General features: G+C 47.5%; 2 protein-coding genes across 2 annotated transcripts; both read right to left on the bottom strand.

Annotated features, from left to right (window-relative positions):
• Window positions 1-17609: 17609 nt before the first annotated feature.
• On the bottom strand, window positions 17610-79992 carry CAPN5 (calpain 5). Its single transcript, XM_056858312.1, has 12 exons — window positions 79820-79992; window positions 57743-57874; window positions 31888-32096; window positions 29919-30111; window positions 28488-28681; window positions 27123-27200; window positions 26230-26425; window positions 24979-25101; window positions 23637-23833; window positions 21998-22119; window positions 19395-19528; window positions 17610-17792 (listed from the first exon to the last, which is right to left on the bottom strand). The coding sequence occupies exons 1-12, from the start codon at window positions 79979-79981 to the stop codon at window positions 17610-17612; spliced, it is 1923 nt and encodes a 640-aa protein (XP_056714290.1). The 5' UTR covers window positions 79982-79992.
• Window positions 43339-43814, bottom strand: OMP (olfactory marker protein). The gene has a single exon (XM_056858313.1). It carries the CDS (start codon window positions 43812-43814, stop codon window positions 43344-43346), a length of 471 nt encoding a protein of 156 aa, XP_056714291.1. The 3' UTR covers window positions 43339-43343.
• Window positions 79993-106550: the final 26558 nt, after the last annotated feature.

Raw genomic sequence — 106550 nt, 5'->3', positions numbered from 1 at the left:
TTTGTGCTCTTGACAGCTACTGTATCTGCCCCCATATGAATCAAAGAGAGAGTCATTTTACAGCGCCGGCAGGTGTAATTTCATCTCCAGGAAAGCCTGGAAGGGGATGATGAATTGCCTGCCTGCAGATAGGGTTGCCAACCTCCAGGTGGTGAGTGGAGATCGCCTGCTATTACAACTGATCTCCAGCCGACAGAGATCAGTTCCCCTGGAGAAAATGACCGCTTTGGCCATTGGACTAGAAGAAGAAGAGGAAGAAGAGTTAGTTTTTATATGCCGACTTTCTCTGCCACTTAAGGGAGAATCAAGCCAGCTTACAATCACCTTCCCTCCCCCTCCCCACAACAGGCACCCTGTGAGGTAGGTGGGGCTGAGAGAACTGTGACTAGCCCAAGGTCACCCAGCTGGCTTCATGTGAAGGAGTGGGGAAACCATCCCGGTTCACCAGGTTAGCCTCCGTCGCTCATGTGGAGGAATGAGGAATCAAACCCAGTTCTGCAGATCAGAGTCCACCGCTCTCTCCCCCCTCTCCAAACCCTGCCCTCCTCAGGCTCCATCCCCCCCGAAATCTCCAGTATTTCCCAAGCAGGAGCTGGCAACCCTACCTGCAGTGCCCTTCCCTGGCCTCTGCAACCCAATTCAGGCTTATCCAGAGGAACCTTCAGGCCTACGAATGTAAGAGCCTCAATATAGCTTTGCTGCTGCAAGAATCGTAATAGCTAAGGTATGGAAACAAAGAAATAAACCTTTAATTGGGGACTGGAGAGAGAAAATATGGATGTATATGAGGATGGCCAAAATTACAAGCTTCCTACAAGGAAGAGAGATGGATGAGTTTTAAAAAAACATGGATAAAGGCCGCCACATATTGGGACAAACTGGCAAAAATGGACTTTAATAATTTAATTAGTGAGTTATAGATATAAGGTTTAATATCTTTATATTTTAAGGTAAATGTTTTTACTTTCAAAACTGTCAGACACTTCTACGGAAGTCGGGTGATGAATCACTTTTTTTGGTGGGTGAAGGGTTGAGGGGGTATCGTTTTTGTTTGTTATAATTATAAAATTATGAATGTTGCAACTGTTACAAAATGATACTCTTTTGTATTTTCTTTTTTTATTAATCTTTTCTTTGTTGTTTGTTTCTATATGTTTTTATATGTTTGTTTTTTATGTTAAAAAAATCAGTAAAAATTAAAAAAAAAGAAAAAATGTAAGAGCCCAGCTGGATCAGACCAGTGAAGGCCCATCTAGTCCAGCATCCTGTCTCACACGTAGGGTTGCCAGGGTCCTCTTCATCACCGGTGCGAGGTTTTTGGGGCGAAGCCTGAGGAGGGTGGGGAGGGGAGGGACTTCAATGCCATACAGTCCAATTGCCAAAGCGGCAAGTAGCATTTTAATGTATAATATTTGGTACTGATATTGCTACTTTATAAAATAATAATAAAATGTCACACAAAAAACAGCAAACATAAAATAAATCTAATAATAATAATAATAACATTTAGAAAAGTATAGTAAAATAATAAAAACAGCAAGCATAAAAAATGAAGCTAATAATGATTATGATGATAACAACAACAACAATAACACCAGCAAGAAATCAAATAGTATTTTAATGTATAACATTTGGTACTTATATTGCTCCTTTATAAAATAATAATAAAATGTCATACAAAACCCAGCAAGCATAAAATAACAAAGGTAACAACAACAACAACAGTTAGAAAAGTATAGTAAAATAATAAAAACAGCAAGCATAAAATAATGAAGCATACCAGCAAGAAATCAAGTAGCAGACAAGAAATCAGAAGGAGATTGAGTCTGGGAAGGGCAGCCATGAAGGAGCTAGAAAAGATTGTGAAGTGTAAGGATGTGTCACTGGCCACCAAGACCAAGTTAATCCATGTCATCGTATTCCCTATTACTATCTATGGGTGCAAAAGCTGGACAATGAAGAAAGCTGATGGGAAGAAAGTAGATTCCTTGGAAATGTGGTGTTGGAGGAGAGTTTTATAGATACCGTGGACGGCCAAAAGAACAAATCAGTGGGTTATAGATCAAGCCAAGCCCGATCTGACCCTACCTAGAAGCTAAAATGACTAAACTGAGGCTATCGTATTTTGGTCACATCATGAGAAGACAAGAGTCACTGGAAATGACAGTCATGCTAGGAAACGTTGGCAGCAGGAAAAGAGGAAGACCCAGCAAGAGACGGATGGACTATCAAGGAAGCCACAGCCCTCAATTTGCAAGACCTGAGCAAGGCTGTCAAAGACAGGAGGACACTGATTCATAGGGTCGCCATGAGTCGGAAGCAACTTGACAGCACTTAACACACACACACACACACTTATATTGCTACTTTATAAAATAATAATAAAATGTCATACAAAAATTATGTCTGAATCTTTTCGGTGTCTTTATGGAAGCTAGACATCACCCAAGGTGTATTTTATAGTTCCCACAGCAGGGGGTACCGCATTCGGCCCCTGTATAGATCTATCCCATCTCCCCCCGCCCCACACACACACCTCATTCACTAGCTTTTCCCCTAGTTGGAGAACTGCTTCTCCTCAGGTAACATTCCTGGCAGCCCTCGGTGACAGGGATTAAGTCCCAGAGGAAATTATGTCCTCGGATTACAGCCCCGTCTCGACAGACCACCTTGGCTGTGTCAAAGGCCGCCTTTACACTTCCCTGCCCTGTTGCAAAGATTCAAAGAACTGTCTCTCCAGCTAAGAAAACTACATTTCTGAAAGATGTTTAGCCTGAAGAGGAGACGACTGAGAGGGGAGATGAGAACCATCTTCAAGTACTTGAAGGGCTGCCCTATAGAGGAGGGTGCCGAGTTGTTTTCTGTTGCCCCAGAGGGTCGGACCAGAACCAACGGGTTGAAATTAAATCAAAAGAGTCTCCATCTAGACATTAGGAAGCATTTTCTAACAGTTAGAGCAGTTCCTCAGTGGAACAGGCTTCCTCGGGAGGTGGTAAGCTCTCCTTCCCTGGAGGTTTTTAAGCAAAGGCTAGGTGGCCATCTGTCAGCAATGCTGATTCTATGACCGTAGGCAGATGATGAGAGGGAGGGCATCTTGGCCATCTTCTGGGCATGGAGTAGGGGTCACAGGGGGTGGTGGTGGGGGGAGGTAGTTGTGAATTTCCTGCATGGTGCAGGGGGCTGGACTAGATGACCCTGGTGGTCCCTTCCAACTATGATTCTATGAGATTTGCCTGAAAAATCTAATCTGAGGTTTCTTTCATAAAAGAGGCCCTGAAGAATGCTTTTTCTTTCATCCTTTCAGAAACTTGAGAATAAAGCTAATATGCGCTGTGCAGCATGGGAAACACACCTTTCGACCAAACTGTAGTTCCCAGAAATGAGATTAGTTAGCCAGAACCAATGCATCTCTTTATAATGCTATCTGTTTTCTCTGGTAGATTTTGGGGGTGGAGCCTGGCGGGGTTTGGGAAGGGGAGGTATAATGGGGTATAATGCCATAGAGTCCAACTTCCAAATAGGGTTGCCAACCTCCATTAGCTGAAGATCTCCTGCTATTACAACTGATCTCCAGCCAACAGAGATCAGTTCACCTGGAGGAGATCGCTGCTTTGGCAATTGGACTCTATGGCATTGAAGTCCCTCCTCTCCCCAAACCCCGCCCTCCTCAGGCCCCCCAAAATCTCCAGGTATTTCCCAACCAGGAGCTGGCAACCCTACTTCCAAAGCAACCATTTCCTGCAAGTGAACTGATCGCTGTCATCTAGAGATCAGTTGTAATAGCAGGAGATCGCCAGCCACTACCTGGAGGTTGGCCACCCTAGCCCCTATCGTACAATCCCTCACACCTTTGAAAAGACCGTTCAAGCATCCTGTGCAAAAGCACTTTTCCCTATCTGCACACAGAATAGGGTTGCCAGCTCTGTGTTGGGAAATACCTGGAGATCTGGGGGCGGAGCCTGAGGAGGGGAGGGTTTGGGGAGGGACTTCAATGCCATGGAGTCCAATGGCCAAAGCGACTATTTTTTCCAGGTGAACTGATCTCTATCGGCAGGAGATCAGTTGTAATTGCGGGAGAACTCCAGCCACCACCTGGAGGTTGGCAAACCTAGTTGCCAGCTCAGGGTTGGGAAATTCCTGGAGATTAAGGGGGTGGAGCCTGGGGAAGGTGGGGTTTGGGGAAGGGGAGGGACCTTAGCAGGGTATAATGCCATAAAGTTCACCCTCCAAAGTAGCCCATTTCTCCAGGGGAACTGACCTCTGCCATCTGGAGACCCGTTGTAATTTCAGGAGATCTCCAGGCCCCACCTGGGGGTTGGCAACTCTACCGGAGGCTGGCATTCTCCAAGACAAACAAGACGGACCAAGTTGCAAGAGGACTGGAAGTTACCTCCCGAGCTCTTTCCCTCTTGCCGTCGCTCCGAGGCGGCTTCCGCAGTTTCCAGAAGAGGCTTTGGGAACCGGCGAGCCAAAAAGAGCTTTCGTTCACGCTAGAATAATCCCTTCCATGGCAACACAAGGATTGTGAAGTCACAAACGAGAAAGCAGGAGATGGGGAAGGTTTGGAGGGAGTGGGCAGGGAGAAGCTTTTCTCCCTCTCTCATAATACCAGAACGTGGGGTCATCTGCTGAAGCTGGAGGGTGACCGATTCAAAACTGAGAAAAGGAAGTATTTTCTCACACAACGTGTAGTTAAATTGTGGAACTCCCTGCCCCAGGATGTGGTGATGGCTGCCAGCTTGGAAGGCTTGAAGAGGGGAGTGGACAAGTTCATGGAGGAGAGGGCTGTCCATGGCTACAAGTCAAAATGAATACTGGTCATGATGCATACCTATTCTCTCCAGGATCAGAGGAGCAGGCCTATCATATGAGGTGCTGTGGGACACAGGCAGGACGGTGCTGCTGCAGTCGTCTTGCTTGTGGGCTTCCTAGAGGCACCTGGTTGGCCACGGTGTGAACAGACTGCTGGGCTTGATGGGCCTGGGTCTGATCCAGCATGGCCTTTCTTATGCTCTTATGGTGGTGTGGGCACTGGGCGGGCAGTGATGAAGGACCCGCCGCCTCACAAGAGAGAGGGCTCCAGTGTTGATAATGCAACAGACAGAATATGCAATACTGTTGAGAGGTATGGTTGCCACCTCTGGATTGGGAAATACCTGGAGATTTTGGGGGCAGGGTTTGGGGAGGGACTTCAATGCCATAGTCCCATTGCCAAAGCGGCCATTTCCTCCAGGGGAACTGATCTCTATTGGCTGGTGATCAGGTGTAATAGCAGGAGATCTCCAGCTAGTACCTGGAGATTGGCAACCCTATTTCCATGGACCCCCCCCCCACAGCTCTGGGCTGGGAAACACCTGGAAATTTGGGGGTGAAGCCTGGGGAAGGCGGGGTTTGGGGAGGGGAGGTACATCAATGGGGAAGGATGCCATACAGTCCACCTTCCCAACCAGCCATTTTCTCCTGGTGTACTGATCTCTATTGCCTGGAAAGATACATTGAAATTGACTAGAAAATCACTCCACGCCTTACATGAACTTTTTTGCACTTATTATCAGCACTTAGCTGATTCTTATCGCCTTTGCTACTTCTTCGCTTTGTAACCTCGGTTTCCTAGCTTGGTTTGCCTGTTTATGTTTATTGCAATACAGTGACAGCTTTGCTGTTTGTGCTGCTTGCTATCTTTTGCCTATTGCTTTATTACTTTTGCCTACTACTGTTTTATTTGTATCAACACTACTTACAGTAGAGTGAGTTATTTGTACAGCCAACCTCCAGGTAATAGCTGGAGTTGGCTACATTTGTGAATGTTACCCTTCGTGGGAACTATCCTGTATCCAGCACTTTGTAATTTATTATCAAGATGTGTAATATAAGAGGAAAATGCTTGAAGGACTGATGAAGAATTCAAATCGCAAAGAATTTGAAACGGCCGTATCCTCCATGAAGTTATTCCTCCTGAATTAATATTTATTACATCTGCTTACTTACCTGCATGAGATGAATACAGAAGATTGATGTGCATATTTTGAGAGAGACTGCACCTTTGAATTGAACTGTTTCTATTTTCTACCATCCTAGAGATGGGTCTGTATATTTGATATAACTGTATGAATTCATTTTGTGTATTTATGAGTGCTTATTGTATTAGACACGGTAGCATATAAATAGTTTTTGCACTTATAAGTATTCTTTGCTCCTGTACTGATTTCCCAATCTCTTGATACTAGTACAGTGGTGTCTATTTTCTCCCCCAACCTCCAGGTAATAGCTGGAGATCTCCTGCTATTACAACTGATCTCCTGGCGTCAGAGATCAGTTCACCTGGAGAAAATGGCCGCTTTGGCAATTGGACTCTATGGCAATGAAGCCCCTCCCTAAACCTCGCCCTCCTCAGTCTCTGCCCCCAAAATCTCCAGGTATTTCCCAACCTGGGGCTGGTAATTACTAGAGTTGCCAACCTCCAGGTGTGGCCTGGAGATCTCCTGCTATTACAACTGGGGCTGCCAGCCTCCAGGCGGTGGCTGGAGAGCTCCCGCTATTATAACTGATCTCCAGCTGACAGAGATCAGTTCACCTGGAGAAAATGGCCGGACTCTAATCCAGAGAACTGGGTTCGATTCCCCACTCCTCCACATGAAGCCTGCTGGGTGACCTTGGGCCAGTCACAGTTCTCTCCGAGTCCGAACTCTCAGCCCACGCGGAGACAGGCAATGGCAAACCACCTCTAAACATCTCTTGCCTTGAAAACCCTACGGGGTCGCCATAAGTCAGTTGTCACTTGACATCACGCACACACATACACCTATGCTGTTTACCTACTGCAAACCATTTGAGGATATATTGCAGCATCGGAAATGCCATCAGTTTACTGTCGGGAGCAGATGCATTGTTCTTGGTCCCTCCGATCCCTTTGCTGAACCGGACTTTGTTCTGCCGGGATTTTCTTTCCGCAAACTTTGCTAAGCATCTTGTGATGCTGTTATTTATAAACGGCCTGACCTGCCTTATCCACGGCCTGTCTGTCCTCTTGGCTGCTACCAGGACAAACACAGATTCTTCCAGTAAATTAATCCCACCCCCACCCCCCGCTGTCTGGTATTGACCCGACCCTAGTTAAACAATGATACACAGAAAGCTGTGCCTTTCTAGGAGATCCTCGCAAAGTGTGAGCAGAAAACACACAATGGCATTTTCCCTGAGACAGTTTTTACTTCTGAGCTAGCGGTAAATGCACCAGGACACTAAATTTATTTTATTTAAAACATCTATTAGCCTCCTTTCTTCCTTACAGAGCTCAAGGTAGTTTACAAACATAGAGAAAACATGTAGGCCATTTATGCAAGGTCAATGTTGATGCTTGATCAAAGCTTTTTTTAAATGCGACTTTTAAAATGCCTATTCATGGTCCCGACGCAAAAGGAAAAATTCCACCACCACCCGCCCACTCGTTCGTTCCTTCCATTTGCATAGCTAACACATGGCTGTGATTTTGCATGCTTCCTTGAGGGGATTCTTTGAGGCGGGGGCGGAGCAAACCCAAAAAGTCGCTTTAAAGGGGCTCTTAAGAAATGCGAAGCAGGTATGTGCCGGCTTCCCAGTCACTTCCTAAATGACGGTTCATCGTGAAAAACTCAAAAAAATTTGCGGGGCACTTCAGCCTGGAATGCACTGCTAATTACCAAGCATAAATGGCCATAGACTAAAACACACCTCTTCAAAGCGCCTCTGAACATCTCTTGCCTTGAAAACCCTATGGGGTCACCATAGGTTAGCTCTGACTTGATGGCAAAACAAACATTAAAAGAATAAAACCAAAATCTTAAAAGCACAATGTAGGGATGCTTTAATCAAATGCAGTCCTAAATAAACCCGTCTTCAACTGCCTCCTAAAGATTGATAGTGAGGACCCGCCAGGTGCAGGTTCCTGGGGAGGTCGTTCCATCATCATGGGGCTGCCACCAATAAGGCCCTCTCTTATGTAGAAGAAGAGTTGGTTTTTATATGCTGACTTTCTCTACCACTTAAGGAAGAATTAAACCATCTTACAATCACCTTCTCTTCCCCTCCCCACGACAGACACCCTGTGAGGTAGGTGGGGCTGAAAGAGCTCGAAGAGAGCTGTGACTAGCCCAAGGTCACCCAGCTGGCTTCATGTGGAGGAGTGGGGAAACCAGCCCAGTTCACCAGATTAGCATCCACCGCACCATGTGGAGGAGTGGGGAATTGAACCCAGTTCTCCAGATTAGGGTGCTTTCACACCTGCGGAACAATGCACTTTCAATCCAATTTCAAGGCACTCTGCAGCTGGATTTTACTGTGTGAAGTGGCAAAATCCACTTGCAAACAATCGTTAAAGTACATTGGAAGTGGATTGAAAGTGCATTGTTCAGCAGGTGTGAAAGCGCCCATAGAGTCCACCCACCAAACCAGCTGCTTTGATTGATGGGACAGTCCCGAGGGCCCCTCCCAGTGAGCTTAACTCCCTAACAAGCTTCTAGTAATGTCTAGAGCAGGGGTGTCGAACTCAATTATTACGAGGGCCGGATATGATGTAAGTGTCACTTGGTTGGGCCTGGCCATGCCTCACCAGCCCAGATGGAGAGTGGGGGGGGCTGCCTCATCTGGCTCGCGGGCCGGATAAGAGCTTTCAGGGGGCTAGATCTGGCCCGTGGGTCTTATGTTTGACACCCCTGGTCTAGAGTAGGGTTGCCAACCTCCAGGTACTATCAAAAAAGGAAACACAGCGCGATGGCCAAGTTGATTAAATGTACTATGCTAATATAAAGTCATATGCATGTCTAAGAATAACAAAAGGTATCAGCTGGAGGTACTAGCTGGAGATCTTCTGCTATTACAACTGATCTCCAGCCGACAGAAATGAGTTCACCTGGAGAAAGTGGCCACTTTGGCAATTAGACTCTATGGCTTTGAAGTCCCTCCCCTCCCCAAACCCCACCATCCTCAGGCTCCGTCCCAAAAACCTCCTGCCGGTGGTGAAGAGGGACCTGGCAACCCTAGGTCTAGAGGGAGGCGAGGATTCACGGCTGCAGCAAACCACACATCAGCAACCCACCCCCCCATCGCTCCAAGACTAAATGCTCCGCAACTAAAAAGCTACTACATTGTAGAGAACAGTCCCCTTGAAGTCTCAAAGTTAACCCACGGCACTAACAACAGTACTCATTATTTGATTGTGCCCAAGAGACTAAATTGGAGTGCCAATAATTTTCAGGGGTGTCAACGAAGCTGTCATCCTTTGGTCACATCATGAGAAATGTCAGACTCACTGGAAAAGACAATAATGCTAGGAAAAGCTGAAGGACGCAGGAAAAGAGGAAGGCCCAACAGGAGAGGGATGGACTCCATCAAGGAAGCCATGACCCGAGCAAGGCTGTTAATGATAGGATGTTTTAGAGGTCATTAATTCATAGGGTCGCCATATGTGTGGAAGCAATTTGACGGTACGTAACACACACACATACACAAGGAAGCCACACTGCATCGTAACCTCCCCCAAAGTCTTCTGTGACATTACCAAAGAACACGAGACTCACCCCTTCAATTAAGCAAAGCAACCATACTCGCCCGGCTGTAGGGTTGCCAACCACCAGACAGGGCCTGGCGATCCCCTGGAAATACAGCTGATGCCCAGACTAGAAAGATCAATTCCACTTAAGAAAATGGCTGATGTGGAGAGTGGGCTCTAGGGCATTATACCCCACCGAGGTCCCTCCCTTCCCCAAACTCTGCCCTTCCCAGGGCTCACTCCCCAAATCTCCACGAATTTCCCAAACTGGAGTTTGCAACCCTACCTGGCTCCAATTATTTGACTCGTTCACCAAAAAGAACCTTTAGAACATAAAAACATAAAAAAGGCCATGCTGGATCAGACAAAGGTCCATCAAGTCTGGCAGTCTATTCACCCAGTGGCCAACCAGGCGCCTCTAGGAAGCCCACAAACAAGACGACTGCAGCAGCATCTATCCTGCCTGCGTTCCACAGCACCTCCTAGAATAGGCCTGCTCCTCTGATCCTGGAGAGAATAGGTATGCATCATGACTAGTTTCCATTTTGACTAGTAGCCATGGATAGCCCTCTCCTCCGTGAGCATGTCCACTCCCCTCTTCAAGCCTTCCAAGCTGGCAGCCATCACCACATCCTGGGGAAAGGAGTTCCACTTCAACTTTCCTTTTCAACTCTGTTTAGGTCAAATCGTCTCCAAAGAAACAACCCCCTGCGTAAATGGATAACTTGCACAGTACAGCCATGGGAAAACGGTGTGGGAACGATAACGCACTCCCGATGCTCGGGGCCGAGCAATGCCAGCGGCTCTAAGAGGCTTGGAAGCAAATCCGTATGAATTAAAAAGGAAATCCAGACTACTTGTACTGTACCAGTCCAGACTTACCTTAGTGGTACATGGAACCCTCCCCGACTTGACAGCTGACGGACTATTGTTCAGAAGGATCCAGTGTTCAAAAGGAGCTCAGTTCGGGCAGAGATCCGTCAAGATGGTCCGGGGGGAATGAATGCATAGCTTGGATGTTTGATTTTCCCCTTCCCCTCTTCTCTTTCGCTCGCTCTCTGGACCTCAGTCGCACGCAGAATACCTGATTCACTTCAATCGCTTCCCATTCATAACCGCTGATCCTTCTTACCAAGGGGAGGAGTTGAGCAGGGAGCTTACAGGGCAGAAATGAAGGGGATGGTGGGAACTGAACAGCTCCAGTTTTTTTTTTCTTTTAAAGCAGTGGTTCCCAACCTTTTTTTGACCAGGGACCACTGCAGGGACCCCAAGGTTCAAAATAAAAATTCTGAGAATTTGAAAATAAACTTTAATCCTAACTGTTAGTTAAACATTAAACTTAGAATAATATTTGAATATATATTTTTATAATAGAGAACTTTTAATTGAAAATGTTAATTTATTATGGGTTTATAACTTTGTTTCGCGGACCTTAATTTAGTTCTCGCGGACCCCTGGTTGGGAATCAGTGTTTTAAAGGGAAAGACAAAAGTTAAATGCCTCTCCTGGCTCTTCAATATCAGGGCAACTCAGAGAATCGCCTCTTTTTGCAATAGGTGACTGAAGAAGAAGAAGAGTTGTTTTTTATATGCCGACTTTCTCTACCACTTAAGGGAGACTCAAACTGGCTTACAATCACCTCCCCTTCCCCTCCCCACAACAGACACCCCGTGAGGTAGGTGGGGCTGAGAGAGTGTGACTTGCCCAAGGTCACCCAGCTGGCTTCGTGTGGAGGAGTGGGGAAACAAATCCAGTTCACCAGATTAGCCTCCGCCGCTCATGTGGAGGAATGAGGAATCAAACCCGGTTCTCCAGATCAGAGTCCACAGCTCCAAACCACCGCTGTTAACCGCCACACCATGCTGGCTCTCTGTTTCACATGCATGGGCCAAACCAGGCAGGGTTTATTTACTTATTATTTATCAATTAAAAGATTTCTATCCCGCTTTTCCTTGTAGTTAAGGTAGCTTATAACAATAGTGAAAAATAGTTTCGGTGTAAAACAAAAATAAAATAAAACAAGAAACCCCAAATGTTCACATTTTGGAGAGAGCCAGCGTGGTATAGTGGTTAAGAGCAGTGGACTCTGACCTGGAGAACCGGGTTTGATTCCCCACTCCTCCACATGAGCGGCGGAGGCTAATCTGGTGAACTGGACTTGTTTCCCCGCTCCTACACACGAAGGCAGCTGGGTGACCTTGGGCTAGTCACACTCTCTCAGCCCCATCTACCTCACAAGGTGTCTTTGTGGGAGGGGAAGGGAAGGGGATTGTAAGCCAGTTTGATTCTTCCTTAAGTGGCAGAGAAAGTCAGCATATAAAAAACAACTCTTCTTCTTCTTCCTGCCTCAATCAGGCCTTTGGTCGCTCACTAGGGTTGCCAACCTCCATCTTGTAGTCTAAAGTGAAATCCAGAGCCAGACAATGTAGCTCAGAAGCAAAGTTCAAAAATGAGTGAGGTTCAGGAGACCAAGTTCCGAGAATCGGCAATGCATATTCACACCACTGGCAAGGTGGTCTAAATTTGAGGAAGGACTTCCTGACAGTGAGGCATAGAATCATAGAGCTGGAAGGGGCCATAGAGGCCATCTAGTCCAACCCTCTGCTTAATGCAGGATCAGCCTAGAGCATCCCTGGCAAGTGTTTGTCCAGCCTCTGCTTCAACACTGCCAGTGAGGGGGAGCTCACCACCTCCCTAGGTAGCTGATTCCACTGTCGAACAATTCTTACTGCAAATTTCCCCCCCTAATATCCAGCCGGTACCTTTTGGCCTGCAATTTAAACCCATTATTGGGAGTCCTCTCCTCTGCCGCCAACAGGAACAGCTCCCTGCTCTCCTCTAAGGGTGAAAACGCACGGTCACTTTATCCTCCTTTAATCCCTGTTTCAGCCAGGATCGAACGCATGCATTTCGCTTAGTGTGTTCGATCCTGGTTAAAACAGGGATTAAAGGAGGATAAAGCGACCATGTGTTTTCACCCTATGTGACAGCCCTTCAAATACTTCAAGAGAACAATCATGTCCCCCCACGTTCAACAGTAGAACAGCCTCACTCATGATTTGGTGGATTGTCGTTGAAGGTTTTTAAGTATCAGTTGGATGCCTACTTGTCGGGGACACGATAGTTGTAGTTCCTGCACTGACGGGGTCAGACTAGATGACCCTGAAGGTTCCTTCCAACTCTGAGATTGAATAAAAACTTTAAAAATCAGCAGGTCTACATACAAATTAACCCCACACTATCTCCAACCTCACTGCAGGCTTATATAAGGGTTTCCTCACAGGTGATGCCAAGTCCAGCATTAGGCTCATCTCACAAGCTGAGGCAGCTCTTCTACTCCTGAGGAGTAGCAGAGCCCAGATCCTGCAGAGACTCATTGGTCTCTCGTGGGTTTCCTCAGAGGAAAAGGTTGTCAGTGATGTAAAAGTTCCCCACCTGAGATCCTAGAGAGCTGCTGCCAATATGAGTAGACAATACTGACTTGGGTGGACCGGTGGTCTGATTCAGTACAAGGCAGCTTCACATGCTTTAGAGACTGGCCCAGGGTGAAAATCGCTCTCTTCTGGTGGCTTGTTCAAAGAAATGAAACTTTGGGTGTCCTCGGCACATAGATGATATTCCAAAAGAAATCCGAGAGAGGGTCCGGACTGAAATCCTCACAAAACCAGAACATAAGTAAGACCACCACCCCATGTTCGGTATTAACAAGCATGATACCACCACCTGGTGGCCACAAGTGGGACATAAATTTATGGGGCGGGGGGAAGAATTTACATCTCTGTTGAATTACAACTAACGAAACAATGGGATTTTTAAAAAGTCCCCCAGAGATTCCTTAGTAGAATTATTGCTAATTAGCTAGGCAAAGTTGTGCCTTTCCCCAGCGGTGGTTTGCATTGATCCGTCCCTTACTGCCTCCCTGGAAAAATTCACCCTCGGGCAGAGGCCCCCACAAATCCTGTGCTAAATATAATTACCTCTCTTGAGCGATGGGCTAGTTTCTAATCAACCCTTATTGATTGTAAGCTACTATTCTATTTTATCTGTTGTTGCTTATAAAGCTGCTTTATAGCATACGGCTGTTTTTTGAAGTATTCCTTTTTGTAAAGGTCTTTGGCGTCTTTTAAAGGTATTTGTGTTTTATTTATTTTGGGGAAAAAATATTTTACATGTATCATCAACTGCATCAGAACCAGTGCCGGTTGTTCATTGTGGGATAGAAAACGTAAATGGTTGTATTCGGCAAAGGAAAAAAAATCACATAACTGCAATACTAAGGGTGTGCGGCGTTCATTTCTCAAAAAATAGATTCGAGTCCCGTAGAACCTTAGAAGATTCTCAGGGCAGAAGCTTTCAATATAATCTCATAATATCAAAACATGGGGTCATCTGCTGAAACATGAGGGTGAGAGATTCAAAACAGATAAAAGCAAGTATTTTTTCACACAACACATCGTCAAATTGTGGAACTCCCTGCCCCAGGATGGGGTGATGGCTGCCAACTTGGAACATAAGAAAAGCCCTGCTGGATCAGACCAAGGTCCATCAAGTCCAGCAATCTGTTCACACAGTGGCCAACCAGGTGCCTTTAGGAAGCCCACAAGCAAGACGACTGCAGCAGCATTGTCCTGCCTGTGTTCCACAGCACCTAATGTAATAGGCCTGCTCCTCTGATCCTGGAGAGAAGAGGTATGCATCATGACTAGTATCCATTTTGACTAGTAGCCATGAATAGCCCTCTCCTCCATGAAGATGTCCACTCCCCTCTTAAAGCCTTCCAAGTTGGCAGCCATCACCACCTCCTGGGGCAGGGAGTTCCACAATTTAACTATGCATTGGGTGAAGAAATACTTCCTTTTATCGGTTTTGAATCTCTCACCCTCCAACTTCAGGAGGGGTGGCCATAAGTTCGTTGCAACCTGATGGCTTGCTTTATCTTTACCTTCATGTCCACTTCCCACTCCCCTGCGGGTGTTTGTGTGCCAAAGATGCGTGCGACACCATAAAGCCTTCGACTGAGGGGGAGGAAAATAAGAGGCAAAGCCGGAGTCAAGTATTTATTGATACAATCGAGCATCTGTTCCATTTTTTGGCTTTCAGCTGCAGATTCTCTTACAGCCAGTTGATTATTTCAATGCTATTAAAACGTTGTAAATCAAGACGTCTCCCCTCCCCCCCAAAAAATTTGCATTCATACCTGTCATGAAGCATTTTATCGGATAAAGTGCGAGTGATGAGATACAAAACGACGGATGGCCCCAGTGGATCTTGAATCAAAGGCGTCCCTTAAGGAGCCATCCAGAGGCGGAGGGTCACTTTGCAAGCACGGGAATAGCCGCCATTGCACTGATCATTCTGCAACCTTAGACCCATTTTATGCCTAAACGGTTACAAAGCCATTGGAGGGAGGAGGGAAGGCTTAATAACTCAACAATATTCCCATCTGTTCTAGGGGTACCAGAGGTGAAAGAACTTATGGCTATCACAATTAAGCCTTGGTTGCTGCTGTTATCTTGAAAGAAAACAAAACATATTTAAGACATTTTGGTCCCAATAAACCATCTAGATCCCTCCCCTCTTGGTGCTATGGCTTGTTTCTCCTGGGCTTAATTCCATGCCCCCTTTCCTCATGAAATACAGATGTGGTACCCTCAGAGTTGTGAGAGATGATCTAATGTTGTCTTTTTGTGCGTGTATTGACCTTCTGCAGTAATCAGGGGGACCTACATGGTCAGCGGCAGCTCATGGCATAGCCCTTCATGGAACCGTGCGCTTCCAATTGCAGCATACCAACTGCCTCTCCTTGCAAGTAGAAAACTAGCACCTTGGGGGGGAGCTCAGACTAGGGCCATTCTTCCTGCCACACTAGGTTTCTACATGCAGGGCATTTCTTAATGCGGGGAAAGGATTAAAAACTGGAAGTCCCAACTGACAAGGTGAGTGGTATGCTCTAGCAAGACTCTGCTGCACTATTGTCTTTTTTAGTGTATAATGCCATCCTGAACGAAGAGGCCGGGAGCCTTAAAAAGAGCCGATAAACAGGCCATATTACTGCTGCACGATTGTCTTTTTTAGTGTATAATGCCATCCTGAACGAAGAGGCCAGGAGCCTAAAAAAGAGCTGATAAACAGGCCATATTGTTAGAAATCAGAGTTGCCAACTTCAGGTTGGGACCTTCCTGGAGAGGGAGCTTGGGCAAGGCAGGGTTTGGGGAAGGAGCATAGCAGGGGCCATAATGCCACAGACCCCACCCTCCAAAGCAGCCATTTTCTCCAAGGGAATTGATCTCTGTTGTCTAGAGATCAGAGGTAATTCCGGGAGATATCCAGGCCCATCCTGGAGGTTGGCAACCCTAGAAATCAGGGGTGCAGAACTAAAATTCCTGATGGCAATTTTACAGCTTCCACATATGGACAATCTCTGGACTGTGACCGAGTGTCGGCAGAACCTGTGCATTGCAGACAGAAGGTCCCGGATTCACTACGGAGGACTAGCCATACGTTAAAGATGTCACTTTAAAGACTAATTGCGGACTACGGAAAGGAGGAAGAGAAAGAATTGGTTTGGGGAGGGTGAGCACCTCTATAGGGTGTAACCCCATAGAGTCCCCCCCGCTCCAAAACAGCCATTTTCACCAGGGAAAGTGATCTCTGTAGTCTGGAGATCTGCTGGAATTCCAGGAGCGGAGGTTGGCAACCCTACGCGGCAGTCACAACACCCTTACGTACACACCTACCCAATAAGCTAAAGACCCAGCAGTTTCAAACAAAATCAGCGCGTAGGTAAGGCGCTATCATGCGGGCAGATTTCTGCGGCTTCCCCCAGGGTTCTGGCAAGCATGGCCTCTTCCTGTCCTTCATCCCATTCTCAACCTGGAGTCAAACAATCTGTCCTTGGAAACTCAGGGGGTAGCGGGACGCATCTTCTGACGTCAACGCTAACAAACCTCTGTCGAGTAGTACCCTCTGTCTGGGAGTATCACTTGTTGATAATTTCTAACACATATCTCTTTAAATGAAATTACCCATATTCAGGTTGCTAATTCACTCAAACCACAAGTCAAATAATAAATTTCAAAATAAATTCCAAATATAATGTACATAATATAATAATGTACAAACAAATATACCAAAGCTAATTCAACAGGTAGTGTTCTGAGTTACAGATGGTGTTCTGTGTTGTACATACTCAAACCACAAGTCAAATAATAAATTTCAAAATAAATTCCAAATATAATAATTTATTTTGAAATATATTATTTGACTTGGGGTTTGAGTGTGTACAACACAGAACACAATCTGTAACACAGAACACTACCTGTTGAATTAGCTTTGGTATATTTGTTTGGGACTACCACTGTATTAACTATGATGTGTCATTTGTAAGTTTTCTGTTTCAATTACAAATGTAAACAGCTGCAAGTCTAAGTTGTATATGATTTGGAACATACCCTGGTGAATTAGCAACCTGAATATGGGTAATTTCATTTAAAGAGATATATGTTAGAAATCATTAACAAGTAATACTCCCAGACAGAGGACACTACTTGACAAGAGGCTTGTTTACTGGACATTTTAGTACCTTCATTCCCCTTTAGGATTATTGGTCCACGCTAACAACACAGACAGGAAATATGCCAGTTAAGAACGAGCCCTTCAGTGAAATTGGCAATATATTTTTCTGGGTCGGGGTCACACTCCCAACCCACACATGTGCGCATGAGAGACACATCTCTCTGTGTAAACATACACCCCCCGTGGCATGATCCTAAGGCTGGTCCTGCCACAAAAAGACCGAGATTGGTTCGAGGCCTTCCCCGCGCCCCCCTGCTGCCGGCTGCTTAGCCACGCAAACTACGCCTTGTATGCAGTCAACAAAAAAGCGTTTTGGCTTCTGAAAAAGGCACCTTGTTATAAAAACCAAAAATAAAATCCCCTCGAAAACAAAAAGAGCTGGTCCCCCTTTTGAAACTGAACGCATGCATGTGTCCGTATACATCTGCAGGCATATATATGTATATACTGCATCTTGCAAAATTCTATACACTTATATATGGCACAGGAGGAAAAGTCCTTGAGAAGTTCAGATTTTGGTGAGGGTGCCGCTGGTGAGAAGGTGCACCTTCAGAGATCCTGGGGGTTCGCTGGGTCGTTTGTTTCCTTTGTCTTGGAGGCCGAGGATGTGGACCGACTGGAGGTCGTTCGGGTCGCCTGGAAGAGACACCTGGCCCAAGAACTCATCGCTGATAAGGTTATGGTTCCAGACCTGAAGGGGGAGAAACAGGAGGAAGGATGGATGAATCAGGCGAGAAACGCACCCTCCGGTCCAAGTTTAAGAGGGAAGCCGTGTCGGCCTGTGGTAGAACAGCTAGATAAGAGTTCAGCAGCACCTTAAGAACATACGAAAAGCCCTGCTGTGGAAACAAAAAGACATCCCAGAGCTGGAAAGTTGGCAAGATAAGTTGGCGGAATATGCAGTGAAGGCAAAATGATCCAATTTGTTAAAAGGAGAAACAATGGAAGAATTTCAGAAGAAATGGGTGTCTTATTATGAATATGCAAAACTTAAGGTGTAATATAGAAAATTAGAAGTTAGTAGATATCAATATTTAGATGTATAGTGATATGTACATCTTAAACGGTACAAGCTGAAAAGATTAGATAACTGACTCATATGAATTAAAAATGTAGATATAGAAAGTGTAGCAAAGCCAGATCAGGAGAAGAAGTTTAACTAAGAACAGTTATAATAAATATTGCAAAAAAAAATTAAGTTGATAATGGGGTATGTGTGTGTAAAGTGCCGTCAAGTCGCAGCCTACTTATGGTGACTCCTTATGAGGTTTTCATGGCAAGAGACTAACAGAGGTGGTTTGCCAGTGCCTTCCTCTGTATAGCAACCCTGGACTTCCTTGGTGGTCTCCCATCCAAATACTAACCAGGGCTGACCCTGCTTAGCTTCCAAGATCTGACGAGATCGGACTGTACCATGCTGCCTTCCCTCCTCTGATAATGGGGTAGTAAATGAAATAATTAGGATAATAAAAGCAGATATAATGGCAATGGTTATAGAACAGTACATTAAGTAGATTGATTTTCTTTTAATGTTATAACATGCGATTTTCTGAAAAAGGCAATTGTTTACTGGAGCCCTGAGAAGGGTGAAAAAAAGACTGTGTGAATGTGTATGTTTGTTGTTTTGTTTGTTTTATAAAAAATTTCAGCAAAGAAAGCAAGAAAGCCAAGCCAAGCCAAGCCATGCTGGATCATACCAAGGCCCATCAAGTCCAGTAGTCTGTTCAAACAGTAGCAAGTCTGATCAAAGACGGCTTGGGACCCATGCCGGACTGGGGTGGATCCTTTGATTTGTATGGACTTTAAAAGTGTCTTAGCAAGTTGTGCATTATCGGACTATCGTCATTTTCTTCATTGTATGTGTAAAATAGTATTAGAAATAGATTTCATTATATTTTGGCTTCCCATACTGATTTTTTGTGTGATTGAACTAATTTAGCATAGAGGTGTTCTTTTCGTACCACATCCATTCATGTCAGTGGTCTTAAACTGTCGTAACTCTGCTTAGGATGGCACTAGAGAAAAATGCATTCTTAGAGAGCTGGATGCTGTGTGCAGCATAAAATTCGATGGCTTTTCTTACAAATCAGAACGAAAGGTAGACAGAATAGAAAGAGAGATAAGAGCCGAGGAGGAGTGGGGACTGGAGGATAACGCGCAAGAAAACTGAAATTTGAAAGAGAGATAAGGAGCACGCTGCCCATTTCAAGACTCTGACTGTCGCTTGCTTTTCGGTTTGCCGAGGGTACCGTTTGCATTCCTGACACCTCTCCCATCCAAAGGAAGGCCGTACCTGAATGAGGATTGGCTGCCCCGGCTTCTTGCGGTAGAAAAGGCCTTTCACGTCGAACTCGGGCGTCTGGGTATTCTTCACCACTGGCGAACGAACCTTCTCTCCTTCACACTTAATGATCACATAGGGATCCACTGTGGGGGAAAAAAAGGCTGCTGAAAGGCTGAGGACGGTCACAGTTACCCTGATCTGCGGGAATATTGTCTGGGACTCTTAAAGAAATCCTCCCATTTCTCCCAATTTCCCCCTTTGGCCTGGAACTCCTTTGCCTCCCTTTCTCTCACTTCTTTCATAAGAACCTAAGAACGGCCCTGCTGGATCAGACCGAGGTCCATCAAGTCCAGCAGTCTGTTCACACAGTGGCCAACCAGGGGCCTCTAGGAAGCCCACCAGCAAGACGGCTGCCGCAGCACCATCCTGCCTGTGTTCCACAGCACTTAATATATTTGGCATGCTCCTCTGATCCTGGAGAGGATAGGGATGCATCATGACTAGTATCCATTTTTGCTAGTAGCCATGGATAGCCCTCTCCTCCATGAACATGTCCACTCCCCTCTTCAAGCCTTCCAAGTAGGCAGCCATCACCACATCCTGGGGCAGGGAGTTCCACAATTTAACTATTCCAAACCTACCTCTTCTGTTTGTAAATAGCTGAAATGAATATAAACCTTCTAACCTAAACTAGTATAAAACCATTAAATACTTACAAAGCGTAATATTGATTAATTAACACCCTATTATCCTGCTGTGTGTGTGTGTGTGTGTGTGTGTGTGTGTGTGTGTGTGTGTGTATATATATATATATATATATATATATATATATATATATATATATATATATATCCTAGATTACACTTTCATGATTAGTGATGTCAGAAATTTATTTATATAATATTTAGTTGTATGTTTTTTATTGTGTTGAAAAATAAAAAATTTAAAATAGAAAACAAACTTACATCTTCTGAAAAGGCCTTGGACCTGACTCCTTCTCAGCCTCCCTTCTGATACACTTTTCTCTCGCTTCTTTCCAAACCCACCTCTTCTGCAAGGCCCCTCTCAGCCCCAGGATGTATTTTAATTCCGGTTTTCATTATTTTAGTGACGTATTGTTGTTCTCTGTGGTTGGTTGGAATAGTTTTAAAATCGCTCGCGATGGGCTGCCATGTTAGCCTGTCTGTAGCAGTAGAAAAGAGCAAGAGTCCAGTAGCACCTTAAAGACTAACAACATTTTTGACGGGGTTTGAGCTTTCGCGAGTCACAACTCACTTCTTCAGATGTAGCTAGCTGTGACTCGCGAAAGCTCCTACCCTGCTAGAAATTTTGTTAGTCTTTAAGGTGCTACTGGGCTCTTGCTCTTTTCTACTGGTTTTAAAATGTGATTGAATTAAATCTGTTTTAATTGGTTAGCTGCCTTTCTGGACCCTTGTGGGGGCAGAAAGGTGGGATATCAATTTTGTAAAATAAATCAGTGAATAAATAGGCCCTGGCCACTAACTTCGGAAGCTCATTATGTGTGACCCCCACCCCCACTTTCAGGAGCAAGGAAGGGGTTTTTGTATTGGGGGGGGGCTTTGGAACTCCCACCCCACAGAAATGTACCCGTTGCCTTTTAGATGCCAGGTGAAGACATTCGCATTTCTGTAAACCTTACGTTAACCTTTGCTTTTTGATGGCTCCCCCTTTACAGTGCATTTATTTATTCACTTCTTCGATGCCCCACTTTTATTTCTTTATATTTTTTATTTATTTTTGCCTTATGTCCCATTTTCCCCAGCAGATTTTCTTTCCAATGGAGACCCCACTAGGCTTACAACATTCTCTTCTCCTCAGTTCCATCTTCACAACAATCCTGTGAGGTAGGTAAGGCCAAGAGTGTGTGACTAGTTCTAGGACAACCAGCAAGCTTCCGTGGCAGTGTGGGCATTTGAACCTGAGTCTCCCAGACTCTAGTCTCATACTCTAACCCAGGGGTGTCTAACATAAGGCCCAAGGGCCGGATCTGGTCCCTTGAGAGCTCTTATCCGGCGTGTGAGTCAGCCGAGGCAGCCACCCCACCCCACTCTCGATCTGGGCAGGCAAGGCCCGGCCCGGCCAAGGGACATTTATGTCATAACTGGCCCTTGTAAGAAGAGTTGTTTTTTATATGGTGACTTTCTCTACCACTTAGGGAAGAATCAAACCAGCTTACAATCACCTTTCCCTTCCCCTCTCCACAACAGACACCCTGTGAGGTAGGTGGGGCTGAGAGAATGTGACTAGACCAAGGTCACCCAGCTGGCTGCGTGTGTAGGAGTGGGGAAACCAACCCGGTTCACCAGATTAGCGTCCGCCGCTAATATGGAGGAGAGGGGAATCAAACCCGGATCAGAATCCACCGCTCTTAACCACTACATCATGCTGGCTCATAACAATTGAGTGCAACACCCCTGCTCTAACCACTACACCTCACTGGCTCTCACATCCTCTCAACCCAAAACATGGAGCCAAAATTGGCAATGCTTCTTCGAAAATGTACACTCGCAGGCTTATCCTCTGCAGGAATTACAACTAGCAGTTTGAACTTTCCGGAAATAAGCGGCTTCGAGCACTAAAGGATTCTGTACCGTCCTGGGAACCATGGTTCTTCAGCCCGGTAGCCGAGACAACATGGACTTGCGAGACCAGCTGCGGGTAGCCGCACATTCCGCTCCAGCAGGTGTGAGGGGGCTCGTCCAGGGTCAGCTCTCTGAAAGGAAAAGGAGGAAACATACAGGGGGATATCAGCAACTCCAGCTGCAGTAATTCCAGCAATCCCTTACTATCCGAGTCCCGACACAACGACCAAGCACCAGGGTTTAGAGAGCCAACGTGCCAGCAAGAAGCCCCGTTCAGCAAGGAAGGAACCGCTGGGACAGAACTTGCAAGAGGGGAGAAAGAGGTATTTTGCCCTGAGCTCCTTGATGAAAGGGCAGGATAAAAATGAGAGATCGAGCATCTTAAGAGTTGCAAGGGGTGGGGCTGCCGTGAGGGGTGGACGGAAATTGCAGGGGTCCACATGTACTAGGTTCTTTCCACTGTGGACACATGCCTTTCCCCTTATATCTCCACAACAAAAAGGCTTAGATATGTCCTCTTTTTTTTCTTAAAGGAAAGCTGGGAATTCAGAGACTCTGATACATGTATTTGTTATAAAGTTGTCAGTGCAATCTGTGCAGTCTAAGCCCATTGAGGTGACATCAGGGAATGGCCTTGGCCTCTCTCTAATGCCTGTTTGTTGGCCCTCCAGGGCAAATGGCTGGCCGGTTTGAAATAGGACACTGGACGAGATGGATCACTGGTCTGATATGCTGAATCAGACCAGTGAGGGTCCATCTAGTCCAGCATCCTGTCTCACACAGTTGCATTCTATATTTTATGTATGTAGACCACTGAAGAAGGACACATGGCCGAAACACATATGGTCACACTTTTAGTCTAAATGTTTGGTTTTGTGTCTATTTGTGTTATATGTTCATATGTACAACAGAAATATAAAGGCTATATTAGGGCCTTTGACAAGTTGTTGATATTTACTGTAATAAATATATTAGATGCATTTTGGAGGGTGAAAGATCCTACAAATTGGGGAATGTCCCATGTGAGCCAATTTATGGAACACCAATATCATGCATCCTTTGAGTGTAGGGTTGCCAATTCCGGGTTTGGAAATACCTGGAGATTTTTGGGGCGAAGCTTGAGGAGGACGGGGTTTGGGGAGGGGAGGGATTTCAATGCCATAGAGTCCAATTGCCAAAGCGGCCATTTTCTCCAGGTGAACCGATCTCTGTCGGCTGGAGATCAGTTGTAATACCAGGAGATCTCCAGCTAGTACCTGGCCCTTTTGCATACTCTATCCACAACCATGTCTTGGTTCCCAGCTCCAAAAGTAGACAGTGGGTTTCTGGAAGGCCTCTTTAAAATTTTAGGGTGGGTTTGGGAGGATGACAGGGCATGCTGCAGCAGGCTCAGAGCCCCCGAATCCCACAGGTTGCCTGCATGTACACTGACAAAGAATTCCCTCTTGTCCAGCAATTCCTAGAGCTACCCTCGGCCACTTCCGGCTTGTACCCAGAAGTGACACCGCCAGACGTTCCTGTTTTACAAGAGAAGCATTCTAATGCCTTGGGGCCGCGGCCCAAGGCAAGAGACAGACCCCCCCACCCCCCGAGCAGGAAGGCGCAAAGAAGAGGGGGAGGCGCGGTGAGACAAGCCCCCTCCCCTTACTGGCAATCGGAAGGCACATCTGTGAACACCCTGAGAAGGAACTCGCCCACGTGGCCGGGGTCAAAGGTCGTGGGGATGATGACGTAGCGGCCTTCTTTCAGGTCCGTCCTCAGGAAGACGCTGCGGGAGTTGATGTAGATGGAGCTGGCCACTTTCTGTTGCAAGGTATGCATCCGGAAGGTCCGGTTCAACTCCACCTGCAGGGAAGCAAGCGCCGCTGAAAACGAGGGAGTGTGTCCTTTCATTTGCCTGTTCCACATGCACACATGAAGCTGCCTGGAACCATCAGTCCATCAAGGTCAGCATTGTCTACTCAGACTGGCAGCAGCTCTCCAGGGTCTCAGGCAGGGGACTTTCACATCGCCTACTTGCCTAGTCCCTTTAACTGGAGATGCCGGGGATTGAACCTAGCTGCAAAGCAGATGCTCTACCACTAGGCCACGGCCCCTTCCCTTTGCCTTATACTGAATCAGACTATCAATCCATCAAAGTCAGCATTGTCTACTCAGACTGGCAGCAGCTCTCCAGGGTCTCAGGTCGGAGTCTTTTACATCACCTACAGCCTGGTCTTTTATAACTGGAGAGGCCAGGGATTGAACCTGGGACCTTCTGCCTGCCAAGCAGATCCTCAACCACTGAGCCCCAGCTGCTTCCCCTTGCCTTATACTGAATCAGCCCCTTGGTCCTTCAAGGTCAGCATTGTTTACTCAGACTGGCAGCTTCTCTCCAGGGTCTCAGGCAGAGGTCTTTCACATCACCTCTTATCTGATCGTTTTACCCTCAAGGGGTTTTCAAGATAGAAAAATGTGAACAGAGGTAGTTTGCCATTTCTTTCCTCTGCAAAGCAACCCTGGTCTTCTTTGAAAGTCTCCCTTCCAAGTATGGACCATGATCAACCCTACTTACCTTCCAAGCTCTGATGAGCTCGGGCTTATCTGAGCTACATCAAATTGCAATTAAAAACTCCCCCCAATAATACCATACATTACTACTGTGCATCATAAAATGATAAAACCACACATACTAAGACAAAATGCTTCTGTAAGACCTTCCTCTAACAATGCCATTACGCTTTTTTGTATAGGAGTTAATCTTTCAGAGATTCTGCATAGGTTGCTATCATGTTTTCCAGACCGTTACTTCTCTACAGTCATGACAGCTAGAAACTTTGCCCTTATATAATGAAAGGTCAATTTATAAATGTGTACAAGAAAAAGGGGGGGGGAAATTTTTTTACCACACATATCAGGGTGGCAGGATATGCCGAAATGCTACACAAAGGTAAGCACATCCCTGAAATGTACTGATGGGCCAGCGATCCGTAAAGAGCCACGTAACTTACCTTGAAAATGTCAAATCCTATCGCTAAGTTTTCCCCTTTTCCCTCCTTCCGACTGGTCCGTTTGGGCTTCTGTTGGATGGAGATGAGCACTTCATCCTCTGCTTTCTTCACGTCATAAACATACTGAGGGAAAGAGCAAGACAAAAGAGACATTAGGTGGCATTAGTCTTATGCTTCATTTGTTATGCCGTCCACACTCCCTTTTAAATGGGTCATTCATGAATGCCTCCATCTAGAAATATCCTAGTAGCGAAATACTTCTAGGATTCAGCTTCCTGGCGAGGAGGAGGAGGAGGAGGAGGAGAAGAGTTGGTTTTTATATGGTGACTTTCTCTACCACTTAAGGAAGAATCAAACTGGCTTACAATCACCTTCCTTTCCCCTCCCTACAACAGACACCCTGGGAGGTAGGTGGGGCTGAGAGAGCTGTGACTATCCCAAGGTCACCTAGCTGGCTTCGTGTGTAGGAGTGGGGAAACAAATCCAGTTCACCAGATTAGCATCCGTCGCTCATGTGGAGGAGTGGGGAATCAAACCTGGTTCTCCAGATCAGAGTCCACTGCTCCAAACCACCGCTCTTAACCACTGCACCACACTGGCTCTCATGAATACACCACTGCATGAATACACCACTGGGATATTTGGGCTTATGAAACTGCCTCACACAGATCACTGATCCATTTAACCCTCTTGGTGAGTGATAATGGGTAGGTCTAGGAATCGCCAGAAACTCTTTGGTTTTACCATAGATATTTCCGGCAATTCCTAGAGCTACACTTTGTCACTTCCTGCTTGTACGCAAAAGTGACACAGCATGATGTCACTGTTTTTAAAAGAAATGTTCTTCCTCTGCCACTCGGAGCTGCAGCTGGCAACAGACGCTCCCTCACCCCGACTGGCTTCGCTAGAGCCCTTTACCCAGCCTTTTTAAGCTGCAGATGCTGGGGATTGAGCCTGGGAACCCAGGCATGCAAACTATGTGGTCTACCACCGAGCTATGGACACAGGAGAGAGAGAAGGGTTAAGAAATTACTTCTATATCCTGTAAAAATGGTGTGTGCCTCCCTTGATGTTGCTGGTCAGAATGCGGGGACTCGTTAGGGGCCACGAAGCTCAGATGTTCTGTCGTTTGGGGTACGCAGGGAAAAGGGGGTCTACTTGCCCAGCTGTGAGGCATGGGTGTAGCCTTGGGATTCCCACCACCAGCCCTTTTAAGGAGTCCCTACGGAACTCATCTTTTAAGTTTCTCACCTGGGGGTTCTGCAGGAAAGTGTCCCTGTGATTGACACAGCCCCCACAGCGGTTCTTCAAGGGGTCCTCGTGCCTTGACCACGCCCCTCGCAAGACCACTTCCTCCCAAGTCTTATGGATACTCAGATATGACGTGTTTATAAGGCGGCATTTTATGATGTCCGTAAAGTACTTGCAGAAGTCTTCAAACGTCATCCTAAGGTGGGAAACAGTCTAATTTTTAATGAGAAACACCTTCTGCCCTTTGTTCCTGACTTGTACTTTGATTCAAGGATCACTCCTGCAATTTCTTGCTCTTTGAGAGCTGGAGAGGTGGGGGGGCACCCATCTCTTCCATCGTGTGATATAGCAAAGTGTTCCCATATACACATAAGCTCCTTGCCCCTGCTCCTTTTGGAGGGTGAAAGATCCTACAAATTGGGGCATGTCCCATGTGAGCCAATTTATGGAACACCAATATCATGCATCCTTTGAGTGTAGGGTTGCCAATTCCGGGTTTGGAAATACCTGGAGATTTTTGGGGCGAAGCCTGAGGAGGACAGGGTTTGGGGAGGGGAGGGATTTCAATGCCATAGAGTCCAATTGCCAAAGCGGCCATTTTCTCCAGGTGAACCGATCTCTGTCGGCTGGAGATCAGTTGTAATACCAGGAGATCTCCAGCTAGTACCTGGAGGTTGGCAACCCTTTTTGAGTGACACTGGAGAGTGGAAGGGTTTCCTCCTCCTGCTCCTAGAAACACGTAAAAAACCATCACAAGGCTGATGTCTCTTGCAAGATTTCAGTTTCCGTACAAGACACCGAGGCCTGAATATCTTCAAAGATGAAATGGTTCTCCACCAAAGGAAAAGAGAAACCCCCTCTTTACTATGCTTGGATTTGAACACAGCACTTACCAAAATTCTCCATCGTCCTGCACGGTCATCCCTAGCTTCTCTCGCTCGCTGTTGCTGACTTTCTGCCATTCTTCAGAACTGCGGGCAGGAACAGAAAGAAACTGTCCAAAGAAGGCGAGGCCAGGATAGAGTAGCCGGGCCTCCCGTTGGCAACCCTTATTGCCTGCTGCTGCTCAGAATTTTTATTTTTAACATCAGCATAGTGTTTGCCATGACATCACTTCTGGGGAAAACCTGGAAGTGGCATCGGGTAGCTCTAGATATCACCCAGAAACGCTATGGCTATACCATATGGCTATACCACTATACCATACTATGGCTATACCATAGAGTTTCTAGCAATTAGTACCCCTACCCAATGTCACGGCCAGGTTTTCCCAGAAGTGATATCGTGGTGCATGTCACGCTGTGCGTCCCCCATGTGTGCCCCACCCCCAAGCTCCAGATGCCAGGCATGGCCTGGGAACCCTAAACTGGAATAATCTCCCAGGCATGCTAGTTTCCTAAGCGGAGGGAAGTCTTTTAAAAAGGTATGAAGGAACATTCGACCACGCAACCCCTTTGCCCCGACAGACATACTACCTCAAGACAAACCAGGTGAAAAAGGAGTGCAGGCAACATGGACAGAGTGACATAAGAACATAAGAAAGGCCCTGCTGGATCAGACCAAGGTCCATCAAGTCCAGCAGTCTGTTCATACAATGGCCAACCAGGTGCCTCTAGGAAGCCCAAAAGGAAGACGACTGCAGCATTATCCTGCCTGTGTCCCACAGCACCTGGTATAATGGGCATAAGAACATAAGAACTTAAGAAAAGCCCTGCCAGATCAGACCAAGGTCCATCAAGTCCAGCAGTCTGTTCACACAGTGGCCAACCAGGTGGCTCTAGGAAGCCCACAAGCAAGACCACTGCAGCAGCATTGTCCTGCCTGTGTCTCACATGACCCAATATAATAGGCCTGCTCCTCCGATCCTGGAGAGAATAAGCATGCATCATGACTAGTATCCATTTTAACTAGTAGTCATGGATAGCCCTCTCTTCCACGAATGTGTCTACTCCCCTTTTGAAGCCTTCCAAGTTGGTAGCCATCACCACATCCTGGAGCAGGGAGTTCCACAAGTTATGTGTTGTGTAAAGAAATACTTCCTTTTATCAGTTTTGAATCTCTCACCCTCCAGCTTCAGCCGATGACCCCGTGTTCTGGTGTTATGAGAGAGGGAGAAAAGCTTCTTCTCCCTGCCCACTCTCTCCACACCACGCCCAATTTTATAGACCTCTATCATGTCTCCCCCTCACGGTCTTCTTTCCAAGCTAAACAGCCCTAAGCCCTAGCTTTGGTCCCACTTCTTTCCAGCCCTTACTCACGTGTCGCTCCAGGGGCCGTTCCACTCTCTCTCCCCCCAGGGGTTCCGCAACCGGATCATATCCAGCTTTTCGGACTTGAAGAAGGACAGCAGGCCGTGGCCGAGGCGGACCTTCCTCACATCAGTCACTGCGTAGGCATGTCCTTTGACCAGTCCGCAATCCAGGCGGGCTTCCATGTCGGCAGCTGAGGTGGCCTGGAAAACATTGAAGTGCGGAAACAGTCGTGATGGGGGAAAAGAACCGAAGCATGCTCAGAAACTGTAATCTGAGACGGGGGCTTAAGAACAAAGGTCCTCTATGATGGAGACCCACTGCCCTTTTAGTGAAATAGGTGCAAGCACCGGGTCATTCCTGACCCATGGGGTGACATCACATCCCGACGCTTCCTAGGCAGACTGTGTTTATGCGGTGGTTTGCCGTTGCCTTCCCCGGTAGTCTACACTTTACCCCCTGCAAGCTGGGGACTCATTTTACTGACCTCGGAAGGATGGGAGGCCGAGTCAACCTTGAGCCGGCTACCTGAAACCGACTTCCCTAGGGATCGAACTCAGGTCGTGAGCAGAGTTTTTGACTGCAGCACTGCAGCTTACCACTCTGTGCCATGGGGCTCTTATTTTAGTGAAATACTGAAACCAAAACATACATTCTCATAAAAAAGGGGGAGGTTTGAAATATTACACAATAATCGATCGCCTCCTGAAGCAGAACATATGGAGTATGAAGAAGCACAGATTAAGGCCAAATTTTATACATGTGTATCCTCTGAGGGATGCAAAATTTTGCGGAAACCCATAACATATAACAGAGGGGTTTTTTGTTTGTTTTTTAAATTTCAGTATCAAGATCTCTGGATCCCACCCCCACAAAAGGAACAAGAAAACTACTGAGGTGTAGCAGTTAGAATACCAATTTTGGCCTTGGGAAACCTGAGTTGAAAACCATGCTCAGCCATGAAGCTCACTGGGTGACCTTGGCCCAATCACTCTCTCGCTGCCTAGCCTACCTCACAAGGTTGTTGTGAGAAGGGGCAAACTATGCATGATGCTCCCTCCTGGGAGTACAGGTGGGTCTGATCTCTACATTGGGGATCCCAGACCTTTTTGAGCCCGCAGGCACCTTTGAAATTCTGAAACACAGCCATGGGTACACAAAGTGGCTTCTGCAGCAGGCGGAGCCAACCACAAAATGTCAGGGAGATTATGCATAACTCTAATAGTAACTCATCAACACTGCAGGCAGATGCTCTGTTTAACAGGATGCCTCTGAATCTGCACAGCCCATTAGAAGCTCGGCTGGGCAAAAGCCCCACCTGGCCCTGCCCACTTTCTAAAACCTCTCAGCGGTTGCCAGGAAAGGTGTGGGCGGGCGCCACGGTGCCTGTGGGCACGCTGGGGATCCCCCTGCTCTGGATGGATGGAACTGGCTCCTTACTTTGATGGAACAGCTAATGAGGCCTCCCCGGTTGTGGACTTTGAGGACCCGTTCAAAGAGGAGGTTCCGCTTGGCTTCGTCATTTGTGTAGCCGCCTTCCAGCAAGTCGATGGGCTCCGAGACGCCGCCAGTGAAGTCTACTAAGGCATCCGCCGTGTTGCCCCCATCGAGGGCTTCATAACAGCCGGACAGTCTAGAAACAGAACAGGGAACGACGGTGGTTATCACTACGGGGGGAGGCTGGGGATATGTTTCCCAGCACCCACTCAGAGGATTGTAATGGGACTAATTCATAGAATCACAGAGTTGGAAGGGACCACCAGGGTCATCTAGTCCAACCCCCTGCACAATGCAGGAAATTCAAAACTACCTCCCCCCGATAAACCCCCAATGACCCCTACTCCATGCCCAGAAGATGGCCAAGATGCCCTCCCTCTCATCATCTGCCTAAGGTCACAGAATCAGCATTGCTGACAGATGGCCATCTAGCCTCTTCTCTGGAGCTTGGCATGTTTGGCTCAAAACTGTAGACATGAGAAATAAAGAGTTTCCGGCTAAACATTAGGAAGAATTTTTTGACAATTAGAACGGTTCCTCGGTGGAAAAGGCTTCCTCAGGAGGTGTTGGGCTCTCCTTCTTTGGAGGTTTTTAAGTAGAGGCCACATGGCCATCTGTCAGCAAGGCTGATTCTGTGAAGTTAGGCAGATCATGAGAGGGAGGGCAGGAAGGGTTGCATCAGTGTTTGGCTCTCATGGCCCTTTCTGACATGCCCAGGAAAAATGCCGATCGCCACTTTGGGATGAGGAAGTAATTTTCCTCCAGGCCAGGTTGGCCAGGGATCCTGGAGGGTTCCCTCCCCCAATCTTTTGGGCATGGAGTAGGGGCCACTGGGGGTGGTGGGGGGAGGTAGTTATGAATTTCCTGCACTGGCAGGGGGTTGGACTAGATGGCCCTGGTGGTCCCTTCCAACTCTATGATTCTCTGATTCTAAAGGGGATCAGAGGAGGAAGAGGAGGAAACACGGTTACTTGCTGGAGTGTGTTCTGATTTTGGAAATATGCCCTCGGCAGCCATTTTGCCGTGGCCTGCGCCCCACAACATACCAAAGCTCACACTGTTCCCCTCAGAGCCCTATAAAAGCCTCGGCCAAACAGAAAATATCCTGCAGTCTCCAGCTGCTATGGGACGTGTTCAGACTAGGATATTTTTACAGAACCGTCTCAAGGAATGCATAGGGGTCTCTCAGAGGCCATTTATTCATGGAAGGTTTTGCCCTGGGCTTGCCACTCTCTAGATGCACATTTCTCCCATCTGATTTCTCAAAACTCAAAAAAACGCCCCCAAGCAGAGTTTTGAGAATTCGGATGGGGAAAATGTGCATCTAGAGACCAGCAAATCCAAGGCAAAACCTCCCATGCATAAGTGACCACAGGGAATTAAAATTCGTTCTCCCACTGTGCCAACTATCTCTTGTTTTTGTGCTTGGTGCGTCTCTCCTTTTCTTTTCTCTTGCCATGAAAAGGATGTGCCAACTCTTCATTCGGCATTTAATCAGGTAAATGGGATTTTCACAGCCTGGCGCTCAGGACGCCACAGCTTGTAAACGTTCCGTGACCTCCCTCTGGTGCCAGCCCTTAGCAAAACTGACACCATTTCAAACCTGGATTGGTGACAGAAAATAGGGACATCCGGGAATGAGCATTAACGAATCCCTACAAAGGAAAAGGGACTCCCTGGGTTTTTTCTCTCTTCTCAACTATGGAAGAGATGCAGGCCGCCAAGCGGGAAAGCAGGACAGTGAGTAAGGGAGAACCAGCACGGAAACAGCTGAAGGGAGAATGGGGGAAGAAGACGGCGAGTTGAGTTCAATTTTAAACGTAAAGGGGTACATGCTGAGGCGAGAGAAGGTACTTCTTTGCAAAACACGTGATGAACTTGTGGAATTCACTGGCTTTCCCGGTTTACTCACTTGGCATAGGCCTTCTCTACCAGCGCGCACCATAACTCGTTCTTGGAGTTGGAGTGGCAATAGATGAGCTGGTTGTGGAGCGTCGGTAGGCGGTCATCGATCACCACATCCACCCAGGTGCCGAACCGCCAGAACTGGAAGTGGAAAATCCCGGCATAGTTCTCCGGCTTCTCGGCAGACCACTCCTGTTCTTTCCAATCTGGGATGACCTGCATTTACGAGAAGGGAAGGAGCTGCATTATACACAAGAAGAGATGTTGCTTTATTTTTTATTGCTGTCCTCCTAGCTGTCTTTGTGAGCATCTTTTAAAAAATAAATGACCCTCCCAAAGAGAACAATCTCTGTGTGTGGGGTGCTGTCAAGACATGCTGCGGGGGAGACGATGTACCTAGATTTTTCAGGCGATAGGAAAAGTGGTGATCTCCCAAGATCTGCCTGACGTTCTACGTCTGGCAAAGGCAAAGAAAATTACACCATGTTGGCCACAATCCCTTAAATTAATGGCCACATACAGCCCTTGAGTTAATTAACCACCTAAATCAATGGCTGTACATGGCCTTTGTCTTAATCGAACCCCATTAACGCAGGTCCCCATAAATCACCTTACCATGGAAATTAGCAACTTTAACTTCTGAGCAATGTGGATGTGAAGCAGAGGCTCTGGAATAACCACTTCTACACGCTGAAAATTCCCAGCTCTGTGCAAGACCCCGAATGGTTAAAACGGCCATGAAGGAAAAGTAGATCTGTCCAAATCAGGATTACCACCTTCCTTTCAGTCGCTGGAAAGACTGCATACGATTGCAATCCTACAGTGCAATCCTAAACAGTTATACCATTCTAAATTCATTTAAATCAATGGGCTTAGAAGGGCGTAACTGTTTAGGATTGCACTGTTCGTTTTTGCAAAAGGACTTATCTTCTCTTTCCTCTCCCCTCCCATTTTAATTTTTTTTACTGAACATGCAGCTAGATGAAGAATTCTCTAAAGCCGGCACATCCATGGTTTTGTGACATTTTGGTTAATCCTAAGAAAAAGCATCGCTTTTTCTTCACTGTCAAGAGAGTGAAATGCATGTTTCCAGGTGATTCATATCTCTGCCAAGCAGGCCTGTTTTTAGCCAAGGAGAGAAAGAGAAAGACAGCCAGTCACAGGGAGGTAGAAGGATTGCAAACTTCTGCTTGGGAAATTCCTGGAGATTTGGGGGTGGTACCTGGGGAGAGCAGAATTTGGGGAGGGGCGAGAGCTTAGAGGGAAAGCATGGTGAGAACCTAAGAACATAAGAAAAGCCCTGCTGGATTAGACCAAGGTCCATCAAGTCCAGCACTCCGTTCACACAGCGGCCAACCAGGTGCCTCTAGGAAACCCACAAACTAACACTGTAGCAGCATTATCCTTTCTGTGTTAAGAACATAAGAAAAGCCTTGTTGGATCAGTCCAAGGCCCATCAAGTCCAGCACTTCGTTCACACAATGGCCAACCAGGTACCTCCAAGAAGCCCACAAGCAAGACGACTGCAGCAGCATTCTCCTACCTGTGTTCCACAGCACCTAATATAACAGGCATGCTCCTCTGATCCTGGAGAGAATAGGGGTGCATCATGACTAGTATCCATTTTTACTAGTAGCCATGAATAACCCCTCTCCTCCATGGCAGATTCAAACCTGGGTTGGACTCAAACCTGGGTTTCCCAGATCCTAGTATGACACCTCAACCTTTACACCATACTGGCTCAATCAACAGGTTTCAAACAGAGATTTTGAGCTAACTCAACCAAACACAAAGCGGCAAGTAAAGAAAGCAATATGAAATAGAACAAAAAACCCTCTAACTAAAGTTTGCTGTGTTAGGAGAGGGGCCTTGGCTCAGTGGGAGAGCCTCTGCTTGGCATGCAGAAGGTCCCAGGTTCAATCCCTGGCATCTCCAGTTAAAGGGTCTAGGCAAGTAGGTGATGGGAAAGACCCCTGCCTGAGACCCTGGAGAGCCGCTGCCGTTCTGAGTAGACAATATTGACTTTGATCGACCAAGGGTCTGATTCAGTATATGGCAGCTTCATGTGTTCATGTGTACCAGTCCTTTAAAAAAAAAAAGAATAGGTCACTGCTTTCATTCAGGTGGCGCCAAAGAGCACCACTTGGTAACTGAAGGGAGAAAAAACCTAATAGATAGATAGATAGATAGACAGACAGACAGACAGACAGACAGACAGACAGACAGACAGACACAAGTGGGGTAGGGCAAACCTCCAGCAAAGAATAAGGGTGATTCCCCCCACTTAATCTTTCAAGACTTCCTAAAGAGTAAAGTAGAGATCCTAATCTAAGTGGGAATCCTGACCACCTCCCCACTATCCAAAGAAAAAGTGCCATTATATATTTACTGTCACATGAACATACATGAAGCTGCCTTATTATACTGAACCAGACCTTTGGTCCATCAAAGTCAGTATTGTCTACTCAGACTGGCAGTGGCTCTCCAGGGTCTCAGGCAGAGGTCTTTCCCATCACCTACTTGCCTAGTCCCTTTAACTGGAGGTGCTGGGGATTGAACCTGGGACCTTCTGCATGCCAAGCAGAGGCTCTACCACTGAGCCACAGCCCTTCCTCATAATGTGCACGGAAAATGAATGTAGACCTGTGATCTATGTACAAAAATCACCTTTCTGCTAGTGTTGCCTGCAAGATCTGAAATCACAGGCCTGGCTGCACCTCCACATGTGCATGTCAGTGCAGCTGCAGTCTATAAGCACTACAATGCTGCCAATGAGCTATAAACATAGATGCTGTGTACATGCCGTCGGAAGCATCCCAAAGCAGGTAGACTGCACCTAAGGTGTGATGCTCAACTGTAGGTACGCCCAATTTATCCATGCATTCCTGATTTGGTGAGTGACATTTATGTGGAAGCCTGTTTTTGTGCAAGTATCTGCTTTCTGGGATCAAGACCCTAACTCCATGGTGCTGGCTCCAGGGATAGCCACCGCTGCATCCCTGCACGAGATAGGAAGCACCCCTCATGAGCAAAGGGGCCAGAGCAGACCTGCCAGCGTGGTTTAGTGGTTGGGAGCGGTGGACTCTAATCTGGAGAACAGGGTTTGATTCCCCACTCCTCCACATGAGCGATGGATGCTAATCTGGTGAACTGGATTTGTTTCCCCACTCCTGTACATAAAGCCAGCTGGGTGACCTTGGGCCAGTCACAGTTCTCTTTGAACTCTCTCAGCCCCACTTACCACACAAGGTGTCTGTTGTGGGGAGAGGAAGGGAAGGAGATTGTAAAACGGTTTGAGTCTCCTTAAAAGGTAGAGAAAATCTGCATATAAAAACCAACTCTTTTTCTTCTTCTATGTGAGGGGGGTTTGGACGACAGGCACCCAACAGCCTGTGTTTTCAGTCTGACCGCCTGGTTTTTAGGTGCCCGGTTAACAACCATTTTGTTCTTCCAGGACTTTTAAACAGTCTGCTAGTTCTGAATTTCCTGATGCTGCATTTTCAGCAATTTACTGTTTCAGCTGGGTCGTTAACCAGCTGAAAGGTGGGATATAAAACCTTTGTAATAAATACATCACGCTCTTCCCCTTCCCTCCTGGTCTTTTAAAAGCACTGCAGGCTTGCTTTCAGCCCGCAAAGCATTTCCAGGTGACTAGGGTTGCCAGCCTCCAGGTGGTGGCCGGAGAGCTCCTGGAATTACAGCTGGCCCCCAGGTGACAGAGATCAGTTCCCCTGGAGAAAATAGCTGCTCTGGAAGGTGGACTTTATGGCATTATACTCTGCTAAGATCCCTCCCCTCCCCAAACCCTGCCCTTCCCAGACACCACCCCCAAAAATCTCCAGGAATTTTCAAACCCAGAGCTAGCAACCCTATCAGAGCCAGCGTGGTGTAGTGGTTAAGAGCAGTGGGCTATTATCTGGTGAACTGGGTTGGTTTCCCCAATCCTACACAAAAAGTCAGCTGGGTGACCTTGGGCTAGTCACAGCTCTCTTAGAGCTCTCTCAGCCCCGCCTACCTCACAGGGTATCTGTTGTGGGGAGGGCGTCACGGGAAACTAGTTACCCTTCCTCATGGGTAAGAAACCAACTTCAAATCACGGTGTCAGAACCCCCACGGAGATATTGATACGGCAAATTGCTAAATCAGTGGATCTTCCATAGTCAGGGGAAGTCTACCTTGCTGTCACAATATTCTAACTAATCACCACAAGTGGAGTGGCCACATTCGAGCAATCCTAGTTAGTTTAATTCAACCACGGTTTTGCGTCACGTCTGAACTGAGCCGGTGTGGGCTTTAGGAGTTAGCCCTGACGGTGTGAGAACGGTTTTGCCCTGTGTGTGGCCAGACAAAATAGCAAAGATTGGCTGGGCCATGCTGAACGTTCTTGTCCTTCTTGCCAACTCCAAATCAAAGCCAAACACACACTCACACAGTGTGATGGTTTTTTGTGGTCAAAAGAAAAGAGCAAAAGTTATTGCAAGATCACCCTCGAAGTCCATTAGCAACTGACACACCTTCATCACACATAAAATATACCCTTTCAGCATTACAGAGTGAGATTCCAAACAAAGCATTTAATATTTATGCCATTCTCAGCCGCCAAGAGGCGTAGATTAAGAGGCAGCAAATGGGGGAAAAGCACCCCGGGAATGCACAAATGGCAAGATGGAAAAATTGCCCTTTGGTCCAGGGTCGCCAGTTTTAAAAGTACCAGCGAGGAAGTCATTATCTTTCATTAAAAATACAGAAGGGCAGGGGGGTCGAAATGCTGCCTTTTTACTTGCGTTTGTCAGTTGTACAAATGTTAAGGGTTGTGGGGTCGGGCACTCTAACAGGGCATTTAAATTAAAAAAAAACATTCAAAGACAAAGTTAATTGTCACTTTTCCGAAGAACCCAGTTTAAAATGAAATCTGGATTTAAATACACACCACACAATGCCTATATGGGTTCATGGAGGGCAATATTTAAGGTTTCCAAATATTTTAGGTCTGCAAAGGTTTTGGCAAGAGCAGCTGCAAAGGACATTTTTTAAAAATGTCTTTTCTCCGTACCAATTAAGGGGATGAATGAGAAACACTCTGCTTTCCAGAATGTTTTTATTATTATTAATCCAGCAAGGAAGAAGGCTTTGCAGACAAGTACTTCCCCAATCAACATCAGCTAGAGTTGCCAACTCCAGGTCGGGAAATTCCTGGAGATTTGGGGGTGGAGCCTGGGGAGAACGAGTTTGGACAGGGTAGGGACCTCAGTAGGGTATGTTGCCATAGAGATCATCCTCCAAAGCAGCCTCTTTCTCCAGGGGAACTGATCGCTGTAGCCTGGAGATCCATTATAATTTTGGGGGATCTCCAGGCCCCAAGTGGAGGTTGGCAACCATTGCCAGTTTCTGATCCCTTAATGGTTCCAGAGCTGCAACCCCTCCATCCCCTGCCGGTGGCCAGGGGGCACATCTGGCAACCCTATCCCGGAACGTCTTTAGAATATCTAGCATTTACCAAAAAAAACCCTCCATGGTTTTACCATAATTTTTTTGTAAATGCCAGGGCGTCCACCGTGTCACACCTTGTTTTTACCGGAAGTAACATCAGTGTGTGGTGCCAACTCAGAATGCTCTCCACACCACCACCACCAGTTTCCTCCTAAGACACCAGCGGACGAAGAGCAAGGCAGACAGGAGACCTCCCGATAAAGCAAGGGACCTGGAATCCCTGTTTTGGGTCCCTCCAGGGAGAAAAGCCGCCTAAAACTCTGCCCAAAGCCCTGGAGAGATACTTCCCATCTGGGATAGCCAACCTCCAGGGGGTAGCTGGAGATCTCCTGATATTACAACTGATCTCCAGGCGATAGAGATCAGTTCACCTGGAGAAAATGGCCACTTTGGCCATGGGACTCCATGGCATTGAAGTCCCTCCCCTCCCCAAACCCGGCCCTCAAATCTCCAGGTATTTCCCAACCCGGAGCTGGCAATCCTATTCCCATCTTATGCTGAGCAAGAGGGCCCTGCTGCCTGGTTAAGGCACTTTAACACATTCTGGTGTGGCTCAGTGGTAGAGCATCTGCTTGGCATGCAGAAGGTCCCAGGTTCAACCCCCGGCATCTCCAGTTAAAGGGAGATAGGCAAGTAGGTGATGGGAAAGACCCCTGCCTGAGATCCTGGACAGCCGCTGCCGGTCAGAGTAGACAATACTGACTTTGATGGACCAAGGGTCTGATTCAGTATCAGGCAGCTTCATGTGTTCATGTTCTACCTCCTTTGAGAGGGGCCATGTCAGAATTCTCTTGCGCTGTTATGGGGATGTTAGAAACAGGAGGGTTGCATCCAAAAATGTAGATGACTTTCAAAGGTTGGATAGAAATCACAGTGGGACATTTGTCTGACACAGTTCCTACATTATTGGAAAACAGAAGTCCCCATTGTTAAAAGGAAGATGTTACAATCTAGAAAGCACGCTCCAGATAATTTTGTCTCTCTGTTTTTTATTTATTTATTTTATTATTACAAGGCTTTTGACACAAAGGTTATGTTGTCGAAAGCTTCCCCCCCTTCCCCTGTTACAGATAAATGCATAAATAAATCCCAGTGCCAGACCTATAAAGAGGTAGGGCTGCCCACCCTTCAGGTGGGGCCTGGAGATCTCCCATAATGACAACTGCTCTCCAGATAATAGAGCTCCGTTCCCTTGGAAGAAATGGCTTCTTTGGAGGGTGGACTTTATGGCCTGAGGCCCTTCCCCTCCCCAAACCTCACCCTTTTCAGGCTCCACTCCCAAATCTTTAGGAATTTCCCAGCCCAGAATTGACAACCTAAGAAAAGGGGGGGAAGTGGGGGGGGGAAGAGGTACAAGCACACTGAACAGGAGCTGTTGCTACAGATGAGGATGTGGAGATTGAAATGGAAACTCATTTTGGGGCTGTATGAATGGCTATGTGGCATCCTTTTGGTACCCACGACGGCGGAGGCCCAGAGACAGCAGGAAATATCCTCCGTTACCAGGTACATCATTTCTCCAAAGACAAGGACCCATCCCCCCTGCTGAACTCCGCAACACAGCTATCCAAGCCAAATGCAGGGGAAAAGAACATAAGAAAGGCCCTGCTGGATCAGACCAAGGTCCATCAAGTCCAGCAGTCTGTTCACACAGTGGCCAACCAGTGCCTCTAGGAAGCCCACAAACAAGACGACTGCAGCAGCACCATCCTGCCTGTCTTCCACCGCACCTCATATAATAGGCATGCTCCTCTGATCCTGGAGAGAATAGGTATGCATCATTTTTACTAACAGCCATGGATAGCCCTCTCCTCCATGAACATGTCCACTCCCCTCTTCAAGCCTTCCAAGATGGCAGCCATCCCCACATCCTGGGGCAGGGAGTTCTACAATTTAACTATGCATTGAATGAAAAAATACTTCATACCATAATCCTCTTCCCACAGACACAGCAGCTGGGACCAGTGTGGAAATTCAAACTTAGCTGCCATGCTCAGAATCATATAAGGTTGCCAAACTTATAATATCTCCACCTTATGGGTGTGCTTTTTACTATGCTAATGAGGAGCCCCGTGGCACAGAGTGGTAAGCTGCAGTACTGCAGTCCAAGCTCTGCTCACGACCTGAGTTCGATCCCGATGGAAGTCGGTTTCAGGTAGCCGGCTCAAGGTTGACTCAGCCTTCCATCCTTCCGAGGTCGGTCAAATGAGTACCCAGCTTGCTGGGGGTAAAGGGAAGATGACGGGGGAAGGCACTGGCAAACCACCCCGCAAACAAAAGTCTGCCTAGTAAATGTCGGGATGAGACATCACCCCATGGGTCAGGAGTGACCCGGTGCATGCACAGGGGACCTTGACCTTTTTAAGGAGGCCTTCAACCGACTTCTCACACTTTTGGGGCAACAAACTGTACGTTATCTACAACCTTAGCATCCGGTTGGGATGCACTTTCCTATTATTTCTTCCAGTACAAGTCAGGGAGCCCTGATAATACATGGACTCTACATGGAATCTTGCACGTCCTGATATCTTTCTTTGACTGATCATGTCCTGGTGTCTCTCTTTCTGGCTCATCCCTCTGGAGAAAATGGCGGCTGTCGAGGGTGAACTTATAGCATTATATCCCAATGAGCTCCTTCCTCTCCACAAATCCTACCGTCCCCAGGCTCCACCCCCAAACCTCCCAACCCTTTGGCAATACGGTTGCCAGGTCCCTCTTCGCCACAGGCAGGAGGTTTTTGGGGCAGAGCCTGAGGAGGGCTGGGTTTGGGGAGGGGAGGGACTTCAATGCCCTAGAGTCCAATTGGCAAAGTGGCCATTTTCTCCAGGTGAACTGGTATCTATCGGCTGGAGATCTGTTGTAATAGTGGGAGAGCTCCAGCTAGTACCTGGAGGTTGGAAAGAATCCAGACAGCACTCACACAATATATATATTAAAGTACTAATTTATAAAGGTGAAGGAAGGTGCAAAAGTGAACAATATATACAACAAGGTAATAACCAGATACACATATAGATATCAATAGCAGTCCAGCAGCAAAAAAGTTCAATGTATAAATATCCTGGGAGTCAGGTAAGTCAATGTCAATTCCTGAGTGTCCTGAGTACAGGTAAGAAAATTTTTATACTCAAATATAGACTTCTTTAGGTGTTGTAAATTGCTGGAAAGCGGAGTACCTGGAGGTTGGCAACCCTAGTTGCCACATCCCTCTTTGCCATCAGCGGGAGGTTTTGGGGGCAGAGCCTGAGGAAGGTGGGTTTTGGGGAAAGGAGGGACTTCAATGCCTTAGAGTCCAATTGCCAAAGCGGCCATTTTCTCCAGGAGAACTAGGGTTTCCAGGTCCCTCTTTGCCACTGGCGGGAGGTTTTTGAGGTGGAGCCTGAGGAGGGTGGGATTTAGGGAGGGGAGGGACTTCAATGCCACAGAGTCCAATGGCCAAAGCTGCCATTTTCTCCAGGGGAGCTGACCTCTATCGGCTGGAGATCAGTTGTCATAGCAGGAGATCTCCAGCTAGTACCTGGAGGTTGGCAACCCTAGTTGGCAACACTATGTGGTCAAGCGGAAGCTGACTTCTCTTTCTCTCTTTCCTTTTAAACTACAGCCCCACTCCCTTAAGAGAGTGACTCACAAGAAAGCAAGACACACAGAAACCTCACGGAAAAACAAGCCGCAGTCTCAGATTCCCCAAAGACCTCATTAGATCTTTGAGTAGTGCATTTGGGAAGCAGTTTGAAAAAATAAAGAGACATTTTTTTCGGGTGCTCAAGATGGAAGGGGCTCATCTCAGCAACAGAATCATCCCAGGCTTTGAACAAGGTCTGAACACTTGGAAGGGATTTGATGGGGTAGGGAAGAAAGTGCTTTCAAAGTTGCATCATCAGAAAAACTCTGAAGATACCCTTTCTCACATACAAAGGCATTATCATCAGCCACCCACACAAAAATATACAGAGGTTGTAGTCTTCAATTCTCTAAATTATCCCCCCCCCGAGCAATAAATCCCTCTTTCTCACATACAGAGGCATTATCATCAGCCACACACAAAAATACACAGAGGTTTCAGTCTTCAATTCTATAAATTACCCCCCCTCCCAAAGCAATAAATCCATCTATCATTTGCAAAAATTAGTTCTCTGTTTTACAGAATTTATACACCTTGTACAATTTGGGAAGAATTATTTGTTTCCATGGCAATACGACAAAGGAAAACAGCCGGCCTGGCCCGGAGGGTGGACTTCACCTTGCCAAACCTGGGTTCAAATCCAGATGTAGATTTCACTTTAGAAACTAAAAGCCCAATCCTATGTGGAGCTATTTCCAGCCTAAGGCCATCGAAATCCGTGGCTTTAGGAAGAAGTAACTTTGAACAGGATTGGATTACTGTGATTCAGAATGACTTAAAATTTGTACAGTGTGATGTACTTTTTTTGGGGGGGGGGGGGGTAGAAGAAGAACAACAGCATCTGCCTACATCTTGTACACTTAGTGCTGTATAAAATGGGAAGCCGGGCAGGGAATGGAAGAAAAGATTTCGGAGCACAGGAATAGGCTGGAGGGTAGGGAAACGTTAGGAATTTAAGTCAAGACCACGGGAATCTCTTCTTAGCCAAGGTTGAAGTTCTCCAACCAAGCCAGAGGTGCCAGCCTCCCAGTGTGGTCTGGAGATCTCCCAGAATGACAACTGACCTTCAGGAAACAGAGATCAGTTCCCCTGGAGAAAACAGCTTCCGTGGAGGGTGGGCTCTGTGGAATTATACCCCACTACGGTGCCTCTCCTCCCCAGATCTCCAGGAATGTCCCAACCCAGAGTTGGCAACCCTCAACCATGGGTGTCAAACCTACGGGCCGGATCCAGCTCCTTGAGAGCTCTTATCCGGCCCCTGAGCCAGCCAAGGCATGGCCCAGCCTGGCCAAGTGACATTTATGTCATATCTGGCCCTCGAAACAAATGAGCCCGACACCCCTGCCCTAAACCAAGCACGACAGGGATCTGGATTGCTTTTGACTGGCAGCTCCAGCAACCTTCCACGGGGTGACAAAATGCTTCCACCCAGCTCTGCCTTCAGCTCCTATATATATTCTAACTATAAAAATATTTGCTGATTTTTCTCAGCTTGCAGAAGGACTGGACACTTGCTTTAGGACAACAAAATACAATTAAAATCCCTCCGGTTGTGAACAAGTTCTGCATTAGAGGCTATTTTCTGTGTGCTGTTGCACAGTTAGAACAATGCAGATTTGGGGGGGGCAAAGGATTTGGGGGGGTGCATCAGCTGCTTCCAGAGCCCTTTCTTGCTTCCTTTGCCATCAGGACGTGCTGTCCAGGATTCTGCTATTTTCGGGAGCTCTTTTAGCATTAGCAGGAGAGCACAGAGGCGAATTTCTTGAATGGGGGCCCAGCTCCAAACTGTCAAGAAGATATGCAATTATCCCCTCCGCAGGTCTCTCTGGCCACACAGTCCTTGTCTAAACCGGGCATGCCGTCACCCACGCTCACAGGCTGGTCTTCCAAACCCATTTGGCTTTCTCTGAGCTCAAGGTTGGGGAACTTTGCAGTCACCTGGGTGCATCTCCATATGAGCGGTGGGCTCTAATCTGGTGAACCGGGTCAGTTTCCTCCCTCCTCCACATGAAGCCTGCTGGGTGGCCTTGGGCCAGTCACAGTCCTCTCCAAACTCTTTCAACCCCACCTACCTCACAAGGTGTTTGTTGTGGGGAGAGGAAGGGAAGGAGATTGCAAGTCAGCTCGAGACTCCTTAAAGGTAAAGAAAATCAGGGTATAAAAACCAACTCTTCTTCCGAACCAGAGCAGGTGGTTGGGTAAGAGGCTGCAGGAGAGAATGAACAGCAATGCTTTCTGGTTTCAAAACACATATTGCTCAAGCTGCAGAGCCAAAAGCAGAAAGACGGAGACGGAAAAGAAGGAGGCAGCAGGCAGGGAGAGCCGAGGAGGATCCAGAGACAGGTCAAAACTCAGACTTTGAAGACCACGGAGCACTTGACGTGGGCCGGTTTGAGGCCGTCGTGGTAGGCCAAGAGGAAATACATCACCTTCCGGATCTTGGCCAACTCGACCAGCCTCTCTCCAAATTCCAGAGCGTCGGCCTCGTTGCATTCCACCTCCTGGGTGTCCGGATTTTTCCAGAAGACCCCCGCGGGCTCCAGCAGCTGCCGCCTCATGAGATTGGTGAGGTCGGGCGTCCAGTGCTGAGAGGTCCCGATGACGTCCACCTTCCCCGGTTTCTCCAGCACGACGTTCCAGCGCACGAAGCGGAGGCCGTGCTGGCGGGAGAAGTCCACCCGGTAGACGTACTCGTTGGGCCGCAGCAGCTTCTCGCCGTCCTGGGGCTTCTCGTCCTTCTGCTGGAGGCTCTGCTCCCGGAGCCTCATGCAGTTGGTCAGCTGGACGTCTTGCACCAAGTGGAGCTCCAGCTCTGAAGCCATAGCCTCCTTCTCCGCCCGGCTCCTTCTCCTCGGCAAACTTATTCGGCACTGTTTGGCCAACATGGGGAGGAAAAGCATTTTTTTTTTGTTGCAAACTCTCGTCTCCTCCCTTGACCCAGCGGGCGCTAAGCAACCCGGGCCGGTGACGCGGAGCTCCCTAGAGCTCTAGACGCTCTCATCTCCTTTGCAGACGAGGAACAGATCCTGACACACCGTGCGATAAATCTGTAGGGATGAGCTCTCTGATGTCAGATCCCCCGGCAACCCACCTGGGGACACTGCCAGAGCAAGCCGCGGGGGCCCGCTTGTTTAGACTTCAACCGAGGTCTCCCCCGTGCAAAGAGGCCGCTTCCGGAGGGGCCCCGTTGTGAAGTCAGTTGGGGGTTGCGAAGAGAGGGAGGCAAGACTTCCTCTCCGCCTGCAGGGTCGAAGGAAAAAAGGGGGTTTGGTGGGAGATGTTCCCAGGAGAATGGCAGGAGGGTAAAGAAAGCAGAAAACAGGATCGCTTCTGAGGGTAGCCATGTCGCTCTGCAGGAGAAGAGATATATTCGAGTCCAGCAGCACCTTTGAGACCAACAAGATTTTTGGGCTGTGAGCTTTTGAGAGCCAAAGCTCCCTCCGTCAGAAGTCTCAAAAGCTCATACCCTGAAAATCTAGTTGGTCTCAAAGGTGCTGCTGGACTTGAATGCAGAAAACAGGAAAAACTCGATGTGCTTTTTTTAAAAAAAGAAGAGAAGTTTGTTTTTATACCCCGATTTTCACTACCTTAAGGAGTCTCAGAAATCAGAAGGAGACTGAGACCAGGAAGGGCAGCCATGAAGTAGTTAGAAAAGATTCTGAAGTGTAAGGATGTGTCACTGGCCACCAAGATCAAGTTAATGCATGACATTGTATTCTCTGTTACTATGTATGGTGTGAAAGCCGGACACTGAAGAAAGCTCATAGGAAGAAAGTAGATTCCTTTGAAATGTGGTGTTGGAGGAGAGAGTTACGGACACCGTGGACGGCCAAAAAGACAAATCAGTGGGTTATAGATCAAATCAAGCCTGAACTGACCCTAGAAGCTAAAATGACTAAACTGAGGCTATCGTACTTCGGTCACATTATGAGAAGACACTGGAAAAGACAATCAGTTGAGGACAGCAGGAAAAGAGGAAGACCCAACAAGAGATGGATGGACTCAATAAAGGAAGCCACAGCCCTCAATTTGCAAGATCTGAGCAAGGCTGTCAAAGACAGGACATTTTGGAGGACTTTCATTCATAGGGCCGCCATGAGCCGGAAGCGACTTGACGGCACTTAACACACACACACACACAAGGAGTCTCAATCTTTTGAAAAAAATATTTTATTGAAAATTTAAATATGACATAAAATCAAAACACACATACTAGCTCGTACATACAGCATATTCAGACTTCCAGGGGCATCGGTATATATACTGTCTTCTAATACATTCTATTTATGCTTAAATAAAGATTTCTTTAATTAATAATCTATACTAAGACCATCGCTGATATTTCCCCTATGAACTCACAAAACCAGACTTATATTTAATCGTTTCCCTAATTTATACAGAATGATCACTATATTTTATTGTCTTACTTATCTTTCAGGGCTTGAAGGGGCAATGCTAGCTAAATGCAAAAGGTTGGCTGCATAATATTTAAACCGGCTGGGGTGGGAAGTGAGTCACTGCCCTGTGTTATTTCCTTGCTCTTCCTCTTGAAGATCAAAACTGGAATAAATTGTTCAACCTTTGCTCAAGATGACACAGAATACAGAATTTCAAGGGGCAGGCCTTATCCCCAACGGCATGCATACAGCCTGAGTTACACTAAGAGTGAGATTCGAGACCGGCAGCACTTTACAGAACCACTAGATACCCAGGGTATAAGCTAGGGATGCCTGTCTCCAGGCGGGATCTGGGGACCCCTTGGAGTTACATCTCCAGACGCAGAGCTCAGTTCCCCTGGGGAAAATGGGTGTTTTGGAGGGTGGACTCTGTAGCACTGTACCCCACTGAGGTCCCTGTCCTCCCCTGGCTCCATCCCCAAATATCCAGGAGTTTCCCAACCTGGATCTGGCAACCCTACCCCCATAATCCCCTGCCGGTGGCCAGAGAGGTCCTGGCAACCCTACTACAAGCTTTTGAGAGGCGAAGCTCCCTTCATCAGGCATCTGAAAAAGGGAGATTTGACTCCCGAAAACTTATACCCTGAAAATGTTGTTGTGCGTTTTCCCAGTTTTATCTCAAGAGAACAATGGCTCCTACCTCCTGGGTAATAAGAATACGTTTTAAACTTCTAAAACCCCAGGGCTGAAAGGGAAACTGTTTCCAAGACGCAAACACTTTCACAGGGATGTGGTAGCACATCTTAGCCTTCATTCACATGAAACACTGCTGCATTCATATTTTTTTTCAAAGGAAGAACCGCACATTTTCTGGTACCCATCTGGACTGAGAGACAAGGCTGTGGAGTGGTTAGCGTCAGACTAGGGCCCTGGAGACCCAGGTTCGAAACCCCGCTAGGCCATGGAAGCGCACTGAGTGACTTTGGGCAAGTCGCTCCCCCCCTGGCCTAACCTACCTCACAGGGTTGTTGTGATGATGAAAAATAAATATTTTTAAAAAGGGATGGATGAACAACATTCCGTAAAAGGAGTAAAGGATAAAGGGGGGGGGGGCATCTTCACTGAGAATGAATACCAAAATAAAGAGATAGAGGAGGGGAGAGGGGAAGTTAAAGAAATATACATTTGATAAGATAACACTGTTACAATATAATTAATTAATGGCTATGTATAATGGAATATGAAATGATTTTGGGGAAAAAATAAAAAAATATATATATAAAAAAGAATGAATACAAAATAAATTATTCAAACAATATCAGAAAACGTCCTGCCAATCCAGGCCTTTACGATGCACGCCCCTAGAAGTGTAAGCAACAACTTCGACAAGCAGTAGCTTCCCCTAGGGTTTAATGACAATATCTAATACTTTGGGGAAATTTCGTTCCCATGAAAAACAAGTAAACCTCATTTGGGGTTGCTTTCGATACAGGATGTGAGCGATGCTAGTGATTAAACCATTCCACAGCCAAATCTGTATCGTAACCCAGACCAAAACCCCACCCCAAACCTATGAAATCTTAAAGCTCTTTGGGGGGCCAGGGCAGTGAAGTAGTTAGAGAGCTGGATAAAGATCTGGGAGACCCAGGTTCGAATCAAAACACTGCCGTGCTATCTCACCGGCTGACCTTGGGCCAGTCACACATTCTCAGCCTAACCGTCCTCAGTGGAACAGGCTTCCTCGGGAGGTGGTGAGCTTTCCTTCCTTAGAGGCTTTTAAGCAGAGGCTAGATGGCCATCTGTCAGCAATGCTGAGTCTATGACCTTAGGTAGATCATGAGAGGGAGGGCAGGAAGGGTTGTGCCAGTGTTTGGCTCTTGTGGCCCTTTCTGACATGCCCAGGGAAATGCCAATTGCCACTTTGGGGTCAGGAAGGAATTTTCCTCTGGGCCAGATTGGCCAGGGATCCTGGAGGATTTTTTTCTTTTTTGTCATCTTCTGGGCATGGAGTAGGGGTCACTGGGGGTGTGGGGAGGAGGCAGTTGTGAATTTCCTGCACTGTGCAGGAGGCTGGACAAGATGACCCTTCCAGCTCTATGTTTCCAAATGATTCTACCTCGCAGGGTGGTTGTGAGGATAAAATGGAGGAGAGGAGAACAACGAAAGCCCCTTTGGGTCCCCGTTGTGGGGAAAGGTGTAGGTTTCAATATATAGGCAGAAATTATAGCTGTCCTTGAACTGGAGTCAGAGCCCCAGCTGGGCTCTGGACAACTTCAAGTTGGCCACCCCAAGCAAGGTACAGTTGCCATCTTCGCGGGAGCAAGACGCAAGGGAACGAAGTCACGCGAAAAGGGGTGGCATTATGACGTCATTGGTTCTTGTAGGTTATCCGGGCTGGGTGACCGTGGTCTTGGTATTTTCTTTCCTGACGTTTCGCCAGCAGCTGTGGCCGGCATCTTCAGAGGAGTAACACTGAAGGACAGTGTCTCTCAGTGTCAAGTGTGTAGGAAGAGTAATATATAGTCAGAAAGGGGTTGGGTTGAGCTGAATCATTGTCCTGCAAAAAGTGGCAAAGGTAATGTGCTAACCATTGTCCTGTAAGTAGCAAGATAATGTGCTAATGCGGGTGTGGTATGTTAATATGGAACCATTGTATCCTGAAGTGATCTGATAATGTGTGCAATCCAAAGCTAATCCGCATGGCTATTGTGGACTGTAGTCTTTGTTAGTCTGGAGGTTTTCAGGACAGGAAGCCAAGCCTTATTCATTCTTAAACTCTCTTCTTTTCTGTTAAAGTTGTGCTGATGTTTATGAATTTCAATGGCTTCTCTGTGCAATCTGACAAAATACTTGGTAGAATTGTCCAGTCTTTCAGTGTCTTGGAATAAGACACTTTGGATTTCACACATTAAGCTTTGGATTTCACACATTAACAGATCACTTCAGGATACAATGGTTCCATATTAACATACCACACCCTCATTAGCACATTATCTTGATACTTACAGGACAATGATTAGCACATTACCTTTGATATTTTTTGCAGGACAATGATTCAGCTCAAACCCAACCCCCTTCTGACTATATATTACTCTTCCTACACACTTGACACTGAGAGACACTGTCCTTCAGGGTTAGTCCTCTGAAGATGCCTGCCGCAGCTGCTGGCGAAACGTCAGGAAAGAAAATACCAAGACCACGGTCACACAGCCCGGATAACCTACAAGAACCAATGAACTCTGAAGGTGAAAGCCTTTGACAATATTATGATGTCAGTTCTGGTTAGGGTTGCCAGGTCCCCCCTCTCCTCAGCCGGGAGGTTTTTGGGGCGGGGACGACGATCCCGCGCACAGGGCCGCTAGTATTTTGGCGGTTTGAGTGCGAAAGCATCCCGTCGCGATGCGGTGCTTCTGGGGTAAGCCCAGAAGTGATGTAATCGCGTTGTGTGCAGTTGCGCACTTGGTCGATCCCCGCTCTGAGCCAGCCAATCCCAGCAACCTGGGAACCCTATTTCTGGTCTGCACCCAAAAATGATGTCACAACCCTCTAGGAATCTGCACAACTCTGTGGTAAAACAACTATAATGACGAGTGATTTCCTAGAGCGTCGTGATGTGAGGTACAAACCGGACATCACGTCTCATAGCGCAAAATCACTCCAAATGTTGGCAACCTTACAGGGAAGCCAAGTTTGCGCCTTCCACAGTCACATCTAAAAATGGCTCCCGACACATAAGGAGGCCTGAGGGAGACCTGAGGGAAGAACCCTCACCCACTCGATCTCCACCCTTTTCCTCGCTGCAGGCATCTTTTCTCCTCAGACCTGCTCCAACACCAGAAATGGCACAGCCTAAGAAGAGAAAGGCTTGAATGGGACAGATGTGCAAACAAATATGGCTGCCCTGCCGCCTTTTCCCCTCTTATTGAGACCCTGCAGCTCCACCTTCTTAGCAGGCCCAAGATGGGGTGGGGAGGACAGGCAACATTTCTGAAGACGCAGACGTGGAGAAGCAAGCCTTTGCGGAAGAAAACGTGTCACCCGCGGACAGCTTCCGCCTCCAAACGCTGCTCTCTTTAAAATAAAAGGCTCTAAGGATCCGCCTCCTCTCCCCAACCCCGCCGAGCATTAAGGGTTTGGAAAACGAGGAACTGCAAAAACAAAAAAGCCCGGCTGCCTGCCAAGGGAAGGACACCGAGAGCTGAAATAATGAGGCTCTCCTGGGGCTCCTTCTTCTCCTGGAACGGCACCTCACAGGACGGAGTGAGAAGCGCCCCGAGGGAGGCAATTTGCATCGCGACACTAAATGCTTCCCGTGGAGGAAGTCCCACTGTTCCGGGACGCCGTGGACAGGCGAGGATGACACAGCAAGGGGAGGAAAACCTGCTTCCTTAGGGCAGAGGTTTCCTCCCCACCTCCCCGCTTTGATGTGGCTTCTAAATTCCAACCAAAAAGGAAAAGGTGACCCATGGGGTGATGTCACATCCCGATGTTTACTAGGCAGATTGTGTTTACGGGGTGGTTTGCCATTGCCTTCCCCAGTTGTCTACACTTTACCCTATTATATGAGGTGCGGTGGAACACAGGCAGGATGGTGCTGCTGCAGTCGTCTTGCTTGTGGGCTTCCTAGAGGCACCTGGTTGTCCACTGTGTGAACAGATTGCTGGACCTGATGGGCCTGGGTCTGATCCAGCAGGGCCTTTCTTAGGTTCTTATGTGGCGATGACTTCCAATTTGGAAGGCTTTAAGAGGGGAGTGGACATGTTCATGGAGGAGAAGGCTATCTATCCATGGCTACTTGTCAAAATGAATTCTGGACATGATGCACACCTATCCTCTCCAGGATCAGAAGAGCATGCCTATTATATGAGGTGCTGTGGAGCACAGGCAGGACAATGCTGCTGCAGACATCTTGTTTGTGGGCTTCCTGGGGGCACCTGGTTGGCCAACCGTGTGAACAGATGGCTGGACTTGATGGGCCTCTGTCTGATCCAGCAGGGCTTTTCTTACGTTCTTATGACCATAAAAACAAGCTATTTGAACTGCAGCTGAGGAGTATGGCTAGATGCAGTCACCGGCCCTCCACAAGAGGGCAGCATCAGCCAACCTCTCTCCCCCAACTGAGATGAGATAGTCGAACCAAAGCCTTTCATTTCAAGCTTGGAACATGCAACCCTCTTTTGAAGGGTCATATACGTATGGCCTCTTTTTTCCTTACTCTCTGAGAGAAGGCACGATCCAATGCAAACAGAGAACAGAACTCTTGCACCTTCATAGTATTCCAAGAAAACGAAGTTCCCCTTGTAGCTTGTAGGTTATCCGGGCTGTGTGACCGTGGTCTTGGTATTTTCTTTCCTGACGTTTCGCCAGCAGCTGTGGCCGGCATCTTCAGAGGAGTCACACTGAAGGACAGTGTCTCTCAGTGTCAAGTGTGTAGGAAGAGTAATACATAGTCAGAAAGGGGTTGGGTTTGAGCTGAATCATTGTCCTGCAAAAAGTATCAAAGCTAATCATTGTCCTGCAAAAGTACCTTTGATACTTTTTGCAGGACAATGATTCAGCTCAAACCCAACCCCTTTCTGACTATATATTACTCTTCCTACACACTTGACACTGAGAGACACTGTCCTTCAGTGTGACTCCTCTGAAGATGCCGGCCACAGCTGCTGGCGAAACGTCAGGAAAGAAAATACCAAGACCACGGTCACACAGCCCGGATAACCTACAAGAACCAATGAACTCTGACCGTGAAAGCCTTCGACAATATTTCCCCTTGTAGCGTTACCAAGTACCCCTTGGCAACTGGTAGGGGGGACTTTCTGGCAGCGGGGAAGGCCTAGTCTCAACATCACAGGCAATGTAGCGACATCATTTCCAGCAAGCGCCAGAAGTGACATCATTGCATTGCTAGAGACATACTTGTCTTTGGGCAAAAACTCTGTCAATAACCATTTTGACCATAGACTTTTTGCCCAAATACAAGAGTGTCCCCGCATCACCAGCAACATGATGACGTCACTTTCGGAGCATGCCTGGAAACCCTTGTCAAGATTTCATCAACATCATCAAAAGGTATTATCATTATTTTCATTTTTAGAAGAAGAAGAAGAGTTGGTTTTTATATGCTGACTTTCTCTACCAGTTAAGGGAGACTCAAACAGGCTCACAATCACCTTCCCTTCCCCTCCCCACAACAGACACCCTTTGAGGTAGGTGGGGCTGAGAGTATGTGACTTGCCCAAGGTCACCCAGCTGGCTTCATGTGGAGGAGTTCACCAGATTAGCCTCCGCCACTCATGTGGAGAAGAGGGGGAATTGAACCCAGTTTTCCAGATCAGAATCCACCGCTCTTAACCACTACACCACGCTGGCTCTCCCTTTCTCCCTGAAACTCCCTTTCTCCCGGAAACTCAAGCTGGATCACAAAATACGATAAAAACAATTCAAACAGGCAGCAAAGATCAGAACAAACAACATAGCGGTGCTAGGACTGAAGAACTGCAAAATAACGCAAGCCGCCTTGAACCAAGAGGAAAGGCGTGATAGAAAAGGTTTTAATAAAGAAATGAAAACAAGCGAAAAAGGAAAAAGAAAACTGTCCAATGCAACAAAATAGTCCATACAGGCAGAGAGCCGTCTAGAGCAGAGGTGTCAAATAAACAGCCCAGGGGCTGGATCCGGCTCGCAGCGTGTGTACAACAAATGTACCATAAACATTGCAACAATGCTATATCATATAGAAGCTACCTCCTCAGCTGATCGGTTGTGAGATGACAGAAACACGGGGGCCTTCCCGATAGCCTCCTGCAAGTCTGTTCCATAACGTGCCTCCCCCACAGAGAATGTGCACGAATAGGTTTTTGCAGATGTTACTTCTTTGCAGGGTGGCACCAGCAATAGGCTGCGCTCAGATACGCGCAACTGTCCTAGTGGGACGTAGCGGGAGAGGTGATTCTGCACATCCGTGGGTCCAAGGCTATTAATGGCTTTCTGGGCGGATAGCCAAAAAACCTTGAATTAAACCCGATAGCTGACTGGTAACCAATAGAGCGGCTGCAGAATGCAGGGCTGCCATCCTCCAGGCGTGGGCTAGAGATCTCCAAGAGTTACAACTGATCTCCAGATGACAGAGATCAGCTCCCCTGGAGAAAATGGCTGCTTTGGAGGACGTACTCTATGGTATTATACTCCACTGAGGTCCCTCCCTTCCTCAAACCCCACCCTCCCTCTGGCCCCACCCTCAAATCTCCAGGAATTTCCAAACCCTTAAAGAATGGGAACGATATCAGATTGCTCATAGCTCACAGTACCTGGGATGCAGAGTACTGCAGCTTTGGAGCTGTCTTTAAGGACCTTTCCTACAGTCACTATCTTCAGCCTTAGTGGGTGCTGCTTGAACCTCTCCCCCCAAGCAGAACAGTCTGTGCTCCTTCCTTTCTTATTCCCTGTGCATCTGCAAACACAACATTTGGGGAGGGGCCGTGGCTCAGTGGCAGAGCATCTGCTTGGCATGCGGAAGGACCCAGGTTCAATCCCCGGCATCTCCAGTCAAAGGGACTAGGCAAGGAGGTAATGTGAAAGACCTCTGCCTGAGACCCTGGAGAGCCGCTGCCGGTCTGAGTAGGCACTACTGACTTTGATGGACCAAGAGTCTAATTCAGTAGAAGGGGAGGGGCTGTAGCTCGGGGCAGAGCATCTGCTTGGCATGCAGAAGGTTCCAAGTTCAATCCCTGGCATCTCAAGTTAAAGGGATTAGGCGAGTAGGTAATGTGAAAGACCCTCACCTGAGACCCTGGAGAGCTGCTGCCGGTCTGAGTAGACAATACTGACTTTGATGGACCCAGGGGCTGATTCAGTAGGAGGCAGCTTCATGTGTACATGTGTAACATAGCAAGCCGCACATGCTCAACAGGACATTACCTGCTCCGGCCTTTGGGGGGGGCAGGTGTAAAAGTTGGCTACCGCTGCCACCATATGGCATTTGCTATCACCTTATCTCATTTCATGGCTGTCTCTGCCCACTCTTTGAAGATAAGAACAATTACAGTGGTGCAGCTGGTGAAAACACCCCTAGGACTGGAGCGTGACCCACTCCTTGTAAATCCCGACCCGCCAGCTGCAGACAATTTGATAGTGAAGCCCAGGCTCTGCGGACATGAACTTGCCTCCTTCCAACAAGCTAATCACTCACACACAGTGCCTTGGGGGTTTATGTCTGCTTGAATATGCATTAGCTGATGCTTATCTCCAGAACTGGAAATGGTGTGTGCATGTCCCCTCCCCTACAGTCATTCTCACTCCGGGGAAAGGGTGACAGCCTTCAAACAAAACCAGAAGCCGCCGTAATTGAACTTATGGGTTTAGGCAGATGTGGCAGGGAAACGGCAAAGCAAAAGAAACCATGGGGGTGGATGGCACTAGAGAAAGGCTGCACGTGCAGTACAGATCTTGAACCTTTGGAGTATCTGAGCAGGCTCCAGTTAGGGTTGCCATAAACCCCCAGGCCACTGGAGGGGCACAGGGGGGTAGGGTTGTCAGGTCCAGGTTGGGAAACTCCTGGAGATTTGGGGATGGAGCCTGGGGAAGAGAGGAGTCTCAGTGGGGTACAATACCACGGAGTCCACCCTCCAAAGCATCCATTTTCTCCAGAGGGATCCACTGGGAGGTTGGCATCCCTAGCTCCAGTCCATGGGTTGGGAACCTCAGGTGGGTCACTGAGCCCCACATACAGGGCCGTGAGACCCTATAAAGCTACATTTTGGGTTGACTTTTACAGTTAGCCTTTTTCTAGGCCCCAGCTTGATGAACGATGCACGCCGTTCTGAGGAACAGATATCTGCGTAATGCGCAGGGTCAGGATGCTCCTTTGTGAGAGCTGACCGTGCAGATCGAAATTGTTCAGAAGCCAAAACAACTCTTGCTCTCGCTTAGAGAAAAGGACTGTTTTTAGGAGTGAGACAGAGCCTGAAATGATGCCAAAGAGACTACTCCGACTAAACCCTGCTTGATTCTTATCCTGCCATTTTTACTTTGTTTAGTTTTTTAATAAAAATCTTTAAACGGACACATTGCTTCAACCCCTTTTTATTGTTCTGCGAGGAGAATAATCCAATCAAAGGGTTCTCTTTAGGGTTTCCAGGTCCCTCTTCGCCACCGGCAGGAGGTTTTTGGGGAAGAGCCTGAGGAGGGCGGGGTTTGGGGAGGGGAGGGACTTCAATGCCATAGAGTCCAATGGCCAAAGCGGCCGTTTTCTCCAGGGGAACTGATTTCTATCGGCTGGAAATCAGTTGTAATAGCAGGAGATCTCCAGCTAGTACCTGGAGATTGGCAACCCTAGTTCTCCTTTTCAGATGGAGTAAGACTGGCCAGATCAGGGCCCCTCAATGTTGTGCCTGTGGGCTGCATGGTGCACGCTGACACCTTTTCTGGTGCCCACCAAGTGTCTTAAGGAAGTGGGTGGGGCCAGATAGGGCTTTTGCCCAGCAAGGCTTCCAGATGGCTGTGCAGATTTTTAAAAAATAGTGCTTTGGCAGCAGCTGCCATCACTGCACAAGGGATCTATACAGTGTGACTGAAGTAGTGGCAGTCATTTTGTGGCTGGCTCCGCTACGGTTGCCAACTCCGGGTTGGGAAATACCTGGAGATTTTGTGGGTTGGGATTGAGGAGGGCGGGGTTTGGGAAGGGGAAGGACTTCAGTGCCATAGAGTCCATTTGCCAAAGCGGATCTCTATTGGCTGGAGATCAGTTGAGACAGCGGGAGATCTCCAGCCACCACCTGGGGGTCGGCAACCCTATGTTTAGGCCCTAGGGTTGCCTGCTCTGGGTTGGGAAATACCTGGAGATTTTGGGGTGGGGGGTGGGATCTGAGGAAGGTGGGGTTTGGGGAAAGGAGGAACCCCAGAAAGGGTATAATGCCATAGTCCACTTTCCAAAACAGCCATTTTCTGCAGGTGAACTGATCTCTGACAGCTGGAGAAGTTGTAATAGTGGGAGATCGCCAGCCACCAACAGGATTTTGGCAACCCTAGGCTACCGCCTCCTGCCGCAGCCATTTTCTGGCAGCCATTCTGTTGCTGTGCCCACCGTGCCGGGTCAGGATTCCAAATGTGTCCGTGGGCTCAAAAGGTTGGGGACACCTGGGCTAAATCTTGCAAATGGACCATTTACAGGGCCTGGTTGCCCTAAGTCGAGAGTCGTCAGATGTCCCAGAAAGGAACAACAGTGACACCAGATAAGATTTTTAAAAATCACCGCCCTGCTTTTTTCTTTTTTGGGGAGGAACATTTTGGGGCTGGCCAATATGCCAGCGGACTGTTTCTCTTTCACAGATGCCCTTACAACAGCCAAACCAGACATCCCTGCAGGTGCTCAACCGTTCTGTAGAGCATGGCCACATCTCATCATAAAATTTGAAAAAAGAAATCCTTTTGAAGGGATTATTAGTGCACCCTGCTTCGGAAGCCAGTGTGAGTAAATGAATGCAGAGGACACCGACAATAGAGAACCGGGGAGAGGCGAGATGGAAAAAAGGAAGGCGCTTCAATGAGAACAGACACAAAAAAGATTGCTATTTTCGTCCAAGCGACGTTGAATGCCACACCATTTCAGCACGCAGGTGCAAACCTTCCGGGGATGGGCTGACCCTCGACAGAAAAAAGAAAATACCATAACCTTTGCAGTTAGACTAGATTCACGGTAAATAAATTGTCTTTTGGGTTATGCAGGAGACATCGATTGCGTTAAAGAGATTTTTTAAATGTGTTTTTCACCTAGTAAAGGACAGCCAGCCAAGTTTCTAAAAATCACCTCTTGCACAGAATGTGGGAAGAGTTAAAGGAGTTATGAGGGAAGAGTTAGAAGTCAGAATATACTTGGCAAATCTTTTGCGGGGGTGTAGGAGCCAGGGTGGTGTAGTGGTTAAGAGTGGTGGTTTGGAGTGGTGGACTCTGATCCGAAGAACCGGGTTTGATTCCCCACTCCTCCACATGAGTGGCGGAGGCTAATCTGGTGTACCGGGTTGGTTTCCCCACTCCTACGCATTAAGCCAGCTGGGTGACGTTAGGCCAGTCACAGCTCTCTCAGCCCCACCAACCTCACAGGGTGTATGTTGTGGGGAGGGGAAGGGAAGGTGATTGTAAACTGGTTTGATTCTTCCTTAGGTGCTGGAAACTCTATGGCACTTCTTGGTGACTCCTAGAGCGATGTGATGCCTCTTCCTGTTTTCCCCAGGAGGTAGATCACGATGGGTTGCCCTGTTAGTCTGTCTGGAGCAGTAGAAAACAGCAAGAGTCCAGTAGCACCTTAAAGACTAACAACATTTCTGGCAGGGTATCAGCTGTCGTGAGTCACAAGCTCATATGTCTACCCTATGCCGACAGGTGCGGGTAACCCGTTGAACCACACCTAAAAAAGGATATTGCAAAGCTTGAGAAGGTGCAGAAAAGAGCAATCACAATGAACAAGGGACTAGAGCAACTGCCCTATGAGGAGCGGTTAAAACGCTTAGGGCTGTTTAGCTTGGAAAGAAGGCGGTTAAGGGGAGACATGATAGAGAGCTATAAAATTATGAATGTTATGGAGAGAGTGGACAGGGAGAAGCTTTTCTCTCTCTCTTATAATACCAGAACTTGGGGTCATCTGCTGAAGTTGGGGGGTGAGAGATTCAAAACAGATAAAAGGAAGTATTTCTTCACACAACACACAGTTAAATTGTGGAACTCCCTGCCTCAGGAGGTGGTGATGGCTGCCAACTTGGAAGGCTTTAAGAGGGGAGTGGACATGCGCCTGGAGGAGATGGCTACTATCAAAATGGATACTAGTCATGATGCATACCTATTATCTCCAGGATCAGAGGAGCATGCCTATTATATTGGGTGCGGTGGAACACAGGCAGGATGGTGCTGCTGCAGTCGTCTTGTTTGTGGGCTTCCTGGAGGCACCTGGTTGGCCATTGTGTGAACAGACTGCTGGACTTGATGGGCCTGGGTCTGATCCAGCATGGCCTTTCTTATGTTCTTATTTTCTAACTGCATTCATGATGGGGATCACGAATCCTAAGAAGTATCTGAAATATCTGAAGAGGTGAGCTGTGACTCACGAAAGCTCATACCCTGCCAAAACGTTTGTTAGTCTTTAAGGTACTACTAGATTCTTGTTCTTTTCTACTGTTTCCCCCAGAAGTGACATCACGCCATGTGTGATTCCCCCCCCCCCCATTCCCACCACCTGAAGGAACATTAGCAAGAGGAGAGGGTTGCCAGCCATAGCGGGAGACCTGGCAACCCTGGTCACGCCAAGTGATTATACACATCTCAACACCTTGCGGCAACATTTCCCCCCCGAGGCCCGTCCTTACCTTCTGCCACAGGGATTCCCTAGATGCCAGGGAAGAGCAGGCCGCTACAAACCAGCAGTTCCCCACCTGACCCTGGTGCAAGTCATGGGAGCTGATGCCGTCCACAAAGAGGTGGGGATCGTCACAGATGTCCTGTGGGGAGAAAACAGGAGATTAGGAGAGGCAGACAAGTTTCACTGTGTTTCAAACAGTAGCGTGGAGAAACAGAAATGGGACAAAGCAGAAATACTTTTGCCAACCAACTTAATTAGGAAAAAAATATAGGGATACCAAAAGAGAAGACAATGAAAAAATATCAGTCCTATGAAACTGACTTTACACTGTTGGTAAGCAAAAGCAAAAGCAGAAGCAGAAGCAGAAGAAGCAGAAGAAGCAGCAGAAGAAGCAGAAGCAGAAGAAGAAGAGGAGTTGATTTTTATACCCCGCTGTTCTCAACCTTTGAGGACTCTCAAACTGGCTTACAACCATCTTCCCTTCCCCAAGACAGACACCCTGTGAGGTAGGTGGGGCTGAGCAAGGTTACCCAGCTACCTTCATGGGTAGGAGTGGGTTCTCCAGATTAGAGTCCACCACTCTTGTGGAGCAGCGGGGAATCAAACCCATTTCTCCAGATTAGAGTCCACCGCCCTTAATGGGGCTGGCTCTTATGGGGCTGGATTCCATGGATCCAATCACAATGACTCTATCCTTCAGAGCAAGGAGCCCTTCTCTGAAACAAGAGACTCCTGCGTGAGTGAATCATTCCTTGTGCCAGAAAGTGCCGCTCTTAGCGGAATGGGTTTGCTGGATCTGCATCAAGGTCTTTCTTGCACTAAAAGCTACAACTCTGCAATGCCACAGGAGCACAGAAAGTGGGACTGGACATAGAATTTAGCTTAATAGCTTACCAACAAAGCCCCTCAGCGATACTCTAGTTCTGGGGTCCCCAATGTGGGGCTCGTGGGCTCCATGGCACCCACCAAGCATTTTTAGAAAGTGGCTGGGGCCAAGTGATGATTCTGATTGGCAACTGCAGATCTGATTGCCTGTGCAATTTTTTTTTTTTAATTGCTTCGGCAGCAGCTGCCACCATAGCACAAGGATCTTTACTATGTGAATGAAGGTAAGCTGCATGTAAGCAAGAAGATGAACAACATGTTTGCTTTAAAAGGCATCAGCTCTAGTTCTTATGAATGCAAAGGAATGCTTGAATACCTTCCACAGGGCCTGTAAGACCAAGATGTTCTGCCAGGCTATGGTTGAAGGCACAGACAGTTTCCTCTCTCACTCCCTTCTTCCCTTTTTATTTATCATTCATTTATATTGGTTTATTTTACTCCCTATTCCTAGAATCATAGAGTTGGAAGGTACCACCAGGGTCATCTAGTCCAACCCCCTGCACAAGGCAGGAAACTCACAACTACCTCCCCCCTACACCCCCAGTGACCCCCACTCCATGTCCAGAAGATGGCCAAGATGCCCTCCCTCTCACAATCTGACTCAGCATTGCTGACAGATGGCCATCTAGCCTCTGCTTAAAAACCTCCAGGGAAGGAGAGCCCATCACCTCTCAAGGAAGCCTGTTCCACTGAGGAACCGCTCTATAACTGTTAGAAAGTTCTTCCTAATGTTTAGACAGAAACTCTTTTGATCTAATTTCAACCCACTGGTTCTGGTCCGACCTTCTTGGGCAACAGAAAACAACTCAGCACCCTCCTCTACGTGACAGCCCTTCAAGTACTTGAAGATGGTTATCATATCGCCTCTCAGTCTTCTCCCCTTCAGGCTAAACATACCCAGCTCCTTCAACCTTTCCTCATAGGACTTGGTCTCCAGACCCCTCACCATCTCTGTGGCCCTCCTCTGGACACGTTCCAGCTTGTCTACATCCTTCTTAAATTGTGGTGCCCAAAACTGAACACAATATTCTAGGTGAGGTCCAACCAGAGCAAAGTGATACCATCACTTCATGTGATCTGGACACTATACTTCTGTTGATACAGCCCAGGATCCCATTTGCCTTTTTAGCTACCGCATCACACTGCTAACTCATGTTCAGTGTTCAGTCTACTAAGACCCGAAGATCCTTTTCGCACACGCTACTGCTGATGCAAGTCTCCCCCATCCTATAATTATGCATTTGATTTTTCCTACCTAGATGCAGAACTTTACATTTATCTCTGCTGAAATGCATTTTATTGGTTTGAGCCCAATTTATTGGTTTGAGCCTAATTCTCCAGCCTGTCAAGATCCTGTATCCTGGCTCGGTCTTCTACCGTATTTGCTACCCCTCCCAATTTAGTATCACCTGCAAATTTTCTTATTGAGACTACCCTGTTGTTTCCCTTCCCTTATTTCCCCCCTCTGCTTAGTTCCCCCCACCCCAATTGTGTTTTATGGTTTTACGGGCGCCATGAGAATTTAGAATTCTTAATACTGAGAAGACTCACAAATTTACACAATATCAACTGGAGTTCTCTTCTTTATCACCGGCTTGATGGATGTTGTTAAACTCCCAGTCTTCAGGGGAGAATGCCTGTCGCATCTCTGCATGTATCTCACTTCTGAGAACACAGCAGCAGGAGTGACAAGCTTCACACGCAGAGGTGATACAAAAATCACCCCACAACCAAACAGCTGATGGATCCTGTTCAACTGCCAGCATTTAGGAGAGGATGCCTGTCGCATCCCTGCACAAACCCCACTTCTGGAAACCGACTGAAAAGCTTCACCAGTGAACAGCCTCTCAAAGAGCCATCATAGGAGACGACAGCACATCTCCCAAATGCAAGAGATCTCCGCAGCAGGAGAATATAATCAGAAACATTTGGAAAACCTGAAGATGTCCCATGCTGAAAGCCAAATGCCTTGGACACGGCCTCCCATGACAAGTAAACCAGCAACTCGGCACAGAGCAGAGAACATCTGCTTAGGAAACTGCTGAGGAGGGAACTCGTGTCTCCGCTTTAACCTTTCCTCCTACTCCGCTTTCCAGATCGTGCAAAATTTCTTAAAGCCCGTTTTGTCAAATTTTTGCAGAAGCCAGAAACAAAATCAGTGGAGGCCTATCTGGGGACTAAATCCAAGCTGGCTTGTAGCATACAAAGAGGGCTTTTCCAGATGTCTCAGTGATCCACATAGGAAACAGAAAAGCAGCAAAGGCTCTCAAGGATTGCGGCACCCTCTCCCGCTAATTCCGTAAGCCGGAAGGAGAAGGCGGTCTCCTTTGAGCCTCAGCAAAAGCAAGAAAGCAGACTTCTCAAGAAGTTAAAACACAGCTGCCAAACTTGGCACAAACAGACAACTGTTAACAAACTGCAAAGTGTTTAATCACACAAAAATAAACACAGATACGTTATTCTTAACATTAAAAGAAGAAGTTGGTTTTTATATGTCTACTTTCTCTACCACTTAAGGAAGAATCAAACCGGCTTACAATCGCCTTCCCTTCCTCTCCCCACAACAACAGACCCCCTGTGAGGTAGGTGGGGCTGAGAGAGCTCTGGGAGAACTGTGACTAGCCCAAGGTCACCTAGCTGGCTTCATGTGTAGATTAGAGTCTGACGCGTAGATTAGATGTGTAGATTAGAGTCTGATGTGTAGATTAGAGTCTGTGGAGGAGTGGGGAAGCAAACCCGGTTCTCCAGATTAGAGTCCGCCGCTCCAAACCATCTCTCTTAACCACTACACCATGCTGGCAGGTTAAGCATTCAAGTTTGTCTTGACATATCTGTGACTGCATAATTTGTTCACGGCAGACCGTTTGCGCTCATTTTTGTGCCTGTATTTTAAAGCTGCGATGTGGCCTTTTTGGAGAAGTCGGCTTCCCTCTGGCTTTGACCCACATACGGCGAAAGAGATTACAGAGGTGGTTTGCCATTGCCGGCCCATGTATAGCAACCCCGGACTTCCCTAGTAGCCACCTTGAGCTCCTGGGAAGAAGAGTGGGATAAGACTGACTGTTTGGTTAGCGTTCTCCCCTCCCCTTTCACTCTTCTTCCCCTCTGGCACTGTCTAGCACTGTTTCTCCTGGATTTACTGGGAATCTTGGGGCTTTTCCACATGGGTTTTTTCTTCTTCCCAGGAGCTCAAGGTGGTACCAAAGGGCTTTGTCGCCACAGCTGACGGGGGGGGGGGGGGACATGTGGAAAAGCCCCAAGATTCCCACATTGGTCTGCAGTGGAAGAGTTATACTTGAGTCCGGTAGTGCCTTAGAGACCACAAGATTTTTGGGGTAGAAGGTTTCGAGAGTCATCAGATACCAGTCCTCCAATTCTTTAAGGAGCCCCTTCCTTACCACCATCCCAAGAATGCACCCCACTCCCAGATATTTCCATTAATTTCCACTTGTCCGCAGGTCTCCGAACTTGTTGCGTAGAGTGAGCATGAACAACATATAACAGGGAATCATCTGAAAGTTCGGACTGCTTTGCATTAAGGGGGGCGCTGCGAAAAACGTCAGCTTGTCGCGCTGGCAGGCTGGATCTCCCCAGAGAAACATAAATCTCAGCCGCTTCGAGGAGAGATGCTGAAATTGCTCTGAAGCTGAATGTTCCAGCCCTGGGACCTCCGCTGCATCGACAATCGAGTTGTAGCCCTCCTGCGCCAACAGGGAAGGGAGCGTATCTCGCTTGGTAGAGCCATTATAGAAAAGTGTTTAAAACCCACTGCCTCGCCTAGGCTGGGCTTTCCAAAGCAGCTTCTCGTATTCCTGCTTTGAAAGCCTAAAGCAGGAGTGTCGAACGTAAGGCCCACGGGCCGGATCCGGCCCCTTGAGAGCTCTTTTCCAGCCCGCAAGCCAGTCGAGGCAGCAACTCTCCCCCCACCCCTCAATCTGGGCTGCCGAAACATGACCTGGCCCAACCAAGTATAATTTATGTTATATCCTGCCTTCGTAACTATTGAGTTCGACAACCCTGGCCTAAAGCAAAGGGAAGAGAGGAGCCCTGCCTAGGGTGGCCAACCACCAGGTGGTGGCAGGATGTCTCCCACTATTACAACTGATCTTCAGCCGATAGAGATCTGTTTGCCTGGAGAAAATGGCCCCTTGGACTCTATGGCGTTGAAGTCCCTCCCCTGCCCAAACTCCGCCCCCTTAGGCTCCACCCCAAAAATCTCCAGGTATTTCCCAACCTGGAGCTGGCAACCCTAGCCCTGCCCCGGAAAGGTGGGGCCCAGTGGTAGAGCAAGTAATCTTGAAATACAGGTCTGTTTTATGGGGAAAGTTTGTGGCACACCATGGCCACTTAGAATTTACTGGCTTTAACATAAATTTTATTGTACCTTCCTCAATTTTGTTGCATTTTACTGCGTCGTAAAACCACTTTTGGGTACTTCCAGCTGAAAGATGGTATACAGATGGGAAAAAAACCCGGTGCAAACAAAGAATCGAAGGTCTTCTTTGCACAAGGGAGAAGAAAAATCGGAATCTTTCAGGTGGAAGCACCAGGAATGGGAAACCTGAAATTGGTCTCATTTTTACCATAGAGCGCATGCATGCAACACTAAGGAACTATCAAGTAAATAGTGGTTTCTAACTTTTGCAGAGCCAGAAACGGCTGAACTGTGTTAGGAAGACATGTGACATCAGAGAGGAAGCATAATTGAATATTGGAGCCACTGTGGAAAGCAACTGGTTAAGAATTGAATTCATCTCCCACCACCGATGGATAGGGTTGCCAGGTCCCTCTTCGCCACCGGCAGGAGGTTTTTGGGGCGGAGCCTGAGGAGGGCAAGGTTTGGGGAGGGACTTCAATGCCATAGAGTCCAATGGCCAAAGCGGCTATTTTCTCCAGGTGAACCGATCTCTAATGGCTGGAGATCCATGATAATAGCAGGAGATCTCCAGCTACTACCTAGAGGTTACCGATGAAGTAAAGTTAACCTATAAACAAGCAAGGACAAGAACTCCACAAACTTATTTTCAAGTTTACAGCAAAACGCATTCTAATGAGAAATAGTAAATCTGTACTTCTACTGAGGATCTTGAACAAATATGAAGCTGCCTTCTACTGAATCAGACCCTTGGTCCACCAAGGTCAGTATTGGGCTCAGTGGTAGAGCATCTGCTTGGCATGCAGAAGGTCCCAGGTTCAGTCCCCGGCATCTCCTGTTAAAGAGACCAGGTGAGTAGGTGATGTGAAAGACCTCTGCCTGAGGCCTTGGAGAGCCACTGACGGTCTGAGTAGACAATACTGACTTTGATGGACCAAGGGTCTGATTCAGTAGAAGGCAGCTTCATGTGTTCATGTGCCTATTCAGGTATCTGAAGAACTGAGCTGTGACTCATGAAAACTTATGCCCTACCAGAAATTTTGTTAGTCTTTAAGGTGCTACTGGACTATTGCTCTTTTTTGCTGCTACAGACTAACACGGCTACCCATCGTGATCTATTTCCTTATTACTGGAGTTTTGTCTGGTGAAGAGGAGGAGAAGAGTTGGTTTTTATATGCTGACTTTCTCTACCACTTAAGGAAGAATCAAACCGGCTTACAATCACCTTCCCTTCCTCTCCCAACAGACACCCTGTGAGGTAGGTGGGGCTGAGAGAGTGTGACTAGCCCAAGGTCACCCAGCTGGCTTCAAGTGTAGGAGTGGGGAAACCAACCAGATTCACCAGATCAGCCTCTGCCGCTCATGTGGAGGAGTGGGGAATCAAACCCAGTTCTCCAGATCAGAGTCCACCACTCCAAACCACCGCTCTTAACCACCACACCACGCAGGTGCTACTGGACTCCTTGCCCTTTTCTACTGCTACAGACCGACTAACATGGCTACCCATTGTGATCTACCTCCTTGTTATGGGAGTTTTGTCTGGAGAGAAGAAGGAGTAGTAGAAGTTGGTCTTTATACCCCGCTTTTCTCTACCTTTCTTGAACGCATATGAAGCTGCCTTATACTGAATCAGACCCTTTATTTCCCCTCCCCCCTTATTCCATTCTTTATGCTCGTGGATAAAAAATTTGCCATGGCGAGGGTTACATTTGGATCAGTATCAGCCAATAACTTTGCAACTATATCTTGCTTTAGGGCAGGTCCCCACCTCTGAATGTGTATTGCAATCCATTTCTCTCCGGCGAGATCATGCTTTTTACAATCTACAAAACAATGCCAAACCGTGTCCAAACTCCCTGATCCACAATCACAAAGTCGTTCGGAAAAGGGGACCCCTGAAAGTCGGCCTACTAACCCCCCCCCCAGTGGCAGTGCATTTAATCTGGCCTTGGAGAAAAGCACTCTGTGAATCAGACCCTTGGTCCATGAAGCTCAGTATAGCCTACTCAGGTATCTGAAGAAGCGAGACTCATGAAAGCTTAGACCCTACCATTTGGTCGTCTTTAAGGTGCTGCCGGACTCTTGCTCTTTTCCATTGATCTCTGTAAACTTTCTGCCCCGCGCTATTGAAAAGGTAGCAGTATCTTTTGTATCAGAGATATAAGCTACAGTCTTTTTAAGCATAAGAAAAGCCGTCACCAGTGTTTCTTGTTAACAAAAAGGAAAGCAAACTGAGGAACGGGCAGGAAGACCTTTTCATCCAAGAGCCCATTTTCCAGGTCCTCCTACACACGCTCTGGGGTCTATCTGTCATCAAGATCTGAAGCTTTTCCATGGTTGAGCAGAGATCAACAAGAGCTACTTCAAGTGTCAGGGATACTCTAAGATTGATGAGTGCACAAGAAATTGTTGGATCATCCACCTAAGCCAGAAGCTATTTTTCCAGAAGATCACAAGTTAGTCAAGAAAACAATGACTGATGTAAACTGATTTTCAAGTCCCCGTTGGGGAGTGGAGGATAAATAACATGAAATAATTAAAAAAAGAGTTCAGGTTTCTAGTCCTCATGGCTGGGATACGCTTGAAAGTACAGTAGGGGCCGTGGCTCAGTGGCAGAGCATCTGCTCGGCATGCAGAAGGTCCCAGGTTCAATCCCCAGCATCTCCAGCTAAAGGGACTAGGCAAGTAGGTGATGTGAAAGACCTCCGCCTGAGACCCTGGAGACCTGAAACCCTGCCGGTCTGAGTAGACAATACTGACTTTGATGGAGCAAGGGCCTGATTCAGTAGAAGGCAGCTTCATGGGTTCATGTGTTCGGATGCATTTGTATTCAAGTCAACCTCTAGATAAAGTTGAAGACAGCAGCGGAAAAGGGAAAAATGTTCCGTTTGCAAACATGCAAAATTTCTTTTTCCAAAGTGGCATACACCCACCAGCTCCGTAAAAGGAAAATCTAGGGTCGCCAACCTCCAGATGGGGCCTGGAGTTTTGCTAGAATTATAACTAGACAACAGATCAGTTCCCGTGGAAAAAATGGCTGCTTTGGAGGGCGGACTCGATAGCCTCACACCCCTGCTGAGGTCCCTTCCCTGAACCCCACCCTCTTCCCCAGGCGCCATCCCCAAATCTCCAGGAATTTCCCAACCCAGAGTTGGCATGTGGCAACCCTACTCTAACCTGTCCTGGCGGAGACCAAAGATCAGAGTTTTCTGTTTCAAGCCAGCCTTATTTGTGAGCTCTGGAGTCATCCCAAGCCTTTCCGTGGCCTGCCAGCAAATGTTCATTGCTGCTTTAAAAGAATGCTGTGTAGTAAATCTTGGTCGCATTTGCTAGGATAAGCAAAGGCAAACTTTATAGCCTAGCTGGAACAAAGCAAAACGAAGGCTCTTCATCATGTTTGGGGGGGTGGGGGTGGCAGTCGAAGTTTTCTTGAGCGCCACAGACAATTTCTACCCCCGACCCGCTTATTTCAGCCTTAATGTGAGCTTAAAAACTCAGCTCAGGGTGATATGAAAGGGGTGGGGAAAGAATACCTCTGAGAATAGGCAGAGTGTTTTCCTTTTGTTGCTGAGCCAGCCCATTCCCAGCTATACGCAACAGAGAGACATGGGGGTGCCAACTCCGGGTTAGGAAATTCCTGGAGATTCTGGGGATGAAGCCCAGGAAAAGGGGGGGGGGCTTTGGGGAGGGACCTCAGCAGGGTATAGTACCATTGAGTTCGCCCTTTGTATCAGCCTCCAAGGGAACTGATCCCTGTCATTTAAAGATCAGTTGTAATTCCAGGATACCTCCAGATCCTACCTGGAGGTTGGCAACCCGGGGGAAACAGGAATTCCACACAGACTTCCTGGCAGGATCAAACCCTGCCCTAGCCACTTCTTTTCCAATCTTGTTCTTTTGGGTTTTTTAATATTTCACACTCTCACTATTTCATTGTGTATGTTTTAAAAAAATTAATAATGCTGGCTTTTTTAGATCAATCGCTACCTGTACACTAAAAGCTAAGGCATCACACTAGAAACAGAGCTGGAAGGGATCCCAAGGGTCATCTAGTCCAACCCCCAGCACAGCACAGGAAATTCACAACTACTTCCCCCTCTACTCCCCCGGTAACCCCCCAATAGCCGGTGTGGTGAAGTGGTTAAGAGCATTGGTTTGGAGCAGTGGACTCTGATCTGGAGAACTGGGTTTGATTCCCCACTTCTCCACATGAGCGGCGGAGGCTAAGCTGGTGAACCGGGGTTGGTTGTCCCACTCCTCCACATGAAGCCAGCTGGGTGACCTTAGGCTAGTCACAGCTCTCTCAGCCCCACCTACCTCACAGGGTGTCTGTTGTGGGAGGGGAAGGGAAGGTGATTAGTAAGTGGCAGAGAAAGTCGACATATAAAAACCAATTCCTCCTCCTCTTCTTTCCCCACTCCTACACATAAAGCCAGCTGGGTGACCTTGGGCTAGTCACCGCTCTCTCAGCCCCACCTACCTCACAGGGTGTCTGTTCTGGGGGAGGAAGGGAAGGTGATTGTATGTAAGCCGGTTTGATTCTGCCTTAAGTGGTAGAGAAAGTTGGCATATAAAAACCAACTCCTTCTTCTAACCCCTGCCCGACGCAGACAAAGACAAAATTGCCATAACGGAAATGGTTTCTGCGTCTTCTCAGGCTCAGACATTAGCCGGTCCCCCACAGTGGCTACGCATGTCAGCCAGATGGCCTGGGAAGGGGCAAGAGGGGAGAGAAAACAGGCCAGGCTTCTGGGGAAAGCGATGAAGCTTAATCACCAGATAAAAGCTGTGTGACATGTCATCGGCACCTAGCCCCAGAATGAACCACTTATCTCCTTACGGTAACGGAACAAACTCCGGCCTGGCTTTAGCATTGCTTGTCTCCGAAGGACAAGCTCTCTCAGACTTCGGTTCCTCGCCTTCTCTCTCCTTTTACAACAAAGGAGGTTTCCAAAGTTGGAACGGTTTCAGGGGCTTGGCGGACAACCCTCCAAAGAGAGAAAGGAACAAGATACGTGTCCCCTGACAAGGGAGATTATGGGGAAGTAAGACAGAGCACAGTAAATTGCATATGCGGCAGTCGCACAGAATACAGTTCCTCAAGAATTTCTGCTGGATTTTTAAACACATGAACAGATGAAGCTGCCTGATACTGAATCAGACCCTTGGTCCATCAAAGTCAGTATTGTCTACTCAGACCAGCAGCGGCTCTCCAGGGTCTCAGGCAGGGGTCTTTCACATCACCTACTTGCCTGGTCCCTTTAACTGGAGATGCCGGGGATTGAACCTGGGACCTCCTGCATGCCAAGCAGGTGCTCTACCAACTGAGCTATGGCCCCTCCCCATGGCTCTCCAGGGTCTCAGGCAGGGGTCTTTCACATCACCTACCTGCCCAGTCCCTTTAGCTGGAGATGCCGGGGATTGAACCTGGGACCTCCTGCATGCCAAGCAGATGCTCTACCAACTGAGCTATGGCCCTTCCCCATGGCTCTCCAGGGTCTCAGGCAGAGGCCTTTCACATCACCTACTTGCCTGGTCCCTTTAACTGGAGATGCCGGGGATTGAACCTGGGACCTCCTGCATGCCAAGCAGGTGCTCTACCAACTGAGCTATGGCCCCTCCCCATGGCTCTCCAGGGTCTCAGGCAGGGGTCTTTCACATCACCTACCTGCCCAGTCCCTTTAGCTGGAGATGCCGGGGATTGAACCTGGGACCTCCTGCATGCCAAGCAGATGCTCTACCAACTGAGCTATGGCCCTTCCCCATGGCTCTCCAGGGTCTCAGGCAGGGGTCTTTCACATCACCTACTTGCCTGGTCCCTTTAACTGGAGATGCCGGGGATTGAACCTGGGACCTCCTGCATGCCAAGCAGGTGCTCTACCAACTGAGCTATGGCCCCTCCCCATGGCTCTCCAGGGTCTCAGGCAGGGGTCTTTCACATCACCTACCTGCCCAGTCCCTTTAGCTGGAGATGCCGGGGATTGAACCTGGGACCTCCTGCATGCCAAGCAGATGCTCTACCAACTGAGCTATGGCCCTTCCCCATGGCTCTCCAGGGTCTCAGGCAGAGGCCTTTCACATCACCTACTTGCCTGGTCCCTTTAACTGGAGATGCCGGGGATTGAACCTGGGACCTCCTGCATGCCAAGCAGGTGCTCTACCAACTGAGCTATGGCCCCTCCCCATGGCTCTCCAGGGTCTCAGGCAGGGGTCTTTCACATCACCTACCTGCCCAGTCCCTTTAGCTGGAGATGCCGGGGATTGAACCTGGGACCTCCTGCATGCCAAGCAGATGCTCTACCAACTGAGCTATGGCCCTTCCCCATGGCTCTCCAGGGTCTCAGGCAGGGGTCTTTCACATCACCTACTTGCCTGGTCCCTTTAACTGGAGATGCCGGGGATTGAACCTGGGATCTTCTGCTTAAAACACCCCTGTGTTTTTCAGCCCTGTTTCGAACTGCGGACACTAATTTGGTGACCTTGGGCAAGTCACAGCTCTGTTAGCCCCACCTACCTCACAAGGTGTCTGTTGTGGGGAGAGGAAGGGAAGGTGATTGTAAGCTGGTTGGAGTCTTCCTTAAGTGTCAGAGAAAGTCAGCATATAAAAACCAACTCCACTTCTTCTTCCCCTTACCTTCCTTGTCGTTTTCCCCTCTCTCTGTCCCCATTCCCTAGAGGACCTGGGATTCTCTGGGTCGATGGTGATCTCCTGAATGTCATCTTAGACCATCCTCACCAGTGAGGAAAATTGTTTGAGGCAGATCATGGAGTTAGGACACCAAACTGCATAGCTGGTATTAAATTATATGCTATAATCCTATATTATATTAATATATAGTGATTTATTATGTTGGAAGCTGCCCTGAGTCAGGCTTAGCAGAAAAGGGCGGGATGTAAGTCAAATTAAATAAATATCCCCCCCTTCCCCCTGCGCTGCTGCCTTGGTCATGCAACAGGTAAAGTCATTGGGGAAGGGGGAACCTCTGGGATGATCTGATCATGAATTTCTCAGCATTTTGGCTACTTAGACCCCTGGGGTAGCCACAGTCTAACCTAGGGGTCTCCCACGGGGTGCCTGTGGGTGCCGGGGTGCCTGCCAACACCTTTTCTGGCGCCCACCAAGTGTTTTTTAGGAAGCGATTAAGAGGGAGAGAATTGCTCCATTCTGTGCCAGCTGTTTTCACTTGACTCTCAAACATCTCTTGTAGTTTTTTTAACTCATGGCAAATTCTCGGAAATGTATTGGGTTTTTTTTGCCCCTTTAATTTTATTAATAAAAATGGACAGTCAACAATAGGTATGTACATTAACCACAAACAAATAGTCATAAAATCACATGAAGTCCTTTACAGCTCTGCATCACTAACCCCGTCTCACTTAACCAAAACTGTGTCTTCTTATAAAATGGATATCTCCATTCTTTGAATCGTTCTTGTCCGTAAAAGGTCTACACTATTAATCAATTCTCGGAAATGCATTTGCCGGGAATGAGCCGGCCAGTTCCCTCCCTCTTTGGAGTACAGTTTCGAGCCGTCCACCCCCAAATACGATTAACGAAATGAAAGGCAGATGCTCAGACTCTGTTTCTCCTCACTGGGCCAAAGAAGATTAGGAAAGACGGGCCTGGAATCTGTGGCTTAGTGCAGCCGTGCGGGATTAGCATTACACTGAGTGTGCAGCCGCCATGCGCAGAAAGCCAGACTAGAGAGCTAATCAACCTGCTGACCCCCCTCTGAAGCACTGGAGGGAGAGAAAACGCCATGGGGGGGGACAAGAGGAGGACAAGGGCTTTGTGTGTATTACAGGATGATGAAGAAGAAGAGTTGGTTTTGATGTGCTGACTTTGTCTACCACTTAAGGGAGACTCCAACTGGCCTACCATCACCTTCCCTTCCTGTCCCCACAACAGACACCCTGTGGGGTGGGTGGGGCGGAGAGAGCTGTGACTAGCCCAAGGTCACCCAGCTGGCTTCATGCGGAGGAGTGGCGAAACCAACCCGGTTCACCAGATTAGCCTCCGCCGCTCATGTGGAGGACTGGGGAATCAAACCCAGTTCTCCGGATTAGAGTCCACCGCTCCAAACCACCGCTCCTAACCACTACACCACGCTGGCTCTCCAGCGTGAGGAGGAGAGAAGATCTAGTCTTTCTCCTAGTTAGACTCTTTCTCTTTACACCCCCCCCCCAATGTTTACTTTTACAATGTGAAAGATAGGGAATTTGTCCACTGTCAGTAAAGCTTTAGGCTTTCTCTGCATGAGCCACGGTTCTGAATGTGCCCCCAAACTATAGGATGCAAGCCCAGAGGAAGAAAGCATTCAGAGATGCAGTGGTAGGCTTCTTCCAAGGGGAGCTAACTTCTCGGGTGGGATTTGACCCAGGGATTTGACTCATGCAGAGACACAGCCGGTAGCATCTTGGGCAGGCAACTGCTTGGGGCTTATGAGAAACTAAATTTCTGACCACACACTAGTGGCTCTTCTCAAAGGAAATGAGCGTGTCATTAGGATTTTTGTCACTGGCAAACATTTCTAACAGAGGCTGTAGTTGCAAGCCAGAGACTAGATCAGAGTACAAATCAAGCATAATTCTATACCTTTCTACCGGCTGCCCGCAATACTTTGACATCCGCTCACCTGGGAGTTAAAATGCAGTCCCCCAAAATGGCAGCAGAGTAGCCAATGAGTCTGACATTGTGCAGACAGGCGAGCTCTAACTGTTTCGGGAAGTCTTTAGGGAAGTTTAAAAAGCTTCTTGGGCAGGAGAAAGCGGCCAGAGGAATCTACAAGCTTTTTTTTTTACAACTGCTTTAGACTCCGAGAACAGCACGGATCTCAGAGAAGCCATCTAATGAAGGTTGCCAACCCGGGCATGGAAATACCTGGAGATTTGAGGGTGGAGCCTGGGAAAGTTGGGTTTAGGGAAGGGAGGGGCCCTACAGAACACCTTCCAAAACAGCCATCTTCTCCAAGAGAAGGGGAATAAAAAAATTTAAACAAATAAATAGTGAAGAAATGTGTGATTTATGTAGCCAGGAGATCAGCTGTGATTGCAGGAGATCTCCAGCCCCCAACTGGAGGTTGGTAACCCTACATCTAACCCTAGCCCCCCTCCCAGTTCTGTGAGACTTTTGTGAGCCTACTCTTTTACAGCAGCAAGATCTCTAGCTATCCGCAGAAGGTAACTGCTCATCTCCGCCTGATTAAAAAGTTTTACCTGCTCCTTCCTAGAGACCAAAGAGGCACAGGAAGACGAACAGATTTGGCCACCCTATACTTTGTGTAATACTTTTTGGTGTTTCAGAGCACCATTGCACATCCATTTTCTCATTCATTCTTACCACCACCCTGTAAGGGAAAGTTAGCAAAACCACGCTCATCTCTGCTGTGAAACAGACCGAGTAGCTCTTGCCTAAAGTCAAGACCACCGAAAGGATTCATGGCCGAGATCTGAGCCAGGAACTTCGATAATGCCCGTCAAGGCATGCCAAAAGCCAAGAATTTGGGAAGGGGAAGTCCAGAAATGCAAATCAGCTCTGTCACCTTGGGGTGGGAGCTGTCAGCTCAGTGTGGTGGTTAAGAGCGATGGTTTGGAGCTGTGGACTCTGATCTGGAGAACTAGGTTTGACTCCCCACTCCTCCACAGGAGTGGCGGAGGCTAACCTGGTGAACTGGATTTGTTTCCCCACTCCTCCACATGAAGCCAGCGAGGTGACATTGGGCTAGTCACACTCTCTCAGCCCCACCTACCTCACAGGGTGTCTGTTGTGGGGAGGGGAAGGCAAGGTGATTGTAAGCCGGCTTGATTCTTCCTTGAGTGGTAGAGAAAGTCGGCATATAAAAACCAACTCTTCTTCTTCTTCTTCATGTGCAAACCCCTGAAGAGGTTTTCCTAAAAAGGTTTTATTTACATGATCACAGTTGTCCCCAAATTATGGGTGCTGGAAAGTCAACATCTATTCAAAGTCTTTCCCAAAACACTAATATTTGGGCAGATAAGAGACTCTGCCAACGGAAATAACAACAAACATGGTGGCCATAAAGATCTTATCAGGGCAGAAAGAAGCTGTGGGTAGTTCTCCAATACGCAGCGGTATCAGCCTGTTCTTTCGTCTCGCTACCTTGGTCTGGGTCTAACCGGACTTTCTGCATACCTACACACTTCCAGGAAACCTAGCTTTAAAAAAACAAAACAACCCTGCATTCCCCCTATGGGAAGAGCCAAAATACTTGTCATAATCCCCGTTTCCGTAGCTGTTGTGAGAACAAAGGCTGCACGTTTTTATCCCACTCGGATCGGATGATTCTCCCCTCCAAAAAGATCGGGATGATTCTCCCTTTCTTCATGTTATCCTTGGGTTACAGCCCCTTCTATGCTTACAGGCTTCCCCCTAACCTAAAACAATTTCTCGTCGGCACCAATGGACCACCCTACCAAGACACAAACTCCAGAAACAGTCCCTGCAGCAAACCAGGATGAAACCTTTACCCTCGAAGAACAAGACTGCAGGACCTAAGAACATCAGCTGTTCTGTAACACCATCTTGGGCTCATCCTCCAACGTAATTTATGCCTTCAATTAAGATAGTTTCCTATAGTTTCCGACCCCGAAAACCATGTTGGTCTCTAAGTTGCTACAGGACTTCAATATAGCCATAATATGTGTAATACATTTCACGTTCTGTTCCCTACTAACCCACATGAACATATAATGAAGCTGCCTTATACTGAATCAGACCATCATTTCGTCAACATCAGTATTGTCTACTCAGACCAGCAGCGGCTCTCCGGGGTCTCAGGCGGAGGTCTTTCCCATCACCAACTCTTCTTCTTCATGTGCAACCCCCTGACGAGGTTTTCCTACAGAGGATTTCTTTACACGATCACAGTGGTCCCCAAATTATGGGTGCTGGAAAGTCAACATCTACTCAGAAGTCTTCCCCCAAAACACTAATATTCATGCAGCTAAGGGGCTCTGCCAATGGAAATAACAACGAACATGGCAGCCATAGAGATCTTATCAGGGCTGAAAGAAGCCGTGGGTAGCTCTCAAACGGCCAGCGGTATCGGCCGGTTCTTTCGGCACGCTACCTTGGTCAGGGTCTAACCGGACTTTCTGCATACCTGAGACCACAGGCCTACACGCTTTCAAGAAACCTAGCTTTAACAAAATAAAAACAAACAAACCTGCATTCCTCCTAAGGGAAGAGTCAAAATACTTGTCATAATCCAGGTTTCCATAGCTGTTGCGAGAGCAACGACTATACATTGCTATCCCACTCTTCCTCCAAGAAGACTGGGATGGTTTGCTCCTTCTCCATTTCATCCCTGCAGGTCTTGGGCGACAGGCCCTCCCCTGCTTACAGACGCCTTCCTAACCTAAAGCAACTTCTGATCCACAACAATGGACCACCCATCTGAGATACAAACTCAGGAAGCAGACACGGCAGCAAACCTAGCTACCAGCTTTCATTGAATCATTGAGTTGGAAGGGACCACCAGGGTCATCTAGTCCAAGCTACCAGCTTTCATTTAATCATTGAGTTGGAAGGGAACACCAGGGTCATCTAGTCCAACCCCCTGCACAATATCATCTTCGGTTCATCCTTCTGAGAGCCAGCGTGGTGTAGTGGTTAAGAGCAATGGTTTGGAGTGGTGGATTCTGATCTGGAGAACTGGGTTTGATTCCCCACTCCTCCACATGAGCGGTGGAGGCTAATCTGGTGAACTGGGTTTGTTTCCCCACTCCTACACATGAAGCCAGCAGGGTGACCTTGGGCTAGTCACACTCTCTCAGCCCCACCTACCTCACAGGGTGTCTGTTGTGGGGAAGGGAAGGTGACTGTAAACTGGTTTTATTCTGCCTTAAGTGGGAGAGAAAGTCGGCATATAAAAACCAACTCTTCTTCTTCTTCCCAAGTAATATATGCCCTCACATGTCACTTTCTATTCTCTGCTCATTGTGCACTAGCTACCCTGAACAAACAGATCAGTTCCTACGCAAAAGAATAAAAGGACACATATCTGACATTAAAAACCTATATCGTCTGTTTGTCTAAAAACCCAGCAAGTGAACATTTTAATCTACCGGGGCATTCTGTTGCTGATCTAAAAATCTTTATTCTCCTAGAAAAGGACTTCAAAGGGAGAATCCAGTGGGAATCTTCTGGATCTATTCAGACTCTCTAAAGTACCACTTCCAATGCAGAGTATATTGGATTTTCACCAAACAAACAGCTAAGGCCTAGAGAGAGGAATGTCATTCATTTCTCACTGAGCGAGCAGTGATTAGGACCAGTGGACTCTAATCTGGAGAACAGGGTTGGTTTTCCCACTCCTCCACATGAAGCCGGCTGGGTGACCTTGGGCTAGTCACGGTTCTCTCTGAACTCTCTCAGAAGAAGAGTTGATTTTATATGCCGACTTTCTCTACTACTTAGGGGAGAATCAAACCGGCTTACTATCACCCCCCCTTCCCCTCCCCACAACAGACAGCCTGTGAGGTAGGTGGAGCTGAGGGAGCTCTAAGAGAGCTGTGACTAGCCCAAGGTCACCCAGCTGGCTTCATGTGGAGGAACGGGGAAACAAATCCAGTTCACCAGGTTAGCCTCTGCCGCTCATGTGGAGGAGTGGGGTATCAAACCTGGTTCTCCAGATTAGAGTCCACCACTCAGCCTCACCCACCTCACAAGGCGCCTGTTGTGGGGAGAGGAAGGGAAGGAGATTGACGCGTAAACTGGTTTGATTCTCCTTTAAAAAAGGTAGAGAAAGTCAGCATGTAAAAACCAACTCTTCTTCTCTAAAGCACCACTTCCAATGCGGAGTATATTGGATTTTCACCATATAAACAGCTACGGCCTGGAGAGAGAAAAGACATTAATTTCTCACTGAGAATCACTGCATATAATGGCAGCTTCCAGTTTTTACAGAACTGTCTTCTCTAGCCTTTCCCTGTCGCTATCATCCAAATCTATGATCAGAGGCTGCAAAAATTCTGCTTTCTTATTCCCCCAATGTCATTTTGTTTTTGGCCTTAATAGCACACCCTCATTCATCCAGAAACAGCTGTTCCGTCTCATTTTGGCATCCAGCCCAAAGTAAACAGTATTCAGTTTTTATGTCACACTGAGAGTACTGGCTGGCCCTAATAAAGAACTTTCATTGTCCTCAAAAGTTATAGTTTTCCACAGTGATAGGTCACACATCTTCTCTTCCGCGGTCACCACGAAGAACCGCCTTGTGCGAAAGAAGTTAGGAGTGTTTGGGGGGAAAGCAGTAGAGGAGAAAGGCCTTTTGCATATGCTCAGAGGCAATTCTACCCCTCCAAGCCTGGAAAAATGGAAGCAGCCTCAGCCATACTGCTTGCCATGCATACAGCCAATGCGGCGCAGTGTCCGAAATAGTACATTTGGACCAGGGAGACTTGGGTTCAAATCTCCTCTTGGTCATTACACTAATTGGATGACGGTGTCAGAAACTCTCCCAAAACCTTTCCGCCAGTGGCGAAGAGGGAGCTGGAAACCCTACTCTTCGCCACTGGCAGGAGGTTTTTTGGGGTGGAGCCTGAGGAGGGCGAGGTTTGGGGAGGGACTTCAATGCCATAGAGCCCAATTGCCAAAGCGGCCATTTCCTCCAGGGGAACTGATCTCTGTCGGCTGACTGTCAGTTGTAATTCTGGGAGATCTCCAGGCCCCACCTGGAGGTTGGCAGCCCTACTTCAACAGCTATCGCCAGCCATGTGGTTTGTCTGGGAAACCTTTCCAAAGTTCATCAATATCCACTCTGACCTGCAGAGTCCCACACCGGACACAGGAAAATATCTTGCAGTAAACACAGTAAAATCTCTTGTGGCAAATAAAGCAGCCCTCAAAAGAGAAAAGGGAAATGTCCGTCCAGCAGGGCCCGGTCAAATGCCACAGCGCACTGACCCTTACAGCCATGGGGGCTCAGCAGTGAGCCAATTCATGCGCAGCCCATTCTTTCATTCCTTGCCCAAATCAGACAATTATCTTCTTTGTCCTTCTTGAAATTCAAGTGCTTGCTTTTTTTTTGGTCTGGAGAAACTGCAGCTGAGGCAAGACAGAGAGAAAGATGATTGCCTTCAGGAAGAAAAAATAAGAATAAAGCACATTGATAGAGTCCTCCAGAACAAACGGCCAGCCGGAGATCAAATTAAGGCATTAAAATGGCCTGGCAGAGAAGCGGGGAGCTGTGCCAAACCTGGAGCATTGCTTTGCCAAGAGGCAGAATACCTGCAAATACCTGTGAGTTTATGTGTAGGGTTGCCAACCTCCAGCCGGTGGCTGGAGATCTCCTGCTATTACAACTGATCTCCAAGCGATAGAGATTTGTTCACCTGGAGAAAACGGCCGCTTTGGAAGGTGGACTCTACGGCATTATACCCCATTGAAGTCCCTCCCCAAACCCCACCCTCCTCAGGCTCCACCCCAAAAATCTCCAGGTATTTCCCAGCCCAGAGCTGGCAACCCTATTTGCACGTGTATAGAAATGCCTCCAAAAGGGAGACTGCAGCCAAGAAATCAGAAGGAGACTGAGTTTGAGAAGGGCAGCCATGAAGGAGCTAAAAAAGATTCTGAAGTATAAGGATGTGTCACTGGCCACCCAGATCAAGTTAATTCATGCCATTGTATTCCCTATTACTATGTATGGATGTGAAAGCTGGACAATGAAGAAAGCTGATAGGAAGAAAATAGATTCCTTTGAAATGTGGTGTTGGAGGAGAGTGTTACGGATACCGTGGACGGCCAAAAAGACAAATCAGTGAGTTATAGATCAAATCAAGTCTGAACTGACCCTAGAAGCTAAAATGACTAAACTGAGCCTATCGTATTTTGGTCACATTATGAGAAGACGTCACTGGAAAAGACCGTCATGCTAGGAAAAGTTGAGGGCAGCAGGAAAAGAGGAAGACCCAACAAGAGATGGATTAACTCAACCAAGGAAGCCACAGCCCTCAATTTGCAAGATCTGAGCAAGGCTGTCCAAGATAGGACATTTTGGAGGCCTTTGATTCAGAGGGTCGCCATGAGTCAAAAGAGACTTGACAGCACACAGAAAGAGACTCACACAAAAGAGACTCACACACACACAGAAATGTCTGCAAGCACACCGCATGGGTGTTTGTGTGTCTGCAGAAATCACCTTCTGTGGTTAGGGTCCTTCACCATAAATTTTAGCAGACCTGAGGTGGTGGTGGTGGTGGAAAGGGCCGTCAAGACAAGAGATGATCAGAGGTGGTTCGCCACTGCCTGCCTTGGCATAAGGGCTCTGGACTTCCTTGGTGGTCCCCCATCCAAGTACTAATCAGGGCCGAACCTGCGTAGCTTCCAAGATTCGACGAGATCAGGCTAGCCTGGACCATTCAGGTCAGGGCTGACATGGAGAGATATTGATGTAAGCGACACGCCACGTTGTCTAAACAGATTTTAAAAATGCTTTGATCTTTCATTGTTCCTCTTTTCATATTCCGGTGAGTGATGCCCATCTCCTAACTTGCTTAAAGCCAGCGATACTTTGAATTAAAGATGTGAAGGCCCGGGGGGAAAAATGGAATTCTTTTGGAGGGGAAAAGCTGCCAAACCCCAAGGACTTTTTTCAGTCTACCTATCAGAAACATTACGAACCCTTCAGGGAGCACTGGAGAAATAAAAGACTCCAGCGAAGTAAATTACTTTTTTCTTTTCGAGTAAAGTGTGCGGAAACGGCATAAGATGCAGCAGCTCACAGCATCCTTGCCTTAGCATCGGGTGTGTTTTGCAATTTTGCTCGTAGAAATCTCAAGTGTTTTATACTTTTCAGTTCCATAAATATGCCAATTAAACACAATGTTTATATGCTCACTTGTAAGTGTTGCGTTTTTGCTCGCGAAAGCGGCATAACAGGGTTAGGTTCGACAAGAAGCTAAGTATTGTACATTTTTCACATGCAAAGATAGCGGAGAACAGTCCCATAATATGCCACATCCCAAAACCAAAGCTGAGATTCTATTCAACACTGGTGCCCCCGCCACAGAAAACCTGATCTCGCACACTTCCTCCAATTAGAGAATTAAATACTCAAGATCTTCAAGAAAATTAAGCTACGATGCATGGCTGCAGGTAGAACAAGAAGGAACATGTCAACCTTTGTATAATACAAGATTAACAGATTGACTGTCAGAGAAAAGGCAGTGTAGTGGTCGGAACAAGGAAGCAGAGACCCAGGCTCAAAGCCATGAAGCGTACTGGATATTCAGTCATTATCATTCGGCCTAACCTACCTCAAAGGGTTGTTGTGATGATAAATGGGGGAAACAGAGGATCATGTATACCACCCTTGAACTCCTTGGAGAACAACCTAGTTCTCTCCTCCTAGGTCCTGGCTACTTGGTCTCTAAGGTGCTACTGGACTCAAATCTAGCCATTCTACTGAAAACCGATATGGCTACCCTCAAGAAACTACCCGAAAGGTGGTGCTTCCCAGAAATAAACTTCCTATTTGCTGGCTCATAACATGTTCCACAAATGATGGACTATCTGTCACTATCCCCTGAAACAGCTGCTGAGCAACAGCTTCTGCCTGGGGAGGGCGGGGTAGAAATGTAATGAAATAAATAAAGACCGCTAGAGTCACTATCCTATCATATAGTACTTTGGTTATCAATTCTCAAGACTTCAGCATAAGAAAACGCCCCCTTAATAGCACAGCCTCGCATTACCAGGAGAGGCAATGGATTTCAAGTGATCTCCAGTATCCACCAATAGAATGAGAGGCCGCAAGAATGGTACTGTTATGATTCGCAACCCATCCTGTACTGTTATCTTACCTTTGGCCGTTTCCACTGGACACCCTGAATCTGCGACTTGTAAAAAAGAGAGTCATTGTTGGCAGGGAAGAGGGGATCCTCAAAGAGAACTTTCCTCCGCTGGCAGTCCTTCTTCAGGGCCGCGTACCGCTGGTTTTCATAGGGCTGTGCTGATGAAAACATTCTTCCTGGCAGCCGCTAGAGGAACACAAGCAAAAAAATTTGGTAATTCTTTCAATAAAATGTTCAGGGCAGAATCTTTTAGAAGAATGGAAGGGGTTGTAGGTTAAAGGTGTGGGGCACCTTTAGGAACTATCACTGTCATCAGGAGATCAGTTGTAACTCCAGCTGTAATTCCAGTAGAGCTCCAGGCCCCACCAGGAGGCTGGCAACCCTAGGTAACTGATATTTTCAACTGAGAAAAGGATCAAGGGCTGGCAACTTTGGCTCCACCCACCAAGACTGGGGAAAGGGGCTCTAGCCCCCTCTCACCTCAGAGGCTTTGGCAGTGCCCTACCTTTTGGCCTCTCAGCTGCTCCCAACCGTTTCCAGAGTAATGGCTTGTACCTTTAAGTGAGCAACTGAACTGCCAGAGCCTCTGTTGCCGTCCAGGGGCAGAGAAGAGGTATAGAGAGCCCCTAAGTGTACCTGCTTCAGAGTAAGTGGCTGAAGAATACTCTGCTTTTCTCTAAGTGGCTGAAGAATACCCCGCTTTTCTCTACCTTTGTAAGCCGCATTGAGACTCCCAATCACCTTCCCTTCCTCTCTCCGAAACAGACACCCTGGGAGTAGGTGGGGCTGAGAGATCTGAGAGAACTGTTACTAGCCCCAGGTCACGCAGCAGGTGTCATGTGGAGAAGCGGTGAATTGAACCCGGTTCTCCAGACCAGAGTCTGCTGCTCTTAACCACTACGCCACACTGGCTGAAACGAATTCATGGTGAGAGGAAGCTCTTGGGACCAGGAGCAACACTGGGAACCATATGGAAGAAAGCCTCCAGTATCCAAATTTGACATACTCCTACTTCTACCATAGATAGTACTTTGGAAGTACCAACAAAATATGCCAGACCTTAAAAGAAAACAGATATTTCAGAAGCTCAGTTTCGCACCCAACATCGACCACTTTCCCACCCTTGCATAGAGCTGGGACATCCACAACCATGTGGGTATTAGCTGGGTTTACACGAACCACACAATTCCATCACACACCATGGAAGGAGCCACAGCTAAGTTGGAAAGGAGCCAGAGGAGAATTAAGACAACAAGACAGCAGGAGAAAAGAGGTGGGGTGGTAGGGGGTGGAGGTATTTCACCCCGAGAGAGAGAGAAAGATCAGCCCATCTTACTCTGTGGGCCAACACAGTTGCATTTCTGGCACAACTGCACAGGAGATATCAAGATTTTAACAGGCTTCTTGGGCATCTTTTTAATTAAAAAGGCTTCCTGGCTCCCTGCCAAAGACTTCCTGATTAATTATTTTCTCTCAATAGCAGCTGGCACCGTAGGAACAGACATGACTTCAGTCGGCCCAGAGGAAATCATCGGCATGTTCACACACACACACACACACACACAAAATGCAAGGGGGGAGGAAGTCAGAGGATCAGCCATTTCTCCGTCTGTACTAAAAGGCTGGATGAAACACCATCTTGTCTATTGCTCTTGCAAAGTGGCTACCAGTCTGTTCAAATACAAGGGAACAAAAACTGGGATTCTACCAGCCCCTGCAAGGCTACCAGCTCTAGGTTAGAAAAATTCCTCGAGATTTTGGGAGTGGAACAGGGTTGCCAACCTCCAGGTACTAGGTGGAGCTCTCCCGCTATTACGACTGATCTCCAGCCAATCGAGATCAGTTCACCATTGGACTCTATGGTATTGAAGTCCTTCCTCACCCCAAGCCCGAACCTCCTCTCCGCCCCAAAAACCTCCCGCCAGTGGTGAAGAGGGACCTGGTAACCCTAGTCTGTCAAAATACAAGGGAACAAAAACTGGGATCCCACTAGCCCTACTGATGCCCCTGTAGGGTTACCAGCTCTGGGTTAGAAAAATTCCTGGAGGTTTTGGGGATGGAACCTGGGGAGAATGGTGTATAATACCATATGGTGGGAGGTTTGGGGGGCGGAGCCTGAGGAGGGCAGGGTTTGGGGAGGGGAGGGACTTCAGTGCCACTAAAACTCTCTTAAATTGGACAGACCTCTCCCAAAGCCTCGTGGGGACCTAAGCTGGCAGCCTGCCAATCTGAATAGTACATAGGAGAGACTGGAAGCTCTGCGTCGATGGCAGAATGCCAGCAGCGGGTTATTTGCAAAAACCTTCCTTTGTAGCTTGGACGGGTGAGGAATATAAAAAATTTGCTCTCATCCCCCCCCCCACCGCCAGCTTAGAATTCTTATCCTTCCTTATAAACTGAGTTAGAAAGGGTGACAGGTAGGGTTGCCAACTTCCAGGTACAACCTGGAGATCTGCTATTTCAACTGATCTCCAGCCGATAGAGAGCACTTCACCTGGAAAACGGCCGCTTTGGCCATTGGACTCTATGGCATCGAAGTCCTCCCCTCCCCAAACCCCACCCTTCTCAGGCTCCCCCCCAAAAACCTCCTGCCGGTGGCGAAGAGGGACCTAGCAACCGTACTTATCCTACCTGGCTGAATAGCTTTCTATATTTCTATATAAAAACATTTCACCAGCCTAGATGTTCGGTATCAAAACAAACAGAGCAGAGGAAGAAAATAAATAAATTATTTCAAGGCACAGTGGCAAAGCCACGGTCTTCAAGCTACAAAGTTTTGTAGAGCGTTATAGCAATTCACGTTCCATTGTAATAAAGACGCCACTTTCATTAACCTTCCATCCCCGAAGCAGAAGATGCTTATTGTATGCCTAGGCCTGGTATTCATGGGTTTTGGAGTGTGAGAAAAACATGAATTACAACATCTTCTATGCTTTTGTTATAGGAAACCAGAACGGGTGGGCCCCCTGACACTTTCAAAATGCGCAAGGAAAAAGGCGGGGTGAGGAAATGTGCCTCGACCCTTAGAGCACAAACAAATTCTGCAAGGCCTACAGAAAACCGCTTGGAAGCTTTTGACAGTTCTCAAATAACACGGCGTAAGTGAATACAGATTTTATAACTGGAAACCCGAAAACTTTGGCCAAAATGCATTTCCTGCAGGAGTTTTTAAAGTGCCAAGCAGAAAGAGCTTACAAAAAACAGTTTTAAATGCACTACTCAAAAAAATGTGACCCCCCCAACACCATCTATGAAACCATTCTACCACTAACTGTGCTATCTGAAGGATAGGGTTGCCAACCTCCAGGTGATGGAGAAAACAGACACCTCTGTACATATATCAAAAGGATGAGAAATTCAGTACAGGAAAATAGCTGGTAACATTGCCAAATATATTGTGGCTATGCAATTCACAGTATGTGGTAAAAAATCCACCAATCACCCTATATACTGCAAAGAAAAGATGTACAATTTTTAATAATCCTAACAGGTAAGTCTAATTACATCCCTCTAACAGGTAAGTGGTAGTTCAAAGTTCGTAGTAAAAATTCATTGGGTGCAATTTCTCATTATATCAGCTGCAAGATGTTCAAGGAGAATACGATCGTTTCGGAACATGAAGCCCGATCCTTCTTCAGTTCATCACCTCCAGGTGATGGCTGGAGATCTCCCACTACTACAACTGAGCTCCAGGTGACAGAGATCAGTTCCCCTGGAGAAAATGGCCGATTTGGAAGGTGGACTAGGGTTGCCAACTTCCAGGTACTAGCTGGAGATCTCCTGCTGTTACAACTGATCTCCAGCCGACAGATCTGTTCACCTGGAGAAAATGGCCGCTTTGGCAATTGGACTCTATGGCACTGAAGTCCCTCCCCTCCCCAAACCCCACCCTCCTCAGGCTTTGCCCCCAAAACCTCCCGCTGGTGGCAAAGAGGGACCTGGCAACCCTATTTTCTCCCCAAGGCGGTCCCCAAAGCGGTTGACAACACAACCTCTCCAAATCACTAAGCTAATAAATTATGCCCTGCTTTTCAGAGATCGTCTTTCAGAAGACCAGGGACCACTCAGACTATGTCCTTCAGCAATAGCTAGCCCTATGCCTCTAGAGAGCCAGCGTGGTGTAGTGGTTAAGAGTGGCCGACTCTCATCTGGAGAACCAGGTTCGATTCCCCGCTCCTCCACATGAAACCTGCATGGTGACCTCGGGCCAGTCACAGCTCTCTCTGAACCCTCTCAGCCCCCGTGGAGGCAGGCAATGGCAAACCACCTCTGAACGTCTCTTGCCTTTGAAAACCCTACCAGGTTGCCATAAGTCAGCTGTGACTTGACGGCGCACACACATACATACATGCCTCTAGGACACTTTCAATCAGTCCACAAGAACCACAGCCCTCTACTGTTGGGTCTCCAGCCTCTAGCGCTTGGGAGATATACTGCCTCAGATCATGGAAGTTCCATTTTGAAAAATGTGGCTAACTGCTGTTGCTAGATGGAGCTTCCCTGTTCAGAGGCACTATACCTAATTCATGAATGTCAGATGCTGGGGGCTGAGCATGGGAGGACCGTTGAAGGCTTTTGGATTGCTCCGGCTGGAAACAATATGGTAGACTAAATCTATCACTTTTTATCCTCCTCTTTCTCCAAGGAGCTCAGACCGGCATACACGATTCTCCCTTCTTTACCTCACAACCCTGCAAGGCGGGCTGGGAGCGAAACTGCGGCTGGCCCCAGGACACCCAGTAACGTTCGAGACTCAGTCAGGATTATAATCCAGGGCAAATAGAAGTTATCTTCGGGAATTAGCGGGTTAAAACTGCTCTGGGCTGCGTCGCCTCTGAGCCGGACCCCTCCTTCTAGTCAAATATGCCAACAAAGGCAGTCACACTGTATACCGAGAGGGGATCGCTCAACACGGTTCTCCCCTTTTAAAACAAAAGACAATGAAACCAGTGAGTCACCGCGTATTTCCCCACCTGTCCCTGGGAAACGTTTCATAGCTCAGGGTGGTTCCAGATCAATAGCAATGCCATTGAGCAAACTTACATCACCCTATTTCTAAATAGAGAAGAGAACACGCAGGCAGAGGATCTCAGAAGCCAACAGCCAAGGAGACTTCGTTGCTAAACACACGCCAAAAGGAACACAAACCAGCATCTTTAAACCACAGTTTTGACATAACACGAAACCAGGGTTTAATTTTCAACTACGGTTCGTTTGCGAAAACCAGGACTAGGAAGCACAATGAAACTTCACAAGACTCTTGTTTAGCGAGCAACACAGCTATCAAACATGAAAACATGTGTGGGTTGCCAGAAAAACAATACTGTATATCAGTGGTTCCCAACCTTTTTTTGACCAGGGACCACTAGGACTTTTTTGTTCGGTGCAGGGACCCCAAGGTTCAAAATAAAAATTCCGAGATTTTGAAAATAAACTTTAATCATAACTGTTAAACATTAAACTTAGAATATTTGAATTTTTTTTTATAATAGAGAACTTTTAATTGAAAAGATTAATTTATTGTGGGTTTATAACTTTGTTTCACGGACCTTAATTTAGTTCTCGCGGACCCCCGGTTGGGAACCAGTGCTGTATATAGATAGGCATGTTTCAATTTTACATAGATAGGTATGTTCCATTGTGTTATTATGTCGGTTACAATTCAATTGGGGTTATAACTAAGTCTGTGCACCGAAAAAGAAATGAAGATAAGGCGAGAAAGAGAGATTCAGGACAAGAAATGTTGAAAACATCCAATATTACTTTTAGCGGGTAGTTTTTAATGTATTGGTGAGTTGATCGCAACATGTTCTGTGTGCCAAGGAAGAAAGGAGAAAAGAGTGTATTGAATGTAATTCTTTATTATCTTTTCCTGACTTTCCCCCTCCCCCTCATTTTCTATCTTTAAAAAAAAAATACATTATAAAAAAAGACTCTTGCTTACCAACTAACACAGCTACCAGACACGAAAAACATCTGTGGGTTGCTGGAAAAATAACACTGTATATGACCTCTGGGGTCATATTTATAATGCTTGCCCTCAAAATCCAATATCTTCCCCCGTAGCCCAGGGATTTTTAAAAAAAAGAAGCATAGGCAAGCGGGCTTTGCATTCGATGCAGAAGTCATTGATCCAGTTTTGAAAGAACTGCGCATATATCGATATCTTGCCTTGGCGGCACCGATAAGGAGCTAGTCAGATTTCTCCTAAGTGATAGTCACTCTCAGGTTACTGCAGGAGTTGCCAACTTCCTGGGACTTATTTTTTAAACTACTCTAAACCACATATATGATTCTAAGGAAGAGTCTTACTCAAGTTTTAAAACTTCCTTTTATCCTAATATGTATTTATTTATTTATTTATTTTATGCCAATAAAGGTTTTGATATGGATATCTATATCAGTGGTCCCTGGCATGGTGTCCGTGACTGCCACGGTGCTCACCAACACCTTTCGTGGCACGAAGTGGGTGGGGCCAGGTTGGTCTTAAGCCCAGCGAGGCTTCTGATTGGCTGGGCAGATTTTTAAAAATGTGGCTTTGGCACCAGCTCCTACCACAGCACAAGGATCTTCACTGTGCGACTGAAGGTAAGCCGCAGTAGGCATTTCGTGGCTGGCTCCGCCTCCTGCAGCAGCCATTTTGTGGTTGGCTCCGCCTCCTGCAGCAGCCATTTTGTGGTTGGCTCCGCCTCTTGCAGCAGCCATTTTGTGGCATCACCCACCACACTGCGCCAGAATTCCAGAAGCGCCCGCAAGCTCAAAAAGGTTGGGGACCCTTGATCTGTATCGCGTTCAGCCTTCATTTTAAACCAGATTATATGTTTAATTCATTTATATTCCACCTTTCTCCCCAGTGGGGCCCCAAGGCGGCTTACATCATTCTCCTCTCCTCCGTTTTCTCCTCACAACCCCCCTGTGAGGTAGGCTAGGCTGAGAAAGTGTGACTGCCCCAAGATATCTCAGGGAGCTTCCATGGCAGAGCAGGGATTCGAACCTGGTTCTGCTAGATCCTATTCCAGCCGTCCAACCACGACAGCATGCTGACTCTCAAATGAATTTTAAAGAGAAGTGCTTTGAAGCTGGAAAGATCTAATCACCTAAAATCACCTAAAATTTGCGTTAATATATATATACATATATCACTATTCTGTCATGATGTACCATACCTCCAAAATAGACTAATACTGAAACATAACTACCGTACGATGCATAACACTATTTTGGATCACTCCCACGGTATACATACCCCCAGATTAATAATGCAATAATCATCCAAGGGTTTCTGTTGACACCGCTAAATTTTGTGCCGGCGCGTTCAAAATTAGGTGAAAATTGTCGGGATGACTTGCCTTATTATCTATGTTCATAGTACTGCCCTCTTAGGATTTTATGTCACCTCCGGCGTATTTTATATTTGGAATTTCAGGTTTTAAAGTTGATGGGACTTTAGACAAATGCTGATTGGTTTTCTTTTGTGTATGTCCGGCTATGTGCCGTACCAATAAATGACATGACATGATGCAGTAATCTCAGATGTGGTCACAAATCAGCAGACGGGTTTAAGGAACCCCCTTGCGAAAACAAAGGCAGAGTCTTTGGCCAGAGGGCCACAAACATCATAAACAGGAGAGATTAACTAATCGAGGGGCATTATTGAACAATCCTGTTGAGTCAACACCACTTGCGTGGCACACACCCTTCTGTTTAACCCTCATTTACTTCCTTCTGCAATTATAGCCACCACTTAGCCAGGACTGGCTTTGGTTCCAAGCTGACAAAACCTCTTGCCCGACTTAAGATTGCCAGGTGCCAGAGGACACCGCAACTTTAACAGGTAGAAAGCCACAGGTGAAGCTTTCTTCAATGCAAGGTTGCAGTGATGGAGAATTATCCAATTATTTCAGCCTGTTAGCCAGGGGTTGAGGACACAGTATAGGATCATGTTACCAAGTCTTAGGACGCCAACCTGACCTGGGGCTGATGCAGTCTGGAATTTTCCGGAGTGTATGATCCCACTGTTTATACAGAGGACCTACAATACCAAGACCACGGTTACACAGCCCGGATAACCTACAAGAACCTAGAAGATACTGTAGACAAGCCATTGCATTCCAGTGGTTTCCCTCTTTGCCCTCCTGCCTTTTACCAGACTTGAAATGTGGCGATTTCCCCTCTGCACTTAAAAATCGCAGCTCCAGCTGCCCAGAGGTGAGCTAATTTTTCTAAGCAATGCTTGCAAATTCTCTCTTTTTAAAAAATAAAGCTGCCTTAATCACTGGGACAGAGAGGCTAGGTTCCCGCCTCTCCCTGGGAGAAACCAAGGATAGCTGACAAGATGTTGGTGAGGGGACTACTGAAAAACAGCAGATAAGACCAGTCGAAAAAAAAGCAGTTAACAACAGGAGTTGGCAGCTGTGGAGTTGAAAGAGAAAAGAGTGCATCTGGAGAAGAGCTGCTTAATGCTGGCTGAAAAGAGTAATTTTGTTACAAAAGATCCCAAATGCAGAAATACGGCCACAGTTCAAAAAGTCAATGGAAGCTGGGGAGGGGAGGGACCGTGGCTCAGTGGTAGCATCTGCTTGGCATGCAGAAGGTCCCGGGTTCAATCCCGGCATCTCCAGTTAAAGGGACCAGGCAAGTAGGTGATGTGAAAGACCTCTGCCTGAGACCCTGGAGAGCTGCTGCCGGTCTGAGTAGACAATCCTGACTTGGATGGACCAAGGGTCTGGTTCAGTAGACGGCAGCTTCATGTGTTCCTGTGAAGCAAAATATTGTTAATTTCCACCTTGCTTTCTTCAGTGTTATGTTCAAACCATAAATAAAAGCCAACTTCTTGTTTTGTTGACCCCTATGGGCTGCGTATCTAAGGAAAAGAAACACATACGCAAACAATTGTAACATCTCAGGCTATACATATTGTAGGATATGAATAAATGGTGGCAGCAGGTGAATGGAACAATGTTTGAGCCCCCAACCCCAATAACTCTGTGTGAATGAGGGCCTGTTGTTAAAGGGGGCTGGACTAGCGAGTGTGAGAGAGGACGAGGTGTGAAATGGCCAGAGCTCTCTAGAGGTTTTAAAAGAGACTAGAAGGGTAGTGAGTGTTACATCCGATGTGTACCCTGAGACTGAGAGAGAGGGGGGTTTTAGAGAACACATGAAGCTGCCTTATACTGAATCAGACCCTTGGTCCATCAAAGTCAGTATCGTCTACTCAGACTGGCAGCGGCTCTCCGGGGTCTCAGGCAGAGAGAGGTCTTTCACATCACCTACTTGCCTGGTCCCTTTAACTGGAGATGCCGGGGATTGAACCTGGGACTTCCTGCATGCCAAGCAGATGCTCTACCAACTGAGCTATGGCCCTTCCCCATGGCTCTCCAGGATCTCGGGCAGAGGTCTTTCACACCACCTACTTCCCTGGTCCCTTTAACTGGAGATGCCAGGGATTGAACCTGGGACCTTCTGCATGCCAAGCAGAGGCTCTACCACTGAGCTACGGCCCTTCCCCAGGGGATATGCATTCTATGTGAGTGGGAAGGGGCATCCCACCCGACAAGTGGGTGCATTCCCAACTGGATCCTTTGGCATGGGAGAAACTTTAATTACCCCTTTCCTTCTTTGGCAGCCAATGACATTGTTCATTATTTTGCCATTGCCGTGCAATTAAAAAAAATGAATAATTAAAAAATATTAACGAGCATGCGTGGCAAACCAAGAGAAACTCAATAAGCAGAGCCTCCCCCCTCCCACTCTAATCATTTTAAATCCTTCCTGCTCTTGTTTTAAAGACGGTTCTGTTGTGCATTGCTTGCTACTCAATCATGGTGCCCTGGAATGCCAGAATGTATTCTTAATCCATTCCTTCTCCAGGCTGGGGGAAGCTTTAACTCGTGTGTTTCTCTTCGGCTGAAAAGGCTGCACCTTTGTATTTATTCGTTCCGCAACTGTAACGTTGCAATTGTGCAATTAATTAAAAAAATAATGAACAATGACTGTTGAAACAAAGGAAAGATAAGGCATCACAGCCTCTGTTGCTGGCGTGCGTGCGCAGAGAGAAAAAATTGCTGAATAAGAATTCCCTTCAGGAATGCCAGGGAACTAGCCAACATGAGTAAACAGGAAAGAAGCACAGACAAATAGAAGTTTTTAGGAAATATGGATTAAAGGGCCAATTGCTGGGGTCCTAAATCAAATAAATCAACAAGGTCCTGCATCAAATACATTTTATTTTAAAAATGAAAGAAGTAATGTGGCCACCTGAGAATCTGAAAAAGAATGGTCTCTGCCCTCAAAACGGCTTGAATACTTCCCTCAAGCATATACAACTGCTAGCACGTAAGAAATTAGCACGAGAGAGAGAAAGAAAGAGAGGAAAAGATGCTGTAACTCTGCACATGCATTTACAGGTCTGCACATGCATTTACAGGGAATCAGAATAATAGAAACATAGAGTTGGAAGGGACCACCAGGGTCATCTAATCCAACCCCCTGCACAATGCAGGGAATTCACAACTACCTCCCCCCCAAACCCACAGTGACCCCTACTCCATGCCCAGAAGATGGCCAAGGTGCCCTCCCTCTCATGATCTGCCTATGGTCTTAGAATCAGCATTGCTGACAGATGGCTTCTACGGAAAATTCAGGCTTGATTTGATCGAGAGCCCACCGATTTGTCTTTTTGGCAGCCCACAGTATCCAAGAAACTTTCCTCCAGAAAGGCAGCTAATGTGGCCCCACATCCCTCTTAGGGGAAGGCCATTCCACAGAAATGAGGCAACAAAGCCACTGCTCTGAGCATGACCCCATAATACCTTTCATGTGCAAGCAGGCGCGCAAACACAAATAGTATTACCTGCCCTCGCAAAAAGCTGATTGGAAAGGGAAATACCCGAAGCCTCCAATTAAACTGAATTTAATTTCCCACGGGGTTCTCTCTAGGCACATTAGTGTGCCCCAGTGCGATTCAAGAAAGGCATGCGCAGATTATTCCTGAGGCTCTTTCCTACACCCTGCCACATATTGGTGTGCACACTTGCGCCTCAGCACCGCACAGCCATGTCCCAGATTTTATGCATGCCTGTCCTCAGTTTCTCTCTGCCACAAAAGGTGACGCTGAGAGAGCAGCTTGGCCCAAAGGTACCCAATGAGCTTCCATGAAAGGAAGGATTTGAATGCTTTATTGCAGGGATCCCCAACGTGGTGACCATGGGTGCCATGGCACCCACCGACATCATTCTCGGTGCCCACTAAGTGTTTCTAAAAGTGGGTGGGGCTTTTGCCCAGGGCGGCTTCTGATAAGCTGTGTGTTTGCAAGAATATATTTTAAGATAATACTTTTGTTGTATAAGGCATCCCGTTAAGCAGACCTTCCGCTTGAACTATTAGAGGTATGCATAACCTGACACCCTGGCTGTTTATGCATGGGTGCTTTCACTCATGTTTGCCCCCGGTCTGAATCGGATGTTCCTTGGAGTTATACGTGAGTTTTCCGTCCATTAGAGATGATCTCTTGCCCAGCGCTCACAATGTCTGGGTCTTCCCTTTCCTCTGTTAATCCGACTGTTTCATCTTCCCTGAGCTCAGCCCCGGGTGAAATCTTCATGCAAAAGGCAAAGTGCAGGACACGCAAGTTTAGTTTTGCTCACAGCCAGTTACAAAGCAGCATGTCCAGAGGTGGGGATTCAAATGCTGTCTGCTTCCTGGGAGCTCTTTCTGAGCACAAGAAAGGCTTTTCAAAACAGAGGCTTAGATTTCTCTCCCCCCCCCCTTCAAATTGTTCCTTTTGTTGCTGTTGTTCTTAAAATGCTTTTTAATGTGGCGATTGGGTTTGTGGGGGGGATTTTCTCTCACAGTAAGCACTGCGAAGTAAGCCAATTACAAAGCAGCATTTAAAGGGGCGGAGATTCCCAACAGGAAAGTGTGGGTCCAGCCAGCAATGAACCTCAGGTCAAACTCCCATGCATAAATGACCCCTGACGTTTTGCAGTTAGCTCTGCCTCCACCCACCACCCTGCGACAGAATTTGAAAGGGGCCCCGAGGCTAGAAAAGGTTGGGGACTCAGGGATCATTGTATGTATCATCTTGAAATCCTAGTCCTACTGTATGGCTTATCTGAAAAAGTGAGCTGTGACTCACCAAAGGTCACACCCTACCAGAAATTCTGCTAGTCTTTAAGGTGCTATTGGACTCTGGCTCTTTTCTACTGTATTGTTTATTAAGCAACTTATGCGGTCGGGCAGAATGAAAACAGCTATATTCTCCCACCTCGCATATGTAAATACAGTCTGTTTTATCTATAGTTGTCAGGGCTGCCACGTTGCAAATCAGTTATATTAGATGGCTTAAATGTGGCATATGAAGCATTATTAAACCCCAGTGCTTGTAGAATCATAGAGTTGGAAGGGAACACAAGGGTCATCTAGTCCAACCCCCTGCACAATGCAGGAAATTCACAATTACCTCCCCCCCACACCCCCAGTGTCTGCTACTCCATGCCCAGAAGATGGCCAAGATGCCCTCCCTCTCACCATCTGCTTAAGGTCATAGAATCAGCCTTGCTGACAGATGGCCATCTAACCTCTTCTTAAAAACCTCCAGGGAAGGAGAGCTCACCACCTCCCGAGGAAGCCTGTTCCACCGAGGAACTGCTCTAACTGTTAGAAACTTCTTCCTAATGTCTAGACAGAAACTCTTTTGATTTAATTTCAACTGGTTGGTTCTGGTCCGACCTTCTGGGGCAACAGAAAACAACTCGGCACCCTCCTCTATATGACACCCCTTCAAGTACTTGAAGATAGTTATCATATCCCCTCTCAGTCTTCTCTTCAGGCTAAACATACCCAGCTCCTTCAACATGATACATGGTGCATTTGCCTTACATTTTTGATAGTACTGTTTAAATCAGAAAATATTCTGGAAACGTTTCCAGGACATTTGTTCTGATTTCAGATTTCCCCAGGAAACCCATATCATTGCTGACTGAAGCGATTTTTAAATACCTTGTAATCTACGTCAACAGATGTGGAATAAATAAAAAGACGAAGAGGTGGTTTTTATATGCTGACTTTCTCTACCTTTTAAGGAGAATCAAACTGGCTTACCATCACCTTTCCTTCCTCTCCCCACAACAGACACCCTGTGCGGTAGGTGGGGCTGAGAGAGCTCTAAGAGAGCTGTGACTAGCCCAAGGTCACCCAGCTGGCTTCGTGTGGAGGAGTGGGGAAACCAACCCAGTTCACCAGATTACAGACCGCTTCTCATGTGGAGGAGCAGGGAATCGAATCCGGTTCTCCAGATCAGAGTCCACCACTCTTAACCACTACACCAATCTGTTCTCCCTTGTCCTAGCCCAACCGCAACACCAACCTGGCAGGGCTGCAGTATAAGCAAGTCCTGCTTACCTTGGACCAGTCATACCCACCCAGCTCACCTCACCGGCTCGTTGTGAAGATAAAATGGAAAAGGCGAAAACATTGCAAGCCACTTTGCAAGAGGAAAATGTGGTGCAAATAAATAAGTAATGACATTGGCTTTACTGCTCACACGAGATGCTGAAGTAGAATCTGAAAGATCCCCCCCGAAGAAGCTTGACGCAAAACGCATTGAGGTTACAAAACTTCTTGAAGTATCATTTCCCTTACGCCAATTGTTTCTTCGCCTTCGTTTTGCTTTGGCGGGCCCCTCTTTTTCCTCACAAATACGTAGTCTCCAAGAAAAAAAGATGCCAGAGCGCCAGTTTCGATCAGAAACCACCCTTGTAAAGGTTGGAGAGATCTTCCTCTAAAACCTGGGCCTCCAATAAGCCAAGATGCCAACTCTGTCCCCCATATTCACTCTGACAACACAATCAACAGACCCAACACCAGCCACACAGCTCAGGTTCACTCACTTGTTCACATCTTCTTCACTCTACATGGGACAAGCAGGTCAGCCCTATGCAAAACAATTAATAGACATAAATCTGACATTTTTAAAAATCCCAACATTCAAAAACCAGCGGGGGAAGCATTCTAGAGGTTTCCTAGAGACGCATGGTTGGCCACTGGGTGAACAGACTGTTGGGCTTGATGGGCCTGGGTCTGATCCAGTAGGGCTTTTCTTAGGTTTTAATCTTCCAGGACACTCCATCACTGACCTAAGAGTGGCACTCCTCAAACAAAGGGAGATTACCACTGCAGGTTGCTCAACCGCAGAAAAACAGATCCCCTCAGGGATGAATAGGGGACATAGGATTCTTATCTCACTAGAGATGCTAATTTTCCACCCCCAAGCCTTTTCTGATCTCTGATCTCATCAAGCTGATTGTATTTTGCATTGGACTTGTAACCTGCCCTCAATCCAGGCCAAGGCCGGACTCAGGGTGGGTATCAACAAATCAATACAAAAATGCAAGACCGTCAAACATTATCCATTAAAACTATTAAAGCCATACAACCACATTAATACACAAAACAAGATGCGGCTTAATTAGTATAAAACCACTGAGGGCCCAGCAGAGGAGTCAGAGCCCCCACATAATTGATAAAACTGGGGGGGGGGGTATTCTGAACATCGCACCAAAGCAGAGTTTCAAGTGCATCCAAAAGGCAAACCATGCCGGATTTCTTTTCTCCTAAGAAAATTCCCAATGCATGGTTTGGAGAGATTGGACAGGAAGAAGCTGTTCTCCCTCTCTCATAATACTAGAACACGGCGTCATCCACTGAAGCTGGAGGGTGAGAGATTCAAAACTGATAAAAGGAAATATTTCTTTACAGAATGCATAGTTAAATTGTGGAACTCCCTGTCCCAGGATGTGGTGATTGCTGCCAACTTGGAAAGCTTGAAGAGGGGAGTGGACATGTTCATGGAAGAAAGGAGTATTCATGGCTATGAGTAAAAATGGATCCACTCAAGATGCATACCTCTTCTCTACAGGATCAGAGGAGCATGCCTGTTATATTAAGTGCTGGGGAACATAGGCAGGACAATGCTGCTGCAGTAGTCTTGTTTGTGGGCTTCCTAGAGGCATCTGGTTGGCCGCTGTGTGAACAGACTGCTGGACTTTATGGGCCTGGGTCTGATCCAGCAGGGCTTTTCTTGTGCTCTTATGTGGTGACTGCTTCCAATTTGGAAGGCTTTAAGAGAGGAGTGGACATGTTCATGGAGGATAGGGCTATCCATGGCTACTAGTCAAAATGGGCACTAGTCATGATGCTTACCTATTCTCTCCAGGATCAGAGGAGCATGCCCATTATATTAGGTGCTATGGAACCCAGACATGATGCGTCTTGTTTGTGGGTTTCCTAGAGGCCCCTGGTTGGCTGCTGTGTGAACAGACTGCTGGACTTATGGGCCTTGGTCTGATCCAGCAGGGCCTTCCTTATGCTCTTACATTCAGACCAGCGTTTCATTCAGCTTAGCATCTTGCTTCCCCACAGTGGCTGACCAAACGCCAACCTACAGAAGGGCTCCAAAGCTAAAGCCCCCCCAGCCTCGATGGCTGCCCTTCCCTCCAACATCTGGCATTCCGAGGCAGACAGCTTCCAAAACATGGCTGTTATGAATAAGTCAAAAATTGGTCTTCTAAAGTCCTCCAAACTAGCTTTGTCATGTGGAGGGGAGTTCCGCAAGCTTTTTTATCTGCTCCAGCTTCTATGTGCATTGGCCTCTGGTGGCACTTAAATCTTCCCTGGCTCTTTCTCAGGTGCACACCAGCGCAACTTGCATGTCTGAACAGGGCCGCACCTCTGGCTTAAGAGCGCTTCTGGTCAGAATTTAATTGGGGGAATGATGGTGAAAAGAAAACAGGGGGGAGGATGCCAGAAATCGACCGACCAGGGAACAAGCTTTGCTGGATGATAAAACCTGATCACCCAGATGAGGCTAGGCAGAGATGAGAGACGGAAGAGAGAGGAGGAAACTGAAGAAGAGTTGGTTTTTATATGACGACTTTCTCTACCACTTAAGGGAGACTCAAACTGGCTTACAATCACCCTCCCTACAACAGACACCCTGTGAGGTAGGTGGGGCTGAGAGAGCTCTAAGAGAACTGTGACTAGCCCAAGGTCACCCAGCTGGCTTCGTGTGTAGGAGTGGGGAAACCAGCCCAGTTCACCAAATTAGCCTCCGCCACTCATGTGGAGTGGGGAATCAAACCCGGTTCTCCAGATCCACCACTCCAAATCACAGCTCTTAACCATTGCACCACACTGAGGACTAGTAACATGAGCAGAATTGTTTGCAGCAGAAACTGCAAAGAACTAAAAAGAGGAGGATGCAGTGAAGGGCAATAGTGACTATTTCCCAGCCAAACAGTGCAATCCTATGCAGAATTACTCCAGTCTAAAACAATTGAGTTCAATGAGATTAGACAGGACTAACTCTCCACAGAATTGCACTGTTATGCACCAGGGTACTTGCATGGGAGGAAGGGACTCTGTACATGTTCAGTAGCACTCCTCCATTACTGTTACATTACATGCTCCAGAACTAACCCTGGGCATTAAATACAGATCCCAGAACTGAGCTCCAAGAGACACAAAGGCTCCAACCCTGAAGACACTTTTCTGGGCATAAGCCCCACCAAATACCATGGGAGGGGCTGTGGCTCAGTGTTAGAGCATCTGCCTGGTATGCAGAAGGTCCCAGGTTCAACCCCCAGCATCTCCTATTAAAGGGACCAGGCAAGAAGGTGGTGTGAAAGACCTCAGCCTGAGACCCTGGAGAGCCGCTGCCGGTCTGAGTAGACAATACGGACTCTGATGGGCCAAGGGACTGATTCTGTATAAGGCAGCGTCATGTGTTCAACTTGCCTCTGTGTAGACCAGCTCAACTTTGCTCCCAATCCCTCAGCATTATCCCACTACTCAACAAGGACTGGAACCTTGAGTGTCCAAAACAGCAGGTCAGGCTAAGGAGCGGGGCGCTTTCCCTAGCCTGGGACCAAAGAAATTGGGCTGCAAGAAATGCAATTCGCTTTTATGACTCCCTGAGGGCTCTGCCCTTCCACACACCGATAATCTTGCCGGGATCTGCTCACAAGGAAACAGAGACTGGGAAAAGGCTTTCCCTTCAACTCCGGAACGCCTAAGGCACCAAGGAAGAGTTCCGATTTTAAAAGGACTTTGAGGCTGCAACATGCAAATGCATTTAACTGGCCAAAAGGCACAGCACCCCCTCTCCGTCTTCTGCTTTCCCCCCCAGAGAAAACCCACCAGCAAAATAAAATCGCAACCTCCCTCCAGTCTGGCCAGAGAGAGAACAGTCACAAGGAAGGAAGGAAGAGGGTTTGTGGTCAGAGAGCTCTCTCGGGTTCCCTCCGGCAACCCAGGGCGGGCATTGCCCTTTCCAAACCACCCTAATGCAAAGCCCAAACCAACCCCACACTCGCCATGCGCTCCTTTGGCGCATGCACACCGCGCATCGGGGTCTCGCCAAGAGCCCCCCGTCCGAAACAGCCGGCTCCGGCTCCTCCAGCACCGTTTGCAGCCGGATCCCTGGGTGCAGTGGATCTCCCCCCCGAGCCAGGGGTCTGCAAAGCCCCCCAGGGCAGAGATGCGCCCCGGCGGTCCAGCATCCCTGCTTACCTGGCGCGCGAGGCAGACGGGTCCAGCTCGCCTCCACGCAGCCCGCGCGCCTCCCGACCCCTCTCGGGCACTTTCCCTCGCCAAGCCCCGCCCCTACAGGCTTTGGGGGCGGGGCTTGGGTTAGGGGGCGGGGCGGAAGGGCGCGCGTGCGCCCGGCGGACCATTGTGGGGGGGGGGGACTGGTTCATTCATTGAAACCGGCGGAGCGGGCGCGTTGCGGGGCTTCCCTGCTTCTCCCGTAAGGATGGGAAGTGGCTTGGGTTTTTTTACTCGCAAGGAAGCCCCGCTTGTTGCAATGGCCTCGACTCCCTGAGTAAAGGAACAGTTACCCTTAAGATAATTCACAGTGGGTAGCCGTGTTGGTCTGTCTGCAGTAGTAGAAAAGGGCAAGAGTCCAGGAGCACCGTAAAGACTAAAACATATTTTCTGGCAGGGCTTTCGTGAGCCTTGCATTCATGGCTCATGACCAATGCTGATTTCTCCACACCCATCTCTCCCCTGGACATCACAGACTCTTCTGCATACCACACCTAATCCCATCACGCCTGCTATTCACACTTACATACTGTTCACATTTACATACTAATGCTTGTCTGAATTCACTCTCCTCTACTTAAAGACAGATGGCTTCACATTCTAGCTGTATCTGAAGAAGTGAGCTGTGGCTCATGAAAGCTCATACCCTACCAGAAAATATTTTTGTTAGTCTTTAAGGTGCTCCTGGACTCTTGCCCTTTTCTACTACTGCAGACAGACTAACACGACTACCCACTATGAATAGCAGGCGTGATGGGATTAGGTGTGGTATGCAGAAGAGTCTGTGATGTCCACACCCATCTCTCCCCTGGACATCACAGACTCTTCTGCATACCACACCCATCTCTCCCCTGGACATCACAGTCTCTTCTGCATACCACACCTCATCCCATCACGCCTGCTATTCACATTGACATACTGTTCACATTTACATACTAATGCTTGTCTGAATTCACTCTCCTCTACTTAAAGACAGATGGCTTCACATTCTAGCTGTATCTGAAGAAGTGAGCTGTGGCTCACGAAAGCTCAGACCCTGCCAGAAAATATTTTTGTTAGTCTTTAAGGTGCTACTGGACTCTTGCCCTTTTCAGTTACTCTTAAGGAAGCGCGCTGTAGATTTCAATTGAGGCAGATGTAAGTGGAATCCGCTCCTAGGCATGTTTAGTAAAGCCCCCCGGAGAAGAGTGTTACGGATTCCGCGGACGGCCAAAAAAACAAATCAGTGGGTTCTAGATCAAATCAAGCCTGAACTGACCCTAGAAGCTAAAATGACTCAAATGAGGCTATTGTACTTCGGTCACGTCATGAGACAACAAGAGTCACTGGAAAAGACAATAACGCTAGGAAAAGTTGAGGGCAGCAGGAAAAGAGGAAGACCCAACACGAGATGGAGTGACTCAATAAAGGAAGCCACAGCCTTCAATTTGCAAGATCTGAGCAAGGCTGTCAAAGACAGGACATTTTGGAGGACTTTCATTCATAGGGTCGCCATGAGTCGGAAGCGACTTGACGGCACTTAACACACACAAAGCCCCGTCTGTGCCATGCACAGGGTAGTTACCTGCAGAGAGTTGACCCAGCATGTTTCCAAGCACGCGCGCAATGCAGAAAAGGACTGCACACGGTTTTCTTATACTGGGTAAAGAAAGTTGAGATTAAAAAAAATTGTTTTCTGCACCGCTATTGGTGATTCAGGCGCCCCCTGACCTGCTTTAGAGCTCCCTGCTGCCCCACACAAAAGCCAACATAATGGAGTTGCCAAGCTCCAGGTGGGGCCTGGAGATCTCCCGGAATTACAGTTGTTCTCCAGATGACAGAGATCAGATCCCCTGGTGAAGATGGCTGATTTGGAGGGTGGCCTCTATGGCATTAGACTCTGTTGAGCTTCCCGCCCCAAGCTCCATCCTCCCCAGGCTCCACCCCCAAATCTCCAGGAATTTCCCAACCCAGAGTTGGCAACCCTGTTTATTTTCAATTAAGAAAAGGTTAACAGCAAAAAAAAGGGGGGAAGCGATATAAGGAATGCTGCTGCCTCTCTGTTCCTTCAGGGCTCCCATTATTGTAAATTGTTGGGTTAGGATCTGGGTTTGAATCCCCACAATGCCATAAAGCTCTCTAGTTGACCCAGGGCCAATCGCACTCTCTCATCTCCACCTACCTCACAGGACTGATGTGAGGATACAGTTCAGAAGAGACATACAGCGCCCTGTGCTCCTTGGGTGGGATAAAAATATAGCACGACAGGCAGAAATTCAACAGGGAATGTTTTCTCTTCAGCATGGAAATGCAGCATTGGTGAGAAAGCATTACCTATTGGATTTCTACCAGGACAGGGCAGGAGCCTGGCTATCCTGCGATGGGAATCTTGTGACCAGGGATGGTGGGTAGTTGAATACTCCAGTCCAGACCATCTTGCAAGACTGGCTTTATCCCATAAGGTCTTTTAAGAGAGGCGTAGCACCATTTGCATTTTGAGATGAAATAAATTCCTGCTCCAAGGCTAGGAAGTCTGCAGTCACATGTATCTGTTATCACGGTATGGAAGCAAAGATGGTTTGCATAATTCCACAAATTCCTCGCCTTTTCCCCTAGGTCATTCTGATTCCGAAATCTAATAGGCATGTTCCTCTGATCCTGGAGAGAATCAGTATGCATCATGACTAGTATTCATAAGAACATAAGAAAGGCCCTGCTGGATCAGACCAAGGTCCATCAAGTCCGGCAGTCTGTTTACACAGGGGCCGAACCAGGTGCCTCTAGGAAGCCCACAAACAAGACAACTGCAGCACCATCCTGCCCATCCCCCAGCACCTAATATATTCAGCATGCTCCTCTGATCCTGGAGAAGTTTTTATACCCCGCTTTTCTCTACTTTTAAGGCAGGGGTGGGGAACCTTTTTTCTGCCAAGGGCCATTCGGATATTTATAACATCATTTGCGGGCCATACAAAATTATCAACTTAAAAATTAGCCTGCTATATTTGGTCAAACATTTAGCCAGGAGGCATGACCGGAGACGGCTCCGAGTGTCTGCCACATAGAGTGACTTGCTTTTGAGCCCCAGCTGGGCCCAAGAGATTCAGGCAGGGCAGCAACCTTCTGAGCTAGAGATCTGCCAGGACCCATGAAGGGCCAGACCAAATGATTTCGCGGGCCTTATATGGCCTCCGGGCCTGAGGTTTCCCACCCCTGCTTTAAGGAGTCTCAAAGTAGCTTACAATTGCCTTCCCTTCCCCTCCCCATCAGAGACACCTTGGGAGGTAGGTAGGGCTGAGAGGGTTCAGAGAGAACTGTGATTAGCCCAAGGTCACCCAGAAGGCTTCATGCGGAGGAGTGGGGAATCAAACCCGGTTCTCCAGATTAGAGTCCACTGCTCTTAACCACTACACCACTCTGGCTTTCTTACAATCACCCTCCCCTCCCCACAACAGACACCTTGTGAGGTAGGTGGGGCTGAGAGAATTCAGACAGAACTGTGACTAGCCTAAGGTCACCCAGCAGGCTTCATGTGGAGGAGCAGGGAATTGAACCCAGTCCTCCAGATTAGAATCTGCATCTCATGTGGAGGTGTGGGGAATCGAACCCGGTTCTCCAGATTAGAGACCACCGCTCTTAACCACCACACAACGCTGGACAACTTTTGATTCTGGGACTTCTGTGTGGACTGATGCATCTACTTGTTCTCTTGATCTGTTTAAGTAAATGCCGAAATTTAGCTGTCAGAAAGAAGGATGCTTCTGATGGGATTGATGTGATGCATGGGGGCGGGGGGAGAAAGGGGCTAGGAGAAACCCTCTTCTGCCATAATACTAGAATTTCCTGGTGCCCAAAGTTGAGGGGCAATACAGACAAAAGGAAATACTTCTCCTGCCAAAGATGGATTAACTGTGGGAACCCAGGGCCACAGGATCTAGTAACAGCCACCTCTGGACGTCCCTGGCCTTGAAAACCCGATGGGGTTGCCATAAGATGGCTGACGGCCAAAACCAAACAACAATCCTAGCTGAGCTGACTTTAAACCAGCTCAGACAAATTCCAGAAGGAGACTCATCCGTGAGCAATGAGCTGAAATGATAAATGGCGCACACATATTACAAAACGAATCAGGAACCCGGGCAATACACATGTACAAAATGAAAACCTTTGCAACGGCGACTGATACAAGCAAGTCCCTAGTCCTCATTGACTTTCAGGAGACTTCTGGTGATGTAATGAATATAAATCTGGGGAGAACCAAATTCATTTCACTATAATTTCAACTGGCTCCGTCGGCGGATTGCCCTGAACGGGCTCCACTTCTCTTGTCTCATCTAAATCGCATTAGCATAATGCTAGACGTCCAGTACTGGTACATCCCAGAATGTGCGTAATGTGTAAAGATTGTTGCGGCGTTAATTGCTTTAGGATCTACGAGTGTGGTATTGGCTGTGACTTAGGAACCATTAAAGCAGAGTATTGGCGCTTAATTGAAATTGGCTGTCATCAGTTCTCGAGGGGTTTATAGATCTCTGTTTTGCACAGTGAAGGATATTTTCTAACGCAGCAGAATCTGAAGAGCTCCACGCATACCCTGGGAATACGAAGCTTAAGAGAAGAGGGTGGGCGGGGAAGATAATGGACAGAGGAAGCGTCAGTTAAGCCACTGATTCAAAACACGTTTACTGGGAAGTGAATCCTACTGAATTTAAACTGCAAGCCAGTGGAAGTCGATAAGCAAAATAGACTTTGCAGGGTAATTTAGATTAGAATTTACAGAACTGAACTTTTTAAAAAAATTAAATAGGCCGGCATTTCAAAACATTCATAGAAATAACAACCACCCATCTTGGTGAATTAGGGTTGCCAGGTCCCTCTTCGCCACCTGTGGGTTTTTGGGGTGGAGCCTGAGGAGGGTGGGTTTTGGGGAGGGAGGGACTTCAATGCCATAGAGTCCAATTGCCAAAGCAGCCATTTTCTCCAGGTGAACTGATCTTTATCGGCTGGAGATCAGTTGTAATAGCAGGAGATCTCCAGCTAGTACCTGGTGGTTGGCAACCCTATGGTGAATTCTTCCCAAACATATCGCCTGAAACGTATAGCTTATAGCCTGAAAATGTGGTTGGTCTCTAGGGTTGGAAGAAAAAAGAGGGGAATAAATCCCAACCGGAAAACAGAAGCTGCCCTACTTGGTCTCTAGGGTTGCCAGGTCCCTCTTCGCCACCGGAGGGAGGTTTTTGGGGCAGAGCCCGAGGAGTGGGGTTAGGGGAGGGGAGGGACTTCAATGCCATAGAGTCCAATGGCCAATGTGGCCATTTTCTCCCGGGGAACTGATCTCATCAGTTGTAATAGCTGGAGATGTGGCTTTGGCACCAGCTTCTACCACAGCTGAAGGATCTTCCCTGTGCGACTGAAAGTAAGCTGTGCCAGCCGTTTTGTGGCTGGCGCCGCCTCCTGTAGCAGACATTTTGTGGCTGCCTCCCTCACCACGCTGTATCCGAATCCCAAAGGTGCCCGCAGGCTCAGAAAGTTTGGGGACCCCTGATGCAGAAGATAACATAAAAATGATTACATGCCACGCTAAACCTAAACCTGCTAGCCTTTCAACAGTTAGAAGATGTGCCAACTTCACTCCTTAGGTACATCTGCCCTGCCTAGGTTAATATTAATTCAGCCAAGGGTGTTTATTTTGATGGTAACACCCCAGGAAGCGGTTTTCCTGTTCCACTGAATGAATTTCAGCGAAGGTTTCCTGAAACTCCTGAAGCAAAAAGAAAGCAGGATTGCCAGCGTTCGGGCTGGTCTTTTAGCGGCAGCCAGAACCACGGAAATTCAGTAGGTGAAGCGGTTCAGGATTGGGGGAGCAGAAGGGGGGGAATCCAGCTTCTAAATTTCTGGGCACTTCCGCCGTTTAAGGCCTGGTTTGTGTTTTAAGTGATGTCAGTAGGGTTGCCAGACTCCAGATGGTGGCTGGAGATCTCCCACTATTACAACTGATCTCCAGCTGATAGAGTTCAGTTCGCCTAGAGAAAATGCCCGCTTTGGCAATTGGACTCTATGGCATTGAAGCTTCTCTCCTCTCCAAACCCCGCCCTCCTCAGGCTTCACCCCAAAATCTCCAGGAATTTTCCAACCCAGAGCTGGCAACCCTAGATGTCAGATTTTATATTTTTAGATTGTAAACTGTGCAGGTCCTAGGGTGGCCAGCTCTGGGTTGGGAAATTCCTGGAGATTTTGGGGGCAGAGCCAGAAGAGGGCGGGGTTTGGGGAGGGGAGGGACTTCAACGCCATAGAGTCCAATGGCCACAGCGACAATTTTCTCCAGGTGAACTGATGTCTATTGGCTTGAGATCAGTTGTAATAGCGGGCGATCTCCAGCCACCACCTGGAGGTTGGCATGGCAACCCTATGAAGCACTTTATATATAACCAAGATAATTTCAGGTGCTTCTCTGGATAGAAAAGTTTCCATTGCTCAGTTTCTCTGTCAGGTTGCCAATTTTTTGACCATCCTTAGCTCTTCTGCCTTTAACTGCCACTTGGTAATTTCTACCACATTCAGCTCACGGTCATGAAAAAGCTTCAGGGGTTGATTTCTGGAGATTGCGCTGCTGTTAAAAGCATAGGAGGAGAACGGGCCATTGGCCCCCCTCAGTTGGCAACGCTTCCTACCAGAAAGATTTCCTCCCCGGTACAGAAGACAGATTTTCTTTCCAAGTTTGGAAGTCTCACCGGCTGAGAAGTTACTTTATCCCTTAAGGTTTTTTTGTTTGGTTTTTTTAAATCTGCAGCTGTGAACTGAATTGCCTAATGCATCGATGGTTTCCAATCCATCCAAAGAGCATGCAGAAAAATCCTTGGGGGAAAGTCACGTGGTTCTGGACAGAATCTTATTACCCAGCAGTAAATGAGAAATGGAGAACTCTGGGAGAACCGTCAGCGTAATGCTGCTAACCATGAGCGAAGGCAGTTTTGTGATGAAATGAAATGCCTTCTCTTGCTGCAAGGAATTAAATCGCATGAAGCTCCCTTGCGCTGAATCAGACCTGTGATCTTTCTAGTGCGGTCTTCTCTGACCGGCAGGGTATCAGGCAGAGAATCAACCAACTCCGGGTTGGGAAATTCCTGGAGATTTGGGGGTAGAGTTTTGGGAGGGGAGAGGCCTCAGCGGGGTATAATGCCATAGAGGTAACCCTCCCAGGCAGCCATTTCCTCCAGGGGATCTGAACTCTGTAGTCTGCTCCACAAATGTAAATTTTTCACTACTCCAGGGTGGTATATTGGCTAAGAGCGGCGGACTCTAATCTGGAGAACCGGGTTCGATTCCCCACTCCTCCACATGAGCGGCGGACTCTAATCTGGAGAACGGTTTGGTTCCTCTCTCCTCCACATGCACCCTGCTGGGTGACCTCGGGCTAGTCACAGCTTTCTGTGAACTCTCTCAGCCCCACCTACCTCATAAGATGTCTGTTGTGGAGAGAAGAAGGGAAGGAGATTGTAAGCCGGTTTGATTCTCCTTAAAAGGTAAAGAAAGACGGCATATAAAAACCAACTCTTCTGCTTCCTGCATTAATAAGCCACCTGTTTTTAAGAGACCTTCCCTTGATTTTGTCCCTCAGAAGCTATTTGAACGCTAGCAATTTTCTATTTGCTACTTATACAAGAATCCAAACCCCCCCCCCCACAATTTACCAAACGAACCAATGAAATGTGATGCAAACTAAACAATTTATATTAAAGACTGACAGTTTAAAGGCTGTATTATACATGGAGTTGGATTTCCATGGATATGTTTTGCAAATGGTGGTGTCTTCCCCCAACACAAGAGAAAGAACCATTTGTGCTAGGGGAAAAAACCACCCTTAGGAGATCAGATCCATATTACCCAAGCCATAAAGAGCAGATACAGAATCAGCTACCGGTTTCAGTTCAAGGTTACTGACTATTTCCTACCAAGCCCTGAATGGCCTTCGACCCTCATATCTACAGAAATACCTCTCTTTGTATACTCTGCCATGACAGCTTTGCTTATCAGAGCAAGGCCTTCTGTGGGCGACTCCCTACAAAACAGCCACATCAGTAGGGCTGCCAACCGCCAGGTAGTAGCTGGAGATCTCCTGCTATTACAACTGATCTCCAGCCGATAGAGATCAGCTCCCCTGGAGAAATTGGCCGCTTTGGCAATTGGACTCTATGGCACTGAAGCCCCTCCCCTCCCCAAACCCCACCCTCAGGCTCCACCCCAAAAAATCTCCTGCCGGTGGTGAAGAGGGACCTGGCAACCCTACACATCAGTAGGGTTGCCAGCTCCGTGGTTGGGAAATACCTGGAGATTTTGGGGGTGGAGCCTGAGGAAGGTGGGGTTTGGGGAGGGAGGGACATCAGTGGTGTATAATACCATACAGTCCACCTTCTTCAGGGGAACTGATCTCTGTCGCAGGGAGATCAGTTGTAACAGTGGGAGATCTCCAGCCACCACCTGGAGGTGGAACGGCCCATGTGGAGGACTGGGGAATTGAACCCAGTTCTCCAGATTAGATTCTGCCACTCTTAACCACTGCACCACGCTGGCTCTCTTGCTCATTCGATGAATGGGAACCTCCCTTGCCTGTTACATCCTGAAGACCTCTATGAATGATACATAATAGTCACTGAACAGTACTAGCAAACAAAGAGTGCAAACAGGGCAAGTTGAATAATGACGAATATATGAATAAATGATCAATGAATACTGCTGAATAATAATATGCAAATGAATGTAAATCAAATGCAAAGTCCGTGGGGGAGAAAGAGGATGCAAACAGCGGTTTCCCTACTCTTTTCTCCCACGTAGGATGTCAGACGTATTCAGCTCTTTAAATGGGGGGGGGGGGAGGGCGACGTTAAGAGTTCTCTCTTCCTTTCACTGCCTCTCCCCCTTGGGTTGCCCACGTCCATATAGATCCTGGGGCTCTCCTGCTATTAGAACTGGACTCCAGACAATAGAGATCAGGCCCTCTGGAAAAAATGGCTGCTTCGGAGGCGGACTCTATGGCCTTATACCCCTGCTGGGGTCCCACCCCTCCGCAAACCCTGCCTTCTTCAGACCCCAACCCCCAAATCTCCAGGTATTTCCCAACCCAGAGCAGTAGGGTTGTCAGGTCCCTCTTTGCCGCCGG

The sequence above is a fragment of the Euleptes europaea genome, chromosome 12, assembly GCF_029931775.1.
Source record: "Euleptes europaea isolate rEulEur1 chromosome 12, rEulEur1.hap1, whole genome shotgun sequence".
Lineage (NCBI taxonomy): Eukaryota > Metazoa > Chordata > Lepidosauria > Squamata > Sphaerodactylidae > Euleptes > Euleptes europaea.
The sequence above is the reverse complement of the archived record's forward strand: the minus strand, read 5'-3'. Positions and strand labels throughout refer to the sequence as shown.

Bases quoted from the DNA above. Each gene is read 5' to 3' on its own strand.
- CAPN5 (XM_056858312.1), bottom strand. From the start codon at position 79,981: ATGTTTTCATCAGCACAGCCCTATGAAAACCAGCGGTACGCGGCCCTG. The intron at 32,097-57,742 runs GTAAGGACGGGC...TCGTAAATGCAG, and splicing joins GGGAATCCCTGTGGCAGAAG to GTCATCCCAGATTGGAAAGA. The intron at 23,834-24,978 runs GTAAGTTACGTG...GCTTCCCTGCAG, and splicing joins TAGGATTTGACATTTTCAAG to GTGGAGTTGAACCGGACCTT.
- OMP (XM_056858313.1), bottom strand. From the start codon at position 43,814: ATGGCTTCAGAGCTGGAGCTCCACTTGGTGCAAGACGTCCAGCTGACC.